The 137095-nt window shown below is 43.0% G+C and overlaps 2 protein-coding genes and 1 pseudogene across 2 annotated transcripts; 2 read left to right on the top strand and 1 right to left on the bottom strand.

Moving 5' to 3' along the window:
* On the top strand, positions 15402-23501 carry C12H17orf64 (chromosome 12 C17orf64 homolog). The gene is made up of 6 exons (XM_021067304.1): positions 15402-15547; positions 16264-16365; positions 16779-16954; positions 17618-17717; positions 19739-19934; positions 22992-23501. The coding sequence occupies exons 1-6, from the start codon at positions 15497-15499 to the stop codon at positions 23075-23077; spliced, it is 711 nt and encodes a 236-aa protein (XP_020922963.1). The 5' UTR covers positions 15402-15496; the 3' UTR covers positions 23078-23501.
* Positions 29855-94795, bottom strand: APPBP2 (amyloid beta precursor protein binding protein 2). The gene is made up of 13 exons (XM_013981135.2): positions 94350-94795; positions 71541-71629; positions 67164-67315; positions 59345-59468; positions 50820-50988; positions 46369-46458; positions 45133-45200; positions 44947-45052; positions 44108-44232; positions 42251-42336; positions 39159-39349; positions 36981-37146; positions 29855-34780 (listed from the first exon to the last, which is right to left on the bottom strand). Exons 1-13 carry the CDS (start codon positions 94485-94487, stop codon positions 34527-34529), a joined length of 1758 nt encoding a protein of 585 aa, XP_013836589.2. The 5' UTR covers positions 94488-94795; the 3' UTR covers positions 29855-34526.
* On the top strand, positions 131871-132706 carry LOC100736689 (annotated as a pseudogene).

Here is a 137095-nt window from a genome sequence, read left to right as displayed (position 1 = left end):
GGAACCATGAGGTTGTGGGTTCGATCCCTGGCCTTGCTCAGCGGGTTAAGGATCCGACGTTGCTGTGAGCTGTGGTGTAGTTTGCAGATGTGGCTCAGATCCCGCATTGCTGTGGCTCTGGCGTAGGCCGGCGGCTACAACTCTGATTAAACCGCTAGCCTGGGAACCTCCATATGACACGGGTGCGGCCCTAAAAAAGGCAAAAAGACAAAAAAAGCAAGAAACATACACTGCCAGGTGACACAAATAAACCAAATAATTACATTTCCTTAAACAAAAAACCCAGAACATAAGGATATGTGGGAACATACCACAGGTCATGTAATTTAGAGGTTTTTTTTTTTTTTTGGCTGCCTGCATGGCATGTGGAAGTTCCCTGGTCAGGGATCAGACCTGAGCCACAGCAGTGACCCAAGCTGTTGCGGTGACAACGCTGGATCCTTAACCCACTATGTCACAAGGGAACTCCAGATTTTTTTTTAATAAACTTTTTTTTTTTTTTTTTTGCTTTTTAGGGCCACACCCGCGGCATATGGAGGTTCCCAGGCTAGGGGTTGAATCGGAGCCACAGCTGCCAGCCTAGGGCACAGCCACAGCAACGCCAGATCTGAACCGCGTCTGTCTGTGACCTACACCACAGCTCACGGCAATGCCAGATCCTGAGCCCACTGAGTGAGGCCAGGGATGGAACCCGCATCCTCATGGATCCTTGTCAGGTTCGTTAACCACTGAGCCACAAAGGGAACTCCCTAAGAAACTTTTATTTGGAAATACATTTAGATTTACAGAAAAGTTGCAAAGGTTATATAGAGAGTTCCCATAATCTCTGTACTCAACTTCTATCTTTGTTAACATATCAGATTACCATGGTACATTTGCGAAAGCCAGGAAACACTTTTTTTTTTATTATTCCTATTATTATTATTATTAAAACTGCAGGCTTTATTTGGATTTCATAGGTTTTCCATTCATGTTCCCTTTCTGCTCCTGCATCCAACTCAGAACAGTGCATTACATTCAGTTGTCATAGCTCCCTGGTCCCCTCTAGCCTGTGACAATTTCTTGGTCTTTCCTTGGTTTTCATGACCTTGATAGTCTTGAGGAGGACTGGGCAGAGATCCCATAGAATGTCTTCCAGTCTGGGTTTGTCTGGTGTTTCCGTCATGATTAGACTGGGGTTATGGGTTATGGGGTTTTTTTTGGTTTTGCTTTTTAAATCCTGTGGCATTGAAGTGCCGTTTTCAGCACACTTCATGTCTGGGGGAACATGATACCCACATGACATCACTGGTAACATTAAGCTTCATAACTAGGTTAAGTGCAGTGCTACCAGGCTTCTCCACTGTAAAGTTACTAACTTTCCCTTTTCCTTCTCTATTCTCTGATTTTTTATTTTATTATTATTATTATTATTATTTTGTCTTTTTAGGGCCACACCCACGGCTTATGGAGGGTCCCAGGCTAGGGGTTAAATCAGAGCTGCAGCTGCCAGCCTACGCCACACCACATCTCAGCCGCATCTGCGACCTACACCCCAGCTCACAGCAATGCTGGATCCTTGACCCACTGATTGAGGCCAGGGATCAAACGCACATCCTCATGGATCCTAGTCAGGTTCATTAACCACTGAGCCACAACGGGAACTCCATGGGTAGCTCAGATTTTAACGGACATCAAGAACCATTTTGTAAAGAGAGAGGGGTAATTTGATCATATAACGGCCTTAGGTTTTATGGATTTACTCAAATATTCCTAATTCCAGAGGGAGTCCAAAAAGACAAAGAATCTTCTCAAAGTCTGACCCTCTGAACTACAGAAATAAACCAACATGTGTTAATGTCCACTTGTCAAGCAATGAAACATGACATAGCTCTAAAATTTTTAACCTATTTGAATGCAATTTACTGACACCTGAGATCTCCCAGCTCCTTGAAATCCAGAGAAAACGGATGCGTAGAGGGTAGATGTCCAAAGTGTTTCTCGAGGTTCCTCCATATTCCTATGAAGGGATATAGGAGCTGACACCTTGGTGTCACCTTCTGATTGGAGTTTTTCTTCTGTATCTTATCTTGTGGCTGTCCCTTTAACATTCCCTGGCAGCCTGGACTCCAAATAGGATCACCCAGCCTCTTTTTAGTTTTTGTTTGTTTGGGATTTCGTTTGGCCATACCAAGGCATGTGAAAGTTCCTGGTTCCAGGGATTGAACCTGTGCCACAGCAGTTACACCAGATCCTTAACCCACTGAGCCACCTGGGAACTCCTAGCCCAGCTTCTTTTTGGGTTTGGTTTTTTGTTTTTTTGTCTTTTTTTTGCCTTTTCTAGGGCCGCTCCCATGGCATATGGAGGTTCCCAGGGGTCTGATCAGAGCTGTAGCCGCCGGCCTACACCAGAGCCACAGCAACGTGGGATCTGAGCCGTGTCTGTGACCTACACCATAGCTCATGGCAACGCCGGATCCTTAACCCACTGAGCATGGCCAGGGATTGAACCTGCGTCCTCATGGATGCTAGTCAGATTTGTTAACCACTATGCCACAACGGGAACTCCCTAGCCCAGCTTCTTTTTGATTCATCTCATTCCCAAAGAAACAAAGTCCAAAGGCTATTGAGTAGACAGGAAGGGTTTCAATGAAGGGTTGCATCTGTACCCTACAGCAAATGAACGCAACCCTTACTGATCCTTTGGACCATCCTATTCCAGGAATGTCTTATTGGAAGTGCGGTCTCCAGCCAAGCCAGCCTCCAACTCACCCCATGGTGGCCCAGCTTCTCGACATCAGATTTCCTGGCTTCTGTCTCTACTGCGTCCCCCTCTTTCTTCCTCTCTCTTTCGGCATCCTTTTCTAGATCAAAAACGAAGACCAAATTCTTCTCATTTTCTCTTTCGAATTGTTTTAGCGCTCTCTCTCTCTCTCTTTTTTTCTTTTTTCTGGTCTTTTTAGGGCTGTATCCATGGCATATGGAAGTTCCCAGGCTAGGGGTCTAAGTGGAGCTGCTACCAGCCTACACCACAGCTGGAGCAATGCCAGATCCAAGCCGCATTGCTGTGACCTACACCACAGCTCCCAGCAACGCCGGATCCTTAACCCACCGAGTGAGACTAGGGACTGACCCTGCATCCTCATGGTTACTAGTCAGATTCGTTTCCACTGAGCCACAACAGGAACTCCTCCTTGGCTCTGTCTTTGGGGCGATAAGGCTCCTTGCCTGCAGAGATCACTTTCTGCCCCTGGGAGTTATGAAGTGGCTGCAAAAGCTCACGGTCTCTAGCGGAAAGCAAATGCCAACCAAGCACTTACTTGCACCAGACATGTTCATGGGCCTCTTTACCTGAACAACCTTTTTTCTTCATTTTATTTTTTTATTGACCTATAATATTGTATTAGTTTTACGTGTATAACAACGATTTTATATAAATATTATATATATAAATTATAGCAAAATGATGACCACAAAAAGTTTAGTTAACATCCTTCACCTCACATAGAGAACTGTCTTTATTTAATCCTCAGAGAAATTCTGTAAGGTAAGTTTTTTTTTTTTTTTTTTTTTTCATTTTATGGCTGCACTCACGGCATAGGGAGGTTCCCAGGCTAGGGGCTGAATAGGAGCTACAGCTGCCAGCCTACACCACAGGCACAGCAACTCAGGATCTGAGCCACGTCCATGACCTACATCACAGCTCCCGGCAACGCCAGATCCTTAACCCACTGAGCGAGGCCAGGGATCAAACCTGCATCTTCATGAATTCTAGTTGGGTTCGTTAACCACCGAGCCAGGAAGGGAACTCCTATAAAGTAGGTTTTGACCCTTGAAAAAATGATGGCTTAGAGACAGTGGTGTGCTGGTAAATGTTTGGTGGAGAGAAGACCCTGACTTGTAGAGTTTTTGATTTCTGCTGTGTAAATACTCCCACTGCAGCCAACATCCAGCCACCAACGGGATGTTACTGAATTCAGAGGCAGGAAGAGATGCTTGGCAACATGCCACGATCTAGAATCTCCGCCAAACAGATACCATAGCCAGAAAGAACCTGGTGGGCAACGATAATTGTAAAATGGAGGGAAATAATCAGGAATTATTCATTTTATATTTCAGAGATATTAATCCTAATTAAATAAACCAATTACCAATGGGGAAAAAAAAGGAATTGTTCATTTTAGAGTATTTTCTTGTTTCCAATATAATTTATTTAACTGTAAGTTGATAATCTTATTTTTACAGAACCAACTTTTTACTGTGGTAAAATATACGTAGCACAGGAGTTCCCTTGGTGGCACAGTATGTTCAGCATCCGACTGTAGCAACTTGGGTTGCTGCAGAGGCACAGGTTCAATCCCTGGCCCTGAGCAGTGGGTTAAAGGAGCCAGCAATGCCACTGCTACGGCATAGGTCACAGCTGTGGCTCAGATTCAAACCCTGGCCTGGGAACTTCCATATGTGTCAGGTGTGGCTATTCAATTAAACACGCACTCGGAGTTCCCGTCATGGCGTCATGGCGTGTAGCAGAAACGAATCCGACTAGGAACCACGAGGTTTTGGGTTCAATCCCTGGCCTCGCTCAGTGGGTTAAGGATCTGGCGTTGCCTTGAGCTGTGGTGTAGGTTGCAGACAAGCCTCGGATCTGGCGTTGCTGTGGCTGTAGTGAAGGCCAGCGGCTACAGCTCCGATTGGACTCCTAGCCTGGGAACTTCCATATGCTGCAGGTGCGGCCCTAATAAGACAAAAAGACAAAAACAAACAACCCCTCCCAAATATATATATAACATAACACATAACATAAAATTTGCCATTTTAGGAGTTCCCTTGAAGCACAGCAGCTTAAGGATCCGACATTGTCTATCACTGCAGCGGCTCAGGAACTTCACATACTGTGGGCATGGGCGTGGCCTCAATAAATAAATAAATTTTAAAAAATTTTAACTGTACAATTCAGTGGCATTAAGTATTTTCACAGTATTGTAGAGCTCCCCCCAATACCTATTTCCAGAAAAAAAGTTTTCCATCATCTTAAACAGAAGCACTGTCTTATTTCCAGATGCTGGTAACTTCTACTTTACTTTTTGCCTTTTAAATATAAGTGGAATCATACAATATTTGTTCTTTTGAATTTGGCTTATGTCAAATTTGACTTATGTCACTCAGCATAATGTTTTCAAGATTCATCCATACTGTAGCAGGTAGAAAAAAATTCCTTCTTTTTTTTTTTTTTTTTTTTTTTTTTTTTTGTCTTTCTGTCTTTTCTAGGGCCGCACCTGTGGCATGTGGAGGTTCCCAGTCTAGGAGTCTAATGGGAGCTGTAGCCACCGGTCTATGCCACAGCCACAGCAATGCCAGATCTGAGCCGTGTCTGCGACCTACACCAAGCTCATCACAACGCCAGATCCTTAACCCACTGAGCAAGGCCAGGGATCAAAGCCATGAACTCATGGTTCCTAGTCGGATTCGTTAACCACTGAGCCACAAGGGGAACTCCAAAAAATTCATTCTTTTTTATGGCTGAATAAAATTCTGTTACATGTATATACCTAACCTTTTGTTTATCCATTCATCTGCTGAAAGACACGTGGGGTATTTCTACCTTTTGGCAGCTCTGAACATTAGTGTGTTAAGTAAGTGCTTCAGTCCCTGCTTCCAATATCACTTACTGTTCGTGTTTAACAAACAGTTGGAAAACTCCTGAACATTTAACCATCAGCTGTGGTGAGCCTGTCACAGCTGTCAGAGCTGCCCTCGCACAGCACTGGACAGGCCATTATTTAGTAAGTTGGACCCAACGAGGGTCAACTGGGGATTCAACTCTGTCATCTTCCAAATGTGCCTGATGATAAGAATTGCCTGGGACATGTATTAAAATATTGGTTCCCAGGCTCTCACGGGGATTCTGAAGGTCTGAGGTGAAGTGATTTTACTCATTGGGGTTTGGCTTGGGCTGGAAAGCCTGATATGAGCCTGCAGTACCACCCAATGTAGGCTGGAAGGCAGAGGGTACAAGTAGAGTGCCCTGGAGTTCCCACAGTGGCTTAAGGGGAACAGTGGCATCTCTGCAGTTCCAGGATGCAGATTTGGTTCCTGGCCAGGTGCAGTGGGTTAAGGGAATTACATATGCCATGGGGTGGGCAAAAATAGGAAAAAAAACAGAACAAAAAATTTAATGCTCTGGAGTTCCTGTCGTGGGGCAGCAGAAATGAATCCGACTAGGAACCATGAGGTTGCGGGTTGGATCCCTGGCCTTGCTCAGTGGGTTAAGGATCCAGCACTGCTGTGAGCTGTGGTGTTGGTCGAAGACACAGCTCAGATCTGGCATTGCTGTGGCTCTGGTGTAGGCCGGCAGCTGTAGCTCCGATTGGACCCCTCGCCTGGGAACCTCCATATGCTGCGGATGAGGCCCTAAAAAGAAAGAAAGAAAAAAAAAAAACATATATATATATATTATATATCATATAATAAATATATATGATATATAATAAATATATATAATATATAATAAATATATATAATGCCCTGGAAGAAAGGAGTCCATTGTACGTCTTTTGGGGGAGAACTTGCTGCAAATTTGGGGACGGCATTTTTTTCCCCTTCTAGAATCCTTCCCAGCTCTAATATTCACGGACTGTGCAATTCTCACCTGCTCATGTCCCTGCAATCCCATCTTAGGAAAGCACACCTAAGTGCAAATCATTAGGCCCAGCAATCTGACAGTCACAGAAGCTTGCCTATCAGGCTGTTTAGAGGATGCCATTCTGCAGTGTTATTTTGATACCCTGACAAGATATTTTTAGAGACCGAGAAGCCCAAATGAAAAAGCTGCTACAAGAGGAAAAAAAAAGTGAAATTAACCCAGGGCGCCATTACATGGAAATCTACAGTAAATAGCAGCTAGGAATGAAGAAAAAAGTACCAAGTATTTTGGGGAATGAGTTTTCTGAGAAGCGAGGAGACGAAGACAAGTTCCCAATCAGTGTGCAGAGATGCGCCAGGGTCCTGCCAGCAATGGAGAGAACGGCCTCAGGCAGGCAGCCCTGTCCTGATGGGCTGTCACCCTGGTATTGGTGCAAGAGGCACTTCCTTCCTACTGGTAAGGGCTGGATGTGGCTGGAGACCCAGTGCTTCAGCTTTCCTGGACATGGTCAAGGACTTTACTGGCTTTCTGCTTAGTCCCAGGGTTCTTGGGTTGGCTCTGGAATATGCCTAGTTAAGGGCCTAAAACGCCTTGTCTTCTTCCTCTGTCCTGTCTCTCCTCCAGACTAGCAGTGTCTCTAGCATTTCTCAGTGTCTCTATTTGAGTGTTTCTGATCGGGATGGATTAAGAGAGTCACACAGGTAATTGTAGGTGTCCCAGTAGGAGCCCACAGATAGAGAGGGAAACCTAGGGAACTTCGGGAGACACTGTAAATTAATAATCGCTTAAGAAAGCCACCAGGGAGTTCCTGTCATGGCTCAGTGGTTAATGAGTCCAACTAGGAACCATGAGGTTGCAGGTTCAATCCCCGGCCTCACTCTGTGGGTTAAGGATCCGGCGTTGCCATGAGCTGTAGTGTAGATTGCAGACACGGCTTGGATCCCAGGTTACTGTGGCTGTGGTGTAGGCCAGAAGCTGTAGCTCTGATTCGACTCCTAGCCTGGGAACCTCCATATGCCATGGCTGTGGCCCTAAGACAAAAAAAAAAAAGCCATCAAAATGTTGTGGAAGAAGCAGACTTCCTTAACTATATATACTATATATATATATATATATATTTTTTTTTTTTTTGGTCTTTTTGCCATTTCTTGGGCCGCTTCCATGGCACATGGAGATTCCCAGGCTAGGGGTCAAATCAGAGCTGCAGCCGCTGGCCACAGCCACAGCCACAGCCACAGCAACACCAGATCCAAGCCATGCCTGCGACCTACACCACAGCTCATGGCAACGCTGGATCCTTAACCCCCTGAGCCAGGCCAGGGACCGAACCCACAACCTCATGGTTCCTAGTCGGATTCACTAACCATTCAGCCACGATGGGAACTCCCCAGGCTTCCTTAACTATAAAGCAATGAATAGAAACATAAGATATGACGCAGGTCATGAAGTGAAAGATAAAACGAGGCCCGCATTCAAGTTCAGCAAGATAAAGATCCTTAGGACCAAGGACAGGAGTTTTACGATGACATCCCAAAGTAAGAGAACCTCATTATATGGAAACCTGAAAGGATTCAACATATTTCAGCCTGTGTTACCATCCTTCTGCTGATGTCAATAAACACCATGACAGCCCTGGTTTGACCTCACAGGGTCAAATACTCTCTTACGGGATGCAGAGGAGCAGCTAATGATGTAAGCCTGGTGTCTAGAGCGAGGAGGAGGTGGTCTTTCCCCCCTCCCCCACTTCCCTTGGATTATAAAACTGTAGCCCACCTAATCCTTGGGCCAGGGTCTCCTCGCCTGCCTGCTTGCATCTCTCACAAGAGTCCCATCTTGGAGTTCCCATCGTGGTGCAGCGGAAAGGAATCCGACTAGGAACCATGAGGTTGCGGGTTCAATCTCTGACCTCACTCTGTGGGTTAAGGATCCGGCGTTGCCGTGAGCTGTGGTGTAGGCTACAGATGTGGCTCGGATCTGGCGTTGCTGTGGCTGTGCTGTATGCAGGCAGCTGTAGCTCTGATTGGACCCCTAGCCTGGGAACCTCCGTATGCTTCAAGTGTGGCCCTAAAAGGACAAAACAAAACAAAACAAGAGTCCTATCTTAATAAATCTATTTCTTACCTATCACTTTGTCTCTCATTGAATTCCTTCTGCACTGAGATACAAAGAACCTGAACTTCAGTAAGGCCGGACACCAGGTGGGTGATTCTACTTAATAAATGAATCTGGTTCCTGGCTGGGTGCGCGTCCTGGCACGTGGCTTCAAGTCCCAGTCTGAATTCTGGCTAGGTTCAAGTCAAAAGTGTTGTCAGTTTACCTTCCATGAGCTCAGCTTTGAAGACCCATCTGAAAAACTACCCCTTAGAAGAAGGTCCACACCCTTAGCTTAGACCTCTTAGATCAGTGGCGCCCAGCTTCCTTGGGGCCACAGACTTTTCTTCCTGATGAAGCCTCTGAGGCCTCACCCATGATTTGCTAAAGTTTCAAAGGTCGTGTTGCCGCCCTCAAGCCCATCAATGGATCCCCATCAATGGATCCACTCTGCCTTAGGTAGTGATTCAGACCCTGGTGGCCCTGGACAGCTTGACTCTCAGCTGGGAACTGGCTCAGGCCCTACAGACCCAGCACTCCAACTCTGAGAGGAATTTGAATGGCCCTCTTTTTCCCTAAGTCTTGATATACTACTAATTGCATAATTCTGAGAAAGATCAAGAGGCTTCTTCTGGCAATGCTAAGATACCCTTGGGTTTCTTATCAAAGAGAGGAATAGAGGAGAGTTCTCGAAGGGGGCAGCCGGAGCGGGGGCGGGGGGGGGGAGGAGGAAAGTCTGAGTCACTGTTTAACCCAGAAAGATGGAAAGATCTTCAAGTGGATGAGAGGAAGTGTAGACAGAAGATGCTCAAGTCACTTCCCAATAGCCACTGAATTCAGGGCAGAGAATTTCATGAGTGCCTGGGGGATGTGTAAGCAGATAGGGTGGGGGGTGGTCCCAGAGAATTTTTTTTTTTTTTTTTTTGGCTTTTGTCTTTTTAGGGCCGCACCCGTGGCTTATGGAGGTTCCCAGGCTAGGGGTTGAATCGGAGCTGCAGCCAGTGACCTACGCCACAGCCATAGCAACACGGGATCCAAGCCGTGTCTGCAACCTACACCACAGCTCACGGCAACACTGGATCCTTAACCCACTGAGCGAGGCCAGGCTTCGAACCTACAACCTCATGGTTCCTAGTCGGATTCGCTAACCACTGAGCCACAGCGGGAACTCCAGGAATGGCTTTTTATTTATTACAGCCGCACGTGTAGCATATGGAAGTGCCCAGGCTAGGAGTCATAGCAGAGCCGCATTGGCCAGCCTACGCCACGGCCAGAGCAATGCTGGATCCAAGATTCATGCAACCTATACCACAGCTCACAGCCTCACCTGATCCTTTAACCCACAGAGCAAGGCCAGAGATTGAACCCACATTCTTAAGGATATTAATCGGGTTCTTAACACAAGGGGAAGTTTTTTCTTTTCTTTTCTATTTAAGGGCCACACCCGCGGCACATGGAAGTTCCCAGGCTAGGGATCAAATCAGAGCTGCAGTTGCCGCCCTACGCCACAGCCAAGGAGGAGCCGAGCCGCATTTGCGACCTACACCACAGCTCAGGCAATGCTGGATTCTTAACCCACTGAGCAAGGCCAGGAGTCGAACCCACATCCTCAACAGATACCAGTCGGATTTGTTACCGCTGAGCCACGAGGCGAATTCCCAGGAATGGCTTTCTTGACTTGACATAAAAGAAGCCAGTTTGGCCTAAGCTATTTTGTCATCAAAGCCTGGCTGCAATGCTTGCCCTTGAACAGGTAATAAATAATCTTAAGGGAAGTGAAAGAAAGCAGGAACAGAGGAAAAGTACTCAAGAAACAATAGTTCTGTGATAAAACAGAGTCCTGGTTCTTCCTCAAGGGATACCCGTAACAACCTGATACCTGTCTCTGAGTTTTGCAGGACCTAGAGCCCCCGTCCAGGTGGAGGTTGGAATGAAGATATTGAAAAAATACCAAAATATTTTTGATATTGAAAAAAATATCGAAAGTGTTACCCTCATGACTTAATCGCTGAAGCCTGGACTCTATCAGTCTTGGCCCCAATTCTATGCTGAACTCTTCACCGTCCACACCCCTTCATGAATATGTATGTACCCTTAGCTTAAAAATTAAAACTTTCCCAATTTCGCTGTTTGGGGAGACGTTGCTTTGCAAAAGATCCCTGGTGTTCTCCTAACCAGCTGCAAATAACAAACCCTTCCCTTCTTCTGATCTTTGGCTTGGTTGTATCTTTTGGCTCCATACCCACCAAGAAGCAAACCCAGTTTCCAGGTAAAGTGGGGGTGAGATGTGATGACTAGCCCACACTGTTGGGCTTCAAGGCCCCTTCAAGGAGACTGAACTCAAAGCCTGAACTCAAAGATAAGAATTATCAGACCCTTGGAGTGAATAAGCAATGAAGTCCTGCTGTATACAGCACAGGGAACTATATCCCATCACTTGTGATGGAACATATTGGAAGATATGAGAAAACGAATGTATACATAGGTACAACTGGGTCACTTTGCTGTATAGCAGAAACTGACAGAACATTGTAAATTAACTATAACAAAAAATTAAAATTAAAAAAAGCAAAAAAAAAAATACCAGACCCTCATCATCACCCCACCCACCTCATTGTAATGTTCCCCCCAACCTTGAGCAACCTGGCCTACTCATTTCCTGCCCCCTGCTAGGAAGGGGCCCACTCCTTGCCCCGCCCCTTATACACCCCAACCAACCAGCAAGTGTATTGAAAGACTCCTTTTTTCCCAACCAATCAGCAGGTCAGCAGGCATATCCTGAGACCTCATCTATAAAAACAGACAAAACCACGCACCAAGGTCAGCTCTCCCTGATTGTCAGGAAGTCATCCTGCTGCCCTACCAGCATTCCTTATCTCAATAAACTTTTTTTCCTTTTTTTTTTTTTTTGTTCGTCTTTTTAGGGCTGCACCTGTGGCATATGGAAGTTCCCAGGTTAGGGGTCAAATAGAAGCTGTAGCCGCCGGCCTATGCCAGAGCCACAGCAACTCGGGATCTGAGCAGCATCTGCCACCTACACCACAGCTCACAGCAAAGATGGATCCTTAACTCACTGAGCAAGGCCAGAGATTGAACCTGCCTCCCCATGGATATTAGTCAGATTTGTTTCTGCTGAGCCACGAACTCAATATACTCTTCTTTCTCTTCACTTGGCCATACTGGAAAATTCTTTTTTTCCGATCCAAGTGCACAGACCACCTCACACGTCATCAAGGAACATGCCAGCCAGGAGTTCCCACTGTGGCGCTGTAGGTTAAGGATCCAGTGTTGCAGCAGCTGTGCAATAAGACTCAATCCCTGGCCCTAGAATTTCCATATGCTGCAGGTGTGGCCAAAAAAGAATAATATATAATAAGAAAACATGTCAGCCTGCATTAAGTGGAGGGTAGACAAATTAACACCCCCACCTCTCTACGCACCCCCAAGCTCTCCTGCTTAAAGTATGTGGCACATGGGGTTTGCTTTTTCAAGTAAATATAGGAAGAATGACTCTGTTGAAAGAGTTATCTTGCCCTATAGAGTCATCTTATGCTGACCAATTAGATTTTTTTTTTTTCTTTTGGTCTTTTTAGGGCCGCACCCACAGCATAAGGAGGTTCCCAGACTAGGGGTCAGATTGGAGCTGTAGCTGCTGGCCGCAGCCACACCAACTCGGGATCTGAGCAGCATCTGCCACCTACAGCACAGCAATGCCCGACTCTTAACCCACTGAGCAAGGCCAGGGATCGAACCCTAGTCCACATGGATCCTAGTTGAGTTCGTTACTGCTGAGCCACAGGGAACTCCCTGACCAATTAACGTTGAAGAGTGTCTCCCAAAGGCAATGGATTTTGGTTTTGTCTTAGTTAATGCTGCGTATGGAGCCACTATTCCTGGCTGCTGTTAGATTTAATTGTCTCTTTAGGCTACTTCCTATGGTTTATGAAAAAGACCGTTATGTGAATAGGGCAGACATCCAGAGCCTATGACTTGCTGGAGGCTCTGGGAGGGGAAGCGGAGGGTGGGTGGGGTGAAGGAGCAGGCAGGGACTGATAAGCTTTGAGGACCCTGATGCTTACTCCTCCCTTCTGAATTTTAGATATTGTTTGGGGCCGGTGGAGGAAAACATATATATGTATATTCCATGTTTCTATTTTTTAAATATTTTTATTTTTTCTATTGTAGTTGATTTACAATGTTCTGTCAATTTCTGCTGTCTATGTCACACAGTAACGCAGGATCCAAGCTGCGTCTGCAACCTACACCATGGCAACACCGGATCCTTAACCCCCTGAGCGAGGCCAGGGATCAAACCCAAAACCTCATGGTTCCTAGTCAGATTTGTTTCCACCGCAACACGAAGGGAACTCCTCCTTTCTTTCTTTCTTTCTTTCTTTCTTTCTTTCTTTCTTTCTTTCTTTTTTTTTACTGTGTTTTTCTTCCAGTCTTGGTTCAGAGTCATGTCCACTTAACTAAGTATGAGTTATAATGAAATACTCTTTTGTGTTGTTTTTAAACCAAGCATTATACTACATTTGTAATGATGTTATTTATTCCTAACGAGTAGCTTTTAAAACAGACACAGTCCTCCCTTTTTTCTGACTGTAAATGTAAAGCATATTCATTATTTTTTAAAAGGCAGACAATATGCCAAGAAAGTGAAAAATCACCCTCGATATTTTGAAGTGTACCCTTCAAAATTTGTTTCTATGTGTGTACAAATAGATACAAAAAAATGGATCATACACTCTATCAAATTACCCATGACATTTTTCACAGAACTAGTATAATTCTAAAATTAATATGAAACCATAGAAGATCCAGAATTGCCAAAGCAGTCTTGAGGAAAAAAGAACAAAGCAGGAGGCATTATGCTCCCAGATGTCAGACAATACTGCAAAGCTGCAGTAATCAAAACAACATGGTAGTGGAGTTCCCACTATGGTACAACACGGGATCCTTACCCCACTGAGCGAGGCCAGGGATCAAGCCTGCAAGCCTCATGGATTCTAGCTGGGTTCGTAATGCGCTGAGCCATGATGGGAACTCCTAAAGTTTTTTTATTTTTTAATTTTTTTGGCCATGCCCTTGGCACGTGGAAGTTCTTGGGATGAAGATGGAAACTGTGCCACAGCAGGGACCCAAGCTGCTGCAGTGACAATGCTGGATCCTTAACCAGCTGCGTCACAAGAGAAGACCAGTAAAATGTTTTTTTAATTATTTTTAAATTAAATAGATTGGTATATTTAAGTATGGGTGTGCCACAGTTTATTTACCCTTTTCTATTGATGACACTTCATTTGTTTCCAAGTTGTCCCCACTGTAACAGTTCTCATACATATCTCTTCTCTCTTTCGGGCTAATTCCTAGAAGTAGAATTTGTGGGCCAAAGGGAATGCGTATTTATTTTGCATTACATTTTTTACTAATTATACCTCCCAAAAGAGTGAAAAAAGAGCTCCGTTCCCCTCACTCTTGCCAGTATAATCATCCTTCTTAATAGCCGCAAAATAATCCTGAATTAATGCTCGAGAATGGGCCTTCCAGTTTGGAGGCAAAGCCACCTTATCCCCCAGGAACGTCAATTGTCCCTGTCATGCGCGGCTACCGCCGCCAGATGGCGAGAGGGAGACCTGGGAGGACAGTGGCAGGACCAGCCCTGGCTCGGGTGGCCGACGCTGGTCTGACCCAGTGCCCGCCAACGCAGGGCAGGAAGAAGGCCAAACAGGGTGGGAGAAACGGGCCCCGGGCCCAGAGGACACGAAGGCAAGGCCAAGTGGGGGCGTTGAGCGATCCGGGGAAGAAGACGCGGGTTAGGGGAGGAATCGGGGGCTGCACCGTCTTACCACTGCGTTGGCCCGCGCTGCACTCGGATGGAGGACACGAGCCGGCCGCGTTAGGGCTGCGGGGGCGGCGTGGACCCGCGCCCCCAAGCGCCTCCGAGGACCTCCGGGCCAAGCCGGCCGCCTTTACCCCCGCGGCCTCAGAGCCCAAACCGCCGCGCAGGAGGGAAGAGCCAGGGCGGTCGGAATCCGACCCAAACCCGCGCGCGCCCCCTGGTGGACGCGGAGCTAAAGCCGGTTACGGGACCTCAGCGCTTCTCGGCTGCGGTTCTATGAAATGGGACCAGCCGGTGCACTTAGTACCTAGGCCTGGGGAGGACTGCTGTGAGGGTAAATTGAGATCATACATAGTGACTAGTATTTTTGGACTAAAATTACCGCAAAAACTAAAACCACCGCCACCACCCAATACAATCGACCTCACTTCCTGGAGGCTACCGGGGATGGAAGAGATCTCAGGAGCGGTGTAGGGTGTTCCATTTTCTCCGTGCACCCTCTAGTCCGTTGTTCCCAATCCGGAAAGGAATGCTAGAAACCCTGGTCCTCACTCTCCGGGAGCCCGCCCTGTAACTGGTACCCACGCCGGACAATTATTTCAAAAACCTGACCCGGGTTCAAAGTCAACAGCATCTGACAGTTCTCCTGGGAGAAGGGGTGGCAGCCCCTCCTGGGCAGCTGTGCGATCTGACAACGTCCGCAGTCCACATGGCACAACCCGCTCACTTCTCTAGGCTGGTCCCAGTTGAAGGAGAGGCTGCGGGTCCCCTGGGGTGGGGGGTGGGGAAAGGGCGCGAGGTTCTGAGTTAGCGGTTGCCATTGTTTTGCTCTGAGTTCCGAGTGCTAACCTGCCCACTCCCTAGACACTCGGGTCCCAGAAGCAGTAGGTCAGAAGCCTGTGGGGACGCGAGGAGGGCCACTCTGGAGCAGCGCACCTGTTCAGATGGAAGCCTCCAATGGGCAGGGAGGTGAAGGGGACAAGCCAGTGGAGAAGGTGAAGGGGGCCTGGGGAGGTGAGGGAGGGATGAGAGGAGGGTTCTTGAGGGGCTGGTTTTGGCAAGCAGAGAATATGAAATTCAAGGAAGGAATTCCCGTTGTGGCTCAGCAGGTTACAAACCTGACTAGTATCGCTGAGGAGGCCAGTTCGATCCCAGGCCTGGCCTCGTGGGTTAAGGATCCGGCATTGCCACAGGCTGTGGTGTAGGTTGCAGATGCACTTTGGACCTGGTGTGGCTGTGGTGTAGGCCAGCAGGTGTGGTTTGGATCTGGTGTGGCTGTGGTGTAGGCCAGCAGCTGCAGCTCCAATTCCCAGGCTTCTCTGGCCTGGGAACTTCCCTATGCTGCAGATGTGGCCGAAAGAAAGGAAGGAAGGAAGAAAAAGAAATTCAAGGAAGAAGAGAAGGATTCAGGGGGAGGTACAAGTTGGCAAGAGACTGAACAAACAAGAGAAGGTTGATTCCTTCAGACAGATGTTTATGAAGGACATTCTTGGTTTTCTAAGCAGGGATTCTCTGAGATGAGTTTCTTGGCTCTGGCCTCGCTCCCCTGAGTGCTGGGTCAAGGAGGGAAAATGGAGAAAGGCTTTGGCTGACATCTGACCTGTGCTTGCCCAGCACTGCCCCTCAGGAGCTGTAGCCCAAGCCCAGGGTCCTGTCCCCTGTTCTACACCTCCTGAGGGGTGGCCTGACTCCTGCCCCTGCCTCCTCCCAGGGGACAGATGCACCTTGCCTAGAGAGGAGCTCCAGGACCACCCCGGCCAGACACTTACTTGTGTGCCACGCCAAGGGCCTGGGCCAGGACACCTTCAAAATTGTGAGTAAGGGGCGAGCTCAGGACCCTGTCCTTGGTTCCCCAAAGGTCAGGAGACCTCAGTGAGAAATTGGCTGTGGCTGTGTGCAGGCCTGCAGCTGCAGCTCCGATCCCACTCCTAGCCTGGGAACTTCCATATGCCACAGGTGTGGCCCTAAAAAGCAAAAAAAAAAAAAAGAAAAAAAGAAAGAAAAAAAGAAATTGGCAGGCCTCAGACCCATCGTTCATCTCCCCACTTGATACCCTCTTGAGAAGGGAGTGGGTAAGAGGGTGACTAGCGCCTCCTCATTAACACATGTAACCCTTCCTGGGCCCTAAGGGCTGCAGCTGGGCCAACCTGCTGGCAACTTGGGGCTGCCCATTGGCAGCCTCCTCTTTTCTCCTACGGCCCCTCACTTCACTCATTGCCTCCTCAGTGTAAGGAATACCTAAGGCCACTGAAGAAGTTCCTGCGAAAGTTGCACCTGCCCAGGGACCTGCCGCAGAAGAAGAAGCTAAAGTACATGAAGCAGAGCCTGGTGGTCCTAGGGGACCACATCAACACCTTTCTGCAGCACTACTGCCGAGCCTGGGAAACCAAGCACTGGCGCAAGTAGGGCAGCTCCTTACCGTTACCACTCTGCTCCCTCCTGGGCTGCCCCCTCAAGGATCAAGGTCAGGAGTCCCCGTTGTGGCTCAGTGGTTAACGAACCCGACTAGGATCTATGAGGACATGGGTTCGATCCCTGACCTCGCTCAGTGGGTTAAGGATCCAGCGTTGCCGTGAGCTGTGGTGTAGGTTGCAGACGCGGCTCGGATGGATCTGGCGTTGCTGTAGCTGTGGTGTAGGCCAGCGGCCTCAGCTCCGATTCGATCCCTAGCCTGGGAACCTCCATGGGCCGGTCACACTGTGGTGCAGGTCTCCTAGTCCTGCATCTTGGTGTGAAAGAGTCAGGATGGTGGAGTGAGCACAGGGAAAGGGGATGGAGAGAACAGGGACCTCTAGGGACGCAGGGCTGCATCGAGGGGACAAAGACCTCTCCCGACCCTAGAGAGCATGACCTCTGATTGCACAAGTGCTGAGGGGTGGGGGCTCCTCACCCATCCAGGTTCTTCAAAGTCTGGCAAATCAAATCCCCATCTCTCCAGTCCCCCAACCAAAAACTAAAGAGGCCTCATGGGGTCCATTTCTCTCTGGATGGTCCTGGCCACAAGAAAATGCTGGAGGGAGAGGGGCTGGACCTCAGGCCCCTCAGCCTTGGGCTTCTCCCCCCAGGATGCTCTGGCGATTTGTCTCCCTCTTCTCAGAACTGGAGGCAAAGCAGCTTCGAAGGCTCTACAAGTACACCAAGAGCAACCAGACGGCCAAGTTCCTGGTGAGGCTCCTCCCGGACCCCGCTGAGGGCGGGTGGGTGTGTTCTTGAATGGTAGGGGGAGGGCTGGGACTGAGGGGCCCTCTGCTACCCCCAGCACCCCTCAGTCCTTCCCACACTCGCAGCCCGAGGAAGACTCCACTACCCCCACGGTGGGCACAGAGTGGGGCTGAAGACTGGCAGAGACTCAGCTTCTCCCCTGTCCACACCCACAGGCTGATGCGAGCAGAGGCAGGGACATCCCTGAGGAGTCATGGGTGGGGACCACTGAGGCCAGGTAGAAGGGCACAGTCAGCTGGCGGAAGGTTCTAGAGACTGTTGCAAAGGACAGAGGACAAAGCTCCTCTGGGTTGACGTTGTCTAAAACCAGTGATAGCATTTTGGTCTCAGGTCACTTCTACCCTCTTAAAAATGATCAGGAACCCCCAAAGACATTTGTTCATGTAGGTTACACTTCTTGATAGTTGCCCTGCTAGAAATTAAAGCTAAAGAAAAAAGTTCAAAATATGTCCTAATTCATTTAAAAATAAAAAGGACGGGTGTCCCCATCGTGGCGCAGTGGAAACGAGTCTGACTAGGACCCATGAGGTTGCAGGTTCGATCCCTGGCCTCGCTCAGTGGGTTATGGATCCCGCGTTGCCGTGAGCTGTGGTGTAGGTCACAGACGTGGCTCAGTGGCTCAGATCCTGAGTCGCTGTGGCTGTGGTGCAAGCCGGCAGCTGTAGCTCTGATTGGGCCCCTAGCCTGGGAACGTCCGTATGCCACAGGTGCGGCCCTAAAAAGCAAAGACAAATAAATGTGTTGTGAGCCACACGGGAAGTCTGCAACAACAAATAAATAAATAAAATAAAATAACGTAGACTTTTTTCTCAACCATAAAAAACAATGAAATAATGCCATTTGCAGCAACATGGATGGGTGTAGAAATTCTCATACTAAGTGAAACAAGTCAGAGAAAGACAAATATTCTACAATATCATCATTTATATACGGAATCTAATACAAATGAAAACGAGCTTACTCTGGGTCTTTGTCTCTTCCTCTGAACGTGAAGTGTGGATCGTCACTTCGGTGATTCCTCTTCTGAATATGAGGAGCTGCTCTTTTAGTGATTCCTGGATTTCACCAGCCAGGAAAATTTCAAAAGATGTTTTCAGCCTCTCAATTTTATTTTTTTAATCTTTATGTTTTATTTTTTTGCTTTATTTATTTTTTAATTTATTTTTTTATTGATTTGTTTTTGGGGGGGGTCTTTTTGCCTTTTGTAGGGCCGCTCTGGAGGCATATGGAGGGTCCCAGGCTAGGGGTCTAATCGGAGGTGTAGCCACCAGCCTACGCCAGAACCACAGCAACTTGGGATCCGACCCCTGTCTACAACCTACACCACAGCTCACAGCAACGCCAGATCCTCAACCCACTGAGCAAGGCCAGGGATCGAACCTGCAACCTCATGGCTCCTAGTTGGATTCGTTAACCACTGCGCCATGACAGGAACTCCTTATTTTTTTGCTTTTTAGGGCTGCACCCACAGCATATGGAGGTTCCCAGGCTAGGGGTCAAATTGGAGCTGTGGCTGCCAGCCTACACCACAGTCACAGCAACACCACATCCATCTGAGCTGCATCTTCGACCTATATCACAGCTCACGGCAACACCAGATCCTTAACCCCCTGAGCAAGGCCAGGGATGGAACCTACATCCTCATGGATCCTAGTCAGGTTCATTAACCACTGAGCCACGAAGGGAACTCCTAGCCTCTCCATTTTAATTTGGTTGAGGACTTTAAAACAAATACCATTGTTTCATTACAAACACATAAGACAGTATAACTTCAAAAAGCAAAAAAAGAACCGCCAACAGAGAAGGGACAGTTGGCTGCCTGGCCCCAATGTCCCCATGACCCCTCCTCCATCTGTGGCTCCCACTCTGTCCTTCTGGCTACGAAGTTTCCTGACGAGGGCAGGGCTGGGACCTGTCAGCCCCTGGGCCCCGCTCTTCATCTCAAAACCGTGGCCCCCTTGCAGGTGGCATTTTGCCCCTTGGACACCCCGGAGAGCTCCCTGGTGGCCGGCCAGGAGGACAGCCTGCCCAAGCTCTGCACTGCCTGGGGGCTGCACAGACACCTCAGCGGCATGAAGGAGAGGCTGTTCAAGATGCAGGCCCTGGGCCCTGAGGCCTCCCTGCTGGGAGAGCTGAGAGCTGGGGGCCACTTCGGGACAGGTACAGCTCCTTAGCAGCCAGGTGGTGCCTGCGACTGGGGCCTGCATGTCCCCTGCAGCCCCTGACCCGCCTTCTTCCCTCCTCCCATCTTCTGGTCATCCCTGCGTTTCTCTGTCCGTTGCCCCCTCCCCTTTTTCTTTTCTCCTTTTTACCCGCTCCCTGCAGGGATGCTCATTATAGAAAGTTTGAAAATCGGAAAGAGGAAAATCACCCATCCCCCAGAGGCCATGGCTGTTAACATTTGCGTGTGTTTTCTTCACGCTTCTCAGTTTCCCCCTGGGAGGTCTCCGTTTACCTTTCCACAAAGGCATTTCCCCCTTTAACCAAAAGCAGAACAGAGACTTTTTTTTCCATCTTTTTGGGGACACACTCACCACATGTGGAGGTTCGAATCGGAGCTGTAGCCACCGGCCTACACCACAGCCACAGCAACGCCGGATCCAAGCATCTGCGACCTACACCACAGCTCAAGGCAATACTGGATCCTTAACCCACTGGGCAAGGCCAGGGATCAAACCCATGCCCTCATGGATACCAGTCGGTTTGGTGAACTGCTGAGCCACGACGGGAACTCCAGAACAAAGACTGTTAACAGCAGCCCTGTGCAGGGACTCCCAGGAAGTGTCCAAGCAGCAGGAGGGCACCCCCTTTCGGTGCTGGGTGGGGTGTGGGCTGAGGGAGAGGTTCGTCCCCACAATGAGGAGCCAGTCCAGCTGATGGCCTGGGGACAGCCTTCCTGGCGGCTTTGGCCTCTGCGATGACTGAGCTGCCTGGCTCTCTGGGCAGAGGCTGTGGGGTTATAGGGGACAGAGACTCTCCAGTGAGAGGGGCCCCAACCTTGGCTGGAACCCGTCGAGCCCCCTCGCTTGCCCTGAGGTGCACAGAGATGTTGGAGCCGCCCACCCTGAGCCCCTCGGGAACTGGCCTCTGGGGCCACACTTACCTGTCGTTGCGCAGCGACTGGGGCAGAAAATGAAGGCAAACAGGGTGGCCTAGAATCGCACAGAGCGGTCCTAAACCAGACCCAGGTGTTCCTCTAGGCGGGGGTGGCCGGGGCCGCCTGCGGGGCCTCTTCACCAGTCATAGATGGGAGGCCAGAGTGAGAATGCGTCAGGCAGCTACTGAGACCCAGAACTCTGCCTGGGCTCTGTAGGGGTCCATGGCCCAGGACTTACTGTTTCTGGGGGTTTTTTGGGGGTTTTTCGTTTTTTTTTTTTTGCTTTTTAGGACTGCACCTGCGGCACGTGGAGGTTCCCAGGCTAGGGGTCGAATTGGAGCTGTAGCCGCCAGCCTACACCAGAGCCACAGCAACACCAGATCCCAGCCTCGTCTGCAACCTACACCACAGCTCTCGGCAACGCCGGATCCTTAACCCACTGAGCGAAGCCAGGGATTGAACCCACATCTTCACGGACACTAAGTCAGGTTCTTAACCCACCGAACCACAACAGGAACTCCAGGGCTTACTGTTTAAATCGAGGAAGTAAAACATAGAGTGGAATGAAGGCCAGCCCTCATTTGGATGAACGAGGCCAAGCAGTCCGTGAATTAGATGAGCAAAGTGAGGGGCAGGGCTTTGAGGCCAGTGTCTCCCTGTACAGGTGATTTGCATCTTTTTTTTTTTGTCTTTTGAGGGCCACACCTGTGGCATATGGCGGTTCCCAGGCTAGGGGTCGAATCAGAGCTATAGCTGCTGGCCTACACCACAGCCATAGCAACGCAGGATCTGAGCTGCTTCTGGGACCTACACCTCAGCTCAAGGCAGCGCTGGATCCTTTAACCCACTGATCGAGGCTAGGGATCGAACCTGTGTCCTCATGGATGCTAGTCAGATTTGTTTCCGCTGAGCCATGATGGAAACTTCAATTTGCATCTCTTCAATTCACTCTGCAGCATCCTGATAAGATGGGCATTTTTATCCCTTTTACAAATGGGCAATCTCAGGTCAGAGGGCAAAGGGTAGGTCTGAAGGAGTCAGGCTTTAAAGAAAAGAATAAGGAGAGAGCTGGGGGGAGGATGTGGGAGGAAGGTGTGTGTGGAGGCAAAGGGCTGTGAACAGACAGGCTGGGCTCGGAGGTGAACGGCCCAGCACAGTGGAGATGTGCAGGGTTGGGGGTAACAGGAAAACACCTTGGATGGTGGGTTAAGAAGTTGGGCTTGAGGAGTTCCCATCGTGGCTCAGTGGTTAACAAACCCGACTAGCATCCATGAGGACGCAGGTTCCATCCCTGGCCTTGCTCCATGGGTTAAGGATCTGGTGTTGCCATGAGCTGTGGTGTAGGTCGCAGACATGGCTCAGATCCCAAGTTGCTGTGACTGTGGCATAGGCTGGCAGCAACAGCTCCGATTGGACCCCTACCCTGGGACTTCATGTGCCGTGGGTGCGGCCCTCAAAGAAAAAGACCAAAAAAAACCAAGAAACAAAAAAGTTGTGCTTGAAATTATAATTCTTCTTCTACTTTTTTTTTGTCTTTTTGCCTTTTCTAGGCCACACTCATGCATATGAGTTCCAGCTAGGGTCGAATCAGAGCTGTAGTGGCCTGTACACACACCACACCAGATCCTTAACCCGCTGAGTTAAGGATCAAACCCAGTTGATCAAACCCGAGTCCTCATGGATTTGGTCGGGTTCATTACTGCTGAGCCACAACGGGAACTCCCATGAATCAGTTCTTAAGGAAAAAAGATGGTGAGGGTGTTTGCCAACAACCCAGCAGCAAAGTTCTGGGAGCTGGGGTACCAAACTCTTCTGAGAGGAGTGGGGAGGAATCTGGGTCAGAGACCAGAGGTCATGAACTGTGGGGGTGGTCTTGACGGTGCCCCCAAGTTGCCTTGGGCTTTGGGCAGCCCCTTTCCCTCCTCTACGCCTGTGTGAGGTCCCTCAACTGTGAAGCCCCCACCCCAGGGCTTCTGTGAGAAAAGAGTAAGGGACAAAGGCTGGAAGCAAGATAAGATTTTGCTCAGCATTTTGGTCCCTATCACCCCTCCCCACTGTGTCACAGATTGAGACTCTCTTAGTATTTGTGACGTCATCACGACTGTCTCTGCCTCTTTCAGGTTTGTTAAGAAAACATCCTCAAAACCCAAAACTCAAGAGAAAGAGGATTAAGGAAGCCCCAGAAAGCCCAGAGACCTGCCCATAAGAAGACCCAGCTGGGCCAGGGGCCAGCTCGCCCTGGATCCCAGAGCACTTCCACCTGGGGCGGGGGGCAGTGCGGGGAAGGAGAAACTGTCTTTATCCAAAGGATGCTGAGGACTTAATTATGTCTAAATGGGGCGAGGAAATAAACATCCTTAAGACAGGTCTATTTGGCTAATAATTATTCATTATCACTATTATTTTCTTTTTTAGAGCCTGTTTTGGGGCATCGTCCGGCTTCCTGGCGCCCTGGTTTATCCTTAAGGGTCCCAACCGGGGAGTTATCATCACCACGTTGGTGACCTGATCAGTCTGCTATCTCCTTCAGCCGATTGCAGTTCTGGTCCAACTCGACCCGCTCTTTTGTTTTTGTTTTCTTTTTAGGGCCGCACCTGCGGCATATGGAGGTTCCCAGGCCAGGGGTTGAATCGGGGCTGTAGCTACCGGCTTGCACCATAGCTCACGGCAATGCTGGATCCTTAACCCATTGAGCGAGGCCAGGGATTGAACTCGCATCCTCGTGGATACTAGTTGATCAACCATCTCTTTGAACCACAGTTGAAAAATAAAACCATCTGGTATCATTGGCCTTGAGGAGGAGGACCTGCTCACCCACGTTCATTGATTGAGGTCACAAAGAGAAGAGAGTTCCTCCAGATGCAAAATCACTTTCACACCCAGACCACCTTCCTGACCTGCCTGTTCTGGCCATCGGACGCCTTAAACGTTCACACCACATTTGAGTACCTTATTCTACAACACAGTATTTTTCACCTGTCACCTTTTTTTACACATTGATGAATGACGTCCCTATCTTACCTAAACTACGCTGCCTCTATAAAATGTTTATGTCCCCTCTGAGATCGAAAGTGCTGCTCTTCAGAAAAATACATTTTTCCCTCCTTGGAACCTGTGGATTTGAATACGACTCCTGCCTGCTCACATGGGAATCAGAGAAGCGTTTAAAAACTGCTACGGGACAGGGAGTTCCCATCATGGCTCAGTGGGAATGAACCCGACTAGTATCCATGAGGACATGGGTTCGATCCCTGGCCTTGCTCAGGGGGTTCAGGATCTGGCATTGCCGTGAGCTGCGGTTTGGGTTGTGGACGCCACTCCGATCTGGTGTTGCTGTGGCTGTGCTGTAGGCTGGCAGCTGCAGCTCCACTTCAACCCGTTGCTTGGATACTTCCATGTGCCCCAGGTTTGACCACAAAAAAAAAAAAAAAAAAAAAAAGAAAAAGAGTACCTCATTAGGTAGCATGTCAGTCTCATGAAAACTATTACAAGACAGGAGTTCCCACCATGGCTCAGTGGTTAACAAATCCAACTAGGAACCATGAGGTGGCAGGTTCAATCCCTGGCCTTGCTCAGTGGGCTAAGGATCTGGCGTTGCTGTGGCTGTGGTGAAGGCCGGCGGCTGCAGCTCCAATTCGACCCCTAGCCTGGGAACCTCCATATGCCATGGGGGTGTGGCCCTAGAAAAGGCAAAAAGACAAAAAAACAAAACAAAAAACTATTACAAGACAGTAAGACTCCAGTGGGGGCATCAGTAGGAGAACATGTTTGGAGAGAAAATCTGTCTCACCAGAATTATACCAAAGTTCATTTCCAGATGAATTTCTTATTTCTGCCAAGTTTGGAAATAAAAAAGAAAAAGAAGAAGGGTGAGATGGGAAAGGGAGGGAGGAGGAGGGAGTGAAGATGGTACATCCTTTCTAGCCAGAAGGGCCAGTAGAAAAAGTAGGTTCAATCGTTTTCCAGAACACAGGATAATCAAGGCTGTGCCCCAGGGAGCAGCATATGGGTGCCAGTGGGGCTTTTTCCCCTTCCCTCCCTCACTTTGTATTCAGGAGTGAATATCATCAAAGATGTAAATTGTTAAAGTGAATATCAATCAAGACCTGAAGACCAAGTACAGGGAAGCAGAAACGGAGACGGTGGTGGCAGCCCCACCTCTTTCTGTGTTCCTTATACCCACTGCCTCCCAGAGGCGAGACGAGAGGCTAAGGCAGGTGCCCGGGGACAGCCTGGTCCCTGACAGTGCTGACAAAACGGGAAGTGTTTGTGAGAGAAAAGCAGGCAGGTTGGAGGGTAACCTTGATGACGGAGGACTCTCCAATTTCCTCTCCTCCTGAGCCATCTCCCTGACAAAGTCCCAGGGAAAGGGCTGGATGGTTGCAGAATGGACCGAAGTTAAGGAGATGCCCCCTGTGTGTGAGGCAGCACCGCCACCTAGAGGGTTTGTGAAACTCTACATGCTTCTTCCTGTGGAACGTGATGGAGAGGAACCAGGAGGAATGGGAGAAGCTTCCTATGGGCCTTGAGGGCAAATCAGGAGGCCTGAAGGCAAAATGGGCAACAGGTGAGGCTTGGTTTTGGCGGCTTCTTAACCCTTTCCTCAAATCACTAGGAGCTCAGGATTCCAAAAAGGTTGATCACATGACTGCTCAAAACCCTCCAACCCCACAGATGACTTTTTTTTTTTCTGGTCTTTTTCCATTTCTTGGGCCACTCCCATGGCATATGGAGGTTCCCAGGCTGGGGGTTGAATCGGAGCTACAGCTGCCAGCCTACGCCAGAGCCACGGCAACGCAGGATCCGAGCTGCGTCTGGGACCTACTCCACAGCTCATGGCAACGCCAGATCCTTAACCCACTGAGCAAGGTAAGGGATCAAACCCTCAACCTCATGGTTCCTAGTTGGATTCGTTAACCACTGTGCCATGACGGGAACTCCAGGATTTTCTCTTTTTATTTTCTTTTCTAAAGTTTTTAGGGCTTCACCTGTGGCATACAGAAGTTCCCAGGCTAGGGGTCGAGTTGGAGCTGCAGCCGCCAACCTACACCACAGCCACAGCAGCCCAGGACCCGAGCCACGTCTTTGACCTACACCACAGCTCACAGCAACGCCGTACCTGCAACCCACTGAGCGAGGTCAGGGATGGAACCGCCATCCTCACGGACACTAGGGGGATTCGTTTCTGCTGCGCCACAATGGGAAAGACCCAGAGGATTTTTAGGGCAGTGAAAACACTGTATGATACTGGAATGGTGAATACATGCTATTATACATTTGCCCGGACCCAAAGAATGTGCACCCGCAAGAGGGAATCCTCATGTAAACTACAGACTCTGGGGGATTCTGATGTATTCTGATGATGGAGGTTCATCAATTTATTTTATTTTTTTTGTCTTCTTGCCATTTCTTGGGCTGCTCCCGCGGCATAGGGAGGTTCCCAGGCTAGGGGTCGAATTGGAGCTGTAGCTGCTGGCCTACACCAGAGCCACAGCAACGTGAGATCCGAGCCGAGTCTGCAACCTACACCATAGCTCACGGCAACACCGGATCCCCAACCCACTGAGCAAGGGCAGGGATCGAACCCGCAATCTCATGGTTCCTAGTCGGATTCATTAACCACTGCACCACGACGGGAACTCCAGAGGTTCATCAATTGCAACAAATGTACCCCTCTGGTGGGGGTTGTGGGCAACGGGCAAGGCCCTACATGTGTGGGCATGGCAGTATAGGAAGCCTCTGTGCCTTCTGCTCAATTTTTCATTGAACCTAAAACTGCTCTAAAAACTAAAGTATTAAAACAGGAGTTCCCGTTGTGGTTCAGTGCATTAAGAACCCAACTAGTATCCATGAGGATGCCAGTTTGATTCCTGGCCCCACTCAGTGGGTTAAGGATCTGGCATTGCCGTGAGCTGTGGTATAGGTTGCAGAAGTGGCTTGGATCTGGCATGCTGTGGCTGTGGTATAGTCTGCCAGCTGTAGCTCCAATGAGACCCCTAGCTTGGAAACTTCCATATGTTGCAAGTCTGACCCTGAAAAAAAATTTTTTTTAAATTTAACTTTAACAAAACAAGCAAAATCCTCCAACAGCTCTTTATATCATGCAGATTAAAAGCCAAAGACTTTTCTTTCTTTCTTTCTTTCTTTTTTTTTTTTTTTTAATGGCCACTCCTGCAGCATATGGAGGTTCCCAGGTTAGGGGTCAAATTGGAGCTGCAGCTGCTGGCCTACACCACAGCCACAGCAACGCCAGATTGGAGACTTGTCTTCGACCTACACTGCAACTCATGGCAACGCCAGATCCTTAACCCACTGAGCAAGGCCAGGAATTGAATCTGTGTCCTCTTGGATGCTAGTCAGATTTGTTTCTGCTGAGCCACGACAGGAACTCCTAAAAGCCAAAGTTGTGGGTTTTTTTTCTTTTTAGGGCTGCACCCACGGCATATGGAAGTTCCCAAGCTAGGAGACAAATCAGAGCTGTAGCTGCTGGCCTACACCGCAGCCACAGCAACGCGGGACCCAAGCAGCATCTGCCACCTACACCACGGCATCGCCTGATTCTTAACCCACTGAGCGAGGCCAGGGATCGAACTCGAGTCCTCATGGATCCTAGTCCAGTTGGTTACTGCTGAGCCAGGGATTGAACCTGCATCCTCATGGATGCTTGGATACACGGATTCATTTCAGCTGCGCCACAACGGGAACTCCAAGAGCTCTTTCATCTTCCCAAACTGAAACGTCACACCAAGCAGCCACGCCCCCTTTTCCTCCTCCCTGTCTTGAAACCACTCTTCTCCTGAGTTTGACCAGTTATCTCATTTAAGTAGAATCATCTTCACTCACTCACCCCTTTTGTGACTGGCTTAGTACAGTGCCCTCCAAGTTCACCCATGTTGCAGCACGTGTCAGAATTTCCTTCCCATTAAATAGGCTGAGTAATATTCCACTGTATGTTATGTACCACATTGTTGGATCCATTCATCCAACGATGGACATCTGGTTGCTTCCACCTTTTCGCTATTGTGAATAATGCTGCTATGAACCTAGGTGTACAAATATGTTTGAGATCCTGCTTTCAATTCTTTGGGATATATACTCAGAAGACAGATGATTGGATTACACGGTAATTCCATTTTTAATTTTTTTAGTTTTCCACAGCAGATACACCATTTTACATTCCCACCAATAATGCACAAAGGTTGCTTTTCTCTTCCTCCTTGCCGACACTTATTTTTTTGATAACAGACACCACAGTGAGTGTAAATTTGCCTTGAATTTTGGAACTATAGAAATAAATGTGTGGTTTGGTGGTGTACGCTACAATTTTTTTTCTTGCCACACCATGCAGTCTTTTTTTTTTTTTTTTTTGCTTTTTAGGGCCACACCCACAGCATATGGAGGTTTCCAGGCTAGGGGTCTAATCAGAGCTACAGCTGCCAACCTACACCAAAACAGCCACAACAACTACCATGCAGTCTTTTGGTGTGGTGGGATCTCAGTTTCCACACCTGGGATTGAACCTGAGCCGCAGGCAATGCAAGCACCAAATCCTAACCACTAGACCACCAAAGAACGCTCAGGTAAACTCTTATATTTGTTAAATAAACACACAAATCAGCAAAGTTTATAAGCTGGAAATAGTCCTAACTCTATGCTATATGATCACATGACAATGGCTTTAACAAAGCTTTAAATAAAATGCTGCATACGTACCAAGAAGTGGCAACTCAAGCTTTAAGGGAAGGTTGCTCTTGTCCTTTCAGCTTGATGAATGAGATTTTATGCAAGAAATGACATTCTATACAAAAGAGGAAACAACATGCACAAAGTCATGGAGATGTAAAAGGGAAAAAATTTAAATTCAGTATCACCAAAGGCGGCAGGTGAAGGAGTCAGTGCTGACTATTCCAAGTGAAGGTGGGATTTTGTCTAAACGCTGATTAATTTTCTCTATAATCTTTTTTTTTTTTTTTTTTTTTTTTTTGCTTTTTAGGGCCACACCCATGGCACATGGAGGTTCCCAGGCTAGAGGTCTAATCAGAGCTGTAGCTGCCGGACTATACTATAGCCACAGCAATGAAGGATCCAAGCCATGTCTGCAACCTGCACCACAGCTCATGGCAACACTGGATCCATAACCCACTTAGCAAGACCAGGGATCAAACCCTCAACCTCATGGTTCCTAGTCAGATTCGTATCTGCTGCACCACGGCAGGAACTCCTCTCTATCTTTCAAAATCTGGCTTCATTACCTGTAACTAATTTCTGAGGGCTTGAGATTCAACGCTGTTTCATGGTGGAGGATTTTTTTTTTTTAAAGACCTATTTTGACCCCACCATTTACCTGAGGAAATGAAACACAAAGAGCCTGATAGTGACATATCTCAAATTCCTCCTGTTCAGGAGCAGGGCTCGAACTACAACCCACACTCAGGATTTTCTCCACTCTTGCTGGCAGAACCTCACCCCTTCTCAGCCTCTTAAAGGACTGGGGGAAAGAGTGGTGTGATTATTTTGTAAAAATGCCCTGTATTAATGCAGTGTTTGTCTTTTCTAAGGTCCTCTCATGAGTGCCAACTCCAGATGCTGTTACCATGTGTCGACCCTGCCACTGCCACACATCCCACTCTCCTGAGCAAGAGCACTTTTGTTCTAGTCCCCAGTTTCTCTTGCACTTTTTTTTTGGTTCTGCTTTTTTTTGTTTTTGTTTTTGTTTGCCACCCTACACCACAGCCACAGCAACTCAGGATCCGAGCTGCATCTGCGACCTACACCACAGCTCACAGCAACGCCGGATCCTTAACCCACTGAGTGAGGCCAGGATTGAACCCGCATCCTCATGATTCTAGTCGGGTCCGTTAGCCACTGAGCCACGAAGGGAACACCACTCGCACTGTTCTTTAACAAGAACAGTCTGCAGTGTTTACTCCCAAGTCCCAATCAAAAGCGATCACGACTAAACTGGAAACGGATACACTATGGATGCAGGAACACTATATTTATTAAGTCAATAATTCATTTTTAGCAATACAAGTACAGAATATATCACAATGCTGGTTACAAACATACTTAGTATGGTTTCATGGTTACAAACAACGGTGGGCACTACAAGTTTGTGATAAGGATTATACGAAAGGTCATTTCTGACACAATGAAGAACTGTCTTAAAAAAAAAAAATCTATCAATGACCTTAGATATTTTTCTAGAAATCACTGTGGCACTATTAGTGGGGATTTTCATGTAAAGAGTTGATAGTGATTTGCTTAATGGTTTCATTAAGAGCTTTTAATTTCGAGTCTATTAAACTAAAATCCCCTGTAGCTTAATAAAGTATAAAAATAGTACTGACCTGGTAATATTTAATAAAACATAGCATTCATTCACATCATAAAAGGAAAACGAAACTGAAAAGTTTTAGTTACCATGGCAACATGTCTTCCCAGAAAAGGAATCTACAGAAATGAGTAATGTTACACGAATGGTACCTGCAAAGTTATTTAGTGACCCAACACTTAACTTGTGCACCACAAACCAAGTTTTCTAGATATCTATATATAGCATATATTTTTAATCTTAAATTTTACTTTTGAAAAAAAAATGTGCACTTTAACAAACTCACTAAGGCCACTCATGCTATAGATGCCTAGGATTGCAATTAAAGAAGAGCATTATTTAAAAAATCCTAAAGCACACTCCTTCAGATCACCAACAGGGTAAAACCAGTTTTCTGCCTAAAACATTCCTGAGATTTGTGGACAACTACTAGCGTTCAAGCTGGAGATTAATTCAAATGTCAGATTAAAAAAAAAGGAATTTCCTAGCAAGAACTGAGGTCCTCCAAAGTCAAGAGGTGAAATACATGTTAATTCCTAAAGCAAAAATAAAACTCTTTAAAAACATTTTTTACTTACAGATATCTTTCCAGTAGTAACTTTGCCATCCAGAAGCAAGAACAGTTTGGAAGTAGCAAGGCAATAAATTCAGGGGAAAAAGAGTAAAGTGGCAGTCATACATGTATCTCCTGCTTTTTGAAAAGTTCACTTTATGCCACTTGGGTTTTATGAAAGACCTACATTAGCATCTGTCTCCACCAACCAAAAGACATCAGAAAAGGATTTTCACTTTTATGAAAAAAGGTTTTGAAAAGCCAAAATAGCATCCAGAGGGTATTTTGCAGACAGCTGTTACAGAGGCAGCAGCACCCTGAGCAGCAAGAGTGGCACTGCCAAGCTCCTTTCCTGGAACTACACTCAGGATCTCAGCGTCAAGTCATCGTAGCCTCAGCTGTGCAAACTTCTGTGCTTTATTTCGATTTCTTGTGCATCTGTTAGCAAGATGTGTCCCAAGGTAACTGCCTCTTTGCTGTTCATCCGTTTTGGCTTAGAGAGGTTTCGCAGGAACTTTCTACTTTTGGAAGGGGAGGGCTGCACCTGCTACTTGGCAAACCATTCTTTCAGTCTGTGAGGTATGGCCAAGAGCTTCAATCATGTCCTAGGTTTATTGTTTAGCATCTGGCTGCACTGCAAGGAGTAGCCAAGTGACATTATTTGTAAAACTGCAGTCATTGGACCTGATTTTCATATTATAAACTCTTCCCATAAAGGCTAAGAGCAAAGGTCTTTATCAAATATTTTATTTTCATAAATGAAAGCACACCTGTATGGGGGTTACTCCAAAGCAATAGTGAGTTCATATTTTGCTGACAGAGCTTAGATGGTGAGAAGGGTCCTAATGCTTTGGGGGGTTCCATAAAAATTAAGATCTAAAAAACCCAATCGGCTCTCTTAAACCGACGCAGGAGTGACTGACCACCCGAATGGCAAGTGAGCGTTACAGGGCTCCCTGATGCACCCAACTTGAGTAGCACCAAACTTTAGGAAAAAGACTGGGTAAGAGAGAAAAAAATGAAAGTCAAGAAAAGATGAGACCAAAGGCCCCTTATTTAACATTACTTTGCTGAACGGCCAGAAAAGTCTTTTAAGTTGACCTAGGCTTCTTGACACACAACCCCATCATAGATGAAAAGTTTGTTCAAGCAATTGGCTATTGTGAGGTACATTTATTATTTTCTTCGAGATTTTTTTAACCCCATAAATCGTGATGATAACTTATCCTAAATATCCTGACTAAAAGGATAAATCCCACACTTAAAATTATTTAGGTATGCCTCTTCATTAGAACCAGAAGTAAAAGCATATTAAGTTACATCACTAACAGAAACTGGCAATTAAATCAGCGCATATGGATTTATAGAAAACTACATTAAAGCAGTGGTAATATGGGGAAACTACCAATAATGATTTTTTTTTTAAAGAAAAACTGGCTGCCACTTAACATTATCACCCTGCGATCCTGTTTCTAAATAACATGTTGCTTTCTCACTGAATATGAGCTAAGCTGAGTTCAAACCAAATCAAAGATGAGGCCTTAAGTCATCTGCTTGATTTTATCCTAGGAAATACTATATGTGCACAAAACCAAAAATTTGGATAAAAAAAAAAAAACTTCATATGGAAACATAAGTTTTAAAATATTTATTGAAAAACAATTTACCATGACATTCCTATAGCACAAACATACCACAGGACTCTAAATAACCAACGGAAGTATACAAAGCCTATCCTTAAAATAAATCTTTGGAGGTATTAAATATATAAGCCCATGAGGACAGAGTTGAGTAACTTAAAAATGTTAGTCCTTGGTCACACAGACTATTTGGTAATTAATAAAGAGGTGCCTCTTGGCATTAGACTGCAATTAACTGGGAGGGGAGGTACAGGTACAGGTGGACCAATGTACTCTTTTCAAAATGAAAAAGAATTCAACTTAAGGATTGAACCCAGGTTTCCAAATCACATAGAGTTATCTATAATCTTAGGGTCTGGGCTTGCTTCATCTCTTTAGGTACCTCCCCTAGTCAGTCTCCTCCTGGGGACTTAAAAACACTGGCTCATAACTAACAAGACAGCAAATAACAAATTTAAATGAGGTTGTATTTGGGAAGGTAAAAAAAACTGTTTAAAATCAAATTTATCTGAAATTTCCAATTACTTTTTCTGTACTCAAATGCGGTGGACAGTTTTGATTTTTCCCCTTCCCACTCCAACATGCCTGTTAAAAGAAAACCAAAATTGAGCACACATCCATTCACCCACAGCCCACTCCGAGCATCAGCCAGGAGCAACATCTCTGACAGCCAAGTCGTGAACCCCTGAAAATAGGGGGGAAAACCCTGATTCTTAACTATAGAGGCACCAAATAGGCCACTATAATAAGAACTGAGGTAACAGCAAAAGACCTTTGTTTCTCAGACAGCTACATGTCACAATTTCTCAAATCGGCATATTACCTCAATATTAAATAACCTAACTGGCTTAAAAAAAAAAAAAATCAAAACTCAACAAACAAAGACAAGTTAGTAAAACAGATATATATCATCAGGGGAATCTTTCCCATTTGACTCTTGAATTTCAAATAAAATGACCTAGTTGCACTATTATTTACCATAAACATGAAGGATTTCTAAGACTTGCTTATTTTTGGGAATTCATTTTTTCATTAATTCTCATAAACTACAGTAACCTAAAATTCTGACCTGGACATGAGCTATTTAATGACTCTTAGCCAATATTACTTGCTAATGTGTTGATTATTAAGGTAACATTTAAAATGAGGGGGGATGGCTGCGCAGATATTTATAGACTTGCTTATGGCATTGCCATCTGTGTACCTTGACTGAAATCACCAAATCTCCCTAGTTGGGTGTCTACAACATGAATATGATTTTTGCATTATCAGTTTTTTTACACATTTCAATGAAATCATCCTACCGACAGAAGTACAGGCAGGGGCTAAAATAATAATCTAAAGCCTCTGGTCCAAATAACCCCTTTCTATTTTAGGCTGGTCCTTTTCAGATCCTCCTGGTCCTGTTAGCAAATGCTATCAGAGCATCTTGTGTTTTTGTACCCCCCAAAAATACAACAAAACCAAAACAACTGAAGAGTTAAAACTGCTGGTTTATCAGCTTTTCTACTACTTACAGATCAACACTGGTCCAGTTTAGATGAATCTGACAGTCCTTCCCTTGTAATAGAGCTCTGGAGTGGTTGCATCCACTTCTCTGGGTAAGACAGCCAAACCTAAGTCAGGATGTCCCTCTTCTATTAGTACTTGTGTTAGCTTTTCTATACTGCATATAAAGATTTTCCCCATAAAATGTCTTTACAATACAGTATTGAATACCTCCTCAAGGAAGAATTTACGTTAAAAAGTTGTTAAAATCATCCTTACATAATAAGAATGCAACTCTTTTAAACTCTTAAATAGTTTATTTAGGGGTTCTCTTTTTCTTTCAGGCTTTCTGCAAAATGAATTATTTTTTTAAAAAGAAAAAAAAAAAAATCCTGTTGTTTGTTCTACTAGGTTGAAAATATGGGCCAGACTACTTATACATGCGGTACATGCTGAATATAACTGAATATATGCTTATTCCTACAGACACTCTGCAAGATAGGGATCACCCAAATAGGGTCAATGGACTGGACCAGTGTTTCAATGTAAATTCCAGCCCCAAAAAACAACATGGTTTTGATTTCACAGTATGAATTCCCTGGAATCTGGGAAAAGGTAATTGGTTAACTGAGGTCCTCCCTCAGCAGCTCGGTCCCTCGACATTCTGAGAAATCAGGAAGGACTGCACCACTTCTTCAGTGGACTGGGGGCTGGTGTTGACGTCTTCGAGAGCATCGGTCACAGAATACTGCCGATCTCGCAACCGGTTCCAGTTAGACAGAACGTTGTGATATTCAAACACTTTCTCGTAATTCCCAATGGAGTTGTAAAGTTTAATGAGACCTCGGTAATCATATTCTAGTCCACTGTAGCCTTCACCAAACAGTTTCTTCCCTGAAAGTAACCGGAAAAAGAAAGCAAATTCAAGTAATGAAATGACAAGTGGCTTCCACAAGGCAACACAAGTTCAAATCTTTAAAACAGGGTGGCTTGGTTTTATTCCCTTGAAAGGGATAGACTCAATCCTTTTATCAGTGCTCCCCAACACAGTCCTACTCATAAACCACCTCTAAGACTTAAAAAAATTCTTGTCTAAAGCAGCTAATCTCATGAGAATTATAAAACTTGTTTGAAGGGACTGATTGGAATGGCAGCACCTTAAACAGTAGAAAAGTACATGCACAAGGCTATTCATTACAGCATCATGTATACGTGCAAAACATGAGAAACATATGAAGCCACGCAGGAGCATGGTTCAATCAACTATGCCACATCCACTCAATGGCATCTACACAGCTATATACAGAGGCGGGAACCCTCAGCTCTTTATGAACTGACATGGAGTGATTAACAGGGTACACTGATACGTTAAAAAAAAAAAAAAGGCAAGGTACAAAAAGTACCTAGAGTATGCTACCATTTATGTAAAAAAGGGAAAGAAGAATATTTATGTATTTGAACACCTGTACAAAAAGATACACAGAAAGGATAATGAGAAACTAAAGAGACTGCTAACCACAGGAATGGGTGGAAAGTGAGTGGAAGAAATTAGGGGGAATCACACATCTGTGAGCATATCATCCTATACATAGTTCTAACTTTTAGAATATTAATATTTCATATGCTAAATAAAAAATGAAAAACTAAAAAAAAATAGGGGAATGTTACACAAACACAAGCAAATGAACCTGGTTATCTCTCAAATGAATATACTGATAACAGGGGGCAAGGGGATAAATAATCCCAGTAAATTTTTTTTTGGGGGGGTGTCTTTTTTTAGGGCCACACCTGCAGCATACGGAAGTTCCCAGGGTAGGGGCTGAATTGGAGCTGCAGTTGCTGGCTTATACCACAGCCACAGCAACGCCAGATTCTTAACCCACTGAGAGAGGCCAGGGATTGAATGTTCATCCTCATGGATACTAGTTAGGTCTGTAACCCACTGAGCCACTTTAGCCTGATTACACATCTTCAGGCTAAAGACAAAAAAAGTATAAGCAGTAGGTTTGGTTTTCACAGTATCATGGGTTAACAGTTCTAAAACTACTTTACTTATATTTCAGGATTAAGCCAGGTAATATATCAGGGATCATGGGAAATCCACATGTACATGGACATATGATTTATGGCAAAAGTAGAACAGCAGAAGGGAGAGGATGGTCTTTTGGAAGAAAAAAAAAAAAAAAGGTCCTGGTCAAGTGCATATCCATATTTGGGGGGTGGAGGTGGGGTGTGATCCCTACCCCACACCATAAACAAAAATCAATTTCGGGATTACAGATCTAAATGTGAATGGTAAAACAAAATTGCTAGAAAATAATCCTCCAAAAGAATATCTTCATGACTTTGGGGTAAAAAAAGAATATAAAACAGAATATAAAAAGTATTAACAGGAGTTCCCGTCGTGGCGAAGTGGTTAACAAATCCGACTAGGACCCATGAGGTTGCGGGTTCGGTCCCTGCCCTTGCTCAGTGGGTTAACGATCCGGCGTTGCTGTGAGCTGTGGTGTAGGTTGCAGACGCGGCTCGGATCCCGCGTTGCTGTGGCTCTGGCATAGGCTGGTGGCTACAGCTCCAATTAAATTAGACCCCTAGCCTGGGAACCTCCCATATGCCGCGAGAGCGGCCCAAGAAATGGCAAAAAGACAAAAAAAAAAAAAAAAAAAAAAAAGTATTAACCATAAAAGAAAAGAACAATATATATGATTACTTTAAAATTTGAGAATTTCTCTTCCCTGAAAGGCACCATTAAGAAACAAGCAGTAGGGAGTTCCCATCGTGCCTCAGTGGTAAGGAATCCGAAGAGATCCATGAGGATATGGGTTTGATCCCTGGCCTTGCTCAGTGGGTTGGGGATCTGGTGTTGCCGTGAGCTGTGATGTAGGTCACAGATGTAGGTTGGATCTGTTATAGCTGTAGTGCAGGCCAGCAGCTGTAGCTTCAGTTCAACCCCTAGCCTGGGAACCTCCATATGCTATAGGTATGTCCCTAAAAAGCAAAAATAAAACAAAGCAAAACAAAACACTTCTCTATACAATATATAAGACATGTTGATCTCTAATCAATTGACTAAGAAAATTTTAAAGTAACATACCAATTGCTATAGATCGCAAATAAAGCTTCTCAGCATTTTCATACTGATTCATGTCATAATTATATAAAGAAGCCAGATGTCCCACTGAAAGGGCTACTTCATAATCTTCTTGACCAAGCAGTTGTTCTTTAATCTGAATTGCTTTGATGTGCATTTCTTCAGCTTCCTGAAAAATAATTAAGCTGTATTAACCACCAGATCACACTTTCACTTTTTCTTATGTAAACTTTTTGTTTTTCTTTTTTAGCACCACACTCGCGGCATATGGAAGTTCCCAGGCTACGGGATGAATCAGAGCTACAGCTGCTGGCCTACACCACAGCCACAGCAAAGCAACCTGGGACCAATCTGCATCTTCAACCCACACCACAGCTCACGGCAACACCGGGTCCCCATCTCACAGAGAAGGCCAGGGATGGAACCCACATCTCATAGATCCCTGTCAGGTTCATTAACCGCTGAGCCATGAAGGGAACTCCCTTCTGTCAACAATTCTTATCCAGTGAGTAAGATTCTTCCAAATGCCAGAGAAATCTTATGGATGGCATTAAGAGAACACATCATATTCATCCGAAGGTTGCTTATGGGAAGCATTACTGGTTTAGGGAAGCTAGGTACCTAAGCTGATGACAGTAATAGTGGTCTATGCCAAAATGATAGATATAACTTGTCCTCATAATAAAAAATTGTTAGAAGAAATTTAAACATCAAAATATTCTAAAATGAAAATTACTTCTTCAGTTAATACGCTCCAAAATTTAATTGAACCTTGTTAAGAAACCTTATTTTCATAGAATCTTGTTAACTTTATATTTTTATTACTCATTTTTTTTTGGCCACACCAGCAGCATATGGAAGTTCCGAGGCCAGACCTTGAATCTGAGCTGCAGCTGTCTTATTCCACAGGGGCAGCAATGCTGGATCCTTAAACTACTGCACAGGACCAGGGATCAAACCCGTGCTGCCACAGAGACAATGCCAGATCATTAACCCGCTGTGCCACAGTGGCAACTCCCCCTAGAACCTTTATGTTATTTGACACAGAAGTACACTTTATTTTTTTGAGTTTTGACTTCTTTTTTAGCTGCACTGGAGGCATGGAGAAGTTCCCGGGCAAGGGATCGAACCCATGCCACAGCAGCAACAAAACCAGATCCTTAAACCCCCAGGCCAACAGGGAATGGAGTTTCAACAATTTTTTTTTTGTCTTTTTGTCCTTTTAGGGCCGCACCCACGGCATATGGAGGTTCCCAAGCTAAGGGTTGAATTGGAGCTATAGCTGCTGGCCTATGCCAGAGTCACACCAATGCAGGATCCAAGCTGCGCCTGCAATCTACACCACAGATCACGGCAATACCAGATCCTTAATCCACTTAGCGAGGCCAGGGATCGAATCTGCTTCCTCATGGATACTAGTTCGGTTCGTTTATCACTGTGCCACAAAGGGAATTCCGTAAACTGATTTTTATTTTTATTTATTTATTTTTTTTGGTCTCTTTGCCTTTTCTAGGGCTGCTACCTCAGCATATGGAGGTTCCCAGGCTAGGGGTCCAATCGGAGCTGTAGCCGCCGGCCTACACCACAGGCACAGGCACAGGCACAGGCACAGCCACAGCCACGCGGGATCTGAGCCGCGTCTGCAACCTACACCACAGCTCACAGCAACGCCGGATCGTTAACCCACTGAGCGAGGCTGGGGACCGAACTCGCAACCTCATGGTTCCTAGTTGGATTCGTTCACCACTGTACCACGACGGGAACTCCACGTAAACTGATTTTTAGATAAAAATAAACGCCATAGGCAGCAATTCTCACCCTTTCCCTACTGTGATCCTATAATAGACAATATGAAGAATAGCCCAAAATTCTAAAAGACTTGGTAACTCCAAGTCTTAATAAATCTTAAATGGAGTTCCCGTCATGACACAGCAGAAACGAATCCAACTAGGAACCATGAGGTTGCAGGTTCGATCCCCGGCCTTGCTCAGTGGGTTAAGGATCCGGCGTTGCTGTGGCTGTGGTATAGACCAGCAGCTACAGCTCCGATTCGACCCCTAGCCTTGGAACCTCCATATGCCTCGGGTGCGGCCTTAGAAAAGACAAAAAAAAAAAAAAAAAAAAGACTGTACTTTCTTATCTAAAATTATTTAGAGAGAAAAGTATAGTAAGACATACTACCTTAAATTTTCTCATTGACTGATAAAGTCTTCCAAGGTTTCCATAGTGTTTTGCAGTCTGTACATTAAATTCCCCAAAAGCTTTTTTAGCTAGCTGGAGTGAAGACAGGTGCAAATCATGAGCTTCTTGAAGCAGCCTCTGTTCAGTTTCTTTATTGTGACAGTCAATTGCAATCTCTTCTAAAATAAGCGCTGAATAAAAAGGCAATAAAATTAGTGCATTACCAAACTATGTATTAAAGCTAATCAGAAAATTTTAAATTCTACAAATCTTTGTTGTATGTACTTATACGTGTTCATGCTTTAGAACTGATAAAGATGAAAGTATCCCATTTTAATGAAAAAAAAACAACAACACTTTTGGGGTCATTCTATTTTGCACAGTATAATGAATTTCAAATTTAGGAAGACAATGATACATACATCAAATTATTTGCAGACGGACTATATACCATACATGTTGTATTTGTTGATATAAATTTTTGAATGTTTTTAACAGGCGTGAATTTTTTTTTGAGCAATGGAAGAATGAAAAGGCAAAACTTTTTTTTTGGTCTTTTTAGGGCTGAACCTGCAGCACATGAAGTTCCCAGGCTGGGGTAGAATCGGAGCTATAGCTGTCGGACTTGAGCCACGTCTGTGAGCTACACCACAGCTCATGGCAGCGCTGGATCCTTAACCCACTGAGCAAGGCCAGGGATCGAACCCGAAACCTCATGGATACTAGTTGGGTTCGTTACTGCTGAGTCACAGCGGGAACTTCGAAAAGGCAAAAAAAATTTTTTTTTCAAATTTTTATTATTTTATTTTAATTTTGTATTATATTGTATTATTTTGTCTTTTTGCCTTTTATAGGGCCGTTCCCACGGCATATGGAGGTTCCCAGACTAGGGGTCCAATTGGAGCTGCAGCCACCAGCCTACGCCAGAGCCACAGCAACTCGGGATCCGAGCCATGTCTGCAACCTACACCACAGCTCACGGCAACACGGGATCCTTAACCCACTGAGGAAGGCCAGGGACCAAACCCACAACCTCACGGCTTCTAGTCGGATTCATTAACCACTGTGCCATGACGGGAACTCCAAAAAGGCAAATTTTTCAAAGTTGTGAAACTGGGTCAAGGAGTACCTAAGCAATGTTGAAAATTTTGAAACCACACTTTGTAAATCATATAACCTTTAACCAAATACAACTAAAAGAACTGGTTTCCTCCTACTCACATGACCAAACGAACCAGACAAGAAGACAGTTCAATTTCAAAGTCCCATTCAAGACTCTCAAGTTCCATTTAAAGTCTTAAAAATACATATTCTTTTACCAGGTAATTTTATTTCTAGGAAACCTGTCTATGTGCACAAAGTAAAAGAAATTTAGTTCACTGCAGCTTTTTTTGGTGGTGGTGGGGGAATACCCAAGGCATGTGGAAGTTCCTGGGCCAGGGACTGAATTCATGCCACAGCAGTGACCAGGGCCATACATAGCAAGGACAATGCTGGACCCTTAACCCACTGAGCCACCAGGGAATTTCCACTGTAGCATTTTTAAAGGAAGGTTAAAAAACAATTTAAACATCCAATAAAACAAGTGAGATCAAAAGCATTAGAAAAGAAGAGAGTACATAAACCTACATGTATTGAAATAGGAAAATGTGCATAATATACTACATGAACGAATCAGATTATAGAACTAAAAACAAATTATTCACTCGTTTCATTATCTGAAGAATGAAAAACCTAAAAAAGTATTAATCAAATGTTGATTCTGGATTGATGAGATTTCAGGTAACAATTTTTTCTCTTTTCTAACTTTTAATTTTTTCTTTTTTGGTAGGGCTGCACCTGAGGCATACGAAGTTCCCAGTCTAGGGGCTGAATCAGAGCTACAGCTGCCGGCCTACACCACAGCCACAGCAATGCCAGATCTGAGCCACATCTGTGACCTACACCACAATTCACAACACCACCAGATCCTTAATCCACTGAGTGAGGCCAGGGATCAAACCCACATCCTCATGGATACTAGTCAGATTCATTTCCGCTGCACCATAATGGGAACTCCCTGACTTTTTTTTTTTTTTTTTTTTTTGTCTTTTTGCTATTTCTTTGGGCCGCTCCCGCAGCATATGGAGGTTCCCAGGCTAGGGGTTAAATCGGAGCTGTAGCCACTGGCCTACGCCAGAGCCACAGCAACTCGGGATCCGAGCCGCGTCTGCAACCTACACCACAGCTCACGGCAACGCCGGATCGTTAACCCACTGAGCAAGGGCAGGGACCGAACCTGCAACCTCATGGTTCCTAGTCGGATTCGTTAACCACTGCGCCATGACGGGAACTCCGGAACTCCCTGACTTTTAATTTCTGACATTAGTCATGTATTAATTGCATGACTTAAAAAGTGCAAACCTAGAGGAGGGGATGGTGGGGGGGAACCCAGCTCCAGAATTAAGGTAAGAGTTATCTAACATGCATGGAATTACCACATAGGTGACCCAATCATCTTGGCAAAATGAAAGGGCCTTGGGTAGCAATCTGCAGAAGAGTTAAAATAAGAAAGGAAGAAAGTGGTATGCAGCAAGAGCCTTGCAACACTAAGGGTAACCTGATATGAAACTGAGTTTCAGAGTCCTGCACAATAAAGGTGAAGGTACGTGAAAAAACCACCTTCAGTTTGCTACCCATGTCACCACACAGCAATCATTTGTGATTCTTTTAAAGGAGAGAAGGGAAGGAAGGAAGGAATGAAAGGAAGGAAGGAAGGAAAAAGAGGCAAAAGAAAGGTATTCTTGTTTATTAATTGTTATATGAGATAAGCAAATAACTTTTCATTATGAAACACTGGAAATTCTAAGAATTGCAAGCAAATAGTGGACTGGCTATTTTTCTCATATGTAGTCTAACCCTGAGGAAATAAACACACATCCCTATTTTGTAACATTTACCATCAATTTTAAAACATCAGAGACTAGACACCTATTATAACTGACAGCTAAAGGAATCTTAAAATATATTTTTTATTTATATATTTATAGAGAGAGAGGCAGAGGTAGAGGATGGGAGGGGTAGAGAGAGAAAGATTAGATGGCAAGGGGTACCTTTCACCCTCTTTGAAGAAGCCAAAAGAAGATGATCTTCAGGTAGAATGTGGGTAATGATACCAATAGCTCTTTCTGCATGAAATCTGCAAAACAGATAGATACGTGTTTTGGCATTTTTTAATTACAAATGATTTTAAGCATTTAAAAAAAAAAAAAAAAAAAAAACCACACTTTATGGAGTTCCCGTTCTGGTTCAGTGGTTAATGAATCTGACTAGGAACCATGAGGTTTCGGGTTCGATCCCTGGTCTCGCTCAGTGGGTTAAGGATCTGGCATTGCCATGAGCTGTGGTATAGATCGCAGATGTGGCTTGGATCCCGCATTGCTGTGCCTCTGGCTTAGGCCGGCGGCTACAGCTCTGATTAGACCCGTAGCCTGGGAACCTCCATATGCCACGAGTGCGGCCCTAAAAAGACAAAAGACAAAAAAAAAGAAAGAAAGAAAGAAAGAAAAATCACACTTTATAATACCGATAGAATTTCTAGAACTACCTGTAAAGGACCAGTTTTTTTGTTTTAAAGTTCCAATCTTCTGTAGACTGAACAAAAGATTCACTGGCTACTTCTCTGACCTCATCTCTTCCCATGTCAGAAACAACCTGCTCTTTCCCTTCCAACCTCACAGGCCTACTGGTTTTCTGAACATGTAAAGCGCATTCTCACCTAGGACTCCTGCACTTGCTTTACTGTCTCTCTGTAATGCTTATCCTCTGAATATTCACACGGCTCACCCCTGAACTGAAGTCTTGCCAGACCAGCCTATACAAAAGACCCTAAAAAATCTACCATCACTCTCTAAACACTTTAATCATTTAAGAATCACTTTATAGTAGCAACCAAAAAGTTCTGTTAACTGACATTTTTAGGGTTCTGATCTTATTATGTCTGCTGACTCAGAGAGGAACTGTTCTGTTATTTAAAAACTTTTTTTTACTGTGAATTCACCTGCAGAGTTAGATCTATGGAAAATCTGTATGGTTTGGATTGAAGGTTAATTATTTCCAAGAGTTCTGCATTTTCTTCTGAAAAGCATCCCAAGAGAACTAGCAGTCCCAAAGTGCTCTTTAATATTTTTCTTCAGTTTAGAGGCTTCTGCATGCATGATACCCCCCAATGCAAGGCAGAGGTCTATAAGTTATAAATTTCCCTTACTTGTTCAACTGCAAGTCCAACCTAAGATGGACACACTTCCATGTGACCTCTTGCCAGGGGGCAGTTTTCTCCCTTAGCCTACCCTTTTCTTGAGGGTGTAGCCTTAATCTTGGCTTCACATGAGGGTTTCAGTTCTAAGTCACACCTTCCTATGGAAAAAAATGCCTTGTCTCTTAAACTAAGGATTGCTGTTCAACCAAGGTTACAGAAACTTCTAAGCTTTCCCACCACCCCAGAACAGTTACACCACAGTTCATACCTACTCTTTCGGATTTTAGTGCATTATTGGCCCTTGAGGATTTTCTATCTCTCTTACAAGCTCAATTGTGCATTTAAAAAGATGACTGCTATATTTTATTCATTATTTCATGTTGTGAGCAAGAAGTTTTTAGGTTAAGTCTGTCATTTAACCAGATGCTATAGCGTTATTCAAAGAAAAATTATTGAAGGAGATACTTTAAAAATAAATCAATTTCACATGAAGACATCCAAGTCTAAATATTAAACCACGTAAGATCTAACTGAATGGCTTATAAATTGGCATGATTTGAAATGACTTTAAGAATATTTTAGGGATCCTGTTAAAGCTCCAGGAGGGCAACGTTAATCCATAAGGTACATTAAATAGTGTTATATTAGGAAAAACAAAACAAAACATAGCAACAGCACTTAATCCCTCACTGAAAACAAAAGTGGAACTTACAGTGCATTGTCAAATTTGCCAGAGCTATACTGGTGAACATAAGAAGAATAAGCCAAGTCCTCATGAGCTGTTGCTACATGGATATTTTTGCCACCAAACACTGACTGCCGAATGTCAAGGGCTGCCTGAAAGAGTCATGAAAATAACTGATAACACTGTAAATCCTTAGAAAACACTACCCCGTTAAATTAAGCATCCTAGTAATTTAAATATACGTTCTATATAATACTCAATCCCATCAGTTTTGAAGAAAAGTTCTGCTATATTTAAATCGTAACAGAACATTAAACTCATCCATAAGGCCTGATTTTCTGAAGAGTGAGCTTGACTTAAAAAGACAATGGCTGAAGAATAAAAATCATTCACGTCTTAGGAATCACATCAGCGTTTTTCTCTATGTCCTTCCTTAGAACTATAAAATAAAGGATACCTGTTCCACGATGGCATAATGCATCATGTACCTGAGAATGACTGAGATGAGGCCTAAAACAACTGTCATCAACCCTCTCTGCTATTACAAAGGCTGCTATAATAATCTGCACTAAATTAACAATAAAGATAATCTACCAGTTGGGTAAATGAAAAGCAGAAAACTTCTCACAACCCAAAACCTTTCTTCCTGGATGATTTTCTCTACATGATCCCTATAAAAAGATACAAAATTAATTCCTAAAACATTAAGTTTTAAACCTTCTAGGCATTACTTAATAAAATAATGGTATGCCGCATCTGAGGAAAGGCTCAGAAAGAGTTATTTTCAGAGTGGTTTATACACCCCAAATTGAAGGTCAGCAAGTCAATTTAGGTTGAAACAAAACAAAATGTAACTAGTAACATACCTGATAAATTGCAACAGACTGACAGATATTATCTACATTGAGTAAGTAGAACCCATAATCTAGCAGTGTATCAGAATATTTTGGGTGTTTGGATCCAAAATGATCCCTATAAAAAGATACAAAATTATTAGGATATCAAGTAGAGACAAACAATTTAAAATGGTATTTTAAGTAACAATCACCTACCGTGCCAAATACACTGCATGTTTAATTAACTGTTCAGCCTTCTTAAATTCACGTTTTACAACACAAGCCTAAAGATAAAGTGAAAAATTGTTAAATAACTTTTGAACAGTTAATTAGTGTACTAAAACAAGTACGGTTTATATATTCAAACTATAATGCTGGAAAAGAAGAAAGCATCTTCAAACATAAATAGCTCTATTTGTAATTTCCTTCCCTTCAAGTATTTGAAAATTCCATTATAAACAAATCTGTACCTATATTGAGAAAGTATGAAACTAAAATTTTGACAGTCATGCCCAGAAATCTGTTATAACAAAGTTACCTTACAAAGCTGGTATAATCCTTACATACTATTAAAATAAAACACTGGGGGGAGGGTTCACCATATTGCATATTATTTTCTAAGGTACTTACTTACATCCCAGTTCTAGAATGACTTACAACTATTTTGCAGCGCTCAATTTTTTTTTTGCTTTTTAGGGCCACATCTATGGCATATGGAGGTTCCAAGGCTAGGGGTCTAATCAGAGCTACAGCTGCCAGCCTACACTACAGCAACGCAGAATCTGAGTTGTATCTACGAACTATACCACAGCTTACAGCAATACCAGATCCTTAAACCTGCTGAGCGAGGCCAGGGATCAAACCCACAACCTCATGGTTCCTAGTCAGATTCCTTTCCACTGCGCCACAACGGGAACTCCTGAATCAGAGATTTAATACTAGGCTATCCTTCAGGAGAAAAGTGACTACAGCCCAGACTACATGGCATAAGAAATTCAGGCTGCTGTAAAGATTTTAAAAGCCAGATTTCTAAAATTGAGCTGAAAAACTTAGATTTTGTTCCCCATGAGTATACAGTACCTAAATTGTTAAATAGTAGGTTAATTAAAACAAATTTAAGGAGTTCCCATCCCATTGTGGCTCAGTGGTTAACAAATTCGACTAGGAACCATGAGTTGCGGGTTCGATCCCTGGCCTTGCTCAGTGGGTTAAGGATCCCGTGTTGCCGTGAGCTGTGCTGTAGGTTGCAGATGTGGCTCGGATCCCGCATTGCTGTGGCTCTGGTGTAGGCCAGTGGCTACAGCTCCGATTACACCCCTAGCCTGGGAATCTCCATATGCCACGGAGCGGCCCTAGGAAAGGCAAAAGGACAAAAAAACAAGCAAACAAACAAACCAAATTTAAAGTTTACTAAATCCTATAATCCATTAATATCTTAATCATTATATTCACCTTAGAGGCTTGTCTTAAAACGTCCACCACGACTTTGACTGGTAAGCCTGCTGTGATCTCCTTCATTGCCTCAATGCACCATTTGTATGCCTAAAAACATATTTAAAGAGCAAAACTTGTGATATAACAAACTGACAATATTTAATGAAATGATTATGAATTTTTCCTGTAGGCTTTCAGTACTTGGATAAGAACACACACAAAATATTTACACTTAATATTTTCTCTCAGCGCCTAAGTTTTCTTGAAAGTATATGTTTGCTACATTTTTTTTTTTTTTTGGATATGTGACACATATTTAGGAAATTAGAGGCATGTTTTCTTACCTAGAAGCCTTCGCATATACTGTTCCCTCTGCCTTATAATATCTTCCTCTCCTTCCTCCAAACCGTAAACTACCCAACTTGTCCTTCGGGTTTCAGCTCTGGACTAGGTTTCTTATACTTTCCTTCTCCTACTTTAACACTTATTATTTTATGTCTTAATTGCTTGTTTAGTTGAGTGCTTACTTTGTTCCAGTTACTGTGCACTAACACATTTAACTGACACAACACCCCTTTGAGAAATGTACTACTATTGTTTGTTTCTTTCTTTCGGGCTGCACCCATGGCACATGGAGGTTCCCAGGCTAGGGGCTGAATCACAGCTGCAGCTGCAGGCCTACACCACAGCCACAGCAACACCAGATTTAAGCTGCATCTGTGACCTACCCCTCAGCTCACCGCAACGCCAGATCTTTAACCCAGGGATCAAACCTGAGTCTTCATGCATACCAGGGTTCTTTACCACTGAGCCACAATGGGAACTCCCTGAACTACTACTATTATAGGAAAATGGAGTGCAGAGAGGTTAAGTACCAGACAATGTGCTAGCATCTAGGTAGCTAGTGAGAAACAAAACAAAATATTCTTTGTGTCATAGTGCTTAGTAGGGAAAAATAAATAACTTTGGATAGTAAGAACTGTTTCAAAGAAACAAAATATGTGAAGAGGGAGTTCCCGTCGTGCCCAGTGGTTAATGAATCCGACTAGGAACCATGAGGTTGTGGGTTCGGTCCCTGCACTTGCTCAGTGGGTTAACAATCCGGCGTTGCCATGAGCTGTGGTGTAGGTTGCAGATGTGGCTCGGATCTCGCGTTGCTGTGGCTCTGGCGTAGGCCGGAGACTACAGCTCCGATTGGACCCCTAGCCTGGGAACCTCCATATGCCGCGGGAGCGGCCCAAGAAATAGCAAAAAGACAAAAAAAAAAAGTGAAGAGATCACAAAAAAGATGTAGGGAAAATAAATTAAGTAAACATTTGTTTTCCTCTGTAAGCTTCTATCTCTTCCCATTCTACCTAAAAGATATAGCTATTCCGAAGCAATTTTGATGCAAAAATGAAATACATATGATTTAGGCCAAAAAAAGCTGGTTTCTTCCTAAGACACTAAATAAGCTGATTTTGTTCCAGAAAAAGAAGGTAAAATCCGTGGTAAACTGTAATACTGCTTTTAAAATACATACTGTCCCTCCATGGGGAAAGATAAACTTCTCTTCCACATTAAAGATGAGAGTGCTTATTTGATTTCCTTTAACCAATTAAAAAAAATTTTTTTTGGTCTTTTTAGGGTCACACCGGCAGCATACGGAGGTTCCCAGGGTAGGGGTCGAACTGGAGTTATAGCTGCCGACCTACACCACAGCCACAGCAATGCCGGATCCTTAAGCCACTAAGCAAGGCCAGGGATCAAACCTTCGTCCTCATGGATACTAGTTAGATTCGTTTCCACTGCCACCACGACAGGAAACCCCTAAAATATTAATTAAAATATAAGCAGAAGTGAAATGTACCATTTCTGGGAGAAAGCTCTATGAACCAGGAATTCCTTCCCCATGTTTCTGCCTTTGCTACAAGGCTGCTAATGTTCTCCACAGAGGCTGCTCTCCAACATGGGGTTTTGGTCAAAGTACAGATGTGTAGTTAAGGAGAGCCACAGGGGGAGTTCCCGTCAAACACGACTAGGAACCATGAGGTTGCGGGTTTGGTCCCTGCCCTTGCTCAGTGGGTTAACAATCCGGCGTTGCTGTGAGCTGTGGTGTAGGTTGCAGATGCGGCTCGGATCCTGCGTTGCTGTGGCTCTGCCGTAGGCTGGAAGCTACAGCTCTGATTGGACCCCTAGCCTGGGAACCTCCATATGCCGCGGGAGCGGCCCAAAGAAACAGCGAAAAAAGACAATTAAAAAAAATAATAATAATCAGAAGAATATACACATAAACCTCCTGAGAACATGCTGATCAGGATTTTAGATTCTAACACATAAGCTTGGTGATTTTCAAAAAAATTCCCACAATTTGATTGAGGCACAATTGACAAATAAAAATTGTATATATTTAAGGTGTACAACATGATAATTTGATATATACATACACTGCGAAATGACTATCAGAATCAAATTAACATACATCACCTTACATTGTTACTTTTTTTTTTTTTTTTTTTGGTCTTTTCAGGCTGCACCTGAGGTATATGGAAGTTCCCAGGCTAGGGCTGAATCAGAGCTGTAGCTGGAAGCCTATGCCACAGCCACAGCAACACCATATCCGAACTGCACCTTCGACCTACACCACAGCTCAAGGCAACGCTGGATCCTTAGCCCACTGAGCAATGCCAGGGAATGGACCCATATCCTCAAGGATACTAGTCAGGTTCGTTACCCCTGACCCACAACAGAAACTCCTGTTACCTTTTTTTGTGTGATGAGAACACTTAAGATCTACTCTTAACAAATTTCAGATATAAAATACAGTATTATTAACTATAGTCACCATGTTATCCATTATATCCCCAGAACTTACTCATCTTATGAATGGTTAAGCTTTAAAAAATAGTTAATGTAAAACAATGAGGCATGCCTATTAGAATTAGGTCAAAATCTAAAACACTGACACCTCCAAATGCCGTCAAGGATGTGGAACAACAAGAGCTCTCATTCCTTGCTGGTGGGAATATATATTGGTACATAAAGTTTGCTAGTTTCTTAAAAACCTAAACATGCTCTCACCACAGGATTCAACAATTGAATTGCTTGATGAATATTCTAGAATTCTCCAGTTTCACTTCTAATGATCGTTTTCCTTTAAATTTTGAATATATATTTTACAGGGCAAAAACTGAGATGGGGTAATTTTATTTTATTTTATTTTTGGGTTTTTTTTAGGGCCACACCTCTGGCATATAGAGGTTTCCAGGCTAGGAGTCGAATCAGAGCTATAGCTGCTGGCCACAGCCACAGCAACGTAAAATCTAAGCCATGTCTTTGACCTACACCACAGTTCACAGCCATGCCATATCCTTAACCCCAAGTGAGGCCAGAGATCGAATCTGTGTCCTCATGGATACTATAGTCAGATTGGTTTCTGCTGAGCCACGACAGTAACTTTGAGATGGGGTAATTTTAAAATAGGAAAGCTGGGAGTCCTTGATGCCTCAGTGGGCTGGTGATCCAGTGTTGTCACTGCAGTGGCTCTGGTCACTGCTGTGGTGCGGGTTTGATTCCTGAACTGTGAACTTCCACATGGGTGAGAAGAAAGAAAGATGGAAAGGAAGGAAGGAAGGATGGAGAAAGCTAAATGACAGCTATCAGATAGCATAGAGTAATTAAGACATCATTCCGGAATAAAGTAACATAATCAAGGAGTTAAGCCTACACTGACCACTTCTCAAATACGTATTCATTAGCACTAAAGCTTTAGTTTAATAGTATAAAACCAAGAGTAAAGCTATCTTTCTCATACTGCACAGAAAGAAGCAAAACAATGCAATAAAGTGTAAATAAAATCTAGGTTCCCACTGAAATGAATGCCTTTAAGTTATGAGAGTTCACCCAGAGCTACACATCCAATAATAAAGCATCTATAAAAAGCTCATTTAGGAGTTCCAGTTGTGGCTCAGTGGAAATGAATCTGACTAGTATCAGTGAGGACACACACAGGCTTGATCCCTGGCTTGCTCAGTGCGTTAAGGATCCCATTGCCATGAGCTGTGGTACATGTTGCAGACACAGTGCAGCTCGGATCCAGCGTTGCTGTGGCTGTGGTATAGGTTGGCAGCTATAGCTCCAATTCGACCGCTAGCCTGGGAACCTCCATATGCCATGGGTGCGGCCTAAAAAGCCAAAAAAATAAAAGTTCATTTAACAGAGAATGCCCTCAAAATAATTTAGGCAGAGATACATTTCATCAAATTAAGAACTAAAACAGCCTCTAAATTGTACAATGTGTATGACAAAAATTTATCTCACAGAATACTCCTTTTGTTCAATTTTAAATATTCCATCACAAATATATATTGCTTTAAGTGAACCTAATATGTGAAAATGACATCTATTAAGACAAATATCAGATTACATGATTTATCTTCTGTTTTACAGGTATTTACTGGTCACAGTGAAATGTACTTCAAAGCACTCACCTCATCATAGTGACTTTTTGCAAACAGGAGTGCACACAGTTCTCCATAGAGTGCAGCTTTGTTTGCTTGCTGGCCATGTTTTGAGAGTTTATCCATATATGTCTGAGCTAACTTAAATGTTTCTTCACCCAAATGATATTTGCAGTTTCCATTTCGCACGTGAAGCAATCTGCAAAAGCACAAATGACATTCCTCTATTTCTGATCAATATTTCCAAGAAAGACCAGATCACTATGTAGCACCCAATATGTAGCCAAGGTCACCAAACACAGGAAATGGGGCAGCACTGGATAACAACTGACTGGCCCAAATTAGGACTAATGCACAGAAGTATATGCTTGTCACAGAAAGCTACCCATAATTAACATCATCCAACTTTGATTCCTTATCTTCTCTAAATATTTTGTAGGCTTTGTGCACTCACCATGTGCTCATATATCACCTAACTTTTTGTTCCAAATCCCAAATACAGTTTCATTATTTAAAAATTGGAAAACAGTAAAAACAAACATGAAATACTATTAACTAAACCACCATTACTTTGCATTATTTTTCTCTTGTATATCTGTGCAACCCTTGATCAGTTAACACTCATTCTATGCTGCTTCAGAAATGTTTCTTTTTGCTTATCTTTCCAGTAAGTCCACTGAAAAGAGTGGTATTGTCAGCTCTTTCTTTTATAATCTTTATCCTCTATGGAGGAAAAATACAGAGTTCTTCACGCAAAGTGTCTGTAAAACCATGCTGACTATCTAGTGACATGCAAGAGTAGTAAAACACTTTCGATCACAATGAGGTCTAGACAGCAAGAGACTATACATCTGTATGGACCACACAAGACAGGAGAAGAGTGTGAGGACTGGAGGCATATTTATCTACTATAATGTTCACTAAAACATCATGTCCATATATCATGCTAACACAATTTTCTGCAAATGCTCAGCCCTGAGAGGGAACAAATTATAAAAATTATTTAAAAGAGGAATTTCCGTTGTGGCTCAGCAGATTAGAAAACCAGTTAGAATGAGAATGTGGGTTTGATCCCTGGCCCCACTCAGTGGGTTAAGGATCGGGCATTGCCATGAGCTGCGGTGTAGGTTGCAGATGCAGCTCAGATCTGGTGTGGCTGTGGCTGTGGCGTAAGCCAGCAGCTGTAGTTCTAATTCGATCCCTAGCCTGGGAACTTCCATAGGCCTCAGGTACAGCCCTAAAAAGACAAAAGAAAAAGAAAATGAAGTATGAAAAAAAAAAAAAAAAAAGAAGAAGAAGGAGGAAAACCAAGTATGGAGAGGTTGGCAAGCAGTCCTTGGGAGTCATCAAATGAAATCCAGATACTCAAAATCTAATTTTTGTATTTATACCCAAAATATTAACAGATCAATGAACCAAGATGAGAAACACTAACAATCTTCTGATCTCTATCATTCCTGTGTACAATCAGGGAAAAAAGTAACCTAATATTAACCTTATTATCAGTAAGGTAGCAAATAGTATACAATGCCGTGTGTATCCTCCTGATACTCACCAGTTATCTGCTTTTAGAAAAAAACTAAAGCCCTCAAATAAAACAATCTGATATTGGAGTTATTAATCTAAAATTGTGAATGGAATACCTTTCTTAATACCAAATTTCAACTTAAGAAATAAAATATAATTAGGCTACTGTAGAACAGTGGGTTGATTAGATTTATATTTTAAAGCAGAAATATAAAATCGAAAAAATGTTTTCACTATATAGGCAACTTTTCATGCTAAGGTATACTATACAGAATAAAGAGACAAGGAGTTCCCATCATGGAGCAGTGGAAATGAATCTGCCTAGGAATCATAAGGTTGAGGGTTCGATCGCTGGCCCCACTCAGCGGGTTAAGGATCTGGCATTGCCATGAGCTGTAGTGTAGGTCGCAGACGTGGCTTGATCTAGCATTGCTGTAGCTCTGGTGCAGGCCGGCAGCTGCAGCTCCAATTAGACCCCTAGCCCGGGAACCTCCATGGGCCCGGGTGTGGCCCTAAAAAGCAAAAAAAATAAAAAATAAAATAAAGAGATGATATCACTTGATAGTGATATTGTTGATCTAATGACCAAGCAGTTTGCAATGATCCCTCTCACCACAGAAACTAGACATAAAAAAATGTAAGTGAAATCCTGTTAAAGATCACGGTAAAATGAAATACGATGGTCTGGGAATTCCCTTGTGGCTCAATGAGTTAACGATCTGGTGTTGTCGCTGCTATAGTGCGAGTTCAATCCCTGGGCCAGGAAATTCCATGTGCTGTGGGTACAGCTAGAAAGAAAAAAAATGTTGGTTCATATGATAAAAGTTTTGAAAGTCTCTCATAGTTAAGTACCGTATGAACATCTATTACCTGCCAGTCATTTTTCTAAGTACAAAGGATACAGTGGTAAATAAGAGAAAGAATCTATGTCCATAAACTTCATTCTTTTTCTTTTCTTTTTTTCTTTTTTTAACGGCTACACATCCAGCATATGGAAGTTGCCACGCTAGGGGTCAAATCAGAGTTGCAGCTGCTGGCCTAGCCACAGCTACAGAAATACAGGATCCAAGCCGTATCTGTGATTTATGCTGCAGCTTCTGCAATGCTGGATGGTTAACCCACAGCTCAAGGTCAGGGATCAAACCTGGATCCTCAGACACTATGTCAGGTTCTTAACCTGCTAAGCCACAACAGAACTCCCATAAGCTTCATTCTTTTTTTTTTTTTTTTCCTGTCTTTTTGCTATTTCTTTGGGCCGCTCCTGCGGCATACGGAGGTTCCCAGGCTAGGGGTCGAATCAGAGCTGTAGCCACTGGCCTACGCCAGAGCCACAGCAATGCGGGATCCGAGCCGCGTCTGCAACCTACACCACAGCTCACGGCAACGCCAGATCGTTAACCCACTGAGCAAGGGCAGGGACCGAACCCGCAACCTCATGGTTCCTAGTCAGATTCGTTAACCACTGCGCCACGATGGGAACTCCCATAAGCTTCATTCTAATAAGAGGCCTATGTGACACCTCACAACAATGCCAGATTCTTAACCCACTGAGCAAGGCCAAGGATCAAACCCACATCCTCACAAACACTATGTCAGGTTCTTAACCCCCTGAGCCACATAGAAACTCCAATTTATTATACACTCCTTCCTAGCGCTGACTTTTTTTTTTTTTTTTTTTTTGTCTTCTTGCGTTTTCTAGGGCCGCACCCGAGGCATATGGAGGTTCCCAGGCTAGGAGTCCAATCGGAGCTTAAGCTGCCGGCCTACACCAGAGCCACAGCAATGCGGGATCCGAGCCGCATCTGCGACCTACACCACAGCTCACGGCAATGCAGGATCCTTAACCCACTGAGCAAGGCCAGGGACCAAACCTGTAATCTCATGGTTCCTAGTCGGATTCGACAACCACTGCGCCACGATGAGAACTCCCATCCTAGCACTGACGTTTAAACATTAAACAATGATAGCCATTCATACTCTATTCACCATGTTCTCTATAACGCTTTGTTATACGACATTTTTTCCAAATGTCTGTTTTTAAAATAGGCTATCATATTTGCCCAATATAAAGCAACCTGAACATAATGACACGAGCTTCCATTTTCCACCCCAAAAGGTTTTTTATCAACTTGAATATTTAAATCATCTTTAACTTATGTCATAAATACATATTTTAAATCTAAATTAAAATTTCTAAAATTACTTTTTCTCAGTTTATGAAATGTTATCTAAACTATTCACATGCATCTTTTTTCCCCCTCTTTTTTGGCCACCCTGAGTCATATGGCATTACTGGGCTGGGATCTGATCTGAGCTGCAGGTGCGGCAACACCAGATCCTTTAACCCACTGTGCCAAGCCAGCATCGTGCATCCTGGCGCTGCAAAGACACCACTGATCCCATTGCACCACACTGGGAACTCCTCACATGCATCTTAAAACCTTTATCTTCATAATCACCAAATTACTTTTTGAGTCACTTTAACAGTTTTTCAGAGCAAAACATTTTCACTTACTTGAAAATCAACACTTTTGAGTCTGTGATGATGTCACTAGAAATTTTATCCAGGAGTTCCCATTGTGGCACAGTGGTTAACAAATCCGACTAGGAACCATGAGGTTGCAGGGTTCGATCCCTGGCCTTGCTCAGTGGGTTAAGGATCTGGCATTGCCGTGAGCTGTGGCGTAGGTCACAGATGTGGCTCGGATCCCAAGCTGCTGTGGCTGTGGCATAGGATGGCGGCTACAGCTCCGATTCGACCCCTAGCCTGGGAACCTCCATATGCTGTGGGAACAGTCCAAGAAATGGCCAAAAGACAAAAAAAAAAAAAAAAAAAAAAGAAAGAAAGAAAGAAAAGAAATTTTATTCAAAGGTACCAGCAACCATTTGCAAAGCATTAAGACTGTTGGGCTTTCCCATTCCACCTAAGTAGATATCCATAATCTCTACAACCAAACCACTTAATGCATCACATTTCAAAGTAACATTCAAAAAGCCAGTTAATAAAGTCATTCTGACCTCCAGAATAATTCTGAATGTGTTACATTCCATTACTTCCTTCAAAATAAAATTCTGCTGGGTAAACCATATGAGCGTCCTGATATTGGCTGGTTAAACTTTCAGGCTAACATTTTTTTCCCCAAGTGGTACTTCTTTGTTCGAAATAACAGACTTGAAAGAATATCACATAACATGAGTCACTTTGTAAGGCAACTCTATACTCTTTACAATTTTCAGGTGAAAAAAACTTATCTTACATTTAATAGTATGTGGTAACTGGGAATTTCTAGAATTTCCCTTTCATTTCCAGTTTGAAAAAAATCCTTACATAAGATATATTATAAATTCACACTTTGTTCTTCTTTTTCTACTCCATTTGTGTCTAACTACGTAATTACAATATTCACTGCTTACCACTCTTTCTACACCTTGTTCCTCTATCTTGAGATTTGTTATTATTGAACATTTATTTGATTAGAGAAATTTTTTGACTACTATTTCCCCTTTTTTTCCTCTGGCTTTGCACACAGCATTTAGAAGCTCCTGGGCCAAGGATCAAATCCACACCACAGCAGTGAAAACACCAGATCTTTAACCTGCTGAGCCAGCAGGAAACTCCTAACTATTTTCCTCAGAAAAAGTACATGGAAATATACTTAGTTTCTATATATTTGAAAATTTTAAGTTATATCCTAAAAGTCTGTGCAGTATTTTCTCAGTAATTGAGATACTGTTATTGTCTCTTAGAATCTAATTTCCATTTGTCCTTGGATTTCAGGTAATTCACCTGTCCATGGCTTAGCACTCTTTTTCAATCTAGATTCAAGTCTCTTTCCCTGCACACTTCAGAAAGTTCTTTTTTTCACTTAACCCCCCACCCCCCGCCAAATATACCAATATAATTACTGTGGTTATTTCTGGGCAGCAGTGTTATACATGGTATTTATTTTCTTCTTCATAGTTTTCTATATGTTTTCAATTTGTTTGGTAATAGACATATGCGTAAGAAAAAGCAAAGCTATTAACTAGAAAACAAGTAAAAGGAACTAGATAGAGTCTTCAAGGAATATAACAAAGACTGAAATATGGTACCAGGTTTCACAAGATGATTGTGATATTTGCTCTACACTGCTTCCATGCCAGCCCCAGATAAACTGGTTTTAAATTTAAAAACATTCTCTTATACTGGGCTCAAAGCTTCTGGGATCGGCCAAAGGATTTCATTAGTATGTATTCTGCAAAACAACCCTTTTCCAATTCAATTAAAAGCTAAGTAAGAAAAATTTAATCTTTTTTTTTTTAAATGATACTACTATAATGTTAAAATTATATCCATGCTTGCAATGATCAAAAATTTGGCAAACACAGCTGCGTAAAGGCAAATTTTATTTTCAAATTTCAAATTCTTAAGAACAACATGTGTAGGTATACAGGCAGTAAGCTGGTTTTACAAACGGTCTTGTTTCTTGGTGCCTGCTCATACGTGCCTGGTCTTGTTCATATGTGCCTGTTTTGAAAGTGAGAACAGTCACTGTATTGACAGTTACCTATCCAATATTCCCCTCTCCTCCTTCCTTAATGCACACCCATGAGTTCATTTGGTGGGGCAAAACGCACAATTAAAAAAATGTTTTGATCCTTAGACTGCCTTATACTGGTTGGAGAATGTAGAGAATGTGTCCCTGTTTCAAAGTAAGCAAAGAAGACAGGGCTAGGCCTCTGGGAAACTTTTTTCTGGTTGAAAAAAAAAAAAAGAAAGAAAAGGAAAGCGGCAAGAGCCTTCCCCCCTTACCTATAACATTTGCAAACTGGTATCAACTACATGCTAAAGATGACAAAGTGAGAAAGGGAGGAGAAGCCCTGGTTTTGTGAGGATACTCAATCTTTTGATTACATTAATACAAAATTTATATAGGAGCCTTAAATTCAGACAGAAGAAATCTTAGTTATTGGGATGAAATAAATCTTCTAGAATAGAAGGAAGGAAGGGAGGGAGGAAGGGAAGGAAGAACAGACCCTTCCCACTTGATGAATAAAAAGCAAGCACATACAAGAACAAAATGTTTTCTACCCTCTTGGTCAAAAGAGGAATCTATAATGAAATCAAACAAAATGGTTTTTCTGTTCTAAATTAACTAGCTCATATACAAAGAAACATGGAGCTAACCCCTAACATCCCACATGAGATAGTCTAGTCTCCTATTCCCACAAAGATAGGATAGGCAGAACTGCGGAGGAAAGATGACAAAGATTATTTTTATCAGCCCTACAAATTAAAGGCCCCAAATGCCAATCTCTTTATAGTTACTGCACACAAGTATTACTATAATTTATTATACTATATCCATGGGAAATTATCATAAGCTCCTAAAATACTATTTATAATTAAGTTTGCACGTTATAATTAACTTCAGGATTTTAATATCTAACACAGGAAGCCTTGTATAAAACAGGGTAACAATAACCTCAAAAGACTGAGCAGAGTTAGTCAACTTGAGCTTAAATCAACAATGGTTTTACTCATTTATTTACTTATTCTTCTTTCAGCAATGTCCGGCTACAAACCATTCTTAGTGCCCACTGTTCTGGGCACTGAGCGTAGAAATAGCCGCTTCCTCTTTGCCCCAAGGTCACAGGTGCAGCAGAGCAGCTGCAGCCATGGTGCCGGCAGGTCCGGCATCTTTAGGGCAGCAAACAATGGTTTTATATGGAAGAATCTGTATTTAGCTCTAAAGAGGTTCAGATTGGATTAACTCATCTCAAAGATACAAAGGAAATATGAACCCTTATTCAATAAAAACAGAAGACTATAAATTCAGTAAATTGACCAGACTTCAATTAACTTAGGACAAAGAATTATTTTGTTGTTTTTTAAAACTTCACTTCGATTTATTAGAAAATTCTTTTTAAGAAATGTCAAATCAAAGGGGGGGAGGGAACAGAGAGAAAACCTACAAGAAAATAGCTAAAACTAAATATGCAAAAAGAATAAAGACAAGGAAAAAAAAAAAAAAAGAATAAAGAGAGTAAAAGCAAAGAGTTACTTCTATATTTGCCTGCCTTTCTTTTAAGCATAAATATATTTTAAAGAAAAGTTATTTATAAATAAAATATTAATCAGGTTAGGTACAATCTAGAAATGTAAATAGAGTAGGGTTAAAAAAACAAGGGGAGGAGTTCCCTTCGTGGCGCAGTGGTTAACGAATCCGACTAGGAACCATGAGGTTGCGGGTGATCCTGCCTTGCCAGTGGGTCAGGTCCGGCGTGCGTGAGCTGTGGTGTAGGTGCAGACGCGGCTCGGATCTGCGTTGCTGTGGTCTGGCGTAGGCTGGCTACAGTCGATTGACCTAGCTGGAACTCCATATGCCGGGAGGCCAAGAAATGCAAAAAAAAAAAAAAAAAAAAAAAAAAAAAACAAGGGGAATTCCCATCATGGCTCAGTGGTTAATGAATCCAACTAGGAACCATGAGATTGTGGGTTCAATCCCTGGCCTCGATCAGTGGGTTAAGGATCCAGTGTTGTGCTATAGGTCACAGACGTGGCTTGGATCTGGCATGGCTGTGGCTGTGACGTAAGCCGGCAGCTACAGCTCTGATTAGACCCCTAGCCTGGGAACCTCCATTTGCCAAGGGTGCAGCCCTGGAAGAGACAAAAAGACAAAAAAAAAAAAAAAGAACACAAGAAAAAAGTGTGTTTCTTTTCCAAGCATCCAGTGCCTAGTACAGTTCCTGGTACATACTAAGCATTCAATAATTAATCTGTTGAATGGATGAACAAATGCACACTAAGACACTAAGACAACATCAATACATAGTCTGGTTCATAACACTCAAATCTAAGCTAAAATGTCTATAGCAAGATAACTCTGCTTTGGTGATAAGAGACAGGGAAGCCAGAATAGTGACAGTGACACATGAATGTCACCTCCAAGGTTTATTCAAATGTTGGATTATGCTTAGAAGAGATAAAACTTTAAAAGCCACCAATACTATTACAGCATATAACTGAAACATCTGTTCCAACTTACCTCACACAACATTCTACTGCACGAAACCAGTGAAGCATCTCATCATGTAGAGTACACAACTGAAGGCAGGAAAGAAAAACTTTCTCGGCATCACTGTACCAGCCTGCATCTGAAAGAAAGCCACCTACAGGACAAGAAAAATCCAAAAACTTTAGATAATTTAATAAATCACCTGTAAGTAAAAGAATATGCTCACAATGAATATTATCTAAAATGAAAAAATCCCTAATATTAAAATTATGTCTAGTCCAAAACAAATATACTAATTATGAAATTAAAAACAAATAAACGGAGTTCCTGTTGTGGCTCAGTGGTAATAAACCTGACAAATATCCATGAGGATGTGGCTTTGATCCCTGGTCTTACTCAGCAGGTTAAGTATCCAGCTTTGTGGTGAGCTGTGGTGTATGTCACAGATGTTCAGATCCTGCATTGTTGCGGCTGTGGCGTCGGCTGGCAGCTGCATCTCTGATTCAACCCTTAGCCTAGGAACTTCTGTATGCTACAAATGTGGACCCTAAAGAAAAAAAAAAAGCAAAAATAAAACACACAAAACTTTCCAGCCAGGGGAATTAAATCAAGGTTGAGACCTTGAGGAGTTCTGACTGTGGCTCAGTGGGTTAAGAACCTGACTTAGTGTCCATGAGGATGCAGGTTCAATCCCTGACCTCACTCTGTATATTAAGGGTCCAGCCTTGCTGCAAGCTGTAGTGTTGGGTGCAGTTCAGATGTTTAGACTTCTGCCCTGGGAACTTCCATATGCTGTAGGTGTAGCTGTAAAAAGAAAAAAAAAAAAAAAAAAAAAAAAAAAAAAAAACTGAGATTTTGAACAAGAAGTCAAGAGTTTTAACCCTCTAAAAGTACTCCATGGCCTAAGAGTTGGCATTTTCCAGCTAATTTGCTACTATATTTTAGTGATTCTCATGTTTTCATCATGCAGGGTAAACACAGCTTTTTAATCTCTCCATACTTAATCCCAAAGAGGATAAAGACATCTGAATAAACTTCATCTTCTTAGCATACCAGTACATCATAGAGGTTATACAGATAAAAGAGACAGTAGTGCTGCTCATCTAATTTTTTTTTTTTTAAGCAAAAAATTAAACAGCTGTCCTCCAACAGCCTTAATGCATGGGGCATCATTTTCTTAGAATACTGTCCTATCTTTTTTGAGGCTCTTGACCCCTCCTAAGAGTTTAATACATTTTTTGATAGTGTCAAATGGTCTTAAAAGTGTCAATAATATCTGAGTCAAGAAAATATATTTTGCAAAGATTTGTGTTTTATGTTTAATTAAAGCTATTAATTATTTTAACCAGAGATTAGTATGCTTAATAATACTTTTTTTTCATATACAACATCTGTTTTAGGGTCCTCATCAAGTGAATGGAATAATGAGATTATAATACTCATATTGGAGTTCCCGTTGTGGCGCAGTGGTTAACGAATCCGACTAGGAACCATGAGGTTGCGGGTTTGGTCCCTGCCCTTGCTCAGTGGGTTAACGATCTGGCGTTGCCGTGAGCTGTGGTGTAGGTTGCAGATGCGGCTCGGATCCCGCGATGCTGTGGCTCTGGCGTAGGCTGGCGGCTACAGCTCCAATTCGACCCCTAGCCTGGGAACCTCCATATGCCGCGGGAGCGGCCGAGGAAATAGCAAAAAGACCAAAAATAATAATAGTAATAATAATAATAGTACTCATATTAAGCAACCTCCTATTCATCATAGCAAACACAGTGTACATTGTGCTGGTTATGAGGCTATGGTCTCTCAGCTTCAAACCAACCCTTCTAGACTATTTTATGATGCCGGGCTAGAACTCTCTACACCACGTTTCTCCTTCACCAGCTGGCTCCCTGGTAGTCTCCACCAAAGGCACTAGAGAGAAAGAATGTAAGACTGGAGTAGCTGGAGAGACTCCCAGATAGCTTCCATTTCGGCCAGCAAGGTTCCTGCCCACAGCAGTGCCCCAGGGCAATGTTTCTTTATCTGGCAGAGGCAATTCATCTCAGTAAGCCAACTCCACCTGCAGTTTTCCAACACTTACAGAACCAGATTCACGGAACCCCATCAGAGACATTAGCACCAGCCAGTCAGGAGCCGTCCCTAGAGGTCAAGATCTAGACCAAAGAGCCCCCTTCTCAGAACTCTGAGGCACCTGTACCAGCTGAGTGGCATTCCGGCTCTGTGAGGCACCTCCTCAAGCTTCTAAATTTTAATAATTCCAACCCCATCTCCTGGTATCCCAAGTCCTAGGTGTGGCACGTGATTCTTGCAGGTGCTATGATTAATGCCTGCTTGCTGCCTTTTTGTCTTTTCAGTTCTCTAATACCTGGTTAAAAATTTTTTATATTAGGAGTTCCTGCCATGGCGCAGCGGAAACAAATCCACCTAGGAACCATGAGGTTGCGGGTTCAATCCATGGCCTCGCTCAGCGGGTTGAGGATCCGGCGTTGCCGTGAGCTGGGGTGTAGGTTGCAGATTCGGCTCGGATCCCACGTTGCTGTGGCTCTGGTGTAGGCCGGCCGCTACAGCTCCGATTGGACCCCTAGCCTGGGAACCTCCACATGCCACCAGCACGGCCCTAAAAAGGCAAAATAAACAAACAAACAAATAAGATAAATTCTATCTCTACGACCCGGATGGAACTTGAAAACACTATGCTCAATAAAATGAGCCAATTAACGATCATGTTTTATGAGTCCATTTAAATAAAATACCAAAAATAGGTACAGGAACAGAAAGTAGACTGATGGTTGCCTAGAGCTGGAGGGGTTAGAAGGAAATGAAGAGTGATGGCTGATGGGTATATGGCTTCTTTCTGGGATGATGACAATGTTCTAAAACTTACTGTGGTGGAGTTCCCGTCGTGGCCCCAAGAAATAGCAACAACAAAAAAAGACAAAAGATAAAACTTACTGTGGTGATGTTTTTACAAGTCTGTGAGGACACTAAAAACTTTGAATTATATACTTAAAATGGGTGAATTGTATGGGATGTGAATTATATTTCAATAAAGATATTTTTTTTTGTTTTGTTTTGTCTATTTGCTATTTCTTGGGCCGCTCCTGCGGCATATGGAGGCTCCCAGGCTAGGGGTTGAATCAGAGCTGTAGCCGCCAGCCTACGCCAGAGCCACAGCAACGCGGGATCCGAGCCACATCTGCAACCTACACCACAGCTCACGGCAACACCGGATCGTTAACCCACTGAGCAAGGGCAGGGACCGAACCCGCAACCTCATGGTTCCTAGTCGGATTTGTTAACCACTGCGCCACGACGGGAACTCCCCAATAAAGCTATTTTTTTTTAAAAGTCTCCATCATGTACACTTTTTTTTTTTTTTTTTTGGCTTTTTAGGGATGTACCCTCAGCATATAGAGGTTCCCAGGCTAGGGGATGAATCACAGCTATAGCTGCTGGCCTACACCACAGCCACAGCAACATGGGATCCCAACCATGTCTAAGACCTACACCACAGCTCACGGCAATGCTGAATCCTTAATCCACTGAGGAAGGCCAGGGATTGAACCTCATCCTCATGGATACGAGTCCGATTCATTTCCACTGAGCCACAGTGGGAACTCCCTTGTGTATACTCCCATTGTGTATACCCCTGGCATGAAGTGTTTTTTTTACTGACTACATAATCTTAGGATAAAGACTGATAATATAACTACATCTTTTAGGAATTCTATCTCCAAGATATTTCTTCAATCTAGCTCATAATAATGGCTGTAGAGATAACAGAACATCAGCGTTCCTGCCTTTCACCTTCCTGGAGAGTAAATTATTTCCCACAAAGATTTTTTCGCTGACCATCTAGGACTAAATAGATGTCAATATTAACATTCATCAACATCACAAATACTCTATTGTTAAAAGATACTCTTCGGTCAAAATTCTTTGTTGCAATTTATATTCCATGGGACTATCAAAAGATAAATGCTGAGTTCTTTTCAGAAAAGAATGTTCTTAAGTTCCTCTAGCAAACACTCTATGACCACTACAAAAAACTTGTCTAACATTGAAGGAAATGATCATGAAAATTTGTTGGCAAAGAATATGTGCACATGCCAGAGAGAGAGAGAACATGCATATACACACATTAATGTAAGAAGTTAAAAATTAGGAGTTCCCGTCGTGGCGCAGTGGTTAACGAATCTGACTAGGAACCATGAGGTTGCAGGTTCGATCCCTGCCCTTGCTCAGTGGGTCAAGGTTCCGGCGAGGCTGTGAGCTGTGGTGTAGGTCGCAGACGCGGCTCGGATCCTGCGTTACTGTGGCTCTGGCATAGGCTGGCAGCTACAGCTCCGATTAGACCTCTAGCCTGGGAACCTCCAGATACCGAGGAAGCGGCCCAAGAAATGGCAAAAAGACAAAAAAAAAAAAAAAAAAAAAAAATTAAAGGTGACAACAGACCTTGATGAAACATTGTAAATCAACTCTAATAATAATAATAAAAATTAAAGGTAGTCTATGATGAAGGAAAAATCCTGCATCCTGACAGTAATAGCGTTTATTTGAATCCTTACATGGAATCAACTGCATAGAAAGGCACACACTAACATCAAAAGAAACAAGAGTCAATTAAAAAATGGGCAGAGGATCTGAACATTTTTGCAAATAAGACACACAGATGACCAACAGATACATGAAAAAGATGCTCCACATCACTAATCATCAGGGAAATGCAAATCAAAATCACAATGAGATACCACCTCATACCTGTCAGGATGGCTATCACCAAAAAACATTTAGCAAGGATGTGGAGAAAGGGAACCCTCATGCACCTTTGGTGAGACTGTAAATAGTGAAGACACTATGGAAAACAGTACGAAGGCTGCTCAAAGAAATAATAATAGAACTGCCACATGATACAGCAATTTCACTTCTGTGAAATTTACCCCCCAAAAGCAATAACTACTAATTCAAAAAGATTTATGCACCCCAATGTTCACTGCAGCATTATTTATAACAGCCAAGATATGGAAGCAATCTCAATGTTCACTGACAGATGAATGAATGGATGAAGAAGGTGTGAGGTACGAGTTCCCGCTGTGGTGCAATAGGATGAGTGGCAACTTGGGAGCACTGGGACCCAGATTCAATCCCTGGCCCAGCACAGTAGGCTGAGGATCTGGTGTTGCCAGGGCAGCAGCTTAGGTGGTGACTGCGACTAGGATCTGATTCCTGGCCCAGGAACTCCACGAGGCAGACAAAAACGAAAAAAAAAGTCTAATGTAATGTATATTTATATACACACACAGTGGAATATTACACAGCCATAAAAATTTTAAAGAAAAAGAGAAAAGTCTTGCCATTTGTGACAACACAGATGGACCTACAGGGTATCATGATAAGCAAAATAAGCCAAAGACAAGTACATGATCTCACTCATACGTCAAATTTAAAAAACAAAACAAATCAAAAATGTCTTCTTAGCTCCACCTCCTAGAGTAATGACAATAAAAACAAGAATAAACAAACAAATGGGACCTAATTAAACTTAAAAGTTTCTGCACAGCAAAGAAAACCCTAAACAAAACAAAAAGAGAGCCCACAGAATGGGAGAAAATGTTTGCAAATGAAGCGACTGATAAGTCGCTTAGGGATTAATTTCCAAAATTTACAAACATCTCCTGCAGCTCAATACCAAAAAACCAAACAATCCTATCAAAAAATGGGCAGAAAATCTAAACAGATAATTCTCCAAAGAAGACATACAGATGGCCAAAAAACACATGAAAAGATGTTCAACATCACTCATTATTAGAGAAATGCAAATCAAAACCACTATGAGGTACCACCTTACACAAGGCAGAATGGCCATCATCAAGAAGTCGACAAACAGTAAGTGCTGGAGAGGGTGTGGAGAAAAGGGAACCCTCTTACACTGTTGGTGGGAATGTAAATTGGAGCAAGCACTGTGGAAAAGAGTATGGAGATTCCTCAGAAAACTAAAATAGAATTACCATTTGATCTGGCAATCCCACTCCTAGCCATCTATCCAGAGAAAACCATGACTCTCAAAGACACATGTACTCCAATGTTCACTGCAGCACTATATACAATAGCCAAGACATGGAAACAACCTAAGTGTCCATCGACAGAGGAGTGGATAAAGAAGATTTGGTACATAAACACAATGGAATATTACTCAGCCATTAAAAGGGAAGAAATAATGGCATCTGCGGTAACATGGATGGACCTAGAAATTATCATGCGAAGTAAAGTTAGCCAGACAGTGAGACACCGACATCATATGCTATCATTACATGTGGAATCTAAAAAAAGGACACAATGAACTTCTTTCCAGAACAGATACTGACTCATACACTTTGAAAAACTCAGCTTCCAAATAAGACAGGCGGGGAGATGGGGTATGTGCTGGGGTTTGGGATGGCAATGCTATAAAATTAGGTTGTGATGATTGTTGTACAACTATAAATGTAATAAAATTCATTGAGTAATAAAAAAAAATTAAGTTTTAAAAAAGAGTTCCCACTGTGGCTCAGCGGGTTAAGGACTCACCATAGTCTCTTTGATTCCTGGCCTCGCTCAGTGGGTTAAGGATCCAGCCTTGCCACAAGCTGTGGTGTAGGTCACAGATGTGGCTCGTATCTGGTGTTGCTATGGCTGTGTCACAGGCTTCAGCTACAGCTCCAATTCACCCCTGGCATGGGAATTTCCATATGCTGCATGTATGGCCATAAAAAGAAAGAAAAAGAGAGAGGGAGAGAGGGAGGAAAGAAGGATGGAAGGAAGAAAACATACAATGAAAGTATAAAACAGTATAGGTATGAAACAATGAAAGTAAAATAAGGTCTGTAGTCTAGGTTACAGTATTAAACCAGTATCAATTCCCTGATTTTGATACTGCGAATCTACAATCATTTCAAAATAAAATTTTTTCTAAAGACAAAGAAAGGTAGCAATAATTTTATTTTATTTTATTTTTTTGTCTTTTTGCCACTTTCTTGGGCCGCTCCCGCGGCATATGAAGGTTCCCAGGCTAGGGGTCTAATCGGAGCTGTAGCCACTGGCCTACGCCAGAGCCACAGTGACTCAGGATCTGCAATCTACACTACAGCTCACGGCAACGCCGGATCCTTAACCCACTGAGCAAGGCCAGGGATCAAACCCTCAACCTCATGGTTCTTAGTTGGATTTGTTAACCACTGCGCCATGATGGGAACTCCAAGGTAGCAATAATTTTAATAAATGTTTGCCTGAAACATACTTACCTATGGAGATTTATAAAAACCATACTAAAATGTTATGCAAACACTAAACAATATTTTTCTATATGTATAGCACACAAAACCTTCTTAGAATCCTTTTCCATTTATGTTTTCAGCATTCTCATAGTAATACAAATTTCCTCATTTTAGAGATGGGAAGGCTAAAATCCCAGAAGGATGAAGTCCCATATCACAGCATACAGTAAGCTGACAAAAGAGGTTGGTAGCAGCTTGACATGGCAGAAAGAAAAGTGGTTTGGAATCACAGAGCTGCAGGATTCTAAACTTAGCTCCACTACTATGTGATCTGAGCAAGTTACTCAACTTTTCCAAATCTGTTTCCTCATTTGTAAAATACTATGAATACCATCACATCATCAGAATGTCGTAAGGATTTTTTAGAAAGAGAGCATAAGTTAATGTTCAGTATAACACACCTAGTTCTTCTCATGTTTTTCTCATAACTTCCTTACGCTCACTATGGGAATGTCCTAGAAGACTACTTTAACGATAGCAAATTTAATTCTTAGTCGTGTCACAGGACAAAACATTCCTTGATTTTTATCATTACTTACCTAAAACAAAGCCAACCTGAATGGCTTTTTCCTTTACTGCAGCATCTGATTCTGCTATATAAGAGCACCGTCTACTGAATGAGTAGGCCAAGACAGAAGCAACTTTCACACCATGATCCATCAAAGCCTGGAAACAATGATGAAGCAAATGTCTGAAAGAGAAGGAAAAAGCTACTTTTGTTTTTATAAAGGTAATATATTTTATCCTTTTAGAAAGTGCTGGGATGGGAGTTCCCTGGTGGCTTAGTGGGTTAAGGATCCAGCATTGTCACTGAAATGGCTGGAGTCACTGCTATGGCGCAAGTTTGATCCCTGGCTGAGAACTTCTGAATGCCACAGGGAGGGCCAATAAAAAAAAGAAGATAAAAGAAAAAAAAAAAAAAGAAAATGTTAATTAATGTTTTCAAAAAACAGTATTTTTTCAATGACGGAATAAAATAAAAAGCTTTTTGCCTTATGCATTATGAGGCGGTAACAATTCACAGTCTAAGAGTTCCCATAGTGGTTCAGTCCCCGGCCTCGCTCAGTGGGTTAAGGATCTGGCATTGCCGTGGCTGTGGTGTAGGCCAGTGGCTACAACACCAATTCGACCCCTAGCCTGGGAACTTCCTTATGCCAAGAGTGCAGCCTTAAAATGACCAAAAAAAAAAAAAAAAAAAAAAAAAATCACAATTTAGCCTAATATTTTTAATTCAGTGGATCACTGAATGATTCTGTATGTGTAAATTGATGACAATGAAGGATGAAATGAATTTTTCCTTTTTTGTCTTTTTAGGGCCACACCCGCAGCCTATGGAGAAAGTCCCAGGCTAGGGGTCAGCTAGGGGTCAGCTCGAATCAGAGCTATAGCCACTGGCCTACACCTCAGCCACAGCAATACCAGAACCAAGCCACATCTGCAACTTACACCACAGCTCTCGGTAATACGGGATCCTTAACCCACTGAGCAAGGCTGGGGATCCAACCCGTGTCCTCATGGATGCTAGTCAGATTTGTTTCCGCGGAGCCACGATGGGAACTCCTGAAATGAACTTTTAATACGACTTTTTGTTTTTTTGCTTTTGCTTTTTAGGGCCACACCTGAGGCATATGGCCAAAGGCTAGGGGTCCCAGGTTAGGGGTCAAACTGGAGCTACGGCTTCTGGCCTACCCCACAGCTCATACCAATGCTAGATCTCCAACCCACTAAGCAAGGCCATGCATTGAACCTGAATCCTCTTAGATACTAGTGGGATTCGTTTCTGCCGTTCCACAATGGAAACTCCCCTGATATCAATTTTAAAAAACGAATTGTCTTATAACAACAATGACCCAGTTAAAAATAAGCAATAGAGCTGATAGGGATTTCTCCAGAGAAAATATACACATGGCCAATAAGCACAAAAAAGATGCTCAATAGCATTAATCATTAGGGAAATGCAATCAAACTCACAATAAGATATAACATCACACCATCTTTGATGGCTATAATACATTTTTTTTAAAAAAGTGATGGCAAGGACATGGGAGAATTGGAACCTTCATACATTGGTAACAGGTATGTAAAATGGTGCAGCTGCTGTGGAAAATAAAATTTAGAGGTTACTCGGAAAGCTAACCCTCAAGTTACCCCAGTTATAGATACAAAGAGAACTGAAAGCAGGAGCTCCTGTCATGGCTCAATAGTTAATGAACCTGACTAGCATCCATGAGAATAAGAGTTCAATCCCTGGCCTTCCTCAGTGGGTTAAGGATCTGGCATTGCCGTGAACTGTGGTGTAGGTCACAGATGTGGCTCGGATCCCATGTTGCTGTGGTGTAGGTCAGCGGCTATACCTCTGATTCGACTCCTAGCCTGGGAATTTCCATATGCTACAGGTACGGCCCTAAAAAAAAAATAAAAAGGAAAACTGAAAGCGTATGTCCACAAGAAATCCTGTCCGTGAGCATTCCCAGCAGCATTACATAATAGCCAAAAGGTAGAAGCAATCCAAATATTCATCAACAGATGACTAGATAAACACAGTATATCCATACAACAGAAAATTATTTAGCCATAAAAAGGAATGAAGTACTAATACAAACAACAAAATGAAAGAAACTTGAAAATATTATATGTAAAATTCAGTCACAAAAAAACACACATTGTATGGTTCCATTTATACGAAATGTCTAGATTATATACATTCAGAGACAGAAAGCAGATTAATGGTAGGCCAGGGACTAGGTATAAGAGGAAAGAGGGAGTGACTGTTAATGCGTACTGGGTTTCTTTTTGGGGTGATGAACATGTTCTAAAATTAGATAGTAGTGATAGTTGCAAATTCTTGTGAATATATTAAAAACCATTGAACCATACAGTTTAAAATGGTGAATTTGTTGTTCCCATCGTGGCTCAATGGCTAACAAATCTTGACTAGGAACCATGAGGTTGCAGGTTCGATCCCTGGCCTTGCTCACTGGGTTAAGGATCCAGCGTTGCCGTGAGCTGTGGTGTAGGTCACAGATGCGGCCTGGATTTGCATTGCTGTGGCTCTGGTGTAGGCAGGCAGCTTCAGCTCCGATTGGACCCCTAGCCTGGGAACCTCCATATGCCGCGGGTGAGGCCCTAGAAAAGACAAAAAAAATTAAAAAATTAAATAAAATGAATGAAACAGTGAATTTTACATATGTGAAGTATCTCAATAAAAAGTTGTTTTAAACAAAATGTAAATAACAAAGTCACAGCTTTGGATAAAGGGGGGAAAAAGTTACAGTACATGCTTCTAGTTTCACAAATATATTGTTATTATTTCTTTGGTCTTTTTTGGGCTGCACCCTCGGCTAGGGGTCTAATTGGAGCTGTAGCCGCCAGCCTACACCAGAGCCACAGCAACGCAGGATCCAAGCCGCATCTGTGACTTACACCACAGCTCACGGCAACGCCGGATCCTTAACCCACTGAGCAAGGCCAAGGATCAAACCCGCAACTTCGTAGTTCCCAGTCAGATTCGTTTCCGATGCACCATGACGGAAACTTCAGTTTCACAGATATATTAAACACTTACCAAGGGATTTGGACTTGGTGAAAGATAACCTGAGAGATGAAGGAGAGGTATTCCACTAAATCTTTCCAATGGTCATCTTTAGAACTGCATAGAGAAATTCAAATCCAAGAAAGCTAACTTTCTCTTAGAGTAAAAAATTAAAATTTTTTTTTTCTTTTTAGGGCCGCACCTAGGGCATATGAAAGTTCCCAGGCTAGGGGTAGGATCAGAGCTACAGCTGCCGGCCTACACCACAGCCACAACGTGGGATCTGAGCTACATCTGCAACCTGTACCATAGCTCATGGCAATGCAGGATCCTCAACCCACTGAGTGAGGCCAGGAATCGAACCTGCATTTTCAAGGATCCTAGTTGGGTTTTTTTAATCACTGAGCCATGACGGGAACTCCCAAGATTTTTTTTTAAGTTTTCCCATTGCCTATTATAGTATAGTGCCTAAGCATTTCTATTGCATATTGCCCCAAAATGAAGTCCTCATCTATTATTTTTTACAGATTAATTTTATTAGTCAACTAACCAAGAAATTTCTCTTAGGCTTAGTACACAGACCACATTCCAAAGGTATTACTTAACATTGAAATCATGTTAATTACTTACTTGCTGATTATTTTATAAACCTTTCTAAAATAAACCTTCATGAGGAAGAGACCTCGTAGAACTTACTCACTGCTGTAACTCTAGCATCTAGTACAGTAGCTGACATATAGTAGGCATTCTAACAAGCATTTACTTCATCTGCTGAACAAATGAAACAACTTGGCAATATTCATATTAAAGATTAGCAGTATTCTGTAAAAGTATATTCTTATTTTCCTTGAAATGTAGATTAGGAAAAAGAAATGGCATTTAAAGCAAATTTAGGGAAGAATGCTAAAGAGAACAAGAAATACAGTCAAAGGTCATGCTGCCTACAGGTACACATAACTCCTACCACAAATTAACCAAAGTGAGGAAGATGAATTCACTCTTTTTTTCTTGAACACAAAAATACAAGGGTGGTACTGATGGTTTCAAAACAACACTATTGAATTGCACACTTACAAAAATGGTCGCAATGAGGAATTCCCATTGTGGTGCAGCGGAAATGAATCTGACTAGTATCCACGAGGATGCGGGTCTGACCCCTGGCCTTGCTCAGTGGATCAGGGATCTGGTGTTGCCACAGATGCAGCTCAGATCCCATGTTGTTGTGGCTGTGGCCGTGGCCGGCAGCTGTAGCTCTGATTCGACCCCTAGACTGGGAACTTCCACATGCTGTGTGTGCGGCCCAAGAAAGCAAAAAAAAAAAAAGTCACAATGGTAAAATTTAGATTACGTATAGTTTACCACAATTGTTACAAAATGAATTTACCTTTTATCCAAAGCTCTCAATACTTTAGCAAAAACTTCCAATTCACAAAATTCACTGCCCAGTTGACATAAGCGTCCCTGTTGGTACAGCTGAAATTAAAAACAAAAATAATTTTTAATATTTTAATTCTCTATACTTATGAATGTAACTTGATGGTCTTAATATTTGATGAATTGATGAATATTAAAGTTATGATTACACAGTAATATCAGGAAAGATGCTTATGCTAAGAGAAATGTAATGTTAAATTAAAAATCTCTATTATTCATATAAAACATTTTAATAGTTGTATGTAATAGTTAGAGATTAATATTTGTTAAACAGTATCTGGTATATGCTAAGTACCACAAAGTACTATGTAATATTTTATTTATTAAACATTAAAAATATTTATACTCAAGTAACTTAAAATTAACTTCTTTTTTCCTTAAACAAAACTAGATAAAGCAAAATTATCAAAATGAGAGTAAAGAAACTGTCCAGGAGCCAAAACTGGTCACTATGCTCCATTAAAGGCTCTTCAGACCATGAGAATCTCAGTTCAGTTCTGGGCATGAAACTTCATAAGCACACTAACAGAAATCACATCTAAAGTAATCCAGTACAGCAGGGTATCTAACCATGTCACAAGCATTTATTCCTTTTGTCTGATTTTTTAAAAACTCCCATTTAAAATAATATTTTAATAAATGTGTTAAATGTTTATCCCAAATAATACAAGCACACAGTTGAAAAAATACTACTACCCCTCTTTCCCCTGCCTCAACTTCACCAAATGTTACTGAATTTATATATGCTATATAAATATAAAGCCACAGAAGGCAGGAATTTTGTTATACCAACTCACTTTACATTCATTACAGGCACTTAACACTTAGCTCATTTCATGAAAACATGGGTTTCAGAAAGAGGACACGATCCTGAATTCATCTGCCCAATGGGCCAGTTAACTTTGCGCGGGGAAAACGTATTAGAAATACAGACAGCAAACTCTTGGGTATAAATCACTAGGTCAAAATAGGTAGATATATTAATGCAAATCAATAATGATTTTTGTAGGGGAGAGGGGACAGGGACTAGCACATGATCAGGAAGGGGAGGCAGAAATGTTATCTTCCCTAATGGCTAAATAGTCATATTAGCCATAAACCTTCATAAGGAAAGATCTGCAAATGATTGTTTCCCGCTGTAAAAAAAAAAAAAAAAAAGAGGGGGGAAGAGGGTTCTGGGAATGTATATGATAAAATTCACGACTATTAAGCACCATCACATACACCTTCACTATTAAACAATAAAGAATAACTGAGGGAAAATTACACTGAGGAGTTCCTGTTGTGGTTCAGTAGAAACATATCTGACTAGGAACCATTCGGTTGTGGGTTCAATCCCTGGCCTTGCTCAGTTGGATCTGGCGTTGCAGTGAGCTGTGGTCTAGGTTGCAGACGCCGCTCGGATCTGGCATTGGTGTGGCTGTGGCATAGGCCAGCAGCTGTAGCTTCGATTCAACCCCTAGCCTGGGACCCTCCATATGCTGCAGGTACGGCCCTAAAAAGCAAAAACAAAAAACAAAAACAAAAACAAACCAAACAAAAAAAGCCCCACAATGCTGAGAATTTATAATAAAATCCCTATTTGGGGGCTTAACAATGTGATAAGTTTCTGATTTGAGGCAGAAAAACAGATGTAGCTACCAAAATAAATAAATATACATACTTCGAAAACAGTATAGGACAAAAAGACCTTACTTTCTTACCAAAATAACTCATCATGGCTTAGAATTTCTTTTGTTAGAAGAAACTTTATACAACTTTTCTGCCTACACTCACCAGTCAAATAAAAACAATTACATTAAACTTTTTAATTTCTACAATTCATAGTACCCTTTAAATACTGAAAATGTCTACCAAATGGATTTGAAACTAAAATTTAGAAAAGCAGCCTAGTTACAGTTTCAAATATATTATAAAAAGGCCCGGTTAACAAAGAGAAGTTTTTTTCTCTCAGCCATTCAATTTTCCTAGCTTAAAATGGGTCCACATTTAAATTCTGGGAGAGGAGTTAACTCGTGGCTCAGTGGGTTAAGGATCCGGCATTGTCACTACTGTGGCTTTGGTTAGAGCTCTGGTATAGCTGAATCCCTGGCCCAGGAACTTCTCCATGCCAAGAGTAAAGCCAAGAAAAAAAAAAAATTCTTTCTTGTACAACAACTATAGTTCAATTAAAAAAAATTTTAGAAGTTCCCGTCATGGCTCAGTAGAAATGAATCAGAGCAGTGTCCATGAAGATGTTGGTTCAATCCCTGGCCGTGCTGTGGGTTAAGGGTCTATTTGGCATTGCCATGAGCTGTAGTGTAGGCTGAAGATGTGGTTCAGATCCTGTGGTTGCTGTGGCATAGGCTGGCAGCTGGCAGCTGTAGCTCTGATTCGATCCCTAGCCTGGGAACTTCCTCATTCCGCAGGTGCGGCACTAAAAAGCAAAAAAAAAAAATTACGAGTTGCCTGGTGGCTCAATGGGTTGATGATCCAGTGCTGTCAGTGCTGTGGTATGGTGTGGGCCACTGCTATGGTGCAGCTTCAATCCCTGGCCTGGGAACTTCTGCATGTAGAACTCATAACAACAACAAAAAATTTTTTTTAATCCTTACCAGGCTTATCCCCCAAAATGCAAATTTGTACATTTTATGAATGGGATTTCTGAATACCAACCCAGAATAAAAATAGCACTTAATCCTTGCAAAGATTTTATGTGTAGGTACCAGGCACTGTTCTAAATGCTCTTCAGATGCAATATATTCTGTGCTTCCAAAGATGAGGAAACTGAGGCATAACAGTTTAAAAACCTGCTCAAAATCACGCAATTAGCAAGTGGTAAAGCAACAATCTGGCTTGCAGCAGTCTTTCCTTACATTCATGTTCTCGATAAATTATGGTGCTTTTCGAAGAAACTATGCCAGAAAGAAGGAGTATAAAATGGACAACTTAAAACATTTTTATACAAACAGTAGATTACTCCCTTCACAGATTCATACATTTTATGGAGTAGATCTTAGAAGAAATAGAACTGAGGCTCTAGGTTCTTTGGTAATGATTTTCTTATCAGATCTTTTTAAATTTGACCTATCTTAGTTCACTATTACATAATGTGTTTTAATATTAGATTCTGCACCCACTGGGTAATGATGCTATTAAAGGTCTAGGAACTACTTTTAGCTATTGGTACTTTAAGGAAAATAAGAAATAAGTTTATTTTTAGAAGTAGGTAAATTATCTCCCAACAGATACGGAGAATAAAATATAATTTTCGGGAGGGTCTTTTTAGTGCTGTACATGAGGCATATGGAAGTTCCCAAGCTAGGGGTTGAAATGGAGCCGCAGCTGCTGGCCTATACCACAGCTACAGCAATGCCAGATCTGAGCCATATCTGTGACCTATGCTGCAGCTTGTTGCAATTCCAGATCCTTTACTCACTAAGCGAGGCCAGGGATCAAACTCGCATTCTCATGGATACTAGTCAGGTTCTTAACCTGCTGAGCCACAGTATTTATTGTAGAGGTATGAAGATAGACCAATCAATGGAACAAAACGCAAAGTTCGAAAGCAGATCTTAGTATATGTAAAAAAGTAACAATGATAAAGGAAGTATTTTAAAATCATTGAAAGAAAAAATTTAGTTAAATAAAAATTAGTGCATAAAATGGGGAAACAAAGTAGGGTACATTCTCATAAAACATAAATTTCAGACTTATTAAAGTTGTAAACATTAACAATTAAATTATAGTAATGTTAAAAGCTACCTGGTGGAGTTCCCATCGTGGCTCAGTGGTTAACAAATCTGACTAGGAACCATGAGGTTTCGGGTTCGATCCCTGGCCTTGCTCAGTAGGTTAAGGATCCGGCGTTGCCATGAGGTGTGGTGTAGGTCGCAGACGAGGCTCGGATCCCTGTGTTGCTGTGGCTCTGGCGTAGGCCAGTGGCTACAGCTCCGATTAGACCCCTAGCCTGGGAACCTCCATATGCCGCCAGAGCGGCCCAAGAAATTGCAGAAAGAAAAAAAAAAAAAAAAAAAGCTACCTGGTAACATGGCTTTTTTTATTTTATTTTTTAACATTGCCTTTTTAAGCATTATCTACCACAGGCAAAAATCATAAAGGAAGAAAAGATATATGATCACATAAACACTGAAGATGTCCAAGGATATAAAAAACTATAAACAAAAATTAAAAATACAACAAAAGTAAATAAAACATTAGTAACATCCTTGTGTAACATTTAGTATCTTTAATACAAAAAGGGGTGAAACTTCAGGTGATGTTTTAAGAAGCAAGGGCTTTCAGAGACTAAAGTAAAAATCTTACAGAAAACTGAAGGCACTTAATGAAAGGGCAATGAAGACAGCCCCAAATCCAGAGAACTCTTTGGGAGATAAGGACGGAGCTAAAAGCCCTCCTTAACCCAAGGGATTTTGTATTGACATGCCTGCCCTCCCTGTTCAAAATTACCACAGCTGAGTGAACAGCTTAGTGTTAATATCAAGTTAGCGTACAAGATAATCTAGGCTAATTCCCAGCAACAAAAACTCAGAAAAGTTTAGAAAGTGATATAAAAGAATCTGAGTCCAAAACTACGGTCTAAAAATAACTACAAAAACTCTATTCTTTCTCCTTCTCCTCCTCCCCCTCCACTCTCTTTGAAACTCCTGTATCTCATTCATGTTTGGAACTGAGTCTCTCTTTTTAAAGTAGCATTAAAAGCAAAAATCTTCAGAAATGAAAATTATCAAGGAAAAATTGCCATGATACATAAAATGACCAAGTTTCAGAAAGTATGAGTAACATAACTCCATTTCTGTTCCTAAATTGTCTGTCTACCATTACATATGCACACATTTAAATGGGGAGTTTCCTTGTGGCTCAGCTGGTTGGGGATATGGCATCACTGTAGTGGCTCAGCGTTGCTCCTGTAGTGTGGGTTGGATCCTAGGAACTTGTGTGCCACAGCCACGACCAAAAAAAATCTGGAATAATATTTAATGAAATGTACATTTATGGTATAGGATTTATATTTCATGTCTTTCACTTCTACTCTCATCACCATCTTTCACCTGGATTACTGCAAATGTTTGGTAGAAATGGTCTTCTCATTACCTTTTTTTTTTTGTCTTTTTCTGGGGCAGCACCCACAGCATACGGAGGTAACCAGGCTAGGGGTCTAATCAGAGCTGTAGCTGCCGGCCTACACTACAGCCACAGCAACACAGGATCCAAGCCACGTCTTCGACCTACACCACAGCTCACAGCAACACTGGATCCTTAACCCACTGAGGGAGGCCAGGGATCAAACCTGAATTCTCATGGATACTAGTCAGATTCACTTATGCTGTGCCACAACAGGAACTCCCATAACCCAAAATTTTTAATGCAGCGTACAAAAGTCTAAGTCACGTGATTCCTGCCTATCTTTCAAACCTCACATTTCACTTTCTCTGTGTTCCCTACATTCCCGCCATGTTAATTTTCCTTTAGCTCCATCCCACCTCATGACTTTTTGTACACACATGCTGCTGCCTCCACATGAAGCACTAGTACCATGAATGCCTGCCTAGTTAATCTGTAACTCATCCTAATGGTCTCAGCTAATATGTCCCTTCCTCACAGAGACTTGACTCCCCAATCTAAATTCTGTTCCCTGCTATACCTTCTCATGACCTATTGTATTTTTCCTCCACAGGTGCATTAAGACACACATGCACATATTGACCTGAGCGATAATCTGTTAAACATGTCCTTCTATTACACTCTACACTCGATGAGGTGACCACTGTCACCACTATATCCCCAATTCCCACCACAGTGCCTACTATTAGATATACACTCAATATTGCCTGAATGCAAAATTCAAATTGGTAGCAATCTACTCTGGACAGAACTCAGGACCTTAGAAGAAACAAAAAAGTTCAAGACATACACTCTACCTCTGTGGTTTATTATTAGACAATTAAGTATTTAGTATTGTTATTCTACAATTATTGATTGACACTTCCCAGATTCATCTAATGAATTTGACACTAAGGGGAAACCCCTGATTTGATACAGTTATTTACTGTCTCCCAAATAGGACTGAAAACACATTAAAGAGACACATCCACAAGGCTCTCATGTCCTGACCTCTACAGTACTGACACAGTGCCCATACAATAAACTCTGAGAACAAATGTGAACTTAATAGTCACAAAGAACGTAAAGTGCCAGCACCTAAATGTAAAAATCAAGAACAAATTCCACATAATAGCTGCTTAAATTTATAGACAAAAATAGGTGTTCCCTATTATAACATCTGAAGTTTTACCAAGTACCCTGGCATATTCATTACTCCCTGCTTATTGAGCCTAATCTTTGTGATTTTCACATCAAAGGCAAGAATATTATAGCCAGAAACAGTCTACTTATATTTTTAATTTTTTAGTTGTTTTGGTCTTTTTAGGGCTGCACCCACGGCATATGGAGGTTCCCAGGCTAGGGGTCAAATCAGAGCTACAGCTGCCGGCCACACTACAGCTCACGGCAACGCAGAATTCTTAACCCACTGAGCAGGGCCAGGGATCGAACCCGCGTTCTCATGGATACTAGTCAGGTTCGATAACCAGTGAGCAACAACGGGGAACTCCATACTTTTTTTTTTTTCCTTCTTAACAAAAATAAACTAAATAAATATCAGGAACATTTGTATTAAGGCAAATGGGCCTAGGTTTGGGGATACATATGTCCATCATAGGAATAAAAAGAGAGGAAGAACTGCTCTGTGATTTCAAAAAATTTAGAAGTTGTCAAAGCAGAAAAATAAATCATGTTCAGATTACATAAGAGAGATAGGCAGAGTGTTTTAGGAACACAAATTAAAAAAAAAAACACACACAAATAAAACACTCAGTCCAAGAAAGAAATTCAGCCGAGTTTGGAAGAGGAACAAGAATAAAGCTTCTAGCATTATGTCAGCACTGACAGATAAAAACTTTCCAACCCCTTTCCAAACACAGAGTAAGGCTGGGTAAAATATCACAAAATAACTTTTGGATAAACAGCCAAGTTTGAAATCAAGAGCAGAAACTCTACAGCTGCCCAAAATTAAGAAGACACAAACTCAAAAACAGCTGGAAAGGAATAAAAACAGAATAGTTTAATACCTCAGAATGGTTGTTGGACCAGAGTGCAAAGACCAGATAGGAAGGAGTCCAGGCAGCAGGTCCTTGTAAGTAAAGGGACCTGGAGCTGAACTAAGTGCCTAAAGCCAGGAATAAGTCTAGAACATCTCCTACAACAACAAGTCTGCTGTGAAAACCTGAAACCTCCAGCCTGGGACACATGTAAGTATGCAGTCCATTCATACTATTTACAGACCCTAAACCCAGAATCTGGTTTAAAAACTGGTTTGAAACCAGTGAAACCTAGGAAGTGCCCACAAGGATAAAAGCTAAAAACCTATAAGGATGATGAAAATGTTTTATATGCCAATCACTAGAATCTCAACTGCAGGGAAACTCTATAGAGTCTGTAAGAAAAAGAAAGGATCCTGTTTCTCCAACAAGTTACAAAGAAAGAAAACATATGGAAAGAGAACCTACAGATTAAGAGAGACTTCAGAGGTGTATCAAGCAACAGCCAAGGTATAGATCTTATCTGGATCCTGACCCAAACAAACTGTAAAAATGTACACATATTTGACATTTAAAACAACTTAAAATTTGAAAGACTGGCTATTTAATAAAAATATGGAATTAGGTGTTATAATAGCGTGATGGCTACTAAAATTTTACAGATGAAATTATATGAAGAAATGAATTATGGGAGTTTCCGTCATGGCTCAGTGGTTAATCAATCTAACTAGGAACCATGAGGTTGTGGGTTCAATCCCTGGCGTTGCTCAGTGGGTTAAGGATCCGGCGTTGCCGTGAGCTGCGGTGTAGACTGCAGATTCAGCTCGGATCCTGCATTGCTGTGGCTCTGGTGTAGCCAAAAAAAATCTGTAGACTGCAGATTCAGCTCGGATCCTGCATTGCTGTGGCTCTGGTGTAGGCTGGTGGCTACAGCTCTGATTAGACCCCTAGCCTGGGAACCTCCATATGCTGTCGAAGTGGCTCTAGAAAAGACCAAAAAAAGAAAAAGAAAAAAAGAAATGAAATGAAATTATGATGATAAAATTATATGATGTCTAGATCTGCTTCCAAATACTATAGGATAGGGGAATGTGGAGAACAGATTCAGCAGTAAGACTGGCCAAGAACTGGTAACTGCTAAAGCTTAGCAGGGGAGGAGTTCCCGTCGTGGCGCAGTGGTTAACGAATCCGACTAGGAACCATGAGGTTGCGGGTTCGGTCCCTGCCCTTGCTCAGTGGGTTAACGATCTGACATTGCTGTGAGCTGTGGTGTAGGTCGCAGACGTGGCTCGGATCCCGATCCAGCGTTGCTGTGTCTCTGGCGTAGGCTGGTGGCTACAGCTCTGATTCGACCCCTAGCCTGGGAACCTCCATATGCCGCAGGAGCGGCCTAAAGAAATAGCAAAAAGACAAAATAAATAAATAAGTAAATAAAGCTTAGCAGGGGATATATGGAGGTCCATTATTTCATTCTATCTACTTTTGTGTTTAATGAAATTTTTTCTTTTTTAAAAAAATAATGCAGGAGTCCCCTTGTAGTGCAGTGGATTAAGAATCTGGTATCACTGCAGCGGCTTGGGTTGCTACTCTGCTGTGGGTTCAGTTGCTGGCCTGGGAACTTCCACACGCAGGTGTAGCCAAAAAAAAAAAAAAAAAAAAATGCGTCCGTTATCTCTAAACGGGTGTATCTTTTACCTCTAAAACTAATAAAGTAGTAATAATATGCTTAACACACTTCAAGATACATTATTCTTATTCACTAATCTCAAAATTAATTTAAGGAGTTCCCGTCGTGGCCCAGTGGTTAACGAATCCGACTAGGAACCATGAGGTTGCGGGTTTGGTTCCTGCCCTTGCTCAGTGGGTTAAGGATCCGGCGTTGCCGTGAGCTGTGGTGTAGGTTGCAGACGCGGCTTGGATCTCGCGTTGCTGTGGCTCTGGCGTAGGCCAGTGGCTACAGCTCCAATTCGACCCCTAGCCTGGGAACCTCCATATGCCGCGGGAGCAGCCCAAGAAATAGCTTAAAAAAAAAAAAAAAAAAAAAAAAAAAGACAGAAAAAAAAATTAATTTAAAATACAGCTCTGAAAAAATTCCCTTTGGAAGGAATATAACTTAATATTCCTTTACTTTATTCTCATATTGCATCGCGTACTTCATATTATGTCCTTTATCTGTTGTTTGCACTATAATCTCAGATTATATATATTCTTGGATTAAAGCAAGTACAAAATTATTTTAATATATGCACACGAAAAATAAGCTTTCTTCTGGAGGTAAACCAACATTCAAATTTCTCACTTCTTGGAGTTCCCGCTGTGGCTCAGCAGAAACAAATCCGACTAGGAACCATGTGGTTGCAGGTTGCTCAGCAGGTTAAGGAGCCAACGTTGCCATGAGCTGTGCTGTAGGTCATAGAAGCGGCTTGGATCTAGCATTGCTTGTGGCTGTGGTGTAGGCCAGTGGCTACAGCTCCGACTGGACCCCTAGGATGGGAACCTCCATGTGCCCCGGTGTGGCCCTAAAAAACAAAGAAAAAAAAAAATCACTTCTTATAATATTTTAATTTCTCAGTTGCTCCATACTCATTGATTCTATGTCATACCTAAAAAATACAATTTACCAACATATGATTATTTGTATCTTGCAGGGCAATTATTTGCTTATTGGTAAGTAAGCTAAAAGGTTCAGTGGACATGTTCACATTATTTAAAGCACAGGAAACAGTTAATACTCCACTGGGAGGGCAACCCTTTCCTAACATTTAAATACACTATCCACATATACAGATAATTAAATTTACCATTCATTAAATAAGAAATTAAGAGGTTTTTTTTCTCCCCAATCATTATAAAAATGAACTTACAATTCTAACACCCAGATTCTCTAACTCTGTCTCTCATTTGATAGGTCAATGGCATAATTTTCAAGGTAGCATAATTGGGTTAATGGTGGAAGATGCTACCATGATACAAATGGAAGGTCAAAACAAAAATCTAGGAGTTCCCCCTTGTGGTGCAGCAGTCATGGTCCGATCTGGCATTGGTGTGGCTGTGGCGAGGCCAGCAGCTGTAGCTCCAGTCTGACCCCTAGCATGGGGACCTCCGTATGCTGCAGGTAAGGTTCTAAAAAGCAAAACAAAAAAAAGCAAAAAAAAACCCTACTTAAATGTAAAATTTAACCAACAATGATAACCAGCCATATATAACTCAATATGTGTCATTCATCTCTATAGTTAAATAAGAAGTTTCTCAACTTCTCTTTATTTTTTTTTTAATTTTTTAATTTTTTTTTATTTTTTGGTCTTTTTGCCTTTTCTAGGGCCACTCCCTCGGCATATGGAGGTTCCCAGGCTAGGGGTCTAATCAGAGCCGTAGCCGCCAGCCTACGCCAGAGCCACAGCAACGTGGGATCTGAGCCGCGTCTGCAACCTACACCACAGCTCATGGCAACGCCAGATCCTCAACCCACTGAGCAAGGCCAGGGATTGAACCCGCAACCTCATGGCTCCTAGTCGGATTCGTTAACCACTGCGTCATGACGGGAACTCCTCAACTTCTTTTTAGCTTCACTAACAATTTTGGTGAAAACAGGAGTGCATTTATAAGGCAGTAAAAAGAAGAGAGTATGGTTTTAAGAAAACATTTTGTTTCTATAAGAAAACACATTCTCCACACAGTTCATTGTAAGTCAACTATACTCAACTTTTTTTAATTGTTAAAAAAAAGAAAACTCATTGGGTATTCGAGATAGCCAACATTAAAACATTTTTTTCCTTTGATTCCAGAAGAACTGCATATACATTTTTTAAATTGAAAAGGAAAAGCATTTGGGAGTTCCTGAAGTTTGATCCCTGGCATCGCTCAGTGAGTTAAGGATCTGGTGTTGCTATGAGCTGTGGTGTAGGTCACAGACTCGGCTTGGATCTGCTGTTGCTGTGGCTGTGGCATAGGCTGGCAGCTACAGCTCCAATTCAACCCTTAGCCTGGGAACTTCCACATGCCCCAGGCACAGCCCTAAAAAGACCAAAAAAAAGTCGCTGTCAATGTGACAGTCTTCTTTTTCTTCCTGATTTGCAAGACTAAATGTCATAAACTTTAATTCTCCGTTTCAGATGTTAAAAACGTTTTTATTCATTACACATTTAAGGTATTAAATTTGGCTCTAAGATACAGGATTTGGAGAGAAATCATATCGTTTTCTTTTTTTTTTGTCTTTTTAGGGCCGCACCTGTGGCATATGGAGGTTCCCAGGCTAGGGGTTGAGTCAGACCTGTAGCTGACGGCCTACACCACAGCCACAACAACACCAGATCCAAGCCGCATCTGTGACACCACAGTACGCAGTGACGCTGGATCCTTAACCTGCTGCTCAAGGCCAGGGATGGAACCTGAAACCTCATGGTTCCTAGTCGGATTCATTTTCCCTGAGCCAGGATGGGAACGCTGAGAAATAATAGTTTTAAAACTCTGTTCCTGTTGTGGTGCAGTGGAAATGAGTCCAACTAGGAACTATGAGGTTGCAGGTTTGATCCCTGGCCTCGCTCAACGGGTTAAGGATCCAGCATTGCTGTGAGCTATGGTGTGGGTCGAAGACTCGGCTTAGATCTGGCCTATATCTGGTGTTGCTACGGCTGTGGCTGTGGCCGGCAGCTGCAGCTCTGATTAGACCCCACCTGGGAATCTCCATATGCCGCAAGTGCGGCCCTAAAAAAGTAAAAAAAAAAAATCAACAGTATCAACTGTTCTTTGAATATATCCAAGAAAAGTGTCTAAAATTGGTGGGAGTTGTGTTTGAGGGAGAAGGCACATGGACAAAAGGAAAAGTATACTTTCTCAATTTCTTTGTCAGTTTTTATCAACTTCTCTTTAGTCATTTGTATTTTCCTGGAAACACATTTCAGTAAGATTATCAGACTGATTAGTACAGAATTATACAAGCTATTCGTTATCTAAAGAAGCTATTCTACAACTTAAATAGCTATTTTTTTGGAGTTCCATGGTGGCTAAGTGGATTATAGATCTGGTGTTGTCACTGCTGTGGCATGGGTTCAATCCCTGGCCCAGGAACATCTGCATTCTGGGGGTGCAGTCTAAAAGATAAAGAAATAAAGAAAAAATAAAGAAAAAAATAAAAATAATTAAGAAATTTTTAACAAAATATTTTCCCCCCTTTCCATTGTACCTATGGTTGTTTTTACTTTCTCATTCCTAATTTTGAGAATGTAAGCTTTCTCACATTTGCTGATTTGGCTAGCTAGTGAATTAACTACTTAATTAGCTGAATTATTTTTCTTTCTTTTCTTTTTTTATTTATTTGTTTTTTGTGTCTTTTTGCCTTTTCTAGGGCCGCTCCCGCGGCACATGGAGGTTCCCAGGCTAGGGGTCTAATTGGAGCTGTAGCCGCCGGCCTACACCAGAGCCACAGCAACGTGGGATTCAAGCTGCGTCTGCAACCTACACCACAGCTCACGGCAACGCTGGATCCTTCACCCACTGAGCAAGGCCAAGAATCAAACCTGTGTCCTCATGGATACTAGTCAGATTCATCAATCACTGAGCCACGCCAGGAAGTCCTAGATATCTTATTCTTAAAAAAAATTCAGAGTTCCCGATGTGGCTCAGTGATTGACAGATCCGACTAGGAATCATCAGGTTGTGGGTTCGATCCCTGGCCTGGCTCAGTGGGTTGGAGATCAGCGTTGCCGTGAGTTGCTGTGAGCTGTGGTATGGCTCGGATCCCACGCTGCTGTGGCTTGGGCGTAGGACAGTGGCTACAGCTCCAATTAGACCCCTAGCTGGGAACCTCCATATGCCTTGGAAGCAAAAGGACAAAAAAAATTCAACTTTACTTGTTTTATATAACAAAACACAGTCATAAAAATCCAAGCAGTATTAAAAAAAAATAAAGAGAATCTATGTACACAGTTAAAAATGACTACTATCTTACCCCTTGAATAAACACTATTAGAATTTTGTGTTTCTCTAGATTCTTCAATGTGTAAACAAATGCACACATAAATTTCTCCATTTAAACAACAACAACAAACAGGATTGTTATTCATACTACTTTGTAACAACTGCTCTGGCATCTCTACCCCAGTGTATACAGCATCCTCATTTTTTCTTTTCTTTATTTTACAGGTGCACCTGCAGGATACGGAAGTTCGAAGGCTAGGGGTCGAACTGAAGCCTCAGCGGCAGGCCTATGCTATAGCTTGTGGCAACGCCAGACACTTAACCTGCTGAGCGTGAGTAGGGAACAAACCCACAACCTCAGAGAGACAGTGTCAGGTTCTTAGCCTGCCAAGCCACAATGGGAACTCCTTTCTTTCTAATCACAGTATGATATCCCATTCCTAATTGATTAGCATATAGCTGTTTCTAATTTTTATGATCATAAACAATACTACACTTAATTTCCCTAAACAGAATTTTCTGCACAGTCTAAAAGCATTTCTGTAGAAAAACTATTGTGGGCTAAAGGGTTTGAGCGACTTGAATTACTAAACCACAACAATCTAGAAAGTGAAGATGATGTTAATTGTTAACCCTTTTATTGAAGTATAACATACATACAGATGAATGCACAACTCATACTTAAAGTGTGGGAGTTCCTGCTGAGGCTCAGTGGTTAGCAGACCCGACTAGTATCCTGAGGATGCGGATTTGATCCCTGGCCTTGTCAGTGGGTTAAGGATTTGACTCCTAGCCTGGGAACTTCCATATGCCATGGGTCCAGCCTTAAAAAAACAAACAAAAAAACTTATGAATCACTACAAGCACACCTGTAACTTACATAGTATTGTACGTCAACCATACTTTGATGAAAACATGTAATAATAAATTAAATATAAAGCCTAACAAATTTTCACAAAGGGAACACACCTATAACCAACATGAAGATCATGACACAAAGAATTATGAGAATCCCGGACATCTCCCTTTGTGCCCCTGTATAGTCACTACCCTCGTGCGGTAACCTCTCCTGACTTATAACACTTTTGATGAATTTTGCCTTTTCTGAACTTCATACAAATGGAATCATACACTAAATTTCCAGTGTCCAAAGTACACTAGAGATATTTTAAGTTTGAAAGAAACACTATTCAACATCTGTATTACCCCACGCCAAATACTAGATTGTTCTATTCCTTTCAATGATGTCTTGTCTTTGTGAGGTAGCATTGTCAGTGGTTGCTATGATAAAGGTGAGATGCAAAAATCATTGTGGAATGGAATGTGAGAATGGTAGTGACCAACCTGATCCCAAGATTTGAAAAGCTGTATAGTGCCCACCAAACACAAACATTGTCATTATTTAAGAATGAGGTAAACGTATTTTTTCCTTCAATTTCAAGTATTTCTCTTTTTTTTTGGCCACACCTGTGGCATGTGGAAATTCCCGGGCCAGGGATCAAACACATGCCACAGTTGTGACCTGCACCACAGAGGAACTTCCAAGTTGTTAGGACATAGGTATTATTGAGCTGTCTATATCTAACTACTTAAATAGTGCATTAAACAGCCCCAGAGTGCTGTGGAGGGAGAAAGTTTGGAAGCCTCTGGAATATATCCCTATGACTATTTTCTCTCACTCAGTATCATCTGTGAGATTCATCCATGTGGTTTCCAACAGTTGCAATTCATTCATTTTTGTTGTAAATATTCCACTATATGACTATTTCATAATTTATTAATTCTCCTATTGATACGCAGTGGGATGGCTTCTACTTTTTGGTTTTTATGAACAGTGTTGCTCTGAACGTTCTTCAGTGTATACATCTTGGGTAGAATTACTGTGTTATAGGGTATAGATATAGATATATACATGTTCAGTTTTAGCAGATAATGCTAGTTTTTCAAAATGGTGTATCAATTAACACTTCCATTAACAGTTAAGTGAGAGTTCTGATTGCTCCATATCCTTACCAACACTTTCTTTTCATTTAGTCATTCTGAGGAAAGTATAGTAGGAATGCAATTTCCCTTAAGACGAAATGAAGTTAAGCATCTTTCCAAATGATTCATGGATCTTCGAATATCTTTTTTTTTTTTTTTTTTTTTTTGTCTATTGTCCTTTTAGGGCCGTATCCTCGGCATATGGAAGTTCCCAGGCTAGGGGTCTAATTGGAGCTGTAGCCACCGGCCTACACCATAGCCACAGCAATGTCAGATCCGAGCCACGTCTGCAACCTACACCACAGCTCACGGCAATGTCGGATCCTTAACCCACTGAGCGAGGCCAGGGATTGAACCCAAAACCTCATGGTTCCTAGTCGGATTTGTTTCCACTACACCACGACAGGAACTCCAAGTATCCCTTTTTTGGATGTTTACTGAAGTTACTGCCCCATTAAAAAAAAAAAAAATAGGTTATTTCTCATTTTCTTAATCTCTAGTTCTTTAGATGCAGGTTGAATCTTTTATCAAATATATGTGCTGCCAATATCTTCTCCCACTCTGGACTTGTCTTTTCATCTCACTCTTTTAATGGTATCTTTTAATGAATAGATATTCTTGATCTTAATATAGGCCCATTTGTCAAATTATATTATATTTAGCTCATTTGGTATCCTATTTAATAAATCTTTGCTGGTATAGTAAAAACTTTTTCCTTAAAAACTGTTTGTCACAGTTAGATCAGTAACCCACCCCAAAAGGATAACTGCATATGATATAAGATCATGATCCTTCTCCCCCTACGAATACCTAACTGTCAATATTATTTAGTTGATTCTCCTTTACCCACTGTATTACCATGTCACTTTTATCATAAATCAGGTGTATACATGTGTCAGTCTGTTTCTGGACTGACTGTATTGTTCCAATGATCTATTTATCTACCCACGTGCCAATATCATATTATCTTAATTGTTATAGCTTGACATTTAATGGTGTAAGTCCTCCAGATTTTCTTTCTCCTTCATGACTGATTTGGCTTGACACTGCATTCTTCTTTTTTTTTTTTTTTTTTTTTTTGGTCTTTTGTTATTTTAAAGCCGTACCCGCAGCATACGGAGGTTCTATGGGTCTAGGTGTCTAATTGGAGCTGTAGCTGCCAATCTACGCCACAGCAATGCCAGATCCGAGCTGCGTCTGCAACCTACACCACAGCTCACGGCAACACCGGATCCTTAACCCACTGAGCAAGGCCAGGGATTGAACCCACAGCCTCATGGTTCCTAGCTGGATTCGTTTCTGCTGCTCCACGAGGGTAACGCCAACACTGCATTTTACTTTGCATTTCATTTGAGCATCTTTTGATGTTTATCAGCCTTCCATTATATTTTCCTGTTCTGTAAGATAGCTATTTTGGTCTTCTAGAAATGAGTTGATTGCCCTTTACATACTGATTAGCGTTAGATCTTTCTGTATTAGGAAATTCAGCCCTTGTCTGACAAATGTCATCTGCATGGTCTTTTTTTAAAAAAAACGTGCTTATGGAGTTCCTGTCGTGGCTCAGTTGCATCTGTTACCTACACCACAGCTCATGGCAGCGCCAGATCCTTAACCCACTGAGCAAGGCCAGGTGATGGAACCTGCGTCCTCATGGAAGCTGGTCAGATTCGTTTCTGCTGAGCCACGACAGGAACTCCCCTGTATTTTTTAATGTACTCAAAAGCATCAATTACTTTTTTTTCTCCTGGGTGTTGGTTTCATGCTTACAAAACCCTTCTCTATGCCAAGATGGCATTGCAGTGTTGGCAAGATGAGTAACAGGATTTCATCTTCTATATCACTTATTTTTATAATATTTGACATTTCTAAAATTTTTTAATTACCTTAAAAATAATTTCTTTAAAGAAGAATTTCTTCATTTCCAACCGTAAAATGTTGACGCAGTAATTTATTCTGATACTTTTATGATCCTATTTGCCATATTTAAATCTTTAATTCACTTGAAATTCATTTTGGTATATGGTACAAAGTAGAGATCTAACTTTCCCCCCAAAAAACAAATTTCCCCCCACTTATTTATTTATTTTTCCTTTAGGGCTGCACCTGCGGCATATGGAAGTTCCCAGGGTAGGGGTTCAACTGGGGCAGCAGCTGCTGGCCTACACCACAGCCACAGTAACACCAGATCCAAACTGAGCCTTCGAACTACACTGCAGTTCACAGTAATGCTGAATCCTTCACCCACTGGGCAGGGCCAGGGTTGAACTCAAGTCCACATGGATACTAGCTGGGTTCGTTAACACTGAGGCACAACAGGAACTCCCCATTTATTTAAAATATAGCATTGTGGGAACTCCCTGGTGGCCTAGCAGTTAAGGACTTGGCATTGTCAGTGCTGTGGCTCAGGTATGATCCTGAGAAATTCTGCATGCTGTGGCCAAAAAAATAAATAGAATAAAATAAAATAAGGCACTGTCTTACGACTTTTTCAACATAATAGGTTCTCCTTACTTTATTTTTTGGCCAAACCCAGGGTATATGGAAGTTCCCAGGCCAGGAGCTGAATTTGAGCCACAGCTGCAACCTAAGCCATAGCTTCAGTAACAGTGGGTCCTTAACCCACCGCACTGGGCCAGGGATTGAACCTGAACCTCCAGTGACCTGAGCTGCTACCGTCAGGTTCTTAACCTACTGTACCATAGTGGGAATGCCACAAATTCTTAAATATGCTCTGGTTTCTATCTAGACTGTCTACTATGTTCTATAATCAAGTTCCCTCTTTGCTGGTCTTGTGCCAATATTATACTCTTTTAAAATATGTAGCTTTCTGGAGTTCCCTTGTGGTGCAGCAGGTTAAGAAGCCAGTGTTGTCATTGCAGTGGCTTGCGTTCAATCCCTAACCCAAGAACTTCCACATGCCACGAGCACAGTCAAAAAAAAAAAAAAAAAAAAAGTAGCCTTCTGATATACTCAACTATCTTAAGTATTGTACATCTTAAAAAATTTCTTTGGGTCATTTATTCTCATGTAACTAATTCCTCCATATAAGTATCTTATTTAGTCAGTTTTCTATATCCAATAAAATTCTGAGATTCTGATGCAAGTTGTAATAAATTCACAGCTTAAACTGAGTTGACATAATATATTACTTTCCCATCCAGATACATGGTATGGTTGGCTATTTATGTTCTTTAATGCCCCACTCTCCCCAAAAAAGTTTTTTTGCTCTCAATTTATTAGTCCTAAGAGTTTTGTTTTGTTTTGTTTTGTTTTTTGGTCTTTTTGCCTTTTGAGAGCCGCTCCTGAGGCATATGAAGGTTCCCAGGCTAGGGGTCTAATTGGAGCCGTAGCCACCGGCCTACGCCAGAGCTACAGCAACGCGGAATCTGAGCCGCGTCTGCGACCTATACCACAGCTCACGGCAACGCCGGATCCTTAACCCACTGAGCAAGGCCAGGGATCAAACCCGCAACCTCATGGTTCCTAGTCAGATTTGTTAACCACTGCGCCACGACGGGAACTCCTATTAGTCCTAAGGGTTTTTTTATGTGAAAAGAATATTAACCCTTTGGCTGTCAAATATATTGCAAGAATTTTTTTTCAATTTGTTACTAGCCAATTTTAAAAGATAATCAGAATACTAATTGAGGCTATATACAACTAAGAATAGAAATAAACACTGAAAAAGAAAAAATTAAGTCAACTCTAATACTAAATCAGGCATTAATTCATAAGGTTTTCACCATGAGACTCATACAATAATAATTTTTAAAAACCCAAATTATCACGTTTAAGCCCGAAAAAAATAAATAGAACACATTACACAACAGCACTCCATGTTGTCAAAACTTAACTCTATCATGAAATTTCCATTATGGCTCAGAGGTAACACACCCAACTAGTATCCATGAGGACGTGGGTTCGATCCCTGGCCCTGCTCAGTGCGTTAAGGATTCAGCATTGCCTTGAGCTGTGGTGTGGTCACAGATGCAGCTGGGATCCCAAGTTGCTACGGCTGTGGCATAGGCCAGTGGCTACAGCTCCAATTCGACCCTTAGCCTGGGAACTTCCATATGCCTTAGCTATGGCCCTTTAAAAAAAAAAAAAAAAAATTAACTATATCACAAATTCTATAATCAGAACAGGACATAAAATAGACCGTTCAGCCATTGCAATAAAAAGAAAAGATAAAACTTCATTCCCAGAAAAAACCAGCCCTTTACTCTTTCACTCTATTTGCTTTCACATGGTATAAAATTTTACAATTCTTTCTATTCACTTTATCTACCTTTTTTTTTTGGCCACACCTACAGCACAGGGAAGTGCCCAGGCCAGGGATTGAAACTTGGGCCACTGCAGTGACCAACGCCATAGCAGTGACATGCTGGATCCTTTAACCTCTAGGCCCCAGGGAACTCCATATTCACTTTATGTACTTTCGTACCTAAACTGTAAATGCCTCTGGAGGAAAACCATTCTGATTCAAAGACATTATTCTAGGGCACTATTTTATTTAACAATCTATACATCCCATCAATTTAAAATAAAAAAAAAACATATTTTTAGGGAGTTCCCATTGTGGTGCAGCGGAAACGAATCTGACTAGGAAGCATGAGGTTGTGGGTCTGATCCCTGGCCTTGCTCAGTGGGTTAAGGATCTGGCGTTGCATCGACCAGTGGCTACAGCTCCGATTAGACCCCTAGCCTGGGAACCTCCATATGCCTCAGGTGCAGCCCTGAAAAGACAAACAAACAAAAACATTTTTAGTAAGCTTCCCTTCTTACATATCTTATTAGCAGCCATTTCCAATTTCTATTTAGCCTTCCTACAAAAAGCCACCATTATCCCTTACTCTCAGCAGATGATCTTACCTCCTAATTCATAATAACCATTCTTTGCAAACTTACCTATGTTAATACTTTATGCCTTTAACTCTTTGTGTGTGTACGTGTGCATGTGTGTGTGTGTGTGTTTTAGGGCTGCCCCCGAGGCATATGGAGGTTCCCAGGCTAGGGGCTGAATGGGAGGGAGCTGCAGCCACTGGCCCTCACCACAGCCGTAGCAATGTCAGATCCGAACCATGTCTGCAACCTACACCACAGTTCCCGGCAATTCCAGATCCTTAACCAACTGAGCGAGGTCAGGGATCAGACCTGCGTCCTCATGGATGCTACTCAGATTCGTTTCCATTAAGCCACAGTGGGAACTTCACCTTTAACTCTTTCCATCTGATCTTAGAGGAAAAGTATTCGTTTCTGTCTTTTTAGGGCCGAACCCGCAGCATATGGAGGTTCCCAGGCTAGAGGTCATGCCAGAGCACAGCAACACAGGATCCGAGCCAGGTCTTCGATCTATACCATAGCTTGACAGATCGTTAACCCACTGAGCAAGGCCAGGGATCGAACCCACGTTCTCATGGATACTAGCCAAAACGGGAACTTCCAAAGTACTCTTTCCTCAACTCCAATTTAAGACTGATAGGCTCATTAAACATAAATATATTTATACATGTATTCTAACATTCTAACAACATTCACATTTGACCCTTTCTACATATCAATACCTCTCTCCGTTCCCTTCTTAGGGAGTAGTCAACATGCCTATTTCTCACCTCCCTTTCATTCCACAAGCCAGTCTCCTAAAGCTTTATGACTGTGCCGTCACCTGAAGCTACTGACAAAAATTAATAAAGTGACACTGGACTACGATGAATTGGGATGGGGGAATTTTATACTAGTATATTTTGTCTATGACCATGCCTGTTGATGGAAGTTGGGATGTCTGAAGGGATCTGATTATGAGTTTCTTCTGGGCTCTAAAGTGGAGAAAACTGGAAATTATAGACAGTAAGCAAGAAAGCAAGAACTAAATATTAGGTATGAGACCTTGATTAAACTACTTAACTTTCTCACCTATAAAACAGGGTTATGCCCTACTTTATAGTTTAACTGTCAGGATTAAACAAAGTAAGTGTATAAAAGCACCTACAGTTCCAGGCACACGCCCTCACTTTAGCACAGTGCCACATTCCCAACAGGCATACAATTATTAAAGAGTAAAAATGTACCAAAAAGACACCATATTAAAACATTGTGGACTACGTGCAACAGAAAATGTGGCAAAAGCACCACCTGCTCATATTCACTATTAATAATCTTCAAACGAAAAGCTTCAGTTAGAAGCAAAAGTTACTAGAAGATATCCAAGTACTTTGAAGGAAATCAACCACTAAATGTACTGTTTAAATTTCCAATGATTTTTTCTTTCCTAAAAAAAGTAAAAGATTACATACAATTTAATAAAATGAGTAGAGTTAGCACACGCGCAAAACTGCAGTTTCCCAGGTTGAGAAAGAAATCTAATCATCCTTCCTGGGAGGAACAAATCTTAAATATACAAAATGTCCTTAGACTAAAGTAAGTCAATGTATCAAAGGGGTTTGGAATAAAGGGAGATTTTTCTCTAACCTCTCCTCCCCGCCCCAAATAATAATATAAATGACCAAACTAAATATTCTCCAAATACCTAGGAGGAAAAATTTTTAATTGTTCTAATTGGTGTAAAGCAGCTGGATTTAGTGAAATGCAGCAAGTCAGCTGCTTTCTGAAAAAATATTCCAGGGTGGAGGAAGCGGGCAATCTTCCCAATGAAACAACTGCCATAAAACACTGTACATATAAAATAAGAACACACACATCTGTTAAATATCAGTTTACAATATTCCAGCCAACTTACAAATCAAGAGGAAGTGTTTAGATCTAAAAGATAAATCACACTTTACTTCTGGTCGAATTTTGCATAAGTGGCTACTGGAGTTATCCACATGGATTCAAGGCAAGGAGGACTGAATAAGTCTACTGTTCACACTCAAATGTGGGGGAGAGGAAAAGGGAGGCTCTGAGTCCATAAAGTTCTCCTCCCTCTCTAAACACTGCAAAACTGTCCACGTCTAAAGACACTTACCCTTGAAACTAAACTCCTCAGAGACTGACTAGGAGACTTTTTCTGATTTTTGAGGGGGAGCAATTTAGGAATGCTGCAAGACTACAACTTTCAAATATATGACCATAATTTAAACTCTAATTCTAAAGGTCCCCCCCCGAAAGATTTTCCCCTTCAAGTAGTTTAGCACCACTCCCATATTAATAGAACCCCCCACTCAATCCCCACTATAAACAAAAACCAAAGCTTTAAAGAATATGTGAATAAGGCACACGACTACTTCCAATAATTCCTCAACTCCCTCCAGATTAGGAAGAAAAAGGTGAAACGAAGGAACACGTAGCAGAAAAAAACACTTGGCAAGGAGGGCGACGGGAGGAGAAAAGTAAGAAGGAGGGGAAAAAGAGCAAAGCAAAAAGTCCAGCTGATGCTGATACTTAATTGGGAAGGGAGGGCAGAAAATATCCCGAAGACACAGGCTAGAAGGGAAGAGCTGAGTGGGTCGAGGGCGCAATAAAGTCCACGCAAAAGGCCTATCCAAAGGGGCCCCACTGTAGGAGGGAAAAGCAAAAGGGGGGAAAGACTCATTTCTTAGACGTATCAATCAAAGCCAAGGGTTTGAGAGACAGAGGGTACCAGATGGGTGTCCCTATACTGGACTCCCCAACACCGTCCCAGATGTCTTGGGAGGCGATCCTGCCAGGAGGAGCAAGGGGTTAAACGCGGGGGGTTCGCGGACGTGGAAGGGGGTGCGGCCCCAGGGGCTGCGGCAGGAGGGCAGAGAGCAGGCCCACGGTCGGTAGCCCACCGTCTGTACCTTGTAGTAAACATCGAACTGGATGTTCTCGGGCAAGGAGCGGATGTCTCGGCGGGAGCGGATGTAGTTATCCACGACAGCGGAGATGGCGGTGTTGTAGAGAGTCTCTGGGATCCACTCTAGTTCCACGGCCGCCATCTTCCTTCCCTCCTCCTCCGCCTCCTCCGCCTCCTCCTCCCGAAGGCCCCCGCCTCCCTCCGTAGCGAACCCCTCTGCGGCCCCGGAGGATTCGGAAAGACGGCGTTGGCCACGCGGGCACACGGCAGAAGGGCGCGGCCGCCCTGGCTCCTCCGGGTGAGCTGGGGGCGGTGGCAGCGGGCGCAGGCCCGTGTGCAGAGCTGGCCAAAGAGCCGAGACCAGGCGGGCCGAGGCCTCACATTCCGGATTTGAGAGCAGCCCGGGGTCCGTCCCAGCGCCGATCTCTGCAGGGGCGGGGCTGCGTGTGCGGCGTCATGACGTCAGCGCACGCCTACGCGCTGGAGGGAAGGAATGCGGCAGGCAAAAACTTGGGAAGCAAACAGCGGTGATCCCGCCTACGGGGACGTATTTTCCTAGGGGCCGAAGTTGGGTGGATGAGGGTAAACGTTTTTCACCCGGACGAGTTAAGACAGGTTTTTACCAGCTCCTTCCGAATCACTGGCTGCATCAGTCCTTTCAGCCAATCCTGCCTCCAGACTTCTTAGGCACGGAACCTTTCGAGCTCAGATAAAAGTTTGGAGGCCCAATCATCAGTCCATTGAAAATGATGCATGCAGGGAATTCGCATACTCTGGAAACCCGCCTTTAGACTCTGGTCCCTAAGTCAAGTTAGGAACCTTCGACTTAGGGGCTAGGGATCAGGATGGCAGGAAGACTTGCATTGTGTCACCATTTGCAGTGTTCGAATTCATGGTTCTTTTTCTAAATGAAACTTATTCTCCACCCCCCTAACCCCCAAAAAGGAAAAAGAAATGCTTTAGAATTTGGTGAGAAGGTTAGCCAGATTACAGAATTACAAATAGTGGTAAGAAAAAAAGGACTAAATGGTGGTTGCAATATGACTTAGTGGTGAAACAGAAATTAAGATTTCAACTTTCTCCTCTAGTTCTAGTCCCAGCCTCAGGGGATTGTTGGATAATTGAGTGTACATGTTTCACCTCCCTTCCATTCTCAGCCTGAATGTCTGCTACTTATGTAACTTAATTTTCCATGTCTGTGACTTCAAGAACTTCATGCAACATCTTTCTGCTCTAGGAATTTTTTTTTTTTTCTTTTCCTTTTAGGGCTGAACCTGTGGCCTATGGAAGTTTCCAGGCTAGGGGTCGAATCCGAGCTGCAGCTGCCACACTACACCACAGCCACAGCAATGCAGACGAGGCTCAGATCCAACATTGCTGTGGCTGTGGCATAGGCTGGCAGCTACAGCTCGGATTCGACCCTTAGCCTGGGAACCTCCATATGCCACAGGTGTGGCCCTAAAAAGACAAAAGAAAAAAAAAATCTGGATCTTTAACCCACTGAGCAAGGCCAGGGACAGAACCTACAGCCTCATGGAGTCTAGTCTGAGTCATAACTGCTGAGCCACAACAGGAACCCCTGCTCTAGGAATTTAACAAGGAAACCACTGGCCATTATTGGTGACACGGTCAATCTCATATTCATGCAATCGTTATGTAAAACCTGAAAACAATGATAATAATAATGTGCGGACGTTAAAGCTAAAAGAATTGGAAGTGGTTCTTCCAGTTCACCCTGGTATTTCAAGGTTAAATAGTTAAATCATTGGTAAGAAAGAAAGAAGAAAACATGTTTAGTCCTCTTTTCAGTCTATACCAGTTCTTACTCTGTACCCATGAACATGGGAAAGCTATGGTTAGCCTTATGGTAGAGTGCCAGAATTAGCAAGTAAAAAAAATACAAATGCTCAACTACATTTTTTTCTTTTTTTTTGGTCTTTTTAGGGCCACACCTGCAGCATATGGAGGTTCCCAGGCTAGGGATCTAATCAAAGCTGTACTGCCAGCCTACACCACAGCCACAGTTAGTGTGAGATCAGAGCCAAGTCTGCAACCTACACCACACTGCTCACAGCAACACCGGATCCTTAACCAACTGAGCAAGACCAAGGATCGAGCCCACGTCCTCATGGATACTAGTCTGATTCGCTAACCACTGAGCCATGACAGGAACTCCCAAATTATAATTTCACATAAACAGCGAATAGTTTGTAGGGTTTTTGGGGTTTTGTGTGTTTGGCCGCACCCTCGGCATATAGAAACTCCCAGGCCAGGGATCTAATCTGAGCCATAGCTGCAACCTACCACGCAGCTGCAGGAATGCCAGATCCTTAACTCACTGCTTCAGGCTGGAGATGGAACCTTCCTCACTGCAAAGACAACTTATGATCCCTAACCTGCTGCAGCACAGCAAGAACTCCACGAATAGTTTTTTAATACAAGTGTGTTACATGCAATAGTTTTACCCACCCATTCTGAGTCACCCAAATACATAAGTTCCTTTAGCAAATCCTTTATCAAGAATTCTTGGGGAGTTCCCGTCGTGGCGCAGTGGTTAACGAATCCGACTGGGAACCATGAGGTTGCAGGTTCGGTCCCTGCCCTTGCTCAGTGAGTTAACAATCCGGCGTTGCCGTGAGCTGTGGTGTAGGTTGCAGACGCGGCTCGGATCCTGCGTTGCTGTGGCTCTGGCGTAGGCCGGAGGCTACAGCTCCGATTCTACCCCTAGCCTGGGAACCTCCATATGCCGCGGGAGCGGCCCAAGAAATAGCAAAAAAGACAAAAAAAAAAAAAAAAAAAAAAGAATTCTGGAGTTCCTGTCGTGGCGCAGTGGTTAACGAATCCAACTACGAACCATGAGGTTCGGGTTCAATCCCTGGCCTTGCTTAGCAGGTTAAAGATCCGGCGTTGCCGTGAGGTGTGGTGTAGGTTGCAGACACGGCTCGAATCTGGTGTTGCTGTGGCTGTGGTGTAGGCTGGTAGCTACACCTCCGATTCGACCCCTAGCCTGGGAACCTCCATATGCCGCAGGTGCGGCCCTAAAATGCAAAAAAAAAGAAAGAAAGAATTCTTTGACACAGACCTTTTGAGGCTGTTTCAACTTCTTCCCACAAAAAAGGCATAATTATCCATATATGATCCATGCAAATGTCACATGGGACATACTTATACTAAAAAATTATTCATTGTTCATCTGAAATTCGAGTTTCACTGGCCCCTGTATTTTATCAGCAACCCTACCTCAAGGCATTAATGAATTCCCTGAAATCGTACTAGGATATTGGGGCTGAATCAGGACCTGAGCTCAGGTCCTATAAACAGGTTACATTGTGTCAGGCACACATGTTGATTGCTATATGGACCTTAGGTGCTGCTGGGCAGAATGTGTCCAGATGAAGGATTCTCCGTGGTTGAAAGGGCCCTGGTGGGTAAAGGATCCGGCATTGTTTTAGCTGTGGCTCTGATTACTGCTATGGTAAGGGTTCAGTCTCTGGGCTCAGAACTTCCACAGGCTTGAGGACATTGTTCATTTTTTTTAATTTTTATTTATTTGTTTATTTATTTTTTGTCTTTTTGCCATTTCTTGGGCCGCTCCCACGGCATATGGAGATTCCCAGGCTAGGGGTCTAATCGGAGCCGTAGCCACCGGCCTACATCAGAGCCACAGCAATGCCAGGTCCGAGCTGCATCTGCAACCTACACCACAGCTCACGGCAACTCCAGATCCTTAACCCACTGAGCAGGGGCAGGGATCAAACCCGAAATCTCATGGTTCCTAGTTGGATTCGTTAACCGCTGAGCCACGTCAGGAACACCTGAGGACATTGTTTAAAAAAAAAAAAAAAGGAGGGAGGAAGGAAGGAAGGAAGTTAAAAAGTGTGGTGGACTGGGAGGCCCTAAGAACAGACTGCTCAAAAGGACAGGGCCCCTGAAAAACTGTTCTTTGTGAGGGTGAGGGAGTCAGAACCAAAGGGCTGACATTGGGTCAAAGGGGAGCACTGATTCCAGAATTAGAATCCATCTGGTGGCTGGGCCCTAGTGAACTGGCTGAATAGAGAAACTAGTGGAAACTAAGCCATTTTTGCTGTGGACTGCGCTCAATTGAGCAAAGAAAGTTTCCCCTTATACTCTAGAAAATCCCAGCAGAGCTGGGATTTGAACTCAATAATATATATAAACACTGCCTTTAATATTTTTTTAAACTTTTTTTGCGTTTTGGGGCCACACCCGAGGCATATGGAGGTTCTCAGGCTAGAGGTCTAATTCGAGCTACAGCTGCTGGCCTACAGCATAGGCACAGCAATGCCAGATCCAAGCCTCATCTTCAACCTACACTACAGCTCATGGCAATGCCAGATCCTTAACCCACTGAGCAGGCCAGGGATCAAACCCCCAACCTCACAGTTACTAGTCAGATTTGTTTCTGCTGTGCCGCATGGGGAACTCCTAACCCTTTTTTTTTTTTTTTTTGCCATACCCACAGCATGTGGAAGTTCCTACACCAGACATTTAACCCGTGCCACAGCAGCAACCCAAGCTGCTGCAGTGACAACACGGGATCCTTCCCTGCTGCTCCGATAGAGAACTTCTTGCCTTTCATATTTTGGATGATAGCATAGCGTCTGAGTTTTCAGTAGTCAGGATCAGATCATGAAGGGGCCAATGTGATGCTAATGATCTTGGATTTTATCTTAGAGATGATGGAGAGTCCCTAAAGAATTGTAAGCAAGGAAGTAAAAGGCTCAGACTTGTGTGTCAGCAAGACTACCAGAGCCAGAAGGTTTCAAATCCTGCACTCCCAACTACAGAAGGGAGGAATATAGAAGAGGCCTGGAAAGCTCTCATGGCCACCTAAACATTTTGGCAGACAGAAGTCCTTTGTATCACAAATTTATCCCAATAGTCCAGTAAATCCCCTTAAAACCTTGACTACTGGTAGCCTCAAATTTGGCAGAAAGCCTTCCACTATGCACTATGCAGAGTTATATGAGACATGAACTTGGTCCAAAAAGAATCCTGAAAATCCTAAAAGGCAATACACATTTTGATTTTTTTTTTTTTTTTTTTTTTTTGCTTTTTAGGGCTGCACCTGTGGCATATGGAAGCTCCCAGGCTAGGAATCAAATCAGAGCTATAGCTGCTGGCCTACACCACAGCCACAGCAATGCCAGATTCGAGCCGCATCTGCAACCTACACTGCAGCTCACAGCAACACTGGATCCTTAATGCACTGATTGAGGCCAGGGATTGAACCTGCATCCTCGTGGATATTAGTCAGTTTTGTTACCACTGAGTAACAACAGGAACTCCATATTTTGACTTTTTTTTTTTTTTTTGGCCACACCCACACATGTGGACCTGAGCCACTGCAGAGGACACCAGATCCTTAAATGGCTGTGCCATAGGGGAACTCTGTGATCTTTTTTTTTTTTTTTTTTTTTTTTTGGCCTTTTTGCCTTTTCTAGGGCCACTCTGGTGGCATATGGAGGTTCCTAGGCTAGGGGTCTAATCAGAGCTGTAGCCACTGGCCTATGCCGGAGCCACAGCAATGTGGGATCTGAGCCACGTCTGCGACCCACACCACAGCTCATGGAAAGGCCAGATCCTTAACCTGCTGAGTGAGGCCAGGGATTGAACCCACAACCTCATGGTTCCTAGTCGGATTCGTTAACCACTGAGCCACGACGGGAACTTCTGTGATGATTTTTAAGTTGTAGTTTCTCCCTTCGTCGAGATGCAAAGATCTAAGTACCTTGCTCTTGAATCTGCTTGCACTGTGTCTGCTTAGATAAATGGCGCACAGCTGAAGTGATGCTAGGTCACTTCAGCCATACAGAGACTACCCTGTTCTTCGGAACACTCACTCCTGGATTCCTGAGGCATCATGTCAAAAGATGGACAACCTGAGGCAACCATGCTCTGAGAAAGCCCAAGCCACATGGAGAGGCTACATGTCAGTACTCCCAGTTAGCAATCCCAGCTGAATGCAGCCTTTGAGTCATCCCAGCTCAAGCACCAGTTGTTTCAGTGAAGAAACCTCCAGAGATTCCTGCCATTCCAAGGCATCTGAGCTACCCTCAGCTATTCCAGTCTTTCCAGATGAGGGCCCAAGCATCAAAGAGCTGCGTGAAGCAAATACCCCTGCTCTGCTCTGAATCCTGACCCACAGGAATGTAATAAAATGGTTATTCATTTCTATCACTAAGGATGGGATGGTTATGCCACAGTAGATCTCCCCATTCCAATCCCCTAAAGGTCCCAGGAACCCATCACCTTAGACTCTGTAGTCAACCTGTTCCCTCTCAGGGCTACACCTCAGTAAATAAATGAATTCATTCAGGAGAATGAGACAATTCATAGCCTGTGTTGGACAATTTTCTTTTCTTTCTTTCTTTTTTTTTAATTTCCCTTTATTTATTTATTTATTTTTGTCTTTTTGCTATTTCTTGGGCCGTTCCCACAGCATATGGAGGTTCCCAGGCTAGGGGTCGAATCAGAGCTGTAGCCACTGGCCTGCGCCAGAGCCACAGCAACACAGGATCCGAGCCGCGTCTGCAGCCTACACCACAGCTCACGGCAACGCCGGATCCTTAACCCACTGAGCAAGGGCAGGGACCGAACCCACAACCTCATGGTTTCTAGTCGGATTCGTTAACCACTGCGCCACAATGGGAACTCCGACAATTTTCTTAATTTTGAGGATGGCTCTGCTGCATTACATAAAAGAGTGAACTGCCTAAACTTATAATAGAGCCTCAGAATGGAGACAATGATTCCTTTTTTTATATTTGTCTTTTATTTTATTTAAATATTATTGGACTATAGTTTACTTACAAAGTTGTGTTAATTTCAGGCATACAGCAAAGTACGTCAGCTGTACATAAACATATCCATTCCTTTTCAGATTCCTTTCCCATACGGATTATTATACAATATTAAGTGAATTTCCCTGTGCTATACTTGTCACTGGAATATTTTACATATAGTAGTGTGTATACATCAATCCCAACCCCCTAATTCATCCCCCATCCCCTCAATTTCCCCTTTGGTAAACATGTTTGGTTTCAAAATCTTTGAATCTGTTTTTTTTTTGTAATTCCTATTGTGTCATTTATATCAGATCCCACATAGTAGTGATCTCAAGATGTTTGTCTTTCTCTGACTTACTTCACTTAGTATGACAACCTCTAGGTCCATCCATGTTGCTGCAGATGGTATTATTTCATGCTGTTTAATATCTGAGTAATTTTACATTGTACTTATGAACCGCATCCTCACCATCCAGCCTCTGCTGATGGACACCTAGATTGCGGTCCATGTCGTAGCTATTGTCACTTTATAACTAGTGCTACAATGAACACTGGTAACATGTATCTTTTTGAATTACGGTTTCCTCCAGATATATGCCCAGGAGTGGGATTGCTGGATCATATGGTAGCTTTATGTTTAGTTTTTTAAGGAACTTCCGTACTGTTCCCCATAGTGGTTGCACCAGCTTACATTCGTACCAGCAGTGTAGGAGGGTTCCCTTTTCTCCAACCCCTTGGAAACAATGATTCTTGTCCTGAATTTGAAGAGTCTTTGTCAGAGCCCTCAAAATCTAAATTCACGTATTCAATACCCATCATCCACAGACCAACTGTCACATGGACATCATAAATAGAGTTATCGAGTCACACTTAAGGCACTTCACATCACATAGGCAAAATGACTGGGACTTATAACTCACAGCCACCAAAGAGCAGAGCAAGGCTTTGTCAACAAGTTCCTATAATTTCGGGAACAATGCAGATGGGAAATCCTGCCCAGTTCTCAATCCTCTGCACCATTACCCATATCTTCAAAAAACTCAAGAGTTTTTTGGACAGGTACATAAGTACTGTCCATCTTGTATTTATTTACTTACTTACTTATTTATTTATTTAGATTTTGTAGGGCTGCACCCGAGGCATATGGAAGTTCCCAGGCTAGAGAGCAAAATGGAGCTAGTTACCAGCCTACACCACAGCCACAGGAACGCAGGATCTGAGCTGCTTCTGCAACCTACATCACAGCTTACTGCAAGACCAGTTCTCCAACACACTGAGCGAGGCCAGGGATTGAACCTGCATCCTCCTGGATACTAGTCGGATTCGTTTATGCTGCACTACGATGGGAACTCCCAGGACTCCTTTAAATTCACCCTGCTTGCTAAATGTGGTTTCCTCTTTCCAAAATTAATCCAAACTGCTACGTGCTAGAATGCGCTCCCATTCCTTTTTTGTTTGTTTGCTTGTTTTTTAGGGCTGCATTTGTGGCATATGGAAGTTCTCAGGCTAGGGTGCGAATCTGACCTGTAGCTGCTGGCCTATGCCACAGCCACAGCAATGCAGGATCCCAGCTGCGTCTGCAACCTGTACCCAGCTCATGGCAATGCCAGACCCTTAAGCCACTGAGCGAGGCCAGGGATTGAACCCACATCCTCATGGACACTAGTCAGATTAATTTCTGCAGAGCCATGACAGGAAGTCCTGTTCTCCCATTCTTGATCTCTACTGTCCTTGTTAATATATGTAACACCCCCATTTGGCCCTAAGAGCAGTAGAAAATATAACCTATCATTTGCCAGTGCTCATTTTGGGGAAGCCCACTTGGAACCTGCCCTGTATGCAGTCTGCCTACTTACTCTGGCAATCAGAAATAAAGAATCAGGAGTTCCCGCTGTGGCACAATGGGATCAGTGGCATCTTGGGATTGCTGAGCACAGTGTGGTTAAGGATCTGGTGCTGCTGCACCTGTGGCATATCTTGCAACTATAGCTCGGATCTGATCCCTGGCCCGGGAACTCAATATGCCAATGGGGGGAGCAAAAAAGGAAAAAAAAAAAAAAAAAAAGGAGAGAATCAGTATGGAAGGTCTGAGTGGTTTTATATTTGTGCTGCTAGTGCTGGGCCAATGTATAGAATAGAGGCTTAAGGATCATTCTTGAAAAGACAGATGTAATCAATAATCAGAATACAATGTGAGAAATACTGGGATAGCGTTTGCACAGGATATTATGAGAGTAGTGTGAAGATAATGAGTTAATTTTGGATATAACAGTCCTGTAACAGTTCCAAATAGATCAATTTTCGGAGTTCCCGTCGTGGCGCAGTGGTTAACGAATCCGACTCAGAACCATGAGGTTGCGGGTTCAGTCCCTGGCCTTGCTCAGTGGGTTAAGGATCCCGCGTTGACGTGAGCTGGGGTGCAGGTTGCAGACGCGGCTCGGATCCCGTGTTGCTGTGGCTCTGGCGTAGGCCGGCAGCTACAGCTCTGATTAGACCCCTAGCCTGGGAACCTCCATATGCCGAGGGAGTGGCCCAAGAAATGGCAAAAAGACAAAAAAAACAAACGAACAAAAAAACCCAAATAGATCAATTTTCTTTTTCTTTTCTTTTTTTTTCTTTTTCTTTTTGTTTTGTTTGTTTGCTTGCTTTTTAGGGCCACAAGTGTGGCATATGGAAGTTACCAGGCTGGGGTGGAATTGGACCTACAGCTGCCGGCCTACACCACAGCCACAGCAATGCCAGATCTGAGCCACATCTGTGACCTACACCACAATTCACAACACCACCAGATCCTTAATCCACTGAGTGAGGCCAGGGATCAAACCCACATCCTCATGGATACTAGTCGGATTCATTTGTCTTTTTAGGGCCTCACTCACGGCATACGGAGGTTCCCAGCCTAAGGATTAAGGATCTGGTGTTGCCGTGGGTTAAGGATCTGGTGTTGCCGTGAGCTGTGGTGTAGGTCACAGATGTGGCTTGGATCTGGCATTGCTGTGTCTGTGGTATAGGCTGGCGACTACAGCTCCCATTAGACCCCTAGCATGGGAACTTCCATATGCTACGGGTGTGGCCCTAAAAGGACAAAAGATAAAAGACAAAAAAAAAAAAAAATGCAAAAAGAGACAGGATTAAGATGGCAGAGTAGAAGGGCTGGCGCTCACCTTCTCTCATAAAATCCACAAAATTACAACCAACTGCTGAACAACCTTCAACCAAACAGACTACAAACTGTTAAAAAAGATATTCTTCACAAGAAGACAAAGAGGCAGTAGGAGGGGTGATTACCTGATTAAGCAACCCCATACCTGCCATGTGGGCAGCCCACAGACTGGAAAGTAACCATATCATAGAGACTCACCTACAGAGTGAGAGTTCTGAGCCCCATGTCAGGTCACCATTGGAAGAAGGAGCCCCTGTGGCATTTGGCATTGAAAGCCAGTGGGGCTTGTGCACAGGAGATCCACGGGACTGGGGGAAACAGAGACCCCATTCTTGAAAGGCGTACACAGGCTTTCATGTGCACTGGGTCCCAGGGCAAAGCAGAGACTCCATAGGAATTTGGGTTGGACCTGACTGCAGTTCTTGGAGGATCTCCTGGGAAAACAGGGGGTGACTGTGGCTTCTTGTGGGGGAAGGACATTGGAGGCAAAGGTCTTGGGAATAATCATCAATGTGTGTTCCTCATGAGGTGGCTATTTTGGAAAAATCTGGCCCCACCCATCAGAGGGACAAGAATCAGCTCCCCCTACCAGTGGGTAGGCACCAGTCCCTGACATCAGGAAACCTACAGCAAGCCCCCATACCAGCTTCAGCCACGAGGGGGGCAGACATCAGAAGCAAGGGAGGTTACAACTCTATGTCTGCAAAAAGGAGACCATACTGGAGTTCCCATCATGGCTCAGTGGTTAACGAATCCGACTAGGAACCATGAGATAGTGGGTTCGATCCCTGGCCTTGTTCAGTGGGTTAAGGATCTGGCGTTGCCATGAGCTGTGGTGCAAGTCGCAGACGTGGCTTGGATCCAATGTTGCAGTGGCTCTGGTGTAGGTTGGCGGTTACAGCTCTGCCTAGTCCCCTAGCTTGGGAACCTCCACATGACTTGGGTGTGGCCCTAGAAAAGGCAAAAAGACCCCCCCCCAAAAAAAAGAAAAGAAAGAAAAGAAATAAAGACAATCTAAGAGAACTCTGGGAAACCGTTAAATGTACCAATATCTGTCTTATAGGGGTGCCAGATGGAGAAGAGAGAGAGAAAGGGCCAGAAAAAAAATATTTGAAGAGATGATAGCCAAAAACGTCCTAACATGGGAAAGGAATCACTCACCCAAATCCAAGAAGCAGAACGAGTACCATATACAATAACTCCAAGGAGGAACACTCTGAGACACACATTAGGCAAACTGACTAAAATTAAAGAGAAAATATTGAAAGCAGCTGGGGAAAAGAAACAACATACAAGGGAACCCTGATAAAGTTATCAGCAGGTTTTTCAGCAGAAACTCTGCAAGACATAAGGGAGTGGGACAATATACCTAATGCCCATCAACAGAGGAGTGAATAAAGAAGATGCGGTACATAAACTCAATGGAATATTACTCAGCCATTAAAAGGAAGGAAATAATGGCATTTGCAGCAAAATGGATGGACCTATAAATTATGCTAAGTGAAGTTAGTCAGTGAGACACCGACTTCATATGCTATCACTTACATGTGGAATCTAAAAAAAGGACACAATGACTCCTTTGCAGAGCAGATACTGACTCACGAACTTTGAAAATTTTATGGTTTCCAAAGGATTCAGGGTGGGGGTGGGGGGAAGGGCTGGGGGTTTGGGATGGAAATGCTATAAAATTGGGTTGTGATGATCATTGTGCAACTATAAATGTAATAAAATTCAAAAGAAATTAAATAAAATACATGCAAAAAAAGTGGAGCTCCCGCTGTGATGCAGTGAGTTGACTCCAACTACAGTGGTTTGGGCCTATGTAGAGGTGCAGGTTTGATCCAGAGCCCTGGCACAGTGGGTTAAAGGACCCAGCATTGCCTCAGCTGCAGCAATTGGGGCTGGGATTCAGTCCCTAGACCAGGAACTTCCATATGCCATGGGTGTAGCCATTAAAAAACAATGCAAAATTGTGAAACAAAATTGTGGTCCTTTAATTTGTGACCACAAAAGTGAAAAGTTTTAACTTTTTCAATGAGAGAGAAAATAGGAACAAAGCAAACTATATGCAAAGTTACATATTAATATAACTCTTTGAGTCAGCTGATAAAGACATTATCCTACCTAAGTGCATCCCAGCCACCTCCAACTCCCCACCAAAACTTTTTAGTCAAAATATACAAATAATAGAGACTTTTAACTTAGAAGCTAAGATATATGGGGAGGTCATTTACTGAGATTAACAACACACTGAGGAGTTTGTGTCCAGTTTGGGATACGTTTAAGCATAAAGTTGCTATAAGATACATAGGCAGTCTTGGGAAAACTAGGAGGAAAAAAACTTGATAATTTTTTTAATTTTATTTTTTCTGTCTTTTTGCCTTTTCTAGGGCCACTCCCGAGGCACATGGAGGTTCCCAGGCTAGGGGTCCAACTGGAGCTGTAGCTGCCGGCCTACTCCAGAGCCACAGCAACGCAGGATCTGAGCGGCGTCTGCAACCTACACCACAGCTCACGGCAATGCCATGCCGGATCATTAACCCACTGAGCAAGGGCAGGGACCGAACCCACAACCTCATGGTTCCTAGTCGGATTCGTTAACCACTGCGCCATGACGGGAACTCCCAAAACTTGATAATTTTTGAGGATAGTTAAAGATAAGAAAGTAAAAAGGGTAAGAATGTATAATTCAAAAGAAAATAAAAAATGAAAAGATCACATTGTAATCTGCCAAGTAACATCTCTTACAATGATATGTTATATCATATATGGATGGCTTATCTCCTCTATGGGTCCATAAGCATCTTAAGGACTAGACAAAAGATATTGTGTATTTCAGATACCAAGACTAGGGCAGAATAAGGTAAACATTCAGTAATTATAATAATAAATGAATAGGCCTTCCTGTTTCCCTTTGGGGGAAAAAATGCATAGTTCACAGCTTCACAAAATATTTAAACTCAAACTTTCAAAAACCCACATGTTAAAATGCCTTTTTTTTCCTTTTCAAATATTGTGAGAGTTCTCCCCTGGCACAGTGGGTTAAGGATCCAGCATTGGTGCAGCTTTCCTGCACCAGATCCCTAGCCCAGGAACTTTCACATGCCGTGGGCAAGGCCAAAAAAAAAAAAAAGTTTCACTATTTTAACAATTTTTAAATGTACAGTGCATTGGCATTAAGTTCATTAACAATATTGCGCAACCATCACTGACATCAATTTCCAGAACTTTTTCACCATCTCAAACAAAACTCTATACCAACTAAACAACAATTCCTTATATCCCCCCTCTTCCCGGCTCCTGGTAGTTTCTCTTTTTTTAATTTAATTTTATTTTTTTTGTCTTTTTGCCATTTCTTGGGCCACTCCCGAGGCAGATGGAGGTTCCCAGGGTACGGGTCCAATCGGAGCTGTAGCCACCGGCCTACACCACAGCCACAGCAATGAGGGATCTGAGCTGCGTCTGTGACCCACACCACAGCTCATGGCAATGCCAGATCCTTAACCCACTAAGCAAGGCCAGGGATTGAACCCACAACCTGGTTCCTAGTCGGATTTGTTAACCACTGAGCCACGACGGGAACTCCTTTAATTTTTTATTATAGTTGATTTACAATGTTCTGTCAATTTCTGCTGTACAGCAAAGTGACCCAGTTATATATATATATATACATCCCTTTTCTCACGCTATCCTCCATCATGTCCCATCACAAGTGGTTGGATATAGTTTCCTGTGCTCTACAGCAGGATCCCATTGCTCATCCAACTCTAAATGCAATTCTTTGCATCTGCTAATCCCAGACTCCCAACCATCTCACTCCCTCCCTCTTGGCAACCACAAGTCCATGTCCACGAGCTTGTTCCTTTTCTGTAGATAGGTTCATTTGTGCCATATATTAGATCCAGATATAAATGATATCATATGGTATTTGTCTTACTCTTTCTGACTTTCTTTTTACTTAGTATGAGAATCTCTAATTCCATCCATGTTGCTGCAAATGGCATTACTTTGTTCTTTTTTATGGCTGAGTAGTGGTAATTTCTAATCTGCTTTCTGTCTCTGTGTTCACTTATTCTAGGTAGGTCATATAAGTAAAATCATACAATATTTGTCCCTTTATGTCTGGCTTATTTGTTTTTTTCTTTTTTTGGCTGCCCTGCTGCATATGGAGTACCTGGGCCAAGGATCAGATCTAAGCCTCAGCTGCAGCACTCCCTCCCAGCACTCCAGAGACACGGCCAATCCAGTTGTACCACAGCAGGAACTCCAATATCTGGCTTATTTAGCCAGGTTTTCAAGGTACATCCATATTGTAGCATGTGTCAGAATTTCATTCCTTTTTAAAATAAATAATATTCCATTGCATGTATATATTACATTTGTTTATCCATTCATCTGTTTCTGGACAGTTGGGTTATTCCCACATTTTGGCAATTGTGAATAATGCCATGAACCTAAGTATACAAACATCTGTTTGAGTCCTTATTTTCAATTCTTTTGGATGGATACCTCAGAGTAGAACTGCTGGATCATATGGTAATTCTACCTTTAACTTTCTGAGGAACTGCCAAACTGTTTTCCACAGTAGCTGTACTATTTTATATTCCCAGCAATGCACAAGGGTTCCAATTTCTCCATGTCCTTGCACTTGTTATTTTCCATTTTTTTGGACAACTAGCCATCCTAATGAGTATGAAGTGGTATTACAATATTTTTGTGTTTAAAAATATTAACATTAGAGTGATCAGCTAGCCCAATAACAAGACGAAGTACATTAAATACACAGCTGAAGACACTAAAGTTATGTTGGAAAAACTTTAGGCAATACGTATCAATAGTCTCAAAAAGTGTGCAAATTCCCAGTTAATTTATAGATATTTCCCCACATGTTTAAAGAGACATATGTATAGGGATGTTCATACAGCTTGTTTATGTGGTAAGATACTCATTTTTAAATGTAAACAGAGGAGTTCCCGTCAAGGTTAATGAATCCGGCTAGGAACCACGAGGTTGCTGATTCAGTCCCTGGCCTTGCTGCCATGAGCTGTGGTGTAGGTTGCAGACGCAATTGGGATCCCGCGTTGCTGTAGCTCTGGTGTAGGCGGGCGGCTACAGCTCCAATTTGACCCCTAGCCTGGGAACCTCCATATGCTGTGGGAGCAGCCCAAGAAATGGCAAAAAGACAAAAAACAAAAAACAAAAAGTAAACAGAAACCCTTCCCCCCTCTGAGGCAGTGGAGAGAATGGTTCTATGCCCATTTGTTTGATGTGAGAGGACACAGAAGAGGGAAACAAGGATCCTTTTCTTTGCTTTTGCATTTCAAAAGTCTAGGAAGAAGAATAGAAAGAATTTACATACATAGACCACACAGTAGATCTGAGGAATAGGCTTTCCCCACCCCTCCTACTAACTTCTTTTGCTGGAAAGGAGAAAGGATGCAGGGGGAAAGCACAGACGGGAAGTATAGGAAATTGATGTTGGGTCAGTGCCCTGCAACCTGTCCCATCACTGTCTCCACCCTTCACCCCCATACATCTGCATGGATCCTAGAGTAGGAATGAGTAAAAGATTTGGGGGGTGGGGGGGTGAGTGCAGAGTGTCTATTTTCATAAGTAGAATCTAGAAAGGGAGTAAGAACACACAGTAGGAACTGCTGCCTGAGAGGCCCAGGCATATGGGCCTTAGACAACATCACAGGGCACCCCAGCATGATACGGAAGTGATTCTTTAATGACCTGGGGATACCCAGCATTTGTGAAGGGATCTGAGCAACTGCTCAGAACCACACAATGATTTCTGTGTACCTAAGAACCTGAGACAGCCTCCCAGAGCTGGCCACTGGCAGCCTGTCACAGCTGACAATTCCACAAGCAGAGAGTACTCGTGAGGGAGCAGAGTGAGAAATCTGTCTCTTGGGAATTCTCATTGTGGCTCAGTGGTTAACAAATCTGACTAGCACCCATGAGGACACAGGTTTGATCCCTGGGCTTGCTCAGTAAGTTAAGGATCTGGTGTTGCCTTGAGCTGTGGTGCAGGTCACAGACGCAGCTCTGGTCCAGCATTGCTGTGGCTTTGGTGTAGGCTGGCGGCTGCAGCTTGGATTGCACCCCTCGCCTAGGAACCTCCATATGCCGTGGGTGCAGTCCTAAAAAGAAAAAAAAAAAAATCTGTCTCTCAAGAAGCTCTGGGATCCAACAGCAATGATGGGCATGGAACATTTCGCAAATGCTGATCACTAGCAGGAAAAAGCAGCTCCAAATGTTTTTTTATCCCTTAGATCACATGACAATATTCAGATTTCAAGGACAGAAAGTCATACTGGCTAGCTTGGGTCACATGTCCAACTCTGGCCAGTTGAGAACAAGGCAATGTGTGTGACTAGCACCAAGACTACATCAGTGAGAAAAGGGGTCGTTACCTAAGAGAAACACATCAGATGATATTATCATAAGTGATGATAATCCCAAAGTGATGATATTATCACTTTGCTGGACAGCAGAAATTGGCACAACATCGTAAATCAACTATAACTATTTAAAAAAAAAAAGAGAGAGAGAGGAGTTCCAGGGAGTTCTCCTTGCGGCTCAGGGGAAACAAACCTGACTAGTGTCCATGAGGACATGGGTTGGATCCCTGGCCTTGTTCAGTGGGTTAAGCATTGCAGCTCAGATCTGGCATTTATGTGGCTGTGGTGTAGGCCGGCAGCTGTACCTCCGATTCAAAGCCTAGCTGAGGAACTTCCTTATGCTGTGGGTACAATCCTAAAAAGCAAAAAAAAATAAAAATAAATTAAAAAAAAAATAAAGAGAGAGAGAGAGAGAGGAGTTTTGTGTGGCTCAGTGAGTTATGAACCCAGCAGTGTCCATGAAGTTTCGGGTTCAATCCCAGGCCTCACTCAGTGGGTTAAGGATCTGGTGTTGCTGTAGTGTAGGTCACAGATGTGGCTGGGACCTGGTGTTGCTGTAGCTGTGGCATATGGCTGCAGCTGCAGCTCTGATTTGACCCCTACCCTGGGAACTTCCTTATGCTCACAGGTATATTTTATAAAATAATAATTATTATTTTCTAATTTAAAAGTAATACATACTCATGAAAGAAAATTTGGAAAAAATAGAAAACTAGGAAAATTTTTACTCTAAACCCATCATACAGAGATAACCATTGTTCACCTTTAAATTTTTTGTTTGTTTGTTTTGGTTTGTTTTGTTTCCTTTTTAGGGCCACACCCGAGGCATGTGGAGGTTCCCAGGCCAGGGGTTGAACTGGAGCTACAGCTACAGACCTATGCCACAGCCACAGCAGTGCAGGATCTGAGCCTCGTCTGCCACCTACACCACAGCTCATGGCAACGAAGGATCCTTAACCCACTGGTTGAGGCCAGGGATTGAACCTGAAAACTCATGGCTCCTGGGCGGATTCATTTCTGCTGCCCACAACAGGAACTCCATCTTTAAACTTTTTGTGTCTTGAAATTAATTTTTTCCTAAGAGTAAAGCATACTTCCTGTAACAATTTCAAAGAATACAGAGGCACTAGGGTGGACATGTTTTATTTTTGCTTGTCCACTATTCCTTCTTCGGGTACTGATAGCCTGAGTTTTCTTTGGAGAACTCTCTCCCCCACTTTCAGTTCATGTGTTTCAGATGGGACTGAACCCACCCCTCAGCAATAAGGGCTGGCATAAGACTAAGGTTTGGCCAGAGTGATGATGGCCCCGGGCAAGACTAACAGGAAAAAATTCTGAGACTTTGGTTGAAATTACATATTGGTGGAGTTCCTGTCATGGCTCAGTGGTTAATGAATCCAACTAGGAACCATGGGGTTTCAGGTTTGATCCCTGGTCTCGCTTAGTGGGTTAAGGATCTGGCATTGCCATGAGCTGTGGTGTAGGTCGCAGACTTGGCTTGGATCCAGCGTTGCTGTGGCTCTGGCGTGGGGCTGCGGCCACAGCTCTGATTAGACCCCTAGCCTGGGAATCTCCATATACTGCGGGTGTGGTCCTAGAAAAGACAAAAAGACGGAAAAAAAAACCAAACATATTGGGAAAAAGAAGTTCTTTTCTTTTTTCTTTTTCTTTCTTTTTTTTTCTGTCTTTTTAAGGCCACACCCTTGGCATATGGAGGCTCCCAGGCTAGGGGTCAAATCAGAGCTGTAGCTGCCAGCCTACACCACAGCCACAGCCACATGGGATCCAAGCTGTATCCTTGACCTACACCACAGCTCACAGCAACACCTTAACCCACTGAGCGGGACCGGGGATCAAACCCGAATCCTCGTGAATGCTGGTTGGGTTCGTTACCACTGAGCCACAAGGGAAACTCCGGAGAGTGGGGTCTCTTGATGGGACTAGTGTCCTTATAAGAATAGATAGCACAGGAGTTCCCGTGGTGGCGTATCGGAAACAAATTAGATCGGGAACCATGAGGCTGAAGGGTTCGATCCCTGGCCTCAGTAAGTGGGTTAAGGATCCAGTGTGAACTGTGGTGTAGGCCGAAGACACGACTCAGATATGGTGTTGCTGTGGCTGTGGTGTAGGCCAGCAGCTGTAGCTCTGATTGGACCCTAGCCTGGGAACCTCCACATGCTGCGGGTTTGACCCTAAAAAAACCCAAAAAATACAAAAATAAATAAAAGTAAAAAAAAGAAGGCAGCCATCTACAAGTCAGGAAGAGCTCTCTCACAGAACCTGATTATGCTGGAACTCTGATAGCAGACTCCAGGCATCTAGAACGGTAAGAAAATACATTTCTCTCTCTTTCTGTCTGTCTGTCTGTCTTCCTTCCTTCCTCGCGTCTTTTTGCCATTTCTTGGGCTGCTCCCGCGCCATATCGGAGTTGTAGCCCCCGGCCTACGCCAGAGCCACAGCAACTCGGGATCCGAGCCGCTTCTGCAACCTACACCACAGCTCATGGCAACGCCAGATCCTTAACCCACTGAGCAAGGGCAGGGACCGAACCTGCAACCTCATGGGTCCTAGTCGGATTTGTTAACCACTGCGCCACGACGGGAACTCCCCCATTTCTGTTCTTAAAGCCAACCTGTCTATGGTATTTTATGTCAGCCCAAGCTGACTATAATACAGCTATTTTTCAAGGAGAAAAAAGAAAAATATCCACTTCTACATTACTTCTCTGGCCCCTGTGGACATATGGGTTTGCAAGTTCTGTTTAAATCCGTTTTCTCTTTTACTTGTGATTACCTGTTTGTTAATAATTATGATACAAGCTGATATTTTTCTGAGCATCAAGATACTTATCTATAATTTTGCTACCCTACACAGGATACTTTTTTATCTGTGGGGGGTGAGCACAGCATGCAGCAGCTTGAGGTGGCATCTCAGTTCAAAGACTGGGGATTGAACCTGGGCCTTGGGGGTGAAAACCAAGTCCTAATCACTAGATCACCAGGGAACTCCAAATACATGGGAAAATTGTAACTAGATTTCATTCTCCCCAGCACTCTACCCCACTTCCACTTTTATTGTGATTTGGTTAAAGATTGTTATTAATTTTTCTTTTTTTGCCTCTTCTTTGTTAAGATCTCTTTTGAAGAATTGCATTAAACTTCAAAATCACTTTATTGACAACTATGTATACCTAACCATGAGATCTGACAGTTTCCTTGCTTATCATGGTTTCTAATAAATCACGCTTCCAATTCTTTGGGGGGTGGGGGTGCATCTGCAGCATATGGAGGTTCCCAGGCTAGGGGTTGAATTGGAGCTACAGCTGCCGGCCTACACCAGAGCCACAGCAACATGGGATTCAAGCCACATCTGCGGCCTACGCCACAGCTCACGACAATGCTGAATCCTTAATCCACTAATCAAGGCCAGGGATCGAACCCGAAACCTCATGGTTCCTAGTTGGATTTGTTTCTGCTGTGCCACGATGGGAACTCCCCATGCATCCTATTTTTGATATTTCTGTCTTGATTCACTTTTTATTCGGCTGCAGTACTTCCTTTTTTTGGTAGCTTTTTTAGGGCCACACCCACGGCATATGGCAGTTCTCAGGCTAGGGGTGGAAGCTGAGCAATAGCTGCTGGCCTACACCACAGCCACAGCAACAAAGGATCTGAGCCTTGTCTGTGACCTACACCACAGCTCATGGCAATGCCACATCTTTAACAGACTAAGCAAGTCCAGGGATCAAACCCGCATCCTCATAGATACCAGTCATATTCGTTTCTGCTGCTCCACCATGGGAACTCCAGCTGCAGTACTTCCTCAAGGAAAAAAACAAAATCTGTTGATAGATGGTTTGCAGTACCTCAGAACCTGTGCCAGTCACCGACCTGAGGAAGGCCTCCCACTCCAAGGTTGCCACATTCTGCTGGCAGGCTTCAAGCCATGGGCATGAAACAGGCATGCAAGTGAAGACTTTCCCAGAGAATGGGGGTGGAGGCTTAAGGGATTTCATGGATGTGATTTGACTGTTGTGCTGAGCCTTTTTTTTGGGGGGGGGTTTGCCCTGCTGCATAAGGAGTTCCTGGGCCAGGGATCAGATCCAAGCCACAGTTGTGACCTGTGCCACAGTTGTGGCTACGCAATATCTTTTAACCCACTGTGCCTGGCTGGGTATTGAACCTGTGTCTGGGGCTGCAGAGACACCCCTGACACTGTGGTGCCAAAATAAGAACTCCTTTTTAAAAATTTTCTCTTTTTATCTTTGATGTGGTTGTCCCAAAATTAGTTGGATCTCAGCCAGTAAATTTCTCTGACTGTGAAGATAATTTGCCACTTCAGAGAGAGCCAAGTAAAGCAGTCTAGAATCATGATCCTTTTCCCTTAGAACAGTTAACACTGCTCCATTGTCACGTTGCATCTACTGTTGCGGATGAGAAAGCATGGAAAGTTATGAGTTTATTTTTATTTTATTTTGTTTTATTATTTTTTCCTTTTTAGGGCCTGACCTGCACCATATGGAAGTTCCCAGGCTAAGGGTAGAATTGGAGCTACAGCTGCCAGCCTACACCACAGCCACTGTAATGCTGGATCCGAGCTGTGTCTGCGACCTCCGCTACACCTTTTTCCGATGCCAGATCTTTAACCTACTAAGCAAGGCCAGGGATCAAACCGGCATCCTCCCGGACACTCGTCGGGTTCTTAATCCAATGAGCCACAATGGGAACTCCATGAGTTTCTTTTTATTATTGGAGTATAGTAAAGACATTAGAATTCACTTGGAATCATCTTTGATTCCTTTCATTCTCATGCCCTGCACCCTATCCACCCCAAAATATCTTTTTTTTTTTTTTTGGTCTTTTTGTCTTTTTAGGGCCACACCTGCTGCATATGGAGGTTCCCAGACTAGGGGTCGAATTGGAGCTGTAGCCGCCGGCTTACGCCACAGCCATGGCAACTCAGGATTCTAATCACATCTGCGACCTACACCAACAGTTCACGACAACGCCAGATCCTTAACCCACTGAGTGAGGCCAGGGATGGAACCCGTGTCCCCATAGATGCTAGTTGGGTTTGCTAACCACTGAGCCACGATGGGAACTCCACCACCAAAAAATATTTTGTTGGTTCTACCTTCAAGATAAATGTAGATTGGATACAACTTGGAATGGATTTACAAGGATATCCTGCTGAGTAGCATTGAGAACTATGTCTAGATACCTATATTGCAACAGAACAGAGGGTGGGGGAAAAAATGTATACATGTAAGGGTAACTTGGTCCCCATGCTGTACAGCAGAAAAAAATTAAAATAATAAAACAAGAAAAAAAAAAAAGATAAATGTGGAGGAGTTGCAGTGGCGCAATGGCGTCTCGGGAGAACTGTGATGCAAGTTTGATCCCTGGCCTGGCACAGTGGGTTAAGGATCCAGCATTGCTGCAGCTGTGGCATAGGTTGTAAGGAGGCTTGGATCTGATCCCTGGGCCAAGAACTCCATATGCCATGGGCGGCACAAAAGAAGAAGGAAGAGGGGGAGGAGAAGGGGAAAGGGAAGGAGGAGGGGGAGGGGGAGAAGAAGGAGGAAGAGGAGGAGGGGAGGAGAAGGGGAAGGAGGAGAAGAGGAAGAGGGAGGAGGAGGAGGAGATATATGTAGAATCTGATCAGTTTTTAACCCTGTCTACTGCTACCACCCTAGTCTAAGCCATCATCCTCTCTCATCTGGATGACTCCTAAAAACAATCTCACTGCATTCCTCAAAGTAAAACTGAAATAGAAAGAAAGAGAGGAAGAGAGGAAGGAAGGAAGAAAGAGAAAGAAAGAAAGAAAGAAAGAAAGAAAAAAGAAAGAAAGAAAGAAAGAAAGAGAGAAAAAGAAAGACAGACAGACAAAGGAGTTCCCATATGGCACAGTGGGTTAAGGATCGATCATTTTTCACTTCGTGGCTTGGGTCACTGCTGTGTCACAGGTTCAATCCCTGGCCCTAGAACTTCCACATACCAAAGAGAAGCCCCAAAAAAGTCCTTACAATGGCCACAAAGACTCCACATGATCTGAAATTCCTTCCACCCCCCCCACCACCCCTCCCTGAGGGATCTCCTCCTGCTTTCCTCCTCACTGTATTCCAGCTACAGTGGTCACCTGTTCAATGCGGCTCGGACCTTGCATTGCTGCGGCTGTGGTGTAGGCTGCCAGCTGTAGCTCCGATTTGACCCCTAGCCTGGGAACTTCCATAAGGTGCAGATGCGGCCCTAAAAAGACAAAGAAATAAAAATTGGTGCAATCTAGACAAAAAAGAGAGAGAGAGAGAGAGAGTTCCCGTCTTGGCACAGTGGTTAGCGAATCCCCTAGGAACCACGAGGTTGTGGGTTCGATCCCTGGCCTCGCTCAGTGGGTTAAGGATCCGGAGTTGCCATGAGCTGTGGTGCAGGTCGCAGACGAGGCTTGGATCTGGCGTGGCTGTGGCTGTGGTGCAGGCCGGTGGCTACAGCTCCAATTACACCTCTAACCTGGGAGCCTCCATATGCCACGAGTGCAGCCCTAAAAGGACAAAAATACAAAAAAAAAAAAATTGGCGCAACCATTTTGGAAAACTAGTTGGCAGCATCTACTAAAAGAATATACACATAGACACGAAATATTCTTACTCCTACATATATACCCAACGAAATGTAGGCATATGTGAAAACATACAAAAGAAACATTCATAGAACATTATTCATAATAACTCAAAACGATAGATAACCCAGTTGTAGAATAGATAAATAAATTTTGGTATATTTAATAAAAATACCATACAGCAACAGAAATTAACAAACTATAGCAATATTCTGTATCAATGTGTCTCACAATGATAACCCCCCAAAAAACAGACACAAAAGAAAATATACTGTATGATTCTATTTATATAAGATTCGAAACAGAAATAATGTGTAGTGATGGAAATCAGGAAGTAGGTACCCCTGCAGAGGATGCCTGTGACTAAGAGCATGCATGAAGGGGGCATCTGGGCTGTTAATGGGTATAACTGCTTTATAATAATTTACTGAGCTGAACATTGATGCAGTAAAAATATATTGATCTTAGTATTCTTTTTCTTTTTCATATTTGAAATTTTTGATTTTCATTTTGGAACTTTCATCGCATATGGAAGTTCTGGGGCCAAGGATCAGATCCAAGCTGCAGTTGTGACCTAAGCTGCAGCTGCAACAATGCCAGATCCTTAACCCACTTCGCCAGGCCGGGGATCAAACCTGCGTCCCTGTGCTCCCGAGACACTGCCAATCCCTTTGTGCCACAGTGGGAACTCATTATTTTTAATGGCTCCGTAGTGTTTCATTGGATGGATGTTAGCAATTCACCAATTTTCTCTATTAGTTGGACATTTACATTGAACTTAGGTTTTTATTCCTATTATAACATTGCAGTGAACAACCTTGTACATATATCTTTTTTCCATTTGTATAAACATATACATGAGATACACTTCCAGTAGAAGAGAAGATGCTTTAAAAGGAATCATTGTTGGAGTTTCCATCGTGGCACAGTGGAAACAAATCTGACTACAAACCATGAGGTTGTGGGTTTGATCCCTGGCCTCTGCTCAGTGGGTTAAGGATCTGGCGTTGCCGTGAGCTGTGGCATAGGTCTCAGACGAGGCTTGGATCCTGCATTGCTGTGCCTGTGGCATAGGCCAGCAGCAGTAGCTCCCATTGGACCCCTAGCCTAGGAACCTCCATATGCTGCGGGTGCAGCCATAAAAAGCAAACAAAATAAAATAAAATAAAAGGAATAAATTGTAAAGATTGATGGGCATTGTTTTATAACCCTGCAAAAAAAGCTATATCAAGTTGGATTTTCACCAAAGGACATGATTGCTTAATTTCCACAAAATTCACTGGGTAGTATTGGTCTTTTAACTGCTGCCTCTCTAGTAGGTAAAAACATTTTTTTCTTTGCTGCATTCATTTGTATTTTGAAGTTATTGGTGAAGTTGAAAACTTTTCCATATTTACTAATCATTTCATGTTATTAGCTATTTTCATGTTAATAACTGTGGGTTTTTTTTTTTTAATGAGCTGCTTATTTATGTTTTTCTCCTCCTTTTCCAGCTAGGGTGTGGTTTCTTTCTAATATGTGTGTTAAGAATACTAACCCTTTATCAAGTAGTGGAAAGTATTTTTCCTGGTTTGTCATTTGGAGTTTGTTTTCATTTATGAATATTTTTGGCCTTAGAAAAAGTAGTTTAAATTTTCGTGTGTTCCATCCTACGTTTTTAACATTTTCTAGGGTCTTGTCAGATTTGAAGTCTAGCAGGCAAGTTTTTTTCAGAATTTGTCCCCTGTTGACCATTTTGTATCAATTTTTCCTAGAACACAGTGCGCCCTTTGGATGTTCTAGGGGAGGAGATCAAGGCAATAGACAAATTTTGCCCACACATCCTGGGCCAGCCTCCCAGACACTGGTCTGGAGCAAATAAGACAAGTAGTCTAGCTCCCCAAGGCTGTTATGAATGGTCCTTTGATCCTGACTTCTGAAACCACTTGTGAAACCTTTGAAATAGATCAAGGCAAGACATTCACTTTTGAATCCAACAGCCACATTATATACTACATGAAAAGAGAAGTCACACCTTATTTCCTGCTCAGTTATATTTTCAAATTTAGTTTATTTGATGACACCACCCATGTAACACCAGGGCGACTACTTTTTTTTTTTTTTGCTTTTTAGGGCTGCACCCATGGCATGTGGAAGTTCCCAGGCTAGGGGTTGAATTGGAGCTAAAGCTACTGGCCTACATCACAGCCACAACAATGCAGGATCTAAGCCACATCTGTGAACCATTCTACAGCTCATAGCAATACCGGATCCTTAACCCACTGATCGAGGCCAGGGATCAAACCCACACCCTCATGGTTCCTAGTTGGGTTCATTAACCACTGAGCCATGAAGGGAACTCCTCAACTATTTTTAAAAGGTATAACTTTTGGAATTTAACAGAATAATCCTTTTCCCTTATATTTTGAGAGAAATTGGTGTTCCCCTAATGAATCTCTCCCTCCTCACACCCAAAGAAGCATTAAATTTCCCCTTTTCCAATTCTCCTTATTCAAGGCTCTAGCTAGAGAGGTCTCATTCAGGTGCCAGTTTGTTAGAGTTCTTTCTTTGACAGACGCAGCTCTATCCACCTTTCATCAGACTCATGGCAGTTCTTCCAGCCCCTCCCAGAATGTTCCAACTCAATTCCATACTTTTCCTGAGTTCTAGAAAAACACATGAAAACGTTTCAGCATAATCCCCTTGTTCACAAAACTTCATTTCCTATGAAATAGTGATTCACCCCAATCAAATTGCAATGTAAATCTACAAGCTAGGGGCCAACCATTGGCCACAGCAGAATTTTCATTGTGGGGGTAAGAGAGTGGAGAAAGGACTTCCATGTTTCAGATTTGCCATGAATCTCAAAGGTCCCACTGCAGATATTCAGGGTCCACCCCCTGTGGAATTAAAACTCAGTGGGGAGTTCCCGTCGTGGCGCAGTGGTTAACGAATCCGACTAGGAACCATGAGGTTGCGGGTTCGATCCCTGCCCTTGCTCAGTGGGTTAACGATCCAGCGTTGCCGGGAGCTGTGGTGTAGGTTGCAGACGCGGCTCGGATCCAGCGTTGCTGTGGCTCTGGCATAGGCCGGTGGCTACAGCTCCGATTCAACCCCTAGCCTGGGAACCTCCATATGCCGCGGGAGCGGCCCAAGAAATAGCAACAATAACAACAACAACAACAACAACAAAGACAAAAGACAAAAAAAAAAAAACAAAACAAACAAAAAAAACTCAATGGGAGAAGAGCTACACTAACAAGTTGTGACCCTAAGTTTCCCATAGCTTGCAAAAAAAAAAAAATGTTTACCTTGCCTGTAAACTTCCACTTCTTAGACTACAGCATCTGAATTACTTTTATCTCTTCGCAAAAAAAGAAGGAAACTTGTAATGGATATTCCTCAGACACAGACTAGTGGGCTGTTTTTTTTGGCTTGCCATCATCCAACCTCTTTCACTGTGAAAGAAAGTAGCTCACCTCCCAGGACAGAAACCAAAGAGGCAGATCCTTCTTACTTTCTTCCCCTTCCCAGCAGCCAGCACACAAGACTGTAACCAAGCAAGACACTGTGTGGCCTTCCCAGAGTGGGCCCCCCGACCCCCGTCCTCCACCTGCCTTTTTATCTATAGAAAAATTTTAGTCAAAGAACCAATTTAATCAAAGAAGTTAAAAAGAAATACAGAGGAAAAACAGTAATCATAATTCAGCCATTCAACAAAGCCAAGGACCTTCAGTTCTTCAAAGACTATAGATAAAATTCTGAGCTACATCCTTGGAGCTGTTTTTCAGGTTATTAACCTTCTGGTACCAACTGGTCTGGGCTGTTTTGCAGGTGCTGAAGCCCCGACCACGTGGAAGAAGTCAACTGTACGCTGCCCACAATCACGTAGACCCCAGACGAGTTGGAACCAGAATGTTGACACTGACTCCCAGTTACCTCACCACCCACCAATCAGGAAAATGTCCATGAGCTGGTCATGCCCTGCTCCTTAAACACTGTAAGACTCCTCACTACCCCTCCAAGGGGACACAATCCTTGAAGCACTAGCCTGCTGTCTTCCTCTCTTTTCCTGGCAATTAAAGCCACTTTGTCTGTTTCTTCCAACTCTGCTTCACATTTCTGTTTGGCATTTGTGTACAGAGGCAGCTGATATTTCGGCAACAAGACCGAAGAAATGAGTGTTCCCATTGTGACTCAGTGGGTTAAGAACCCCACATAGTGTCTATGAAGATGCAGGTTCAATCCCTGGCCTTGCTCAGTGGGTTAAGGATCTGGCATTGCCAGAAACTGTGGCATAGGTCACAAATGAAATGTGGCTGTAAAAAAAAAAAAAAAAAAAAAAAAAAAAAAAAGACCGAAGACATGCTCCTACCTAGGAATTTGAGTCTTGAGGGAGTGAGGAAAAGATGAAGTGATGGTCAGAACTCATTCACAAGTATGGCTAGAGTGGCAGTGTCTTGTCATGGCAGGGACAGATTTTTTGGGTTTTGGGTTTTTGTTTTTTTTTTTGTCTTTTTAGGGCCGCACCCTCAGAATATGGACGTTCCCAGGCTGGGGGTTGAATCGGGGCAATAGTTGCCGGCCTGCGCCACAGCCATAGCAATGAAGGACCTGAGCAGCCTCTGTGAGCTACACCCCAGCTCACGGCAACACCGGATCCTTAACCCAAAGTCGCGTCCTCCTGGATACTAATCAGATTTGTTTCCGCTGAGCCACGACGGGAACTCCCAACACTTCCTGATAAAAGACAGCTGTGGTGATCCCTGCTGCTTAGGCCTGAGTTGTCTGGGCATGTTTGTTTTCTGAGCCTGATTCTCCAGTACTGCGTTGATCCTGTGAGCCAATCATAAGACTACCGAGGGAAATTTATGGCAATATGATCATATCTCAGGAAAGAAGAAAAAACTCAGAAAAAACCCTAACCTTACACCTTAAACATCCAGCGAAGGAAAAACAGACAAAGCCCAAAATTAGTAGAAGGAAAGAAATCATAAAGATTACATCAGAAAGTAATGACAGGGACAAATAAAACAATTGAGAAGATCAATGAAATCAAAGGTTGGCTCTTAGAAAAGACCAACAAAATTGATAAACCATTAGCCAGATTCATCAAGAAAAAAAGGGAGAGGGTTCAAATCGATAAAATTAGAAATGAAAAATGAGAAGTTACAGCTGACACGGCAGAAATACAAGGGATCTGCTACAAGCAACTATATGCCTATAAGATGGACAACCTAGAAGAAATGGGCAGATTCTTACAAAGATACAACCTACCAAGACTGAACCAGGAAGAAATATAAAATATGAATAGACCAATCACAAGTGCTAAAATTGAAAATGTGATTTAAAAATGTCCAAAAAACAAAAGTCAAGGACCTGATGGCTTCACAGCTGAGTTCTACCAAACATTCAGAGAAGAGTTAACACCTCTTCTTCTGAAACTTTTTCAGAAAATTGCAGAGGAAGGAACATTCCCAAGCTCATTCTATGAAGCCACCATTACTCTTATACCAAAACCAGACAAAGATACCACAAAAAAAGAAAAAGAAAATTACAGGCCATTATCACTGATGACCAAAGATGCAAAAATCCTAAACAGAATATTAGCCAATTCCATGCAAATATACATTAAAAAGATCATACACCATGATTAAGTAGGATCATCTCAATATATGCAGAAAAAGCTTTTGACAAAATTCAACACCCATTCCTGATAAAAACTCTGGGCATAGAGGGGACTACAATATAATAAAAGCCGTTTATGACAAACCCATAGCTAACATCATTCTCAATGGCGAAAAACTGAAAGCATTTCCAATAAGATCAGGAACAAGACAAAGATGTCTTCTCTCACCAATGTTATTCAACATAGTCATGAAGTCCTACCCATGGCAATCAGAAAAGAAGAAGAAATAAAAGGAATCCAAATTGGAAAAGAAGTAAAACTATCACTGTTTGCAGATGACATAATTCTGTACGCAGAAAATCCTAAAGACACCACCAGAAAACTATTAGTGCTCATCAATGAGTTTGGTAAAGTCACAGGATACAAAATTAACACACAGAAATGGATTGCATTTCTATATACTAACAATGAAAGAGCAGAAAGAGCAATTAGGGAAACCATTCCTTTTACCATTGCATCAAAAAGAATAAAATACCTAAGAATAAACCTACCTGAAGAGACAAAAGACTTGTACTCTGATACGACATGGATGAAAGAAATCAAAGAAAGACACAAATAGGTGGAAAAATATTTTTTATTTTTTTGCCTTTTTGCTATTTCTTTGGGGCGCTTCCACGGCATATGGAGGTTCCCAGGCTAGGAGCGGAATCGGAGCTGGAGCCACCAGCCTACACCAGAGCCACAGCAACTCGGGATCCGAGCCTCGTCTGCGACCTACACCACAGCTCACGGCAACGCCGGATCGTTAACCCACTGAGCAAGGGCAGGGATCGAACCTGCAACCTCATGGTTCCTAGTCGGATTCGTTAAATACTGCGCCATGACGGGAACTCCAATAGGTGGAAAAATAAACCGTGCTTTTGGATTGGAAGACTCAATAGAATCAAAATGACAATACTACCTAAGGCAATCTACAGATTCAACGCAATCCCTATCAAATTGCCAATGACATTCTTTACAGAACTAGAAGAAAATATTTTAAAATCTGGATGGAAGAGTTCCTGTTGTGGCTCAGTGGAAAAGAATCTGACTTGTATCCATGAGGATGAAAGTTCAATCCCTGGCTTTGCTCAGTGGGTTAAGGACCCGGCATTGCCATGAGCTGTGGTGTAGTTTGCAGACTCATCTTGGAACTCACGTTGCTGTGGCTGTGATGTAGGCTGACAGCTGTGATGTAGGCTGACAGCTGTGATGTAGGCTGATTGTACCCCTAGCCTGGGAACCTCCATATGCCGCAGGTGCGGCCCTAGAAAGACCAATAAATAAATAAAATAATAAAACTTGTATGGAAACACAGAAGACCTCAAATAGCCACAGCAATAATTGAAAAGAAAAAACAGAACTGCAAGAATCAGGCTCCCTGTCTCTACTACAAAGCTACAGTCATCAAAACAGTATGGTACTGGCACAAAAACAGAAATATAGATAAATAGAACAGGATTGAAAGCCCAGAAAGAAACCCAAACACGTTTGGTCAATTAATCTATGACAAAGGAAGCAAGAACATACAGTGGAGGAAAGATAGTCACTTCAATAAATGGTGCTGGGAAAACTGGACAACCACATGCAAGAGAATGAAATCAGAACATTTTCTAACACCATACACAAAAATGAACTCAAAATGGATTAAAGACCTAAATGTAAGGCCAGATACTATAAAACTCCTAGAAGAAAATATAGGTAGAACTCTCTGTAACATAAACCACAGTAATATATATATATATTTTTTTGCCATTTCTTGGGCCGCTCCCGTGGCATATGGAGATTCCCAGGCTAGGGGTCTAATCAGAGCTGTAGCCACCAGCCTACGCCAGAGCCACAGCAACACTGGATCCGAGCCGCGTCTGCAACCTACGCCACAGCTCACGGCAACACCGGATCGTTAACCCACTGAGCAAGGGCAGGCACCGAACCCATAACCTCACGGTTCATAATTGGATTCGTTAACCACTGCGCCACGATGGGAACTCCAAGTAATATCTTTTTTGATCCACCTCCTAGAATAAAGACAATAAAGACACAAATAAACCAATGGAACCTAATTAAACTCAAAAGCTTCTGCACAGCAAAGGAAACCACTGAAAAGAAGAAAAGAGGAGTTTTTGTCGTGGCTTGGTGATTAATGAACCCGACTAGTATCCATGAGGACTCAGGTTCCCTCAGTGGGTTAAGGATCTGGCATTGCCATTAGCTGTGGTGTAGGTTGCAGACTCGGCTCAGATCCCTTGTTGCTGAGGCTGTGGTGTAGGCCAGTAGCTACAGCTCCAATTCAACCCCTGGCCTGGGAACCTCCATATGCGGGTACGGCCCTAAAAAGACAAAAGACGAAAAACAAAAAAACCAAAACCAACCAAACAAACAAAAAAACAACCAAAAGACAATACACAGAATGGGAGAAAATTTTTGCAAATGACTCAACTGACAAAGGTTTAATCTCGAAAATATGCAAACAACTCATACAACTCAACAAGAAAAAAACAAATAACCCAATTGAAAAATGGGCAGAAGACCTAAATAGACATTTCTCCAAAGTAGACATACAGATGGCCAGAAAGCACATGAAAAAATGCTCAACATCACTAATTATTAAAGAAATGTAAATCAAAACAACGAGGCACCACATCTCACCAGTTAGACTGGCCATCATTAACAAGTCAACAGACAGCAAATGCTGGAGAGGATGTGGAGAAAAGGGAACCCTCCTACACTGTTGGTGGGAATGTAAATTGGTACAATCACTATGGAAAACAGTATGGAAATACCTCAAAAAACTAAATATAGAACTACCATATGACCCAGCAATCCCACTCCTTGGGCATATATCCAGACAAAACCTTCACTGAAAAAGATACCTGTACCCATATGTTCATCACAGCACTATTCACAATAGCCAAGACATGGAAACAAACAACTTCAATGCCCAGTGACAGAGGAATGGATTAGGAAGATGTGGTACATATATACAATGGAATACTACTCATTCATAAAAAAGGACAAAATAATGACATTTGCAGCAATATGGATGGAACTAGAGACTCTCATAATAAGTAAAGTAAGTCAGAAGGAGAAAGACACTGTATGATATCACTTATATGTGGAGTCTAAAATATGACACAAATGATCTCTCTACAAAACAGAAACAGATCATGGACATGGAGGATATGGGGGAACAGGATGGATTGGGACTCTGAGGTTAGTAGATGAGAACTTTTGCATTTGAAGTGGATGGGCAATGGGATTCCACTGTAGAGCATAGGGAACTATATATCATCACTGTGATGGAACATGATGGAGGAGAATGTAAGAAAAAGAGTGTGTGTGTGTGTGTGTGTGTGTGTGTGTGTCACTTTGCTGTACAGCAGAAATTGGCAGGACATTGTAAACCAATTATAATAATTTTTTAAAGTAAATGCAACAAACTACTGATACATGCCACCATATGAATGAATCTCAAGATCATTATATTATTATAAGCCAGACAAAAACAGCTACATGCTGTATTCTTGCATTAAAATATAATTATAGGAAAAGCAAATATAAGATATAGTGACAGGGGAGTTCCCAATGTGGCTCAGCAGTAATGAACCTGACTAGTATCCATGAATATGCAGGTTCGATCCCTGGCCCTGCTCAGTGGGTTAAGGATACAGTGTTGCCATGAGCTGTGGTGTCATCACAGACATGGCTTGGATCTGGCTTGGATCTGGACATGGCTTAGGCTGGCAGCTGCAGCTCTAATTCAACCCCTAGCCTAGGAACTTCCACATGCCACAGGTGAAGCCATTAAAAAAGAAAGAAAGAAAAAAAGATATAGTGCCAGAAAATAGATCAATGGTTGCCTGGAGCTTTGGATAGGGGTGGTTACTGCATAAGAAGATAAGGAAACTTTTTTGGGGTGGTGTGGTATTGGTTACATGAGTGTATACATTTGTTTAAACACACAGAATTGTATATTTAAAATGAGTACATTTTAGGAGTTCCCTGGTGGCTTAACAATTAAGGATACAGCCTTGTCACTGCTGACTCGAGTTCAATCCCTGGTCTGGGAACTTCCACATTCTACCTTAAGAAAGCTGATTTAAATAAAAAGTGGTTAACGAATCCGATTAGAAACCATGAGGTTGTGGATTCGATCCCTGGCCTTGCTCAGTGGGTTAAGGATCTGGCGTTGTTGCCATGAACTGTGGTGTAGGTTACAGACACAGCTTGGATCTCATGTTGCTGTGGCTCTGGCATAGGCCAGTGGCTACAGCTCTGATTAGACTCCTGGCCTGGGAACTTCCATATGGTGTGGGTGTGGCCATAGAAAAGAAAAGAAAAAAAGACAATAAATAAATAAATAAAATAAAAAATTTTCAAAAAGTCCTATTCCTCCCCCCCTTTCAGCCTTTTTTTTTTTTTTTTTTTTGATTTTTTTTTTTAGGGCTGCACCCATAGCATATGGAGGTTCCCAGGCTAGGGGTCCAATAAGAGCTACAGCTGCTGGCCTACACCACAGCCGCAGCAACATCATATCCAAGCAACGTCTGCGACCTACACCACAGCTCACGGCAACACCAGATCCTTAACCCACTGAGCAAGGCCAGGGATTGAAGCTGCGTCCTCAAGTATGCTAGTCAGATTCGTTTCCACTGCACCATGACAGGAACTCCAGGCACTATTTAAGGTTGAAGTAGGAGTTCCTGTCGTGGCTCAGTGGTTAATGAATCCGACTAGGAACCATGAAGTTTCAGGTTCCCCTGGCCTCGCTTAGTGGGTTAAGGATCCGGCACTGCTGTGAGCTGTGGTGTAGGTCACAGACGCGGCTCAGATCCCGAGGTGCTGTGGCTGTGGTGTAGCCCAGCAGCTACAGCTCTGATTCAACCCCTAGCCTGGGAACCTCCATATGCCGTGGGTGCCGCCCTAGAAAAAGACAAAAAAAAAAAAAAAAAAAAAAAGTTGAATTATATCCTCTCAAAAGATATGTAGAAGTTTTGTCCGCAGTACTTCAGAATGTGATCTTATTTGGAAACAGGGTCTTAATAGATGTAATCCAGTTGAGATGAGGGTGTATTAGATTAGAATAAGTCCTAGTCCATGACTGAACCATAGTAAGAAGAGGACATTTGGACAGAGACGCAGGGAGACACCAGGTAACAATGGAGGCAGAGATTGAAGTTGTATGTCTACAAATCAAGGAATGCTAGAAACCTGGCAGGTAAGGATCCTCCCCTAGAGCCTTCAGAGAGGTCATGGCCCTGTTGATACCCTCACTTTGGACTTTTTGCCTCCAGAACATTGAAAAAATAAATTTCTCTTGTTTAAAGATATCCACTTTGGGGAGCTCCTGTCATGGAGCAGCAAAAACAAATCTAAGAACTGTGAGGTTGCAGGTACGATCCCTGGCCTCCCTCAGTGGATTAAAGATCGGATCTGGCGCTGCTGTGGCTGTGGTGTAGGCCAGCAGCGGCAGCTCCAATTCAACCCCTGGCCTGGGAACCTCCATATGCATCTTCATGGAAACTAGTCAGATTCTTAACCTGCCGAGCCACAATGGGAACTCCTAGAAAATATTCCTTAAATGTGATCATATCAGAAAACTTAGAATAAAATAATCTTGCCTTTTTCCATTTCTGCAAAAAAAGAAAAAGAAAAATTGGGATTTTGCCAGAGATTGCATTGATCTATAGACTACTTTGAGTAGTATTGACATCTTAACCATATTAAACCTTCCAATCTGTTACATGGGGAATCTTCCCAGGTATTTAGATCTTTAATTTAAACCAGCCATGGTTTATAGTTTTCAATACATAAGTCTTGCATCTCTTTGATTAGATTTATTCTGAAGTATTTCATTCTTTTTGACGCTATTATGATATGGACTTTTAAGATTTATTCTCTGAGCAGCTTTCAAATATGCAATATAGCATTATTAACTATAATCACCATGTGGTACATTACATCCCCATGATTTATTTGCAATTGTTTCCTTTTCTTTCTCTTTCTTTCCTTCCTTCCTTCCTTCCTTCCTTCCTTCTTTCTTTCTTTCTTTCTTTCTTTCTTTCTTTCTTTCTTTCTTTCTTTCTTTTTCTCTCCCTCTCTCTCTCTCTTTCTTTCTTTCTTCCTTTCTAGGGCCACACCAATGGCATATGGAAGTTCCCAGGCTAGGGATCAGGGCCACGGATTGAACCCAAGTCCTCATGGATACTAGTCTGGTTCGTTACCACTGAGCCACAGTGGGAACTCCTTTCTTAATTTCCTTTTTATACTTTTTGTAGCTGGTGTATAGAAATACAACTGGGAGTTCACACTGTGATACAGTGAGTTAAAGGATATAGAGTTGCCACAGCTGTGGGGTAAGTCACAGCTGCAGCTCAGATTAAATCCCTGGCCCAGGAACTTCCGTATGTCACAGCCATTAAAAGGAAAGAAAGAAAGAGAGAGAGAGAGAAAGAAAGAAAGAGAGAAAGAAAGAAAGGAGAACGGAGGGAGAGAGGGAGGAAGGAAGGAAAGAAAGAAAGAAAGAAAAGAAAGAAAGAAAAGAAAGAAAGAAATGCAACTAATTTTTGTGTTTATTCTGTACCCTGCAATTTTATAAAAATTATTTATTAGCTCTAACAGTTTTTGCATGTGTGTGGATTCTTTAGGAAGTTCTACATGGAAGATCATATCATCTGCAAAGAGAGAGAGTTTTAATTCTTCCTTTCCAATGTGGATATCTTTTTTTTTTTTTCTTTTTAGGGCCTCACTTGTGGCGTATGGAGGTTCCCAGGCTAGGGGTCCAATCTGAGCCGTAGCTGCCAAACTGCACCACAACCACAGCAACTTGGGATCTGAGACGTATCTGCAACCTACGCCACAGCTCACAGCAACGCCAGATCCTTAACGCACTGAGAGAGGCCAGGGATCGAACCCAAGTCCTCATGGATACTAGTCAGGTTCATTACCACTGAGCCACGATGGGAACTCCCTGGACATTTAAAAAACTTTTTCTTGCCTATTTGCTCGGCCTAGATTGGAAAGAGTTTAGCATCCCAGTCACCTCACAGAACTTATCTTTAGGACGTTGTCATAGGCATCTTCATTCTAAGCTATTTCTATGCGTCTCCATTCAAGACTGCAATTCCTAGGAGAGAGAATCTGTCTAAGCCCCTGACTTCTGGTGGCTAACTCCTGTGTAAGGTTAGCCTAGTTTGGATCATAGGCCTTCTCTCTGCCTAGAGAGAGTCTGCTACCAGAAGGAAGTGATGGCAGAGATGCCAAGTGGATAAAAGCAGTAAGTACTTCAGTACTTGAGGATGCCACAAACAAACCACCAACCTGGTCTGCATGAGGTTGATCAAGGTGTCTTTTTTCTTGTCAATTTTCTGGAGATAAGTGAAAAAGTCCAATCTTGGTACTTTTCCGTCCACTCAGGGTGAGTGAGGACTTCTGTGAGGCAATAAGCAAATTCTCTGTTTTGAATAAAAGCATTATACCTCACATCCAAGAGAGAAGAGGGAGCTACTCCTAACCAAACAGAACCTTCCTATGATCCTAAGGAAAATCAGGGTCATCAAATCCCATCAGAAGACTCTCTTACATTCTAACCGTACATAATATCTTCCTTTTCTATTTACGAGTACCCTCAGAGGTTTCTTCAGAAAGAGCACACCCTCTCTGCAGCTGGATGTCAACTTTACATCTTTGGATGGTTCCCCAATTAGTCAAGAGTGAAATTGCAACATACTGAAATACTCTGTTTTGCAAATGCCCCCTGGTGGACAGAATTAGTATGGCTTCCATTTTAACAACCAGTTACCACCTCAGTGAGGATAATAGAGTTGGCCCAGAGAGGGAACCAAGACCCTCCACATGGTTCTACTCACAAGACAAACCAGCCAAAAGGGCCTTTCATGACTCCACTACATATTATCTTGTCTTTTCTACGTCCCTTAAAATCAATCAACATACAATCATTAAAAGGAAAATATTGTCTCAATTCATATTATCATCCTGTCCAAGTCATTAACTACTGTGGTAGCAAGATATTTTGAGAAAGTACACAGAGTCAAGGTTCAAGTGTTAAGTGATGATGGGAAGTTCATTAATATGTCCACTCTCTGATGGCAAAGAATCCTCATACCCAACAGGAAAATCACTAAACCAAAAATCCCATATATCTATTGAGAATTCAATAGGTGCCTTATTATTTGTGAAAAGTATAAATCATGACTGCTTCTCTGCACCCATAAGAGCAGCAGCTAAAAGCTCTGGAAATCTTTTAAACAAAGGTAAGAAGCATTTCACGAACTTAGACATAGAACATTTATAGAGAAGATCCTTGAAATTTCTTAAGAAATATCAGAGTAAAACTGAAACCCAATTTCTGAGTTTATGTATTTTTTATTTTTTAAAATTTTTTTGTCTTCTTTGGGCTGCACCTGTAGCATATGGAAGTTCCCAGGCTAGGGTTCCAATTGGAGCCGTAGCTGCCAGCCTATACCACAGCTACAGCAATGTGGGATCTGAGCCTCATCTGTGACCTACACCACAGCTCATGGTAATACCGGATCCTTAACCCACTTAGCAGGGCCAGGGATTGAACCTGCATCCTCAGGGATACTGGTCTGGCTCGTTACAACTGAGTCACGACAGGAATTCCAATTTCTGAGTTTAGAGAGAAAAATTATCTGAAACTTATGCAAGTATTTGAAACTCCAAATTATTTGCAACTTGACCTTTACTGAGTCAAATGGCAGCCCATTACAGCCCCGTCTGTTTCTTCCCTCCTGAGCTCCATGCTAGGTTTATTGGAATAGCACATTCTCTCCTTCTCTGCCAACCAGGAACTTCACATTTGAATTTCAGCTAAAAGAAGGGACACAAATAAACACCCGTTACATTTTCAGATCAGAGGAAGCCAAGGTGCAACTTTCTTCCATCATCCCGAATCCGGGTTCATCTGACACCAGCAGGCTCTACCATACCATCTAAGTTCAACCCCAACAAGAGATATACCTAGATACCCCAGTGGAGAAGTTAGTGCCACATCTGCCCTGGCACCCAAGATCAGCCGCCTGGATCTGTCTCCAAAAAAAGTTGGTGATGACATCGCCAAGGCAACTGGTGATTATAAGGGTCTGAGGATTATAGCAAAACTGACCATTCAGAACACACAGGCCCAGATTGAGGTGGTACCTTCTGCCACTGCCCAGCTCATCAAAGGTCTCAAGGAACCACCAAGAGGGAGTTTCCATTGTGGCACAACAGAAACAATCCGACTAGCATCCATGAGGATGCGGGTTCGATCCCTGGTCTTGCTCAGTGGGTCCAAGATCTGGTGTTGCTGTGAGCTGTGGTGTAGGTTGCAGACGCAGCTCAGATCACGCGTTGCTGTGGCTGTGGCATAGGCGGGCAGTTGTAGCTCCGATTAGACCCCTAGCCTGAGAACTTCCATATGCCACCAGTGTGGCCCTAAAAAGAAAGAAAGAAAGAGAAAAAAGAAACGGGCAACAGACAGAAAGAAGCAGAAAAACAATTAGGCACAATCAAAACATCACTTTTGATGAGATTGCCAACATTGCCCAACAGATGGGGCACCAATCTTTAGCTAGAGAACACTCTGGAACCATTAAAGAGATCCTGGGGGCTTCCCAGTCTGTAGGCTGTGATGTTGATGGCCGCCACCCTCACGGCCTCACAGATGACACCAACAGTGGTGCTAGTTTAAAACTGTAAAGAAAATTAATAAAGGGTATTTGATAACCAAAAAGAAAACACACACACACACATTACAAGTTATTTCATCAATAACGGTCTCTGAGGAGAGAGTTTTAAAAGTCAGGAGTTCCCACTCTGGTACAACAGGATCTGTAACATCTCTGCAGCACCAGGACTCAGGTTCTATCCCCAGCCCGGCACAATGGGTTAAAAGGACCTGGCACTCCCACAGCTACCATATAGGTTGCAGCTGCGGCTTGGATCTGATTCCTGGCCTGGGAACTCCATAGGCCAAGAGGCAGCCAAAGAAGAAAAATAAATAAATAAATAAAAATAAAAATCAGAGACGGAGCCTACGGCAGGCCCTCTGGGCCCTCGCATTAAGTCTCCTTGACTTGTCTCTGCTTTCAGAAGCAGCTGCGGTGGATAGTTCTGTATGAGTTCAGATACACCCAGGACTAAGACTGCTCATGACCATAAACAGTGCACCTTTCATATTCTGCCTCAGGACATTCTCTAGAGCCACAGGCATCTGCTAGAACCAAAGACAAGTGCCATCGGGGCAAACTTATCCAAAGGGGAATGGGAGTGGATGAAGATCCAGCCTCCCATCCTTCAGAGGGACCACTCTAAGAGGCATTCTGTAGTTTCTCAGGAGGCGCAACTAACCAGAGGCCCTGTCACCCACAGCAACAATTCTTACAATCCTGTTTTTTTGTTTTGTTTTGTTTTGTTTTTTGTCTTTTTAGGGCTGTACCCACGGCATTATGAGGTTCCCAGGCTATGCGTTGAATCGGAGCTATAGCCTCCAGCCTACACCTCAGCCACAGCAATGCCAGATCCAAGCCACGTCTGTGACCTACACCACGGCTCAGGGCAATGCCGGATCCTTACCCCACTCAGTGAGGCCAGGGGTCGAACGTGCATCCTCATGGATACTAGTCAGATTCATTTCTGCTGAGCCACGATGGAAACTCCCATAGCAACAATCTACATAAGACTCTTATAAAACTGATAAGAACAGATACTACCCTTGTTCTTAGCCAAAAGGCCAAGAAGCCATAAGTGAAGTAAGTTGGACAGAGAAAGACAAATACCATATGATATCACTCATATGTGGACTCTAAAATATGGCACAAATTAACAGAAACAGACTCACAGACAAGAACAGACTTGTCATTGGCAAGGGGAAGTGGGGGGAGTGGGATAGAAGGGGAATTTGGGGTTAGTAGATGCAAACTACTACTTTTTTTTTTTTTTTTTTTTTTTTTTGCATTTTAGGGCTGCACCTACAGCATGTGGCAGGTCCCAGGCTAGGGGTCTAATTGGAGCTGCAGCTGCTGGCCTACACCACAGCCACAGCAATGCAGGATCTGAGCCACGTCTGTGACCTACACCACAGCTTATGGCTATGCTGGTTCCTTAACCCACTGAGCAAGGCCAGGGATAGAATCCATGCCCTAATGGATCCTAGTCAGGATCATTAAGCCCTGAGCCATGAGGGGAACTCCGCAAACTATTACATTTAGAATGGATAAGCATTCAGGTCCTGCTGTATAGCACAGGGAACTGTGTCCAATCACTTATGATAGAACATGATGGAAGATAATATGAGAAAAAAGAATGGAGTTCCCGTCGTGGCGCAGTGGTTAACGAATCCGACTAGAAACCATGAGGTTGCGGGTTCGGTCCCTGTCCTTGCTCAGTGGGTTAACGATCCGGCGTTGTGGTGAGCTGTGGTATAGGTTGCAGACGCGGCTCGGATCCCGCGTTGCTGTGGCTCTGGCGTAGGCCGGTGGATTCGACCCCTAGCCTGGGAACCTCCATATGCCGCGGGAGCGGCCCAAGAAATAGCAACAACAACAACAACAAAAAAAAGACAAAAGAGAAAAAAAAAAAAAAAAAAAAAAAAAAGAATGTGTATGTATGACTGGATCATTTTGCTGTACAGCGGAAATGGACAGAACATTATAAATCAACTATAATTAAAAAATAAAAATAAATAAAAAATAAATAAGAGAGTTCCCATCATGGGTCAGAGGTTAATGAATCTGACTAGGAATCTTGAGGTTGCAGGTTCAGTCCCTGGCCTCGCTCAGTGGGTTGAGGATCCAGCATTGCCATGAGCTGTAGTATAGGTCACAGACTTGGCTCAGATCTGTCATGGCTGTGGCTGTGGCATAGGCCATCGGCTACAGCTCTGATTAGACCCCTAACCTGGGAACCTCCATATGCTGTGGGTGCAGCCCTAGAAAAGACAAATAAATAAATAAGACCCTTGTATGATCTTTGCCTTCACTATTTCATTTTCTTCAGTCCCTCCTGTGATCATCTTCCAAATAAATTACCTTCACTCAATTCTTTGTCTTAGGCTCTGCTTTCAGCTGAAGTCAGTAGTCTTCACTGGTATTTGAGTTCTCTGTCCAGGGACTCAGCTAATCTTGGTACCTCATCCCTCTCATATCTATGGCTGGGGACTTGTGGGAGCCAACTGATAGCCATGAGTATGGGAGAATTCTGCAGAGAACAGAGACAGATAAGGCAGGGGAGAGAAAAGAACTCAGACCTGGACAAGGCAGAAGAGGAAAGGCTTTGATGGAATGGGCAAGAGGGTAACGGGGGATCCTGGGCTATCCAAAAGGGAGCAGCCTCCTTCACTCTGGTGAGGAGACTAGCTCAAGACTGTGCTGAGGCTATGTTGACATATCACCTCCCTTTGTATTCTTCTCCTAATTCTTATTCTGAGAGTTCCAATGATTCCCAGACTCATGCAGGAGCATGCAGTAATGGCTACCGTCTCCATTCCACAGATGATTTATGACAAAGAGGAAAATTCTAAGGAGAGAAGGGAAGGCATGGTTCAGGCTGTATCCCTAAGGATCCCCAGTTCATTCCAATCTTTCTTAGCCCTTTGTCTCCCTGCTTTTCCTCATTCCCCCAGCTGTCCATGAGGTAGAGTTTCACGGTAGATTAGAGGAAGGCAAAGGCCACTGAGCTCCTCACTTTCACCTGTGTGTGTGTATATACATATACATATACATATATATATATATATATATATATATATATATATATTTTTTTTTTTTTTTTAGGTCCACACCTGCGGCATATGGAGGTTCCCAGGCTAGGGATCAAATCAGAATTGAAGCTGCTGGCCTATGCCACAGCCACAGCCATAACTCACTGAGCAAGGCCAGGGATCAAACCACCATCCTCAAGGAGCCACAATGGGAACTCCTCACCCTGGGTATTTGATTCTCGGGTTCGGGAGCTGTGGCCCAGCCTCAGTGCCAGGATCACTTTTGAACCCTCACAGGATCACACTTTCTCCATTTCCTCCTCTAAAATTGTCCAACGAGGTCATTCCTCTCTGCTCACACTTCTTGGGACTGGAGTTCTAGATCCTGTTACTCATTCCCTAAACTTACGAAGAAAAATTAAAGCTCCTTAGGAACAGAAGGTATGCTTCACTGTGGATGTCACTGTGTCTTCTGCCCTTTGTCAAGGGAATCTGTGTAAGAAGGCCTGCCTTTAAACCCGCGGCAGTTTTCCAGACAGCCTGCACTTGCACTTTCTGTTTGCAAAGAGCCTTAACGTCAGCCAGAAGTTAGTGACCAGGACCTCCTCCACTCCCGTGTCTTTCCCGGGCGTGTGCACAGCTTTGTGCATTCATACAGCCTTTTAGATCCCTTGGAATAAGCTAGAGCTTTTCAGAGTTCCCTGCGCTTATCTAGTTCTCCAAGATGTACCCAAATTCCCAACCTGTCTCTTGCTAACCCCAACTGAAAGCACAGCCTTAGGCAGCTGCCATGTTGCCAGTGGATGACTATTGTTCTGATAATGCCCTGGGAGTAAGGTATAATTTTTTTTGCTCAGCTGAATTCTGAGTCAAATGAAATAGCCACAACTACCTAATAGAGATTTTCCAGGGAGCTGCAGGTTCAGACAAAATATCGACAGTGTTCTGAGGATGTTGCTTTTAACTGAGCTACACAAGAAGTCAGTCCTCTCCACTGGCTATGAGACTACTGGCTTTTTGTGGCTACCAAGAAACTGAGCTGCAGGAGTTGTGGCTCACTGGGTTAAGAAACTGACTAGTATCCATGAGGATGCAGGTTCAATCCTCGGCCTTGCTCAGTGGGTTAAGGATTGGGAGTTGCTGCAAGCTGCAACATAGGTCACAGATACCCCTTGGATCCAGTGCTGCTGTGACTGTAGTGTAGGCTGGCAGCTGCAGCTTGGATTTGACCCCTAGCCTGGGAACTTCCATATGCTGCGGGTTCAGCCCTAAAAAGGAAAAGGAAAAGACAGACAGACAGACAGATAGAAAGAAGCTAAGCTGGGGCAGGAGGGTAGATGGGAATAGTATCCCGTTCACAAGTTAAAAACCTAGTCTCTAACCAAAGT

This window comes from Sus scrofa, chromosome 12, assembly GCF_000003025.6.
Source record: "Sus scrofa isolate TJ Tabasco breed Duroc chromosome 12, Sscrofa11.1, whole genome shotgun sequence".
Lineage (NCBI taxonomy): Eukaryota > Metazoa > Chordata > Mammalia > Artiodactyla > Suidae > Sus > Sus scrofa.
This window is presented reverse-complemented; position numbering and strand designations above follow the sequence as displayed.

Coding starts and splice junctions, on each gene's coding strand:
- C12H17orf64 (XM_021067304.1), top strand. CDS start 15,497: ATGGAAGCCTCCAATGGGCAGGGAGGTGAAGGGGACAAGCCAGTGGAG. Junction 15,548..16,263: donor GGGACAAGCCAGTGGAGAAG/GTGAAGGGGGCC, acceptor GCCTCCTCCCAG/GGGACAGATGCACCTTGCCT. Junction 16,366..16,778: donor GCCAGGACACCTTCAAAATT/GTGAGTAAGGGG, acceptor TTGCCTCCTCAG/TGTAAGGAATACCTAAGGCC.
- APPBP2 (XM_013981135.2), bottom strand. CDS start 94,487: ATGGCGGCCGTGGAACTAGAGTGGATCCCAGAGACTCTCTACAACACC. Junction 45,201..46,368: donor TTTTAAGACAAGCCTCTAAG/GTGAATATAATG, acceptor CTTTATCTTTAG/GCTTGTGTTGTAAAACGTGA. Junction 34,781..36,980: donor TTTGCGATCTATAGCAATTG/GTATGTTACTTT, acceptor GGTTACTTTCAG/GGAAGAAACTGTTTGGTGAA.